Raw genomic sequence first — 144179 nt, 5'->3', positions numbered from 1 at the left:
CTTTGCTTTTTACAATTATTTTATGCCACATCTATTCTACACTGTTGGTCTTTCAGAAATGAGTAAGCAGGTAGTAAAATGGCCAAAGTATTAGGAACTGCTCGGAAAACAGAAGTCAAATCCTTTCTGTGTGAGACGGTCAGTCCTGTGTATGCCTTTGGGTGGGGGCTGCTCTGAGAGATGTTTTTTGGGTTGGGATTATTCGTTTGTTTGAGGGGAGATTTTGCCCTCCCCTGCAACCTCACCTGCGATCTCACAGGGACTCTGGCCAAAGTCACCCGCTGAGTCAGGCCCAGCCCTGATCCACAGGAACCAGGAGACAACTGCTTGTCTTAAACCCATTGGTTTGGGGCTCATTTATTACATGGCAATAAAAACACCAATACAGCAGCCAACACACAGGTGACTGGCCAGGGTGGAAACACAGTGTGGGGTCAGCGGCTACAGACTGCAGCCAGAAGATTGTGGACGCTAGAGGACCTGTGCCTTCTCTTTCCTGACTACTGGTGTCATCTGGTTTGAGCGCTCTGTAGCAAAGTCCCTGTGGTTCTGCCCCAAACCTGTGAATTTAAGTAGCAAATTGAGCTGTGGGGACACATCTAAAGTGTTGGTAGTATTGTGATTAAAAAGAAAAAGAAAAAAAGACAGCTACAGGATCGACTTTGAATTGTTCTTAAACCAACTGGTGTAAAAACCTGGAAAAACATGTTTTTGCAAAGAAAATGAAGCAAAAATAAATATTCTATTTACACTTCAAAAGACATGTGATCCTTTATCTTCACTTTACCAGGTGAGGCCAACGTTGGCCTGTGCCTTCATCTCACTCCACACAGCCTCACCAATCGAAAGCAGTCACCCGTGCCATAAGCAAGAATGCCTCATGCGACAGGGATTATGTTTATTAACTTTCTTTACTAAAGGTGTAACTGGAAAATTCCAGGCTTCAGGAAAGTCTAAGAATCGTCTTTCCCCAATCCCTAGGCCTGAAGTTCAACTAAATGACCATCACTCCTCTCATTCCTAATATGTTACTTCTGCCCCCAAACCTCATCACTGTCTGTGACCCAGGCTCCAGAGGTCAGGCCTGTCTGTCCCCAGAATCCACACGAGGAGACTGGCGCAGCACAGGGGCAGCTGAGGGTGCAGGGCCTGCCGTGAGGGGTATGGGCAGAGCCTGTGTCCTGCACATCGACTACTGTGTGCGTCCTTCCCAGACAGACAGTCTGTGAGTTCCTGCTGGGGGGACTGTGAACCTAGCCGCTTTCCAAATGGGGACTGAGAAAGCTGTCAGTCTTGGCGATGGTGTTGAAGGTGGCCTTGGCAAGGTGGCCCGGCGTGACAGGGCAGTGTCCTGTCTCAGGTGGAGCACTCATGGATGAAGCCACAAGCAGCAGCTTCTCTGGCGTGAAGGACGCCAGCGCCCCGGGGCAGGGGTGGATTCCTACACCAGTACAGCGCTTGTTGCCTTGCAAGGCACAGAGTGGAGCTTTCAGACCTCATTCCCGCAGCAGCCTCACCACACAGGGGGCAGTGGGGAGCTTGGCCACGGGAGGCAGGGGCTACTTCCTCGGGGCACTGCGCACCGAGGCTGACTTGTCCGCTGTTGAAAGCCCCAATGGTGACAAATGCCTTTGGTCCAGATCTAGCTGGGCCTGCTCCTGCAAGGCACGAACTTCAGTCTCTCTCTTGAGGGATGCCCCCAGGAAAAAGAGGGAGAGCCCTCCGGGCCCAGGGCTTCACGCCTTTGCCCAGGTAGCCCAGCATGGTGACCGTGGTCCACTGCCTGTCCTGGGCGTGGCCTCTGCCCTGGCATTCCAGGGTCTCCAGAGCCTCGGGACCCATAGCAGCCCGCAGTGGCCTGGTGTGTTCTCGAAGAAATAGGCCCGCTCTCTTCTTGCTTTCGCTTGCATCGGAGTCAGAAGTCGGCACTGGCACCGGCACCGGCGGCGGCAGCCCAGGCCTGCGGCTCAGTGCGCTGCTGGGGGCAGACACGAGGCCGCTGGGGGCAGACACGAGGCCGACAACCGTCAGAAACCTCCCTCTCGGGCTCTTCCGACTGGCCCACCCGCCACAGGCATCTGACTCTTATTCGTGAGAGACAGGAAGTCGCCCCATCCACTCAGTCCTTCATCAAATAAAGCGCAGATTGGGGGGTTTCTGGCTCTGTTTTTGTTCTCTCTCTGCCCCACCCCAATTGCTTGTCCAACGGATCCTGAAATGGGTTTAATTATGTTCTTATTTAATAACCTGCATGATACTGGTGCTTAAAAACTCACAAGCGGGAAGAAGAAGGTGATTAAAACATGAAGGAGACAAATTTTAAACAGAGGAAACCAGAATTTTGCTTCGTGGCTGGAATTGGCTGCTCCCACGGGGGCGGGAAGCGGGGCGTTGAAAAGGAAGGGGCGGGGCTTGTGGAGGTTTCTCCTAGAAACACCTGGAGGCCCCTGGGCAGGGAGACTTGCTCCGACGCTACATCCAAGGCGGGTTCTGTCTCATTTTTTTTAATTCCTGTGTTTTAACATGTACCTATTTTAAAGCTGAATCTAATAAACTGTTGGCAGTAGAAATAAGAGGCAGTCTCCAATTCAATCCTAATTCCCTGGAGAATTTTTTTTTAACCAGTCAAGATCAGATGAAATTTAGTTCTTTTTTTACAGACACAAGGAACAAATTAGTAGTTTTAGATCAGATTTGAAACACGGAAAACCTTTCCTATTTCCCAGCATTTTGCTTAGTTACTTTCCTGGGCACAATTTCAGGGTTTTGTAGCATATATAACACTCGGCTGACACCCATGTCATTTCTTTGGGTTACTTAACTTTTTAAAAAATGTGCTGCCAGTTCTCACTTGACAGCATCTACGTGTCACTCCTCGCCAGTTCTTCCTCACTTTCAGCTATTCTTGGGATTAGAGCAAGTTTGCCAGATTTATCAGAATGCCCCGTTAAATTAGAATTTCAGATAAATGATAAATAATTTTTAGCCTAAATATGTTCCACGCAATATATGGAACATACTTATACTAAAAACTTCTTTGGGGGACTGGAAACAACAGAAATGTATGCACTCCCCGTTCTGGAGGCCAGAAGTCTGGGTCCAGGTGAGGCAGGCCCAGGCCCTGCCGAGGCTCCAGGTGGGGGGCCTCCCTGGGGTCCGCAGCTCTCGGCGGCTCCTCACACATGGGTCCCCTCTGTGTCTCAGATCTCTCCCCGAATTTCCAAGGTCCACAGATTTAGGGCTCACCAGTTAATACAGGTGAGCTCATCCTGAAATCCTTAATTACATCTGCAAAGACCCTTTTTCAAGTAAGGTCTCAGTCACAGGGTCCAGGTGCCAGGATGTGAACATAACTTGTGTGGGGGCTGGGCGGGGGGCAGGGTGGGAATTCAAGCTGCAACACAGGAGAATGGCTGAACATGAAACACCAGCTGCGGGTGATTAATTGCCAGCCCAGAGGCATGGGTGCCCAGGTGGGGAATCCATGGAGGTGCATCTGTGTAAGGGTCTTTTCCCCTGGTTTTCCCATCACGGCCACCAGATTCTTATCTGTCAGAAGCACATGGAACCCACCCCACTCACCCAGTGGCTCACTCAGGAGTGACTCAGCTCAGTATTACTGAGCCCTGTCTAGTGCCAGAGTCGGAGAATCAGGGCAAACTATGCTTTCAAATGAGAGACCCTTGATGGATCGATGAGTAAGTGAGCACACAGGATCGTTATGTAATTTAACGAGCGCTACAAAGGAAAGGAACAGGCGGCGAAGAACAGCCAGGAACACAGCGTGCTGCTCCGAAAGGACAGGCAGGAACGGGCCTGGAACCGATGACAGCTGCACTGACCGCAAAGGGGCCAGAGAAGCCACCACCAGAGACCCCCGTGAAAATGGTCTGGGACGAGGAAGAGTGGGCTAAAGGCCTGAGGCTGGGAAGGGGTCACTGTGCCCAAGGAAGAGGTGGGGCAAGTAGCCAGGACACAGTGGCCAGGCCAAAGCAAAGAAACAGACCCTTAAAGATGTTTTCCAGGTCAAAGGATAGCACCATGCCTAATTAATATCCGTGAAATACTGCATAATGTTTAACTTTACGACTGGAAAGAGCCCTTGTACCGGAAGGTCTTATCATCACTAGTCTTTTGTAAGGTAAGAGTCTAATGAGATTACATGAATTGCCCAAGTTCAATCATCTAGCAAACAGAGAAGCCTGGGCTCACACCGGGCTCTGCTTCCAGCTTGGGTGCTGTGCACACTCAACACCCTGCTCGGAGTCCAGAGAGACCCCGGCCTCGTGAAGCGCCTCGCCACTCTGGGTAATTTTTGCCACGAAAGGAGAAAATGTTACGCAGTGACTGGCTATATTTTCTATTTATTATGCAGGTTTTTAAAAATATTTATTTATTTATTTTTAGAGAGAGGAGAAAGAGAAACATCAATGTCTGGTTACCTCTCACGCGCCCCCTACTGGGGACCTGGCCCTGCAACCTAGGCATGTGCCCTGATTGGGAATTGAACCAGCAACCCTCTAGTTCAGAGGCCTACCCTCAATCCACTGAGCCACACCAGCCAGAACTTATTGTGCTCTTCTTCTTAAATTATATACTAAGGCATTAAGATATATGTCAATAGTAGAAACAAAAGCATGTATGCTTTGAGTGATCCTAATCTTCCTCTCCCCTCTGCTCTGACCACCCAGAATGCTCTGCCTCCTTAATGCTAGGAATTAGGAAACTAACTCATAGACAAACAGGTCCTTTCCTCCCGTCTCTGTAGCTTACAGCCCCTGCTGAACACCCTCCTTGGTGTGTGTTTGGTCACTGAATCCACCTGCTGTTCCCTCAGACCGATAATCACCACCAGGCTCCTTCACTTGGCGCCCCCACTCCTCCTGCCCCAGGGCTGCCCACCGGTCATTTCCACGGCCCGTGGTTCACTCACAGCCAAGCCAGCTGTTCTTGCCTCCGGGTCCTCAGTAATTCTCACTGTCCATCCCCTCACTCCTCCTCCTCCAGCTTCCAGAGAACCAGCACTGCCGCAAACGGTCAGCACGCCGCTGCCGCAAACAGTCAGCACGCCGCTGCAACAGTTCAGTCACCTGGCGCGGACAGTGCCTTGTCTCCGCTGGGCCCTCCCAGGCCTTTGGTTCAGCTTATTCGACAAACGGGAATTGGTGGAGCACTTCCATTACACCAGCGACCATGCAACGATTCTAGGATGCGAAATGAGGAAGAGCCTCATCTGCTATATCCAACCAAAAAACTCTTCGGAAATTTCTCCAAGCTCAAGTTTACTGCTCACTTCCATTACTTGTCTTTGTCTCCCATTTTACCAAAAATACTGACATCTCAGCATCTTTCACTCCACGTGGAATCTCGGTATGTGTCAGGGCTCTCTGGAGACCTAGAAGCAGTGAACTAACTATCTACACACACACACACATGCGCGCGCGCACACATGTATGTATATATAGATTTACAGAGAGAAAGAGAGAGGAGGAGATTGATTTCACACCACTGCAGGCTGGCACGTGCGTGCTCCGCAGGGCAGGCTGACAGGCTGGGGACCCAGGGAGAGCTCACGTCCAGAGGCAGATTCCCTTCTTTCTCGGGAACCTCAGTGTCGGCAGCCCACCCCCTGTGTGGGGACCATCTGTTTTACTCAGGATCTGCTGACTCAGTGTCCCCCATTCCTAAAGGAGCATCTCCACGGCACCGTCTAGACTGCTGTTGGGCCAAATGACTGGGTTCAGCAGCCTAGCCAGTAGACACCTAAAATTAAACCTCACAGTCTCCGTCTTCATGATTGTTTTTTTACCTCATCTCAGTCATTCACAAGGTGTTCCACTTCCCAGGTATTGTTACCCACCCCCCAGGAGCTCCCGATCTGCCCTTTCTTTCTCCTCCAAGAAGTTTTAACAATTACTCTTTGTTGTTGTTTTTTATCCTCAGTGTTCACTGGCTTCTTCCCTCATGCTCAGATCTGCATTAGCTTTTACATAAGCCTGCCTCCTTCTCATCCACTCTCTAGCTACCACCCTCTAGTAATGTCTTGCCAAATTGGGCAATCTGCACTCGTTGCTTTTCCTCACCACCCCTTCATGCCACCTTGCTTTGCTCTCAGCCTTCCCATGATCTTTGAACCTGCTCCCTCTTCTCAGTGGAAATGCTACGCTGTGGTCTGATTCTACCCCCTCCTCACCCCGGCTCCAAGCCTCCTTCACCACAAGGTCAGTCAAGGGGGGACTTGCCATCAAGGGACTTTCCACATGGATGGGGAAGGGTCGGAAAGAGACATGACTTAGAACTCGAAACTCACTCAGCAAAGCTTAATAACATTGCATTGCACTAAATAGCTCCATGTGCACTAAATAACATTTATTTTCAGGAAGACAGGCAATCTTTCAGTCACTGAGCTCGTCTTTCAAAGAGATTACAGGATATAAATTTTGTAGAATTATTTACAAATTGTAGTTGTGACTGCAAGTTGAGTGCCTTTGCAGCGGAGGCTTTTCCAAAGCCTAATCACAGATGATTAACTACCTGCTGAGCAACTGCGTCCTGCCCTGGGGAGGGCGGCTCCAGACCAAGGAGGATCTGCCCAGAAAATACCTCGCTTAGAAATATTCCCAGTTAATTAGAGTCATCCTGCCTGTAACAAAAATACGTGAACAGAGGCAACTCAGGGAAAGCGCCTGTCACTACTAAAATCGACCTAAGTAGGGAGACAAGAAGAGAGCATCTATCACTTCCCCTGAACCACACAAATAGCATCACAGATGTTCAGGAAAAGGCTGGATTGCAGAGGAAGACTCGAGACTTTGCTGAGATTCCCAAAGATGCCATTCATTTTCCCCACTGTTTTTAAGTCAGTGTGATAAGCAGTACAAGAAACGTTCATTACCAAACGTCCGAGATTGTTTCAGAAAGGGGAACGACTGGATAGCCTGATGGCTGGAAACAAGTGTCCCTTAAGCCAACAGACACCTGAATGAGGTGCAGACATAGGCCAATGAATACTCATGAATGCTTCAGCAGAAGGAAGCCGTTTTACTCAACCCCATTCTGTTTCGGGGGGATGTGGCTTGAAATGGCTAGGTCGCAGCCAATGAATAATTTATGATAGTGCCAGGAGCCACTGAGTAACCTAACTGAAGATGAAGTCATTACTGAACAAAAGGGGAAATGCCCTTTGAGTTCTTCTAATTCCACATGAATCATCCCATAGCTCTGATCTACAGTGATCCAGTACCCACAGTTCCAGGTCCCTGCAGTGTTGGGTCACTGCACCAGGTACCCTCTGCGTGTGCACCAAAGGACTTCACAGAAGTCAGAGCTCCGAGGAGCTTAGTTGGAGCAAACTAATCTGCGTCCAAACCCAGTGTAAGTCCATTTATAAAATGAGTTTTATCATACATTGGTCCTTTTTTTCCTAATACACGTCATAATTCCAAAAGAGAAGCTTTAATAAGCACAGACAAGAATGAAAGTTGATGAACCACATGCCAAACAATGGACTATTGGTTCTCTTTATTCTGTCAGAAAGAACCCCCTCCCTTTCACTGACATTCTTGCTTAGAAGCTATTGGAATTCCATAAATACAACATCATCACTGGTTCCACGTTTTTTCTAATGAGCCTATGTCAGAGCAATGAATAGGACTGAGGTAGACTGAAATAGGCTTTCTACCCTGTATTGGTAAATAAAGAGAGGCACAGAGAATAAGAAGCATAATTGGAAGGGACAAAATAGACAGAGAGGTTAGGAATAATATAGGAAATGGAGAAGCCAAAGAGCTTGCGTACAGCCCATGGACACGAACTAGGGGGGATGCTAGAGGGAAGGCATGCAGGGCAGAGGGGGCTAAAGGGGAGAAAAAAATAATGGGACAACTGTAATAGCATAATCAATAAAATACACTGAAAAAGGAAGTCATGCCCCAAAAAGCAGTAATTGGCTAGTTCAGTGCTTCGACAGCCTGCCCCCTAAATGCACTGAAACATCTCCTTTCCACACCTCACGTGGGTTTAAGCATTTTGGGCATTGATGGTATCTCTACTCCTTGGACATAATTAAACTTATTAGACTTAACTACTATATATAATTAAATTTTCTTACATTTATAATTACCTACCTAGGTTATTTAAATACCTTGAGTCACAGAGTGTTTTCTTCACCTGTGTAACCCAGTACACAGCAAACTATACACTCAAAATGGTCTGTGACTTCAAGAGCTATTCTCAGTTTTCCAGGAGGGAGGAGGAGGGGTGGTGAAGGGAACGAGCACGTGAAGACCCTGAAGAAGGCAAAGGTGCCGTGTACATGCTCACGTGAGGAATAAAATCAACCCTAGACTGTCCATTGGTTGTTTGGTGGTTGCCTGTTGTTTCTGTGCTGCTTCGCATTCACATGGCGTGCTCCTCCCACACTAACACTGTCAGTGACAGGTTTCTTTTCAAAAGTTTTTTCAGCTTTAGATATAACTAACAAATTTAAAATGTATGTATTTAAGGTATGCATACACCTTGATGTTTTGCTATATGTATATATATTGTGAAATGATTGCCACATTAACTAGAACAAAAGCTAATGAACACCCATCGTCTCACATAGTTACCATTTTCACACACACACATGTGTGTGCACATACATACATATATGTGTATGTGCATATATGTACAGATGCATGTATGTATACATATATAGCTGTGTGTGTGCGCATGCATACACGCACATCTGGTGAGAACACTTAAGGTTTACCCACTTAGCGGATTTCAAGCATGCAATGCAGTGGCGTCAGCCATGGTCACCACAGTGCTGGCCTTAGATCCCCAGAACGTCCTCACGTACATAACTGAAACCTGTCCCTTTGATCAACATCTCCTTATTTCCCCCCACCCCCACTCCAGGCAACTACCCGTCTATTTTATGCACCTTTGAGTTGAACGACTCTAGATTCCACACACAGGTAAGAGGGTGCAGACTGGTATGACGGGGTTATTTCACTCAGCATCATGTCTTCTAGGTTCATCTGTATTGTCACAAACAGCAGAATTCCCTCCTATTCGAAGGACGAGTGATATTCCACTGCATACACAATATTCTCTACCCGCTGACCCACCAACAGGCATTGGGTCGTTTCTGCGTCTTGGTGGTTGTAAATACAGCTACAAGGGACAGGGGGGCACAGACAGCTTTTCAGCTTCCGAATTTCATTTCTTTTGGCTATAGACTCAGAAGTGGGATCAAAACACTGTGGAATTGGCCAAGAAACAGACACGGAGGCAGAGGGAGCCAAGTAAGAAAGGGAACCAAGAACAGACAATGAGAAAACAATAGTCTCTCCAATCGGTAACGGTAGGGAAACTGAAATACATGCGCAGAAGAATGAAATGAGCCCTTAGCTCACCCTATACACCAAAATCCACTCAAAATGGGCTAAAGACTCAAAAGTAACACCCCAAACCACAAACCTGCTAGAAGCAAACACAGAAAAAAAAACTTGACATTGGTCTTGGCAATGATTTTTTTATGTGACCCCAAAAGTACAGGCAACAAAAGCAAACACCCACAAATGGGACCACAGCAAACTGAGATGCTTGCGCTCGGCAAGGGACACCGTCAACTGGGTGAAGGATCAACCCATGGCATGGGAGACGATGTCTGCAAACCACATGTCTGGTACAGGGTTAGCACAAAATAGATAAGGAGCAGCAAGAAAAAAAAACCACCTAATTTAAAAATGGGAAAAGGGTCTGAATAGGCAGTTCTCAAAAGAGGACACAGAAGTGACCAGCAGTTACGTGAGGAAGTGTCGATGTAACTAGTCACCTTTAGATAGCACCTCACATCTAGAGACCCATCTGATTCTGGGAAGCGCTCACTTCAGACCCAGTCTTTCCGTGACCACTGCGGGGCAGGGTGGGCGGCCAAGCACGGCCCCAGTCTCACCCCGCCTGACCCAGCCACATCCCTGTGCACAGTCGAGGGTCAGTGCTGACCAACAATGACCAAGTCGTAACTCATCAGAAGTCATTTTAGCAGAGGTTTCCCCCAAAGCTCCCAAACCCCTGCAAACGGTGGCTCCAGCGGCCCTCCATGACTTTCTCCTCTTCCTTATTGTGATGTTTCCGTAACAAAGCAACCTCAGAGAAGAGGAAATGTGTTCTGGAAAAGAAGGAGAACGACGCCTATTATACAGCTAGGCTTCTTGTCCGGGCCTTTGCTACAAACCCCTGTTCAGACCCCTTGCCAACGAGGGACCCCCCACTTCCTCTGGTGGAGGTGAGAACCACCGAGGGGAGGACGTCTGAGACGGGCCTCCCCAGCACTGGTTCTCACCAGTCGGACGCAGAAGCTCTTAGGTGAGAGAACCTGGGAATGAGCACCTTGGCCCATTACAGGCCCGAGAATGGAATCTCACCAACCCACCCGCCTCTCCACGGGCTGGCCTGGCTCGGCCTCTCCCTCCACACCTTCCCAGTGCGGAGTCTCCTTTCACTTTAATGCTCCCCCGGGGCCAAACCCGGATTAAACTAACACGTATGGTCTCTAGGATTTTGAAACTGAGCTCCCTGGGCAAGAAGCTACTTGCGGAGTAAACCAGCCGGCCCTCCCCAGTTTTCCCGGCCTGAAATAGAGAGGGCAGTGCCCCGGCAGGCAATTAACTGACCCAGACTCCCCTCGCATTTTCTGTGCTCACAAAGACAAGACAAAATTCCTCCTCTGGCTGCCGCAGGCTGGGTATCAGCTTACCAGGGGCTCAGCACATTCTGAGTTGATGTACTTAGCTTTTTAAAGTGTAGTAAAACGTTAAGATATTATTTACATCTCCAAGATCACCTTACTTTTTAAAACTTAATGGAAACTTTCACTTTTTTTAAAGAAGGAGTGCTGGCTGGCAGGTAGGTAAGATACATAGAAAGTAGCCTTTTCAAGCTGACACCCTAATGCGGAGTCCTACACATTCACACCCGCCACCGACTGGCTCCCACCATCCCCCACTTCTCCTCCAGCTGCCTGAACCCCAGACGCTCGCCTGCCTGCGCCTTTCCCCCCACCCCCCCATACACTAGAGCGCAGAAACCCATTTGTCCTTTCCTTTCTTCCTCATCTCTGGGTCAATTGGCAGTGCTAGCCACTCTGAAACTCTCCTGTAACCAAGGAAAGAGGAAAGGATGTTTCAGCCATTTTTTAAGCCTAGAAATAGAGTGCTTTCCGGTGTTACTGAGATATAATTTATTCTAATCCTGTACTGGTCCTACGTGTGCAGTGGGATGGCTGGATGGACATGCATCTGTTACAGAATGATCGGCACAGTCAGTCTCGTTGGCACCCGCCACCTCACATGCCTGTATTTTTCGGACTATAAGATACACCTTTCCCCCCAAATTTGGGAGGAAAAGGGGGGTGCCTCTTATAGTCCACATGTAGCTGACCTGGCTCGCTGTCGAGGGTGGGGGGCAGCAGTGGGGCAGGGTCACAGGCTGTTAAATAAGTAACCACACTTTGTGCTGCAAACTTTTTTTCCTATTTTCCTCCTCTAAAACCTAGGTGCATCTTATGGCCCAGTGCATCTTATAGTCCTAAAAATATGGGAGTTACCACCTTTTCCTGTGACGAGAGCTTCTGAGAGCTACTCTCGTAGCAGGTTTCAACTAGGCAATGCAACATTAACTATTCTCCTTAGCCATCTGCGCACATGCGTGAACCCACGTCCCCACGTGTTCATCTACGCACCACTCCTATTTTATTGAGCACGGGCCACCCCGTGCCGGGCACTCTTTGAGGCCCCGGGGACGTACAAGGAATAAAGAAGACACAGCCCTTGTTCTCAGCTCTCATGGGGCCCAGTTTCGATTCTTCTAGGCAGTTGAGGGAGGGGCAGAAGTACCTCCTCAGCCCACAGGGTCTCAACTGCCTTCAGCTCCAAATAATCCACACGCCAAAGCACACCTGGGGGAGGCCTGTCCTGAGCCCCAGGGTGACTCGTGCATCTGCTCAACCAACATTTGCCACCTACTGTGTGCCGGGCACTGCTCTCAGTGACGGGAGCGTAGGAATAGAAGATGAACATTCTCTCTCACAAAAGTTACCAATGGGAGGACACAAACAATAAATAAACAAAAATACGAGGGGGGGACCCCCCAAGATGAAATTTATTTATAAAAAATTGTATATTTATGCTTTCACGTTTAAACTACAGTCGCCTTCAAAGTACTCTCTGTTTCGTGCAACAGACCTATCGAGACATTGTTTCCTCTGCTCAAAAGAGTTTTTGAAGTTACGATTTTGATGCCTTTTAGTGCTTTTGCCATTTTTTTTGTCCCACTTCTTCCCCATCAGCAAAATGTTTCCCTTTGAGGACTTTTTTCACCCAGGGAAACAAAAAAGAAGTCACTCAGGATGAGATTGGGTGAATAAGGAGGGTGGGGTGTGGGTGTCATGCTGTTTGGGGTTCAAAGCTGCTGAACACTCAGGGTGGTGTGGGTAGATGCGCTCGTAAATCACCCATCATGACATGGGCAAACGCATTGAAAGAGTCTTTAAAAAAAGTCCCTGGAGCTGAATGCCGCCTCTCACAACAACACCAGCTGGTGCACTGATCCAGATGGGTTCCCAGAGCACTCACCTAGTGGGGGAAGCCTGGGCTACAAGGGGCCCGCCCTCCAGAAAGTCATTTCAGGTTTTTTGGGTCCCCTCTTGTGTATCAGCGACAAATTCCAGGACAGAAATTAAGTCATGGTGGTAGCACATCAGGATGACATCACGTGCATGCTCCTTTACGGGAACACACCTTCAGTGTGGCAGACACATTTGGGGGATGCAGAAAAGGACTAGCATTCTGGCCACACACAAATCAGCAACCTCGCCAGGTATCTGCACGGGCTCTCTGGTGAAACACAGAGGCTCAAAATCCGGAAAGAAGTGCATTCACCAGTGCAAGATCGAAAAGAGAAAAGCCATTCTACAAACAGCCTGATCTCAGCCTCGCAAGATCAGCAGCACTCTTTTTCAAGCAAAACTTTATGCTCCTCTATTTCTTCAGCTCTTTTCATGCTTCCAGACACAGACACTGAAATCACCAAACAATTTCACCTGCTTTCATAACCTGATTCTGGGTGGCGATACCCAGAGGAAGTCTCTGCTTTCTCTTTGCCTTCAAGTTCACCGATACTGCTTCTTTCTGGCTTACTGTTCTTGCTCCTTCATGGCCCGTGTCCTTCTCTGTGACAAGTGGTATCAAGTCTTCTCTGTCCCCAAGAGAAGGGCAAAGGTCAACGCTGAAAGAGGTGAGCGTGTCAGTGGGAAGGGCCATAAAAGTTGCCGTCACAGTCAAAAACCAAAGAGGAGGAAAACCAATCCCGGGGAAGCTGATACCCATGGGACCCTACTTCCCGTCTGCCTACCACGTCATCTCCCTAGGGCAGGGCGGCCGGCCCGGGGAGCAGAGCAGGGGCACTCTGAAATCACATTTGCACCGTGAGCTTGAAACAGAAGAGTAACATGCTGAAGCATTTAGTGGAGATCCCCATTCAATTTGTGATGATAATGTTATAATAAAAAAAACNCTGATTCTGGGTGGCGATACCCAGAGGAAGTCTCTGCTTTCTCTTTGCCTTCAAGTTCACTGATACTGCTTCTCTCTGGCTTACTGTTCTCACTCCTTCATGGCCCGTGTCCTTCTCTGTGACAAGTGGTATCAAGTCTTCTCTGTCCCCAAGAGAAGGGGAAAGGTCAATGCTGAAAGAGGTGAGCGTGTCAGTGGGAAGGGCCATAAAAGTTGCCGTCACAGTCAAAAACCAAAGAGGAGGAAAACCAATCCCGGGGAAGCTGATACCCATGGGACCCTACTTCCCGTCTGCCTACCACGTCATCTCCCTAGGGCAGGGCGGCCGGCCCGGGGAGCAGAGCAGGGGCACTCTGAAATCACATTTGCACCGTGAGCTTGAAACAGAAGAGTAACATGCTGAAGCATTTAGTGGAGATCCCCATTCAATTTGTGATGATAATGTTGTTATAATAAAAAAAACTCATATAGAAAAGGCTGATAAATGACCACCCTCCTCCCAAGCTCAGTAGTGCAAGCCACCTTTCATCTCAGGGCTGTGCACCCTCTTCGGCCAATTCAAAAACGCACCCCCTCCCACCCTCGCAGTCCTTTCCAGATCCCCTCCCAGTGCGTTGGAGACGGCAGATCACGGGCCCGCTTAAACACAAAGTACAGTTTAGCTCACAGACCAAAGTCACTGAAAATGGTCTTTCCAGTCAGAAATAATGATGAAACAGCTCCTATTCCAATTCCCAGCATTAAATCTTTCCTTATAGAATGATAATAAGACACATCCCCTCTTGGGAAAAGGTTTCCCAAGTCAGAGACATGGATTATGAACATCAGAATCTGGTTATGATCATTGTCATAGAATCTATTCCCATAACTTGATTGGAAATGAAGGCACAACAGTGATAGAGGAACTAAACAAAACTAATGTCCCACTATAAAACTGAGATCACACATCTTTGTAGAGTAGTATTTACACTTAAGGATGCATATTCATATTTCCATTTTAAAGTTTACATTTACTTTAAAAGTCCATTAGATATAGTCTCAAGACATTTTGCAAATTTCCCTGTTTTCTTAATATTCTAAGATATCATCAGAAAGGAAGAAAGGAGAAACTTTCTTTCTCTTAAATGTCTGTCCTTTGCCAGCGCCTCTGTATGCCGCCATTTATCAGCTTTTCTGCCTAAACGACAATGTTTTGTATTTGCTTCTGGGCTAAGGACGTCAGCCTTCAAATACCACAACTTTGCACCAGAAGACATCTCACTAGCCAACTGTGGATGGAGGAACATGCAACAGAAGATGTACCTACCTGAGAGCAAAGTAAAGAGAAGTGACAAGCACTCTGAAGGACCATTCATCTGCTACTTCATACTATGAACACACTTAGAAACCAAGGCGCTCAAGATGAGCCAACACTAAGCGGATCAGAAAATGGTCCTGTTTCTGTGTCTCCTTCCTGGCACTGGAAATCACATTTGAGACGCCAGAGGAAATCCTGCTTTTGCTGGAGTCAAGGTTTACCCATGATGGACCTAGAATCTTTCATTGGAATACACAACAGTCCCTACCCAGCAAGCTCCTAGACAAATGAAATGACCCACCAGACTTGGAGAGTCCCTTCGCTCACTCAACAATTTCAACATGCGACCTGTGGGTGGCAGCTACTGTCTGGCGGAACACAGTGGCCTCTTGGCTGGAAGGACCACTTTCCTAAGGCTCTGGCGCTGCTGCATTGTCCCTTCCCACCCGAGCTTGCCCTATGACCTCAGAGGAATTGAGGGCACTTGGGGATGCTGGCCAAGAGGCCACCGAATAGAATGCCTTTCTCAAGACAGAGAACGAAGCCATGTTCTAAACATGATGGGCAGCTGGTCCCTAGTGGCCAAGCCTGAGTCACGCTGAGCTGCAGACGAAATCGGGCGGTCGAGCTGCCGAGGGTCGGGGAGCCTCAAGGCAGTGGCGGATCTCGCCCCCTCGGCACGACCCGTGGGGCTCTGCAAGTCTTCTCGCCTCCCGGAGTCAAGAACTCCCCTGAAGTTGTGGAAGAGAGGATCTGTGGGTCCCTGGAGCCCACTGAGATCCACACAGGGCCCTGGCCCCTCCCCTGAGTGACTGGGAGAACTGCCCGTGAGTGGAGCACCCACCAGGCCCCACGTTAGGGGTCCCAGGACCCCACCTGCTCCACCCAACTACCGCACAGCCACCTCAATCCCAGTCCAGGTGACCCCTAAACAGCATGGGTTTGAGTTGCAAGGGTCCACTTCCACGTGGATTGTTTTTTTTTTTAAACAAAGCAAATGGACTTTTTCTTCCTTGTCATTTTCCTAATGACCTTTTCTTTCCTCTAGCTTACTTCACTGTAAAAATATAGCATATAGTTTATAGAACATACAAAATATGCTATTGGCCGACTGTTATTTTAAAGCTTCCAGTGAACAGTAGGCTATTAGGAGCTATGTTTTGGGGGAGTCAAAAGTTATACATGGATTGTCGACTTGTGAGGGTGGGCGCCCCAACCCTAGTTGTTGTTCAAGGGTCGACCGTGTCTGCAGAGCACAAGAACTGGGGCAGAGGGCAGAGAGCAGAGGGCAGACGGCAGAGGGCCCACCCATGTTCACTGTCACAGTTGCAGCCAAACCCCCCTCAGCACCTGGAAGTGAGCTTCGCTTCCTGGACCTGGGTCCCTACTCTGCCGCCAAACCTCAGCCTGGGGTCACGGACAGTTACAGATGAAATGCAGGCTGTTATGGAGGAAGAGAAACCTACAAATCAGAACCACAAACATGCATTTTGGGGGAAGGATCGTCTTTGCCTGTCAAAGTGAACAAGGTAAAAATCCTTAAATTTCTGTCACTCTCTATTCTCTCATAACTGCTATTGTAGCATTTCTCATTTTCTACTTTATATCTGCACAAATCCATGTAAGAGAATGTCAAGTGAGATTATCTTATTCTGAAATTGAGGCTAACGCCCAAAGCAGAAAAGGAAAAACACCAACAACCTCACATTCTAAATAGACCCTGGGCCCAGGAGATGCACTGCTCATGTCCCCACAGGCACTGAGAAGCGTCAGGTCAGAACAGCTCCAACCAGGACACACAGGCTGTCACTCCCAACAACGGCCCTGCAGGGCGTTTGGTGCCCGTGGAGAAAGGTTAGCATTGCCTCCCTCCCTACAGGAGAGGGAGAGAGAGGGCTCCCACAGAGCCGCTGGGGAGTGGGCAAGAAAGGAACCCAGCCATCTGCATCCTCAGCTAGAAGCCTGCTGGCAGCGGAGTCCCAGCCCCAGTCCCTTGGGTGTCTCCCCAGAGGGACCAGGGCACTGTGACCAGGGGCTCCAGCCCCAGGCCGGCTGGTTGTGAAATGCCAGGCTCCTGCCTAGCCTGGGGTCCTGTCTTCTCTGCGGAGGGCACTGAGCAAGGCCAGCAAAGGTTCTGACCCCACAGGGCTATTTTGTGGGGATTAACAGGTCCCCTATGAGGGTCCTGGGGAGTAGCGGGGGTAGCTCCCCATCGGTGCGATTGTGGGGAGCTTTTGGTCAATGACACCCCCCACCCCACCATAGGCTGCCATGGTGCCCCTCACAGCTGCCCCCACCTCCGTGTGCGGTTCCCACTGAAGGGACAAGAATATCTTTCCCCGACTCTGAATGCAACAATATTTTCTGGTCTCCACCTGCTTCTTGTTTTTTCTCCAATTACAGTTTACACTCCACATTAGTCTGCATTGGTTTCAGGTGTGGAGTATAGCGGTCACACAGTCACCTGCTCTACAGAGTGTCCCCCGATCGCACCAGTCCCCGCCTGGCACTGCGCATGGTCATCACAACGGCTTGACTGCGTTTCCTGTGCTGGACCTCACATCCCCGGCCTACGTTCCAACTGCCGATCAGTACTTCCAGTCCCTTCTTCCTCTCGCACCCCCTCAAACCCCCCATCTGGCTACCATTGGTCTGTTCGCTGTGTCTACGATCTGTTTTGATTTTGTTTGTTTCTTTATGTTGTGCATTGGGTTCCGCGGACGAGTGAGATCACGTGGTATTCGTCTTTCTCTGACTTAGTTCCCTGAGCGTCATGTCCTCAGGCCGTCCCTGCTATCATGTGACTTCTTACCTGCATCACCCCCCACCGCCCCCCCTCCAACCCCAGCAGCTGGGCTGCTGCCCAACTCCTTTCAGGGCAGATAAGGTGCTTTCACCCATGTCCCCTCCCTCCCTGGAGGAGGACAGCAGTTCCCGAGGACCAGGGCAGGGATGACGTGTGACCGCACCCTGCGACACCCGTGCCCTCCCTCCTGCCTGAGGCTTCGTTCCCTGGCTGACTTTGCCTGATTCCCTCTGAGGAGGAAGTGTCCGCCCAGAGACTGCTGGCCCCACGCCCCAGGCGCACCCAGGTTTACAGCCTACCGGCCGCCCAGCAACCGCCCCACCCCGTGCCCTGCACCCTGCACACCTTTGAACCAGAAAAAACGTTAAAAGGCACTTGGATTATCTGGTGAACTGAACAATGGAAGGCACAGTGTGCCAAGGAGTATAACTGGAAAAACCCAGCTGCTGGGCATGGCCACCTGCCTTTGACTGGGGGTGAATGGACAAGCACACCCCAGAACACCTGCTTTGCCCACTATGGGAGAGCCGGTGGCCCTTCCTCTCTCTGGGCGAGGCTCGCTTTTCTTTTCCCAACATCAGCCACCTTTCTGTACCCTCAATCCACCCCGTGTTGGGGCCCGGCCCCACAGCACGGGCGTGGCTTCTGCACACTGCGTCTCCCCGTGTGGGGTGTGACCGCCTCCAATCTCTACACACCCCAAATGCCACCTGTGCAAGCCGGCATGTGGAGAAGACTGTGAGCAAATGTCTCAAGCCACGTAAGGACTTACTCTGCACGACTGCCTGTAATTCGAAGTCGCACAGGAAGCCCCGCGGCCTCCCCGTGTTCTCCCGCCTCCTTCCTGAGCAGAGCCCATTGTGGCCGCCCTGCCCAGCCTGCCCTGAATCCCTCTCCTTACACAGGGTGCAGCCAGGGGCCCCAGAGAGGGATTTGTAATGGGGTCCAGAACTCAAGGTGTCCAGGAGATATTAAAAATATATATATATATAGGATGTCCTCACCCCAGCAGGTCTGAACTGGGGGATGGGACACATGGAGCAGGGCCATTGGGAGTTGTTTTGCATAGGAAGAGTTCTGCAGCTACCCTCTGGAATGGTCATTTAACATGTCTACAACTTTTAACTGATTTGATGGATATGTTCAATAGCTATGACCATGCTTTGAGCCAGGGAGATGGGAGGAACCCACGCAGGAACTAGGAGGCAACTCCCTCTGATTACAGCGCCTTCATGAGAGAGGAAAAAAAGGAAGGTTGAGGCCTACATGACTTTGGAGTAAGTGGGGACCACACGGCTTTGGGGTGCTCCCTTTTGCCACGTGGCTTAGGAAGCAGGAGAGACCTTGCTGGGAAGAACAGGGGTGAAAGGACTCCTGCTGGTGGGCCACGCGAAGGTGCCACACGGTTTTGGATTACCTGGAGATTGCGGTGGCGACGCAGCTGATGGTGCCAGGACGAAGGGGCTGCCTGAGCCACAGACTTCTCCTTCTTTTCCTGAGACACGGACCCCAGACTGGGCAGAGGGGGAGGAAGGACCGTGTGTGTTTGTGGGTATTCTAAAGGACTTCAGTGTTTTAACAAAGACATGACGCCATTACTAGAAGTCTGTATGACCTTTTAAAATAAATAATTCCTTCCCTTTTCACCAATCTCTGGCACTAAAAGACATCATTCCCTGGTGGTGGGCAAGGTGAACCCAGTATGGGAGGGGAGGCCTCGGGAGCAGAAATGGGGTGTTTTCGGTAATAGTATATTGTTCACCCCGCGCCGTCTGTTCTGTAACATTCCCCCGCTGGGCGACATCGTGCCCACCTCATCATACTCGTGTCCCAGATCACAGCCCTGACACTCCCACCCCTTGGGGAGCCTTGCTGGGTGCTTCCCTCTCACGTGACAGGGGTCTCACTCAGAGCAATTCAAAGGCCAGTTATGGAGATAACATTTTGTTTTTCTGCGACAGCTGGCCACGAAGAAAATGCTGGGGAAATTCTCAGGTTACGTTCTTTGGGAGAGAAAAAAACCTCTGTATTGGCCTCCTCCCCTGGCCTGGCCTGTGCCAAGACCCTCATTCCATGCTGACAATGGAGGGGCCAGCTTTGGGGAGGGGCACCTCGGGGTGTGATGCCACATGTCAGGAAACATGGGAAAACAAGCGCGCTGCACACGGGGACACAGCAAAACCCAGGAATCCATGCTGGCGGAAAGGTTGGGCCACCTCCAAAGCAAGATGAGGCTTTCCCTCCGCGGGTGCCCAGATGGTTGTGTGGGGACCACCACGGTCCAGGGGTTGTGTGGGGCCTGCCCTGTCCAGGCCGCTGCGGGACGCCAGGAGCCGCTGCTGCCATTTGCCAGGACAACGCGGGCATGTCAGTTACATCATCACGGAGCAACGCGCGCCGACTGTGAAAATGGTAAATGCCAGACAGAGAAGCAGAAGTGATTTACGGACGAGTCCAGAGGCGCTCTTGAAATCTGCAATGTGATGAAATGCAATACCGCCAGATGACGTGTTTGGGGGTTATTGCCATGGAGGAAAAAAAGAAAACAAACTTGAGAAAAGAAAGAACTCTCTGAGAGCAATCCGCTCTGTCAAGCACAAAGCACTTCCCACCTCAGCCCGTCTCCCAGCTCGGGGAACACGCAGTCCACCCAGCACTCTGGCTAACTAACAGGGCCGTGGCGCTCCGCTGTGGGTAGGCCAGCTCCCACGCTCACGTCCACAGTCGGTCTGTTCTCCACTGCCTGTGCAGCCTGGCACTGCACCATCTGGCTACATGGGAAGGCCTTGCAAGGGGCAGGGAGTGAGGGGAAAAGGAGCAGAAAATTCAGGACAGGCTGTGAGCTACATCCACGTGGACCGCACACGGGGCAGCCTACTTCAGAGCGGCCCATCTTAAATAAGAAGAAAAGAAGAACCACCACCACCACCACCATAGTTCCATATCTTAAACAATTCCCTGTTTGGAAAAAAACAGAAACAAAATAAAAACACATATATAAATAACTTTTTTAAAAAGGGGGGAAAATTCCAAGTTTGAAATACCACCCCAAAATAAAAGCGACCTTATCTATACACTCAAGGTATACACTAAAACCACTCAAGGTAATCATGACAACGACAGTAAATGGCACACCAGGGACAAGGGCCACGTAGTGTTGACAGTGCCGGTCTCTAGGAGGCGAACCCCGCGCGGGGCCAGCGGCACGCCCTCTGCGCGCTCCTTTCGCTGTCTTCCCAACACAGCGAAAGCAGGGTGGAGCCGACAGAGGCTGAATGATACTCAACGCCAGAAATATTTACTATCTGGCCCCTCGCTGAAAAAACTTGCTGACCTTGCTCTAGAATGTATAGCCAACGCTCTGGCCGAAAAAGAGGACAATCTCTTTAGTGTTCTGTAGGAGACAGAAGAAGTCTTTAGGAACCTTGAAAGCCAATCAAATGGAAGGGCTCTAGAATGTAGGCATAACATCCAAGCTTCCTAGTACTCCAGTTGTAAGGAGAAGACGTCAATAAACCCACCAATCAATAATCACAGTTGATGTTTCTTGGGTTCCCACCATGTTCCAGGCACCCTTCACAGACTTCATTTCTAGTTTTTGCACCCTCCAGGTGACTACCGGGTGTGTCCCCTCCACAGATGAGGGCGCTGAAGCCCAGAGAACGTAGAGCAGGTGGTGCTGATCTACCTAGTTCCAAAGGCGGCGCTCCAGGGGGACCCTCAGCCGCCGAGGAAGCTCCCGAGAACATCCCAGGCGGGCAGGTTCTGGGCTTGCTCTGATACCACAAACACCCCGGCGTGCTTCCGCACTGTTCCCTTGGAAACCACTGCACCCGGAGAACACAGGGTGGGCACAGCAAAGAGAAGACACGGCCCACCCCATAATCAAAGGAGAAGAGGGAGCTAAGGCGGTGAGCCTGGAGTTCTGTCCCGGCAGCAGCGGAGGCAGACAGGAGCTGCTGTCAGATAGCCACTGACTGATCTATCTGTTCATCGGACTTTCTCCAAATCAAGTCCTTGCAGAGATGGGGTTCTTTGTCCCCGTGATCTGATCGACTGAGCAATGAGTCCACACAGCTTGTCTGAACGGTCAGGAAGGGTGGGGGTGGGTAAGAAAGAGAAAGGGACTCAGAGGTGCAGACTCCCAGTCCCAGAAGACGGAAGTCACTGTAGGTCACAGGGGTGGAGCCCACAGCACAGGACACACGGTTGACCTCACGATGACTCAGCGCAGGGCAGAGGCCACTGGACTGAGGGTGACCACACGCACTATAAGGCAGGTAAATGCTAAATCACTATGTCATATACCTGACACTAATCCTGCCTGCCAACTACACTTTAATTTTGTTTAAAAACATAAGAAATAAACTACTTGACCGCAGCTTCTCACAGCTCCCTCCATAAGCAGCCCTCCCAAATTTCTGTCTCCTTGCACCCTGCATCCCTGCCCCTCTCGCAGGGGTCCCGCCGGCAGCTCTGCCTTGTACAAAACAAGTTTCCTTGTACAAAACAAGGACCAGCGGGAAGAAAGAACTGCTATCACCATTTTTATTACTACGCTAAAGTCACCAGGTTGCCATCTGTCCAATATTCAACTCAAGTGAACCACTCTGGTGCAGTGGCTGCTCAGTATTAACGAGCCACTCTCGTTAATACTGAGCAGCACTTCACCGAGATGCGATCTAGAGGCGTAAGAAAACCACTCGGCTTCTCCATGGGCTTTGGACAAGGCACACACTCACGTCACCCTCTCCCGCATATGGAAGGAGTCCAACAGCCTAGAAAGTTCCCTTGTACTTCCTCCTTTCCACACCTTGAGGCAAGCTCTTCTGATTTCTATCACTCTAGATGGGTCCTGCCTGTTCTAGAACTTCATTCCAATGACACCATTCTGGGTGCACTTCCTTGTGTCTCACTTAGCTCAGCCCGTGTGTGAGATTCATCCACAAATGTGCTACAGGTGCCGGCAGCCCGTTCACCGCTATTATGTGGATAACTCCTCCTGACGACTAGGGGCTACCGTTAGTGAGGCTGATGTGAACACTCTCGCGAGTCTCTTCGTGGACACGTGCATTCATTTTCTCCAGCGGATACCGAGTCGGGGATGCCGGGGGAGGGGTTTGTTCAACCTTATTAGACACTGCCAAACAGGTGGCCAAAGTGGTGCTACAATAATTGCAATTCTTTACATAACTGCCCACGCTGGTCTCAGGCCTGCCCCCTCACCCCGTCCTCTCACTTCCAGGAATGCCCGTCAGTGCTGCTGGCCTGAACCCCACCATCCTTATGGGTGCCCCTCCTGGGCCTCATCTTCCACGAAGAGTTTCTACCCCAACTGCTGTCCTAAACAGACACGATTCTTTTTTTTTTCTTTTTCTAATCTCTCCGCATTTTTCATTACGTTTCCTAGGGCGTTTCCCACTCTGTTCTTTCAATGTTATACCCTAGGAAAGCAAGATTATACTGGGCATAAGGTTATACTGCTCTACCCCTCAGGCCCAGCTCACAGACAATGGCAGGCACACAGCAAGCACAGGCTAAAGATTTGCTGGATGTATAAATGTTTATTTTACATAGATACGCATCTCATTCCCAAGATCATAAACTCCCTGGGGGCAGAAACCATGTTCTATTAATTTCTATGATACCCAGAATTTCCGGCACTAAAATATACAAACTGATATCTGATGTGTGCTCATAACAATTCATTAAAGTATGTGGAAATTATAATTAAGTTAGATTTGGTGGGCATGCAAAATAATCAGTCAATTTATATTTTATTACATGATTCTAACAATCTGAGTTAGCCATGTGATTGAAAAGCTAATGTTTTATTATAAGGTGAACATAGAAGCATATGAATGCTCTTCCCCTATTGTTTCTTTCAAATACAGGTTGATTTCATATAGTGTTTTTATAATACACATGTATGCAACTTTATTCATTGGGCATCTTAAATATTAATTAAGATGAAGTACGCATTTGGTTGTTCTGATTCTCATTTGATTGGAAATTTAATTTTCTAAAAAAGCTGTTGAGTTACAACTCAATTATTTCCTAGGATATAGTTGTATTAACATTCTTAATTTTAAATTGCCAGGCACTGTATTAAAAGACAACAATAAGATTAATGTGTAATTGTGTGAAAGCTTCTAGATTTTAAAATGAAATATTTCCTTCAGGATAATCTTACAGAGTACTTAACCACATGGAGAGAGTGCTTATTTTAAAAGAAAGAAGAAAAAATTAAAAATGTCTGACACGTTGCTCCATTATCTAGAATATGCACTCACCTCTGGGGCTCAGGAAAATGGTTCGGGATTCTGTGAGATAAAGCTGGTTGTCGATGTGTTCTGATATTTTATCTGCTACTCCAACACTTAGCTCTTGTGAGAAATGTCACAACACAAAATGCATTTCAGCGTCAGTGGAAATGTAAGACGGACTGTGGACACAGCACTGAATTCCAATAGTCTATTTAACTAGTCAAGGAGATGAATTTTTCAAGCAGAAAAGGCAGAAAAGTTTTTTTAAATACATTTTTTTTAAAAAGTAACACAGCAACTTTTCTAGTAAGAGAAAAATGCAAAACGTGTAATTGTTTTGACAAGAAAAAAGTCTCAAAAAATCAAAAAGACTTGTTCAGGAAAGGCTGCTTGTGGCAGGTTGTGTGCCTGGTCTGAAGCTGTTAGAAGAGTGTTTCTCCCACTTACATCCAGGGTCTCCAAGCTTCCGCTGTAAATCCATTCTGCCCGTGGGCCACCAGGTCTCTGTTGCAGTCGCCCGAGCCAGCTGTCCAGGCTCAGGGGCAGCGTGGACAACCTGGGAGCCCATGGGCAGGCTGCTTCATCAAAACCTCAGTAAAAAAAATTAGTCCAGGCACTAGCCCGGACTTGACCTGCACGTTATAGCTTGCACCCTGATTTGTCCAAGAAAAATAAAAGCCAATCAAACTTAGGTTCTTCAGTTTGCAGCAAAGTCTCTGGACTTCAGCACTGCACTACCTCCTAACGGTAAACAAGGCCTATCTGCACATCAGAGAAAGATGACCATACCTTGCCTTTTTGGGTACCTGTGAGTCAAAACTTCAGTGAGATGCCCCTCCACGCCTTTGGAGCCTGTCGGCCCCAGGCCAACCAGAGTCCACAGACCTTCCACTCTGAGCCGGGCTACAAAGGCCCAACCCCAGCTTTCTGTCCTTTGAGTCACAAAGGCCAATGTCCCTGCATTAGTTTTTACTGGAACCCATCACCTGTCATACCTGGAACAGGAGCCGTGCCCAGAGAGCCCTCAGCCTCCATTTCTTGAAGCCCCATCTGTACGAAGATGGGGGGCCATGGTGACAGCTCGTGAGCCCAAGGAGCAGCGTGGACCCACCCAGGAGTGACTGCCAGGCCCATGCCTGGGGTCAAACAAACGTGTCTGGAAGATATGCCCGGCAAGCTGAGACTCTGTCATGCCGCCACTTGGGTCGCATGGTCCCCACCAGAGAACACCTTGGCTGTGGGAGGGGCAGCGTCACTCACTCCTGGCTGCTACCTTGGCCCCAAAGTGACTGGCAGTTGGGCAAGCCCATTACAAAGACAACTTGCTCACCGCCCTCAGCTTGGGCTGGCACCCCGACATTCTGCCCACCGCTGGATCAGGTCGTTTCCAATGCGAGTACCTTCTGCAGTCCTTCAGGAAGTGCATGAAAAAGCCAGCCACTGCCCTGGGGCCGTGGGTGTCGGGGTTCGGTGGCGACGGCACTCCCTGGTGGCTGGGTGCAGGGTTGGCCTCTCCACCCATGGACAGAGCTGCCAGCCTGGGTCAGCCATAAAAGCACCGTGCAGAGTGTGCAGGCCTGACCCTGCAAATGGAGCCCCTGACCCTCCCGAGCATGTCCTCTCTCTCACCAAACAGCCTTGAACTGCTGGCCTCGGCTGCTGCCCACTGCTGTCCCTGAGATGACTGTGGCTGCCATGCTGCACATTCTGAAACAACGTCCAGGATGACCTGGACAAGAGGGCTGTGACAGGGGACCGCGACATAGCCCTGGGGACACAGCACCAGAGGAGCGTCCATCACAAACCCAGTTTGGGATTTGAGGACCTTAGAGTCTTCTCCCCAGGACCTGGGATACTGTGGGGCCGAGTGAGCCTGCTGGAGCCCACGAGACAACTGGCCACTGACCACCTGACTAACAACTGACCAGACCACAGACCACCTGCCCACTGGCCGTCCTGCCATTTGTAGACTGGCAAGGAGAGTGGCTGCAAGGAAACACTGAAGATGCTTTGTGCAAATGCTGTCTGGGTGGTTTTGGTTGAATGTCATTGGTGAAAGTGCTGGGGTTTTTTAAAAAGCAGCAGTAACTGTGTTTTGTTTGTGGGTCCTTTTTGTTTTGTTTTTGGTTTTGCTCTTTCGTTCCATTCTTGACCAAAGCTTCTCTTTTAGCAGTTTATTATGGGGAGGTATGGACATTGCTAAAAAAATTAAAATGCTGAATGTAAGCCCTGGCTGGTGTAGCTCAGTGGATTGAGTACAGGCCTGTGAACCAAAAGATCGCAGCTCGATTCCCAGTCAAGGTACGTGCCTGGGTTGCAGGCCAGTTCCCAGCAGGGGACTCACGAGAGGCAACCATACATTGATATTTCTCTCCCTCTCTCCTTCCCTTCCCCTCTAAAGATAAATAAATAAAATCTTTTAAAAAAGTACTGAATGTGAAAATACAAACCACAATGAGACAGCACCTCTCACCTGCCAGAATGGCCACCGTCAAAAAGACAAGAGACAAGCCCTGGCTGGTGTAGCTCAGTGGATTGAGCGCGGGCCTGCGAACCAGAGGATCGCGGTTCGATTCCCAGTCAGGGCACATGCCTGGGTTGCAGGCGGGTCCCCTTCAGGCCAACTCCCAGCAGGGGACGCACAAAAGGCAACCGTACATTGATGTTTCTCTCCCTCTCTCTTTCCCCTCTAAAGATAAATAAATAAATAAAATCTTTAAAAAAAAAAAAAAAAAGACAAGAGACAGCAAGTGCCTGTGAGGACACGGAGGAAAGGGAGTCTTGTGCGCTGCCGGTTGGGGCACAGACTGGTGCAGCCAGCCACTGCCCAAACTGTGGGCAGCAGCACGGAGGTCCCTCCAAACATCAGATGTTGAATAACCGTAAGACCCAGCATGACCCAAGATGTTCTCACTCTGGGCATCCATCTGAAGAAAACGAAACACTGACTCAAAAACGCATCCGCTCTCCCATGTCCACGACAGCCTTGGTCTGAGCCAGCGCATGGAAACAGTCTAAGTGTTCCCCAGTGTGTGACTGGTTAAGGAATTTGGGGATATTTAAATATAAATATATTCTATATATGATGCATTTACATATATATGTTGTAGTATATATATAAATATAACATACATGTTATTCAGTCATAAAAATGAACCCCTATCATTCGCTACAACATGAATAACCCTTGAGGGCACTATGCTGAGAAAAACAGGGGGAACTGGAGGAAGACGGTCAAAATGCACCAACCCCCCAGTTTTACAATCGAGAAGCACTGGGGATGGAAGGTACAAGGTCAGTTTTATGACCGAGAAGCACTGGGGATGGAAGGTACAAAGTCAGTTTTATGACCGGGAAGCACTGGGGATGGAAGGCACAAAGTCAGTTTTATGACCGGGAAGCACTGGGGATGGAAGGTACAAGGTCAGTTTTATGACCGGGAAGCACTGGGGATGGAAGGTACAACGAGGCGGCCACACGAAAAGATGGGCATTAGGCCAAGACCACTGCAGCAGCCATTTCCCAACACATGTCAATCAAACCATCGTGCTGTACACCTTGAAGTTACACAGTGATGTCAATCACTGCTCAAGAAAACTAGAAAAAAGGTAAACGTTGGTGTGTGGTAACAGAAGTATGCACTTGAGACATTTGTTTCAGCAAGTATCTAATCTTTTGATATCTATTCTACCAAAGAGGTGAAGACCTCCCTCATTTTTAAGTCAATTCCCCTTTTTTAAAAGATTCTATTTATTTATATTTAGAGGGGAAGGGAAGGAGAGAGGGAGAGAAATATCAATGTATGGTTGCCTCTCATGCATCCCTTGCTGGGAACCAGCCTGCAACCCAGGCATGTGCCCTGACTGGGAATCGAACCGCAATCCTTCAGTTCACAGGCCTGTGCGTAATCCACTGAGCTACACCAGCCAGGCCTCAAATCCCTTCTTCAGAAGAGAAGAAGAAGACTATTTTTCTTTGAAATGTTTTCAGCACTTTACCTGAGTGCTGACAAAATGAGTGATCCACGAAGACTGCATATTGGCTGCTTCATAAAGTTTTAATTCTTGATAATGTTTCTCCCCCAAAGAACTAAGGGTATAATATGAAAATAATCTAAATTAGAAACAGGAAATGGACAGATTGCACAAGTTGCTGGTGCATGTCCATAATAGTTCTTTGCAAAGCATGTGTCGGATGCATTCAGGAATTCAGGTTTCTTTTCTTCAATGTTAGAAAAGTAATATGGTACCTACATTATTTATTATGTAACACCCAGAGCAGGGCCTATAAAACTCATTAAGGTTTTTGCAGCAAAACATATCAATATTCACAGAACTGTGATAAACAGAAAACTCACATAACTGCGTATTAGTTCGGGTCGGGTTTTACACCCAGATCCAGGCTGGCACCTAACGCAATGGAACAGCTGCACTCCGAGGAGGATTTCCAATGTCAGAGCTGCAGAACAGGGACCAAGTCTTTCTTGCCTGTGCCTTTTCCTCACTACCCTGAACCCTCTCAAAATGGAAGGAATCCAGGGAGAACCTGGTACAGACATGGGGTTTAGGCTAAATGTTATGTCTAATAACTTGTAATATGACAGAGTGAGAACACCTTTTTACCTAAAAAAAATTTCATTTTCATTGCTTAACACTAGGGAGCATCGCATGCTTTGGGAGATGTGTAGGGTGTGGATGCATGCAGGGTTTTGGGGGGCGGGGGTGGTTTTGGATTAGACTTTCTTCAAGTGAAACACTTTGTTTCAGTCTCTGCTGTCGTCGTCCTCACGCTCATGTCCTCAGGCTTGTGGCTCCTGTGCTCAGCAAGCACGCGGTGCACCCAGCTTCCCTCCAAGCTCTCTCCTGGGCGGCCGTTCGGACCAGCATCTGAAAGGCCGTAGCTCTGAGGATCCATCTGGCACCTGGTAAGGAGTTCGGTGACCACAGGTTGTGGGTGACCCACCGGCCCTCCCAAACACGTGCCTTTGGGCAGTCTGGGGAGCAGTGTGCTTTCTCAGCCCCTCCGATGCTACTTGAAGTTTATTTTGAGTGGACTTTTTCTCCCCCCCCAATAAAAGACCTCCGTCCTAATCAAGCTTAATCCACACACTTATCACTGTCAGAGAAGATGCATGGCAAAATTATCACACAAAGGGATGTTAAAACTCAACATTTTAGTACTTTAAGATTCATGTTCTGTTATTCGTCATGGATGCCTTGGTTCAAGTTCTGGTTTTCTACTTAATAGATGACCTTGGGCAAACGATACTGTGTCTTAGTGTCTTATATATACCATCAGCTGGGTGTGAGGATTACGTTAGTTACTGTTTAAAAAGTGCTCAGAACATAGAAAGCATTCAATAAATGCTTAAAAGTGCTCTGAACATGGTAAGCATTCAATAAATACGAATATTATTGAAATGCACCTGGAACTGCCTAGAAAGCTCCATTCTGTATATACAGCATAAAAAATAATATACATTAGTGAGAAACACACCTCAGAACATGTGACCCCTGAGCAGCGACTCTGACTCCATTTTCCTAAGGTGTTATAAATTCATGTGTGATTCCAGTTCTAATGGAGGTCATAAATTACTTCTTCGCATATACCTAGCGCTTAGCCATTTCTCTTCTCCTGAACCTAAAACAGAATGACTCAAAAGGTAATTCTCCCTAAAATGGCCTTGCCTTGTGTAGTTTCCAGGGTAATTTTTACTTATCCTTTTAGACTAAAGCTGACACTTCTTCCAAGTAGCCTTCATGGATTCTCCATCCCATCTGTAATACCCTGTATCAACTCTATGGCTGTTGTACATTGTTTAATAATTCTATTTCTGTCTCTCCCACCAGCTTCTCAGCGACAAAGAGAGCCTCATTCATCTTTGCTGTCCCATTGTACAATGCAAGGCGCGGCACAACTGGATGGGTGGAGGGAGACGGGAGAAATCAAGGAACTGAAAGAATGAAGGGAGGAAGGAATTAGAGAGGCCGACCAAGCAGAAAATCAGTAATTTCTTACCATACTGGTCTTGTTTTACATCCACAACATAATTCATTTGAAAATATTCTAAAGTAACTGAAAGGGGATTTAGGACTCAAGTCGTTGTGCCTCATCAGCAGTGAAATTCATCCAAACTACCTCACTTCAACTATCTTTAACTTCCTTTTCACATATAACACTTCCCAAACCAGAACAAATTAGAAGAACATCATCTCCTCAAAACGTCAACAAATACAGTTAAGTCTTACTGGCAAACACAACAGCTCCTTACAAGGCTGGCTACCTCGCCTCCCAATTGCTGCTTACCTGAGAGTTCACCTTCTCCGAGGCGTCTCAGACCACCATCTCACCTAGGAAATCCTGCCTCTGCCTCATCCCAACACAGCCCAGTCAGTCACTCTGCTTTGCTTCATTTTTTTTTCCTTATCACCACTCCCATCTGACGCTTTCATTCATTCACTTATCCTGTGTGAATGGATGAGGGCACGGCCCCGTGCTTTGTTCACCCCGGGTTCCCAGCCACTAAGGCAGTCCTTGTCCTTGACACAAAGTGCAAGTAAACAGCTGAATGAAATGTCCGCCTACTTCACTTTCCCTCTCCTACTGCCTAGAACCAGTCTTCCTAGGACAACCTGGGAGGACTGCTTTTCCTCCCAGTCCTCCGGATCTCCACCCCTGAGGCTCTCCCTGGGCAAGCCAGCTCCCCGCAACCCCGCATTCGCTGAAGATCAAGGGCACAACCAAGTGAAAACACTGGCGTTTCCGTTAGAACTCCTCCTCGCTCCTCCAGTTCCTCTGTCCTCGTGCTTTGAACGCCATTAGTGCTCCTCGATTTATTTCATCTTCGGTAACCTTCCCCTCTTTTGTACTTGACAGTGCATTGCAGAAAATACATAACTAAGTGTAAACACTGTAAACCTTTCAAAGGATTCCATTTTAAAGAAAAACAAGTTTATGTTATGTGAAGATTTTAAGAAAAGACACAGATGCTGTTGCCCTATTTACATTTTTAACACTGTAAGTTCCAGGAAGGCGGTCCTGTGAAACACATTACCATATTTTACCCAGTCGATGTTATAAAAACCCCATGTTCTCCCACCTGGAATTTTCTGGCGAATAAAGTACAAGAATTGAAACATGATCAACAAAAATTGCAGGTGTTCTGTTTCCTACATCCTCACCCATCATCTAACGGGAATCTACACTGGATGAGGGTGAACTGTTCATTAACTTTAAACACTTCTGTGCCCAATGGTCTACACATAATTATGAGACAGACTCAACAACACAGGCTTCTCCAGGGCTACTTTTTATCATTTGTCTCGGTGTCACTTAAGGAAATCGAGAGGAAAAGTCTTCCAACCCACTGTAAATTCGGATCCTTAACATGACCAAATACTAAAGCCAAGTGTTGTAGAAAATGGGAGAGGCTTCTCTGGCCGGGTGATGTCACTCATCCTAGCACCTCTGGGCCTTAGAAAAGCAGCATTTATATCTCGGACCAGACCTCCTGCAGCTGTGCAGGCTCCCCTGACCCAGCAGTAAAGCAACCATGCTTGCCGGCACTTGCCACCTGAACAGGACTGGGGTCCCAGCATGGCCGTGAGACTCATCACCAAGAACACTGGGCTGCAGGATCCCTAGCACCACTCCCAGCCCAACGCTGCTACCCATTCACTGACACGGAGGCACGGTTTGTTCTCGGGATGTAAAATGTGAACGTCAGGAAGGAGCCCAAGTGCCCATCCATAGATGAACAGACAGCTGGTCATTTACACGATGGAAGATTACTCGGCCACGAAAAAGGAGGCAATCTTACTGTTTGCGACAGCATGGACGGTGCGGGAGAGCATTGTGCTCGGTGAGATCAGCCAGTCAGAGAAAGAAAAATGCCATATGGCCTTCCTTCTATGGAACCTAAGGAAAATGAACAAAACAGAGACAGACTCACAGAGAAGGGACTGGCGGGGGTCAGGGGCGGGAGCGTGGGGCTGGGTGGTGAGGCGAGGGGAGGAGAAGTCCGGCTGAGCAGCCACAAAGCAGCCGCGGGGCCGCGAGGCCCAGCACAGGGAACCCAGTAACGTTGTGCGGTGCACGAGCTGGGTGGGTGCCGGACATATGGGGCAGGGGTGGGGGGCCTTTGTCAAGTACCTGAGTGTCTAACTGCTACGCTGTGCACCTGAAACTAATACAAAATAACACTGAATGTAAACTGCAATTGAAAACGAAAATTTGAATTACAAATGTCCCGACGAGGGCGCTCACCTGTAAGGGCCACTTCACCCATGGGCCACGGGAGAGACGCAGCCCCGCCACCGGTACAAAGGTCCGAGTCTCCACTGTATTTAACTCGCGAAGAAAGAAGGGGGCTCAATGCGCGGAACTGGCTGGTTTTCAGCGTGAAAACTCAGGCGAACCTGGCGGTGACCTCGACCATGGCGCAGCCACCCGAGCCTCCCAGCTCCACGCATGCGCAGAGGCCGCCCGCAGGCCCCCGCGCCGGGAACCGCCTTTCCACCGTGTGCGTTGAACGTGTGGACGTGACCAACCGACCGGCGTGGGCCCCCACCCTGCGTGGTACCCCCAATACCACGTTGCTCAGGGTCACCCACATTTCCTCAACAGGGAACGCTAGACAGCCTTCAGGCCCCCTGCCACAGGAGACGCCCACGTGTCCCCCTGACCATAGCCCCGGCCTCCCAGGCAGCACACGCCGGCTTCCTCCTCCGGGGGCCTGGGTCACCTGGGTCACCTGGGTCACCGGGACTCCTGAAGCTCTCAACTACACAGCGTCTTATTTGCAACTGAACCTTAAGTGTCCAAGTCCGCTGAAATAAACTGCACATCAGGTCATGCAGTCCAAATTTAACCTCCGTTCAAGAACCACTTGAGAAAGAGTACAAACAGGTGACCAGACAGTGCCTCACAGTGCCCGCCCCACGCCTGTGACCCACAACCTTCACACTTGAAAGTGAAGCAGCTTTTAGTAAATTTAAAGTGGATAAAATGGAATTCAGTGCCAAAAAAATTCTCAGATCACTGACAACCACCCCCTCTTCCTAAATGTTGGTAGCAAAATTAGTTTATTTCATAGGCTTTAATTTAAATGGCATGCGTTTATAATTCCCAAGATACTATTCACTACCTGAAATAATATATGCCCAGTTCTAGATCTTGAAATTATGATTAGTTATTATGCACCTAATAAATATAATTTTTTAAAGATTTTATTTATTTATTTATCTTTAGAGGGTAAGGAGAGAGGGAGAGAAACGCCAATGTATGATTGCCTTTTGTGCATCCCCTGCTGGGAGTTGGCCTGCAGAGAACCGGCCTGCAACCCAGGCATGTGCCCTGACTGGGAATCGAACCTCGATCCTCTGGTTCGCAGACTTGTGCTCAATCCACTGAGCTACACCAGCCAGGTAAATGTAATTTTTTATAAATCTATTGCACATTTTCAATTTTTATTATCCCACCATATTTATGTAAATACCATGCTGGGGGTCAATGCATATCCAAATGTGAGGGTGAGCAGGCCAGGCCACATGAGACAAGGCATTTCCGAACTTCTAATCCCAGTCTTCACTTCAGTCACCTCTTCCATTTTTTATTTCTAAAGTGCATGTGCTACCATTCAAGTAACTAGGTGAATGTCAAATCCAAGTAACTAATAAAAATTCAGTCAAATGACATTAAGGCTAATGTAATTGAATTTATTTTTCATGTTTTCTTTCATTTTGAGCAGCATTTGTAATTGTTGTATTTGTATTATAAAATATATCATTGGTCACAGAGAAGTTTATAAACTAGCTTAACAAGTAAGACTCAGATAATAAGTTACCTGACAAAGTGGCATCTCATTTCTGGCCACATACATGTATCCTATCATCACTGTTTCTATTGTCATCACTGACAGTAAGAAATATGGCGACTAAAGACCCCCTACCCACCCTCCAAAAAAGAACAATGTCATCACTTTAATTTTGTTAGGAGTCACAAAAATTTTTATTTAGGAAAAATATTTCCTTCAATGTTTATTAGATCATTAATTTTATTTAAATGAATAATTTATTTTTACTTTTCTGTGTAGACCAATTAAAAAGTATGCCTCTTTCTTTTCATAAGCAAACTCTCATTCTGCATGGCAGATAAGAAATTAATACTTTATTTCCTTCTACCTTAAAAATTATGAAGTTTTCCTCCACGGATTAGTTATTTTGGTATGAATTGTTGTCATGCTGCTGTTATTTAAAAAAAAAAAGTCAGTAGAGATATGGACACATGGGAAACAAATCATAAACTACAATACTAGTTTATAATGAAATATATTAAACATTGTTTAAATATTAAACAGCAAAATACTCCTATATTAAATAAATAAAACCAATTTGTCATGTGGAACCATAGGCCAATACCACCAATAATGGGGATGGTCTAGTGCAAAGGGTGGCCACGAAAAAGAAAAAAGTTAAGGAGAAGAAAACACATTTAATACCAGTAATTCTCAGTCCTTTCTGAACCTGAAGAATTTGTCCAAAACACTGCTGACCAGGTCTCACCCCAGACAACTTAGACCAGAACCAGAACTCAGGAGACGGTCTTTTGCCAAGGCCCCCACATGGCTGCAGCCTGCAACGAGGGCGGACAGCTGCTGGTGGAAACCTGGTACTTCTCACTGCTCCCTGGTGCAGAGTGTCCGTGGAATAATGCAGTGGAGCTTTCCATATCCGCTGGGGTGAGACAAGGGGCCTGGTAACATAACTTACGGGTGAGTCAAATCTATTAATGGGTACTTCATTTCCATTTAAGTGTCTTTGAATGCCTCTTTGTTCCCTGTAATTCTGTATTTTCAAACTCCCAGACCAAGTACAAAGTACTTTATGTTATGCTGAAAATACATCATTGATTTATGTGTACAAATATTTCCTGAATGCCTACTATGTGCAAGGCACTGTGATGGCTGCTGCTGTAGGACCTGGAGTCATGAACAGTGACTGGCTGTGAGTTAAGTTTTCTGTTTAAGAACTAATGCCTATAAATTAATTACACAGACCTAAATAAGGGATTGAACTGCCGAAAACAGAGAGAGACAAAGAAAATAGGTACATGCTAAGGTCGGATTTTAAAATACATGGCGTAGCATATTTGTACTTTTCCTAATGTTCCTTACAGTATTTCCAGAAGCCTCTGAATACATATAAGGCAAATTCAAGATAGAAAAATAAATCCTGTTTAAAGTAGATGTTCCCAATTTTAACCACACTCTGTTATCAAGTAAATTTCATACATGACATAAGTATAAATACTAAAAATCTTTATAGAAAGGTAGTTCATGTCCACTCGTAGTAGTCTCAACAAGTAATCTTACATTAAAATATTACAGATCCTAGTCCATGACTATTTCATCACTGAGAAAGTTTATACAATACATAATTTATTTTGAAAACAAATTTATATGCTGAGATATTCTAATGTGAAAATTTTTTCTCTTATTTTCAAGAAGAGGATGCAGAGAAGGAGGGGGCTGAATCTGTTCAAACCTTATAAATACTCTAAAATCTTATCATTTTAAATGCTGATTGCTTCTCTTCTGAAAAACCTAGTGAATTCCACATGAGTAAGTCTTGTTTTCTAACCCCTATTGGTATGGACTTTCATGGTCAGTGAAAGAGTGAGTTAAGTGCTTCTCATTTTTATGATAGCATTAAATTTACAAATGAGGCTAGACAATGTCAGCTGGACATAAGAGTTAGATGTTTACCAAAAAAATAAGTCAACCTAAGAGAAATCACTTGGGGGGGAGAAAATGGAGGGGAGATATAAATGATCAGCAACAATTCTGACGGTAAAAACTGGAAGTCAAGTTTCAAAGTTGCTTTTAAGTGATAAAATGTGAAATTAAGACTCAAGGAAAAGGCTCATTCGTTATACTATGGATGCAACACTGTCTAAAGTAGAGAAGTAGTAAAATATCTTACTAAGTTAAAATATAGGTTTATATTTCATACGATATTGAATACGCACATAAAAATACCAGTGTTTTTATCTTGTTTCTGTTCAGACACTTACTTAAGCAAACGTGTTCTTTGGTGCCTGGGAGAGTTTATCGGTATTCAGGGACAATGGAAGGTAAGGACTGAGGTCAACATGCCTAGAAACAGAAGACTCAAATCCCATGCCCTGTAAGTTAAGAATCAAAGGTGGATTTATGGGAAAAGATAAGGAAGTTAAAATCACATTGTAGTAGGACTCATACATTTCCTTCCCCCAAATCATACTCTGGCTCCCAAAATAAAAAGTACTATATATAGCCTACAAGGTTTTCAATCTGTGTTTTGAGATGTTTCAAGTGGAAAGATATCACAGATAGAAATATATCATTCTAAGTTGTAAAATCCCCAAAGTCAGTGAGAAGCATGTACATTCATTAAATGTATTCAATGTTAAGTAAAGAAGTCTTGAAAAGGCTGAACAGTTCAACCAAAGCTTAAGAACTGTTCTTGATTTTTCATTATTCCTTTTTAAATAAAGAGTAAGTATATAGTATACATACAGGTTGACATTTTGATTCATTCAAAATAGTCACATCCCTTTGCTTGGTTTTGCAAGTTCCAGAAACTAAAATTTAATACCATTCATAACACAGTATTTTCAATAAAAGGAATTATAGAGCAATGAAAAATCAGAAGCAAGATGGCTTAGAGAGCCATATAACCTCTAAATATACACACATTTATAACCTGTATTTATTTTCTAAAGAAACACATTTTAAGTAATGCTAGTTTAACCAATGGAGAAAAAACTTCTATCAAAATATACAATTTCCGTTACAGACTAGAAGGCTAATATTAAAAAAATAGTTGTAGGCCAAAAAGTTTGCTTATATGAATGACGGGCACCATCCCTTTGAAGCATAAAGCATCAAATGAGGTCTTTTGATCGATGTGACCTTCTTAATTGTAAGTTTTTGATAAATTCATAAAGCTTGACTCTCAGGCAGTCTTTAGATCAAGGTATATCCAATGCTTCTTAATCCAGATTTGCACAAGGGGAGATGATGTAATTCAGAATCTCAAGTGGGATTTATGCTTTACCATGTACCTGAAAAATAGTATTATAATAAGTTATAATGATTATTGAGAATTTTAGGATTTTTAAAATATTACATGTAAAAATAAGTTGACTTTTTAAAAACAGTGAAACAGGGTATTTTGTTCTCTTAAATTAAAAAAAAAAAAACCTGGAAACCTGCTACTGTAACTTTTGGTAATATAAAGACTTCCGAAGTAAACTAGAAGAAACATTCCTCTTATTAAAGTCTGTAATCTAAGAGCTTCTGGATAGAATTATACATGTTCCTTTTTACTACATTTTCAATTCTCATCACTGGGTAACCTCAATCACCTCTGACTTTGAGGGAACCCACAGTATTCAGTGGGAAACTTAGACCAAGAAAGTTAGGTTTTAATGGGTGCCTCAGAGAGAATAACAGACTCAGCGGTATTAACTGTGATTATTTTCCAATTACAAAACTGGTATTCTTGTAAAGGACTTTAATAACTCTATACTAGAAATTAAAACAAATTCAGAAACTAAATTTCATGAGTTACCCTAACTCAAATCCAGAGTTAGAGACCTCGTGTTGGAAAAACCACAGGGATCACTTAACCCAAGCTCTTGGTTGGAGAGAACACAAGGTACAATGGGGCACACAGTCAGACCACAGAAACCCAGACTAAAGTGCAGGTCTTCTGACTCAGACTTTAGTTGCTTTCTACAAGCGAGAAGCCCTTTCTCCACCTGTTTCTGAAGTCACTGTAACAGACATTTATGACTTATCTACTGTAGTTCAGCATCAAATTAGACAGTACTCAAAAAAATGGTGTGGGGAGAAATGGTTCACAACTTTAAGGAATGTAAAATCTGACTGGAGAGATGGGAAGTCAACACGACAGAGCAGAAGTAAGTGCATTTCAGAAGCAGCATTACCTATCCAATGTTTCCCAGAACCGTAAGAAAACTGGTCTGTCCAAATGACGTTTGTGATAGCTGAGTTCTAACACTGTTACGTCCCATTTCTGAACATTTGGATCTAGACGAACTTCATCATATTTGAGATGGAAGGCTTTAACTATATGGGAGGAAATATTTTTTTAATTCAAAGTGCAATCAAAATTATTAAAGTACTTCATGAAAACTAAAAACACACGATGCAGACATTAGCGCCCCCAAATAACTTAAACTAAAACATAAAACTATTTTTCTTCCACCAACCAAAGCTACTATTATAACCAAAATGAATTTTGACATTGATGCTAGAAACTGTGGCATCCTCAGAAACATTCAATTCAACAAACATTTACTGAGGGTTGTATATACAGGCCAGCCACTGGGACTGAAATGAGAAGTGAGATAAAGTGCATATGGCCCAGTGAAAAATAAGAAAGATAATTCAAATGCAACATGATAAAGAAAGGTAGGATATTGCAGAAACACATGTGGGCCCCTTACCCAGACCATGGAATTTAGAAAAGGCTCCCATGGGCAGTGATGTTTAATCTAAGCACCCTACTGGTGAAGCAAGAATGAGGCTAACATAGAACGAGTGGCCCAGCCAGCAGGGACAGCATGCTCAAGAAGGCAGTTCACTTTGGAAACAGAAGTGATTCAGTGGAACCATGTGTACACGGTGATTAATGCAGAGATCTGGAGTGGCGCCCGCTCACAGGCCACACCAAGGAGCCCGCACTGTGAGCTGGCAGACACAAGGAGGCAACACGAGGTCTTCAGCAGAGAGCAAGGCCGTAACACCGAAATCCAGAGAAAGAGGCAGATGCCATCAACTAGGAAAAAATGTGCGTGTGGCAAGACAAATAGTCAAGAGATATGCAGGGGGTGAGAGCTAATGGGACCTGGCAAGAAATGATGAAAAGGAAAAAAGAATAAGACAAAAACCCAGAAGGCCTCTGGAGAAAGCTACCCAGATATAGATAATTCGATGATTTAACCTCAGTGGAGCTGTTGTTTGACACATGCACACAACATGGACGACATTTAGCCTTTCTTTCCATTTTCTACTTTTGTTCTAATGTAAAATATGACTCTTCCTCTCACCACTGTCATCTAGTATTAGGGTTTTTTTTAAAGAAAATGATTAACTTTGTTCATTTTTTGATAGCTACTTTACAGATTGTTTGTCCCATGATGCATGCTGGCTTACTGGCTGGCTGGCTTTTGGTGTTAAAAACCAATCAAGGTCCAATTCTTCATGGAAATCCCAAATGAACAATCATTTGTGCCCACAAAAAACCCCCACAAACATTATTTCTAAATTATTTGCTTTTATAAATAAAAGTCTCTCATTGGACAAATTACTCATTTTGAATTGAATTCAATTTAATGAATTTAAACCAGTTCATTATAGGGGTTTTCTGTCATGATATCAGAAAACCCACCTTTAAAATGGTTTTTATGGGTAGAAAAAAATTTTGATTGTCTTTAAATTTTAAAAAATATCTCACATCTCAGTATTTCCTATTCTGCTTAACACTTAACACTTTTTTTGGTTCACTTTTCTAATTTTCTCAATATGATTACTTTAAATCACTCTTAAAAATATGTATTAATTGTATTTTTAAAAATGATTTACCCAAAGCAACAAAAGTATACAGTCCTCCTTAATAATTTCAACAGATTTAGTTTATACAACATTTGTTCTTCCAACAGAGGAAACAAATTTTTAAATTAAAGTGGAAATATCAGGGCCCAAAAGTGTAAGCCACAATAAAAAAAACACAAGGTTTCTCTCATACAAAATATTTCATTAGCACGAAGTAATTGTGGCAGGCAAGCAAGCTTACACCAAGACATTACCACAAAATATCTTTCTTTTTAAAAAAATATATCTTTCTTATTAAAAAAAAGACTTAAAGGCTTTAAGCATCAGCAAAAAGTAAAGGAGAAACAAGCTTTTCAGAAGCCAGTCATCTGGTAACACAGTGACTACCAAAGCAAACTACTTCACACAGTCCAAAACTGCTCATTTTCTGCAACCTGCATGAATCTTGTCAACATTTTTTTATGGGAACAAAAAAGCAAACAGAATTAAGATAGTGCTCTTGAATAATAGTTAGAAGATAGAATGATGTCAAATGACAGACACATAATACAAAAATTATTAAATGAAAATTCTTTTTAAATGATAACTAGCAAAAATTTGAAGAAATCATCACCTAAAAGTCTTGATCACAAATGTATGTTGCCACCTCAAACACAATAAAACATACTCTAGGAAAGCTGTATCTAGTTACAAGCTCAAATTTCTCATAATTCTGAAAAGAATTTATTTGGCAATTTTATGTAAGTCCATATATTTAGGATCTCTAAAACTTTGTCACTTATAAAGAAAATGCAATTTTTTGCCACGGCCCACACAGATGTTCCCTCCCATGCACCCTGCTGTCTCCCCCACGCATATAGGCACTGCTGTGTTCAATGCTGTGCGGAGTGGGGGTGGGGGACCAGAAGAGCAAGCGAAATCAGAAAAGAGATCAATAAAAAGTAAGAGATAATATATTCCTAAGTTTCTGACTTGGGCAAATCACTCAAAAACTAACTGTGGAAAAGGCAGTTTGGGGCCCAGGGAGAGTGCAGGACTCTCAACTGCCCAGGGAACAGGCTGAGCCCGATGTGCGATGGACCTCCCATGAGTCGCCTGCTCATCCATCCTGAGCTATGGGGCCCACAACACCAAGCCAGAGACTCAGAGGACAAAGACGGTGAAGGAAAGCCATCAGAACTCCTCAAGAGAGAGAATTTGTTAAAAAAACAAACAAAACAAGAGCATAAATACGTGGCTGGAAGCCAGAGGAAAAGTAGCTAAGGAATCTGAGAAAGCAACAAGTCACAGGAAGGTAACATTTTAAAAAGGAGAAAATGTGGTGAAGAGAGTCAAATTCTGAGGACGTAAAAAATATCTATTCAATATTTGGGTCACTGTTGAGTTTGGTGGGAACAGTTTAGCAGAAGACAAGAAAATGAGACCACAGTGAATTAGGAACTGGAGAGAAGAAAGTGAATAATTGGTAGAGACCATTCTTTCAAAAGCTTAGCTGTAAAAGAAAGAAAAGGAGCCTGAAGGAAAGGTGAGGGGAAGGGTCTGCTTCATTCTGTTGCTCTTAAGATAGACGGGGCAAGAGCACTTTCCTTTTAATTGCTGGTAGAAAGGAGTAGTAAAGAAGACTAAAGAGGGAGACTAATTCACAGAAAAAAATCATTACTAATAACTGTTTTTAAAATGTCTCTAAGCTCTTACACCTAAATTTCAGAAATTAACAATCTGAAAATGACAATTAAAACATCATTATACTCTTTAATGAAATTTAGAGAATATTTATATCTTGAAGACATTCTAATCATAATTTTTACAACACTATTCAACAAGACGGTAGGTAAAACACAGTATTCACGTTGACTGACATTTTACTTTTTAATAACATTCTCCATGTCTCCTGATCTTTTAACTTTCATTTATTAACTATATGCATCACTCAAGTTCCAGAAATAGCATAAAAAGCAATCCTCATGTTAGAAATACCAGAGACCCTTACACAATTCAGTCTTCTGCGTGTGGGCAGTTTCTGGCCGGAGGAACGGTGGGCCCACTAACAAACCAGAGGCCGCTGCGAGCAGGCTGCCCGCAGAGCAGCGCAGTCCACACTCACACCAGAGCTGGCGTTTTTAATGAACATTTGTTTCATGAGAGTGTTTGCCATAAAGGAGTTCTATGCTACTAACTTCACTGGGTACTCAAATTCAAATAATAACTGAAATCTCCCTACTACCAAAAAACAAACAAAAAACCCAGGCTAAATTTATCTACTTTTTATTCACTGAAGGTACAAGCCACACGAAATCCACTCTTTAACAGATACCTGCTGAATGCTTCCTCTACACCACACTCTTCGGTGCTGACGAAACAAGAGTGCACAAGGCAGATTAGGCTCCTCCCATCGGGGAACTTACAGTAACGACATAGGCTGGCCATCAATCTTAATTACAATGTATGGACATGCAACAGTATTAATGACTTTCGAGCAGCCTAAAAATTACTAATGTTGGAGGACAAGTAATAATTCATGTATACAGAAGACATTAATATTTTAAAAAGGCTTTGAAATATTTTGCAGGTGAAAATTAACATTATATGTTACTGGGAATCGTTTAACACACATATCTACATGCAGAGACACAGGAGACTCTTAGCCTTAAATAAAACAAGAGCACGCCTATACTGAATCAGCAGTAATAAACAGAATCTTACTTTTAGCAAATATGTCAACTGGTGAACCATCAGGCAAAAGCCACGGCCAGCCTTTGAACTGCCACGCAGGCCCCTGCACGAACACGGCCACAACCCGGTCCCTGCAAACAGAAAGGGGGTGAGAAGAGTGGAGAGTGGACAGGCAAACGCACGCTGTGATCCTTCAGGTGAGAGCCTTGTCACCCTCCACGAGGCACAGTGTCCTGCCCACACCTGGGAGGCACATGGGCAAAGGACCACAACTGCCTGCTGCTCTGTCGTCGTCAGACTCCACAAAGAACTGCTGTGCATCCCAAGTATTTTTCCCTCTAAATCTTTTAAATGTAATTCATCACATTCACGGCCTATGTGATCTTTTACCCTTTTTTAAAAAAAGGTTTTATTTATTTATTTTTAGAGAGAGGGGAAAGGAGGGAGAAAGAGAGGGAGAGAAACATCAGTGTGTGGTTGCCTCTCAAGTGCCCCCTACTGGGGAACTGGCCCCCAACCCAGGCACGTGCCCCAACTGGGAATTGAACCAGCGACCCTTCGGATTGCAGGCCAGCACTCAATCCACTGAGCCACACCAACCAGGGCTCTCTTCAGCCTTTTGTTTCTCCCCTTCTGTTGCAGTAACTACAGTGAGGGCCCACTTCTCCAAAGCAACAGGCAACAGTAGCTGATATATTTATTGAAAAAGTTGGTTTTAAGAGACAATCATTTAGCCCTGGCTAATGTGGCTCAGTTGGCAGGAGCATTGTCTTGTAGACCAAAGATCATGGGTTTGGTTCCTGATCAAGGCACAGGTTGCAAGTTCAATCCACAGCCAGGGTATGTATGAGAAGGCAACCAATTGATAGTATGAGAAGGCAACCAATTGATATTATTGTCACCAATTTTATGAAGCTATAAGGCTTTATTTTTGACTTCTGATTATTTTAAAAGTAATCTGAGTACAGAAACCACAGACTTTAAGTTTTTCAATTGTTTTACAACTGCTTTGCTCACCATACATTCTTTAAGTTTTTCTGAAAGCAACTTGTTTTTCCAACCATTTAATTTTGTTCTCATAAAAAAAGCCTCACAAATCCATTTCTGGGGCCTCATATTTCATTAGTTTACAAAATACTTAATTAACTTAAGAAGTCATAAGCATACTGCCATAAACAGCTTAAGCCTAGAACCAAAGAGGTGGGGACAAAACCCAACTTGACTGTTAGTGACCGTCCCCAGGGCACCTCCTCTGTGCCAGCATTGGTCTTAGTAGCTCACATGTGACTTATGTGGACACAGCGAACCCTCAAAAAAGTTCTGGAGACGAGCCCAGCACCACCCCTCTCACAGAGGAGAAAAGGAACTGCTGGGCACACCAGAAAAGGAGAAACAGGAGGGGGTGAGGAGGGAGGAGGGAGGTGGAGACAGTGAACCTCGCACACTGGCTGTGCCACTGTCCCTGTGTGAGGATCAATAGATCACGAGAACAGCCACTCGGAATTAAGATGGAAACAGTTTTGACCTCAACACTCCTCCAAAAGGCCCTGAAGATGCCCAGTGGTCCAAGGTAGCTACTGCCCTGGTTGAAGACCACACCCATCCAATGCAACATCGAACCAGGTCTATCCTCTAAACAAGTAAAAAACGCACAGCAAAAATCAGTCACAGCAGCCCTAGCCTGTGTGGCCCAGGACACTAAGCACTGGTCTACAAACCAGAAGGTCCCCAGTTCAATTTCCAGTCAGTAAATTAAAATCCTAAAAATCAGTTACTATGGAAACTCACAGCTGGGTTAAAATAAGAATTAAAATTCTTAATCTGTTCAAAATCTGAGACTAAAATTGTACCTTAAATAAAAAAATTCCCTGCTTTCAAGGGTACCTACCCACTATGGCCAAAACCATCTTTGATAATGGAGCACACCATTAAATAGCCTCTTACTTTTATAACATAACTTGCACCACACAGCTGAAAGCTCAAGGTGCCTGCCAACTAAAGGGAGTCTGCTGGACAGAGGTCTCCTGAATCCTACTAGGTCTCCCTGAGCCAGCAAGGCAGCAGGGTGATGCAAACACTCCTCCCAGTGAATTCCCGAAAAGACAACCAGCAAAGCAGAAAAGTACTGCTATTCCTACTACGACACCAGCGGCTGGGAACCTGGTGAATATGCACACACACTATTATTCTGTGACACAGATATGGCACCTGTACATGCTGCTGCTTTCATTTTCTGCAAATAATAGGATGCAAATATGTACCATGCCCATATCCTAAGAGTTTTAAACTTAATAGTGGAGATTCTTCTCTTACTTCATGTAATATTCAACGTGTCCTGCTTAGGTACTGGGGGAGAACTATGAAACAGGAGCCCTCTATTCTTCAGTACAGTTTACTGCCAGTGGTTTGACTTGAGTGGGTCTGAGGACCAACCAGGGCTACAGAGGAAAATTCCACCTAAGGTGCTGCGCTCTCTGAGCCACAGAGACACGCTCTCGCACTTGTGGTTTCACTCCAGCCTCAATCAGTGACACAGTTTTAAGGTAACTTATGTATCTGAGCTTATTAAGGCTCTTTATATTATATGTAGCTCAGTATTTTATTATAAAACATTTTAATATAATAAAAGGGCTAAACCAGGGTAATCGCATTATTTTTATTAAATCATTCCCTTTTAATAAATGCAAAAATGACTTGACTTATTGCATCTTACCAGAAAACCTGGATTTTCCAAATCTAAAATGGAGACCTCAGAGCATTAGTCTGCTTGCAAGTGGTGCTCTAAAAGCTGATCCAAAACAAACAGACAAGTGGAAGGAATTTCTACCAAGTTTTCCAGAAGTCAGTGCTTCTTCCTACAGGTAAAATGAAGTTTCACTATCCAAAGTAGAGATTTCAGTAGGTGTCACTGGACTGTATTACTGATGGCCAAGTTAGGCATCACCCCTGGTTTCAAAACAGGCTCTATTTATAACACCAATAAATGTGTTCCTTGTTCACCCCCCAGAAACGCCTGAGTACGCAAAGAGGTCACCGTACCAGTCCTGAGGCATGAGCTTCAGGGGCTGGTCCACCACGCGGTAGGGGACAGTGACGCTGAGGGCGGTGCCCCCGGGCTGCATCTGGTCTTTTCTCCTCTGTATCAGAGTCTCATTCTCCCGCTGGCAGCCCTGTTTCTTCTTTTCATCTGATGGGACAAATCTTTGAAAAAAGAGAGAAAAGGTCAAATAATGCAGTGTGATAAAAATGGAAAATTAAATCATACTTTTTGATTATTTTTTAAGTATTAAGGTTTAAACCCAAAACATTTCTTTTTAAATTAAACCTGCTCTGCGTGTTTAATAGACCACAATGCTCAAGGAGTGCGGGTCTTCTGTCTGCACATCCAACAGGGGGCATGGGCATGCTCACCACTGCCGTGCCAGGGTGAGTACCTCGCACCGACACACAATTCATACTCACCGGCACTTGGACCTCTTCAAGGCGACACAGAAAACCCTACCGACCCTTGATTTCTCAAGGACTATTAGAGGGAAACTTTATGATAAATTAAAGGAGGGCTTGAAAGGAAGGTGAAGTGGCTGGCTAGGCTCCTTCCCAGACAGGAAACTCAGCCAGCCTATGAACTTCACCAAATGTCCCCTTTCATGGTTAATGCTTCAGCAAAATTAGAAAATGCCATAAATTTCAGGGATGCTTTGCAAATTTTTAAGTAAGGAAATTAGATCAGTGTATGCCAACTGTCTGTTATAGTAAATGTTGCTAGTAATTTAGTAAATGAGCAAATCTATGTAGTTCAATTATCTACTGTACCATCAACCTTATTCTCAAAAATAATTCAGCAAACTGCAGAGCTGTTGCCAGCTCTAGCTTTGTTAGTATTCACAAAGCATTTTAAAATAGTGTTTAAAGAAATAGAAATATATACACACACACACCCCCTCCTACACAGTCTATTGGCTAATACAGTCTACACTATCTGAGCTACAGTCCGCCCCTCCAGTTAAACAGGGCGATGCCCCGATGCAGTGCAATCACTGCACTGAGGGTCACCCTGCTCTCAAGTCCCAGAGAGACAAAGGAGGACAGGGATGCAGGAAAACTTGCACTGGGTAGAATCCCTTGAAAATTTCCAATCCCACACACTGGATCCACCGTGAAGTAATACTGTAACCCTGAGAGCTGTTAGTGCAAGGTGACTGTGGTCACAGTGAACTTCACTTCCAAGCAGAGTGTTTTCACATCCATGGCACATCTAATGAGAAAGCTGAGACTGCTATGTCATTTAAGGATTTCTCCCAGATATCACTTTACTGCCTAGGGAGGGATTCATTCATGAAAACTCATCTACAAGAAAATATGAGAATGAGGCTACTCCTCCAACAGGAATAAATATGTGCTTCCTGCACACCACATTCACTTCCTTTCTGTGGATTTCTGCATACACCGTAGTATGTCATGGAGCGCATATAAAACATACAGTGACATTCACAGACAGGTAAGTGTTCACAAACATGCACTCGGTCTAAGCGCCACTCCAACTGGGATCAAAAAACACCTGCACTGGGCTGGACCCTTCCTCGTGCACTTTGCAGGAAGCCTGCCATTCATGGCCCAGGATCCATTTTCCCTGCTCTAGGAATGCACACCAGGATTGCACTGGATGTGCTCTTGGGGGTCTGGCTTCTGTCCCTCAGTCTGAGGTTTTCAAGATTCCCCCAGGCTCGGGTAGCGCACCCTTTTGAATGCTGGAGAGAAGGCTATGGTAGTTTGTTTATGCATTCCCCTGTGAGGGACGTTTGGGCAGTTCCACCGTTGGGGTTGTAACAAATCCAACTGCAATAAACACCCTGTGTGTGTCTTTTTGTGAACATATGCTCTCATGTCTTACATAAATACCTATGCATGGAACTGCTGGTCATAGCATAGATTTAACCTTACAAAACACTGTCAAGAAGTTTTCCAAAATAGGACAAAGCAGAAAGAACATTTTAAAAGCACCTCTGAGGTAACCAGCAAGAAGAGGACGCTTGTGCCCCAGACAGGAAAGCCAGGGACCCAGAACACTGCAGAATTCTGTGCATGGAAGGCACTGGCAAACTAATTAGACTTAAACTTTGCTGTCTACTCTATTTCACAGATTCCTGGGACAGGAAACAGCCCAAATTCTGCTCAAGGTAGTGTATCTCACAGAAACTCCTTCTTTCATGAAGCCAGAACTCTTGGGATATGTTTAGTATAATGGTAAACTGGAAACAAACCCACTACCCACCCTTTTTCCTGACTCTCACCATCAATTGTAGCCAACGTCACAGCAACTGCCAGGAAAATCAAAAGTCAAAATTGTAAACTGGACCTCAGTTAGATTTAAGGCAAGATTTAGCCTTGGCCACAGTGATTGGTTTAGAACAAACAAACCAGGCCAATGAGAATTAATCCTGCTGTTTTTGCTGGAATTCCTGGGAAACAGGTCCTACCTTGGTCAGTGATTGCTAACCTGGCATTTCTGATAACTGCCTTTGTCCCCAAAGGGGAGAACCTTCCTGAGAGACAGAGGGACCAACTCCTGATTGCATCAGTTCAGGGCTGAGCCCTGCTGTGCGCCCAAAGCCTCACTCTTTGAGTTCTGTTGAACCAATAAATTATTTTTAATAAAACTACTCTGGGTGAGTTTTCATCATTTACAACTAAAAGCATTCCAACAAACACAACCAGAATTACAAAACCAAGATGTAGATGGATATATATGATTTGAAGAAATATTTTGATGTCCATTGATTCATCCATTTGGTGTTACCAAGTATTGACAATCAATTTGTCAAAGAACAAAATGCCAATGGGATAAAGCTAGGTAAGTTCTAGCCTTTATGTTACTATAAGAACAAAACGAGCCCTGGCCAGTGTGGCTCAGATGGTTGGAGCATCATCCATCCCACAGACAGCAAAGTCGTGGGTCCAATTCCTGGTTGGGGCGCATGACAGAAGGCAACTAATTAATATTTCTCACATGGATGTCTGTTTCCCCTCACACCAAAGCAATGTGAACAATGTCCTTGGGTGAAGAAAATAAATACATATATACATACATACATACATACATGACAAGTTTATGGATATTTCCCAGGTTTTCATTTTTCCTAAATAAAAAAATTGAATTTTAAAACATACAAGAAAATACTATCTGGAAGTTAACTTCAAAGTGCGAATTTAAAGTGGTGTTAAATGGTTATGCTCCCAGATGTTCAGTACACACAAATGCAAATCTTTTCTGCAGTACCCCCACCGACATTCTGTAAATCAAGAAATTTCTAGAAAAACAATTCCAAGGAAATGAGTAAATGAAAACAATGAAAAACATTAAATGAATTGTAAAAAAACACAAGGAAATGAGGTGTCATGAATGAAACAACAGTCAAAAAGATAACTAAAAACTTCACTGATGCAATTGTTAAAGATCAACATCTATAACACAGCTTATAACTATGTAAAGGGAAAAATTATTTTAAAAGATCAAAGGTTTGAAAATGAACCAAAGAAGAACCACTGCAATCAAAAATTAGATTATCTGGATGTAAAAATGCAATAGATAGACTTAAAATCAGACTAGGGCATGGCCAAAGAAACAGACAACTTTCTAATTGTTAAACTTAAAGTATCAAAAATGCACGTGACAGAGAAAGAGATAGAAGACAGAACCATGTAAGAGATAGTGAAAGATGAAATGAGAGGTCTAAAGTGTATCTTATTTAAGTCCGAGAAAGAAAAGATAAAAAACTGGGGAAGGGGAAAGAACAAAGAAGTAGTATCTAAAGCAGAGATTTTGAACTGGTGTGCTACTAGAATGTGTAAAACATGCAACACCTCACTGTTTGGTCTGGGGCCAAACTGACTTCTTTTCTCTCAGATTGTCAAATGAAAAAGTGACAACAGCCACCACAACAGCCACCACCATCAGCCATCTGGTGTGAATGCCCTGTGTTAAACAATACACATATAGGTCATAGAATAGAGCTACATCATATGGGTCACATAATAAGGTTGCATCTGACTGGTTAATTCTTGGCACCAGAAATCCTTATATACAAGTCACAGGCACCTGACTTTTTTTTAAAAAGTCACTTTGGTGGAGGTCATGGGCATGGACAATGGTGTGGTGATTGCAGGACAGAGAAGGGTATAAGGGGGTAACTGTTAATGCCAAGAAATACAATAAAATAGTAAAATAAAGTAAAAGTCACCCTGGAGTAAAAAGAATAGGTAATTACTATTATTTCCTTTTTGTAAATCAATCAAAATCATACCTATTTTTGTCAAATCAACAAAAATATATTCTTTTGGTGTGCCGCAGAATTTCAGTAATTAGTCTGTGTGCGCCATGAGGCAGAAAAGTTTGAAAAATCACTGATCTAAAGAGATAAGAAACAGAACTGATGAAAAAGGTCAACCCATAAATTTAATTCTAATGAACCCCAAAGTGGCAGATGCATGAAATCTACATCTTGGTACAGAGATAAAGTCAAGATACTATATTTTGCCATGTACAGTGCGTACTTTTTGGCCCAAAGTTTTGAGGGAAAACTAAGGATGCGCATTCTGCATGGGCAGCGCTCAAGTGCAAGTGCACATTACGCATGTCAAACTACGGTACTCTTTCAAAAAAACCAGGTCAAGACCACCTCCACAGGACGGGCTGTCATACCAACAGCCAACCACTGTCACCAACAGAGGAAGACAATGGAGTATCTTCAAAGTAATGAGCAAAAATAAGAGACCCCTGCATCTTTTCCTAAGTGGCTGAGTCATTCTGCACTCTCCTGGTCCAGGGTCAACTCCAGCAACTGCTCGGCATGCTACCTGCCCAGGCCTTCAGCACTTCCTAGGGGTCCCCCCAGGCCATCTCCCCTTGCTGGAACTTGGCCAGAATCACAAGCAGCCTCAGACCAGCTTATTTTGAATACTTAGTCTCACTAAAATTCTCTCAAGGTCATGTTTATAAATGGGGAAGGTGCTTTATAATGCTTCCATCACGTATCCTTACTTCATTATTTAGGGTGGTAAAGTTTTGGGTGGACTTTATTTTGTTTTGTTTCTCTTACTTACTGTAGAGCTAGAAAACTGAAGAATCCTCAGTTTTCCATGAAACCTAACAGCATCTATGCCAACCCGAGCCATGGGTTACAGCCAGTACTGTAATTGTGTGGAGGAGGTTTCAATTATGCATTAATTACACAGCAAAGCCTCCAGCTGACTCACACTGCAGGGGACATGTCAGCTGCAATGAGGTGTTAAACAATGAAGGGAGTGTTTTAAACTTGGAAGAAAATTAGGCATGGTCTGTCCTAAGAATGTGGTCTGCTGAACTGCGTGGCTTCTTGGTAGCAAGGTGAAGGGGAAAGACACTAAAATTTACTTTGAGATTTTCTTTGCACTATTTGTTTTCTTCTATTATGAAATATTTAAGTATTAGATGTGTAATATGTTATAGGAACAATGGAAAGATTTAGAGAATAGAAAATCAAAGACAGAATTTTTTTAACATTTCAAAAACTTATTGTGACATTTCTGCCACTACTCAGACATATTTTAAAAAAGCATAGTTGTATGTTACTAAAAATTATGATAACTGTAAGGACCAAGTTCACAAATCGTGTAAGTATCCCAGAGCTAGGAAAGACAGTAAAGATCCAAATACAGTAAGTGCAAAAAACCCAATACCAAATATAATGACACTTCATAGGAACTAAAATCAAGTCACAAGTGCAGATGAGACTGCCATATATCAAAAAAAAGGAGTTTAAGACCAGAGGGAAATGCACTAAATAAAGTCACAGCTAACACGCACACACTCTGAATTTCAGGGAGGAAGAGTACAGTATTCTCTAATTTTCTCAATGTGCCCTGCCTCCTTTCTTCCCTTCTGGAACATTTACTCCACGCCCATTATCAGGCAGAAGCTGTTTCACACAATGGAGACAGAGATCACAACAGAATAACGGGTCCTCTCTCTGAAGATGTCCCCTGCAGCTGGAGGGCCGGGTTCCCAGCTGCAGGACGCAGGACACAGAGCCAGCACCGGACCAGAGCCGGGCAGAGCGGCATCTCCCACCCCACAGATGGAAAGGACAGAAAGCCTACTTAGTCTATTGGTTAGAAGGTGAAAAGGAGATACAGGAATACTCAAATAAAAGCAACACTTTTTAAAGTACTTAATAAAAACCATTTGTACATGGGTCTGACAGTTTCTTATTATCAAGTGTACTTCAAGAGGTAGTCAACAATGACTATTTTTCATCTACCCTACTGCAATTATTTGAGGAACTGTAGATCACCAGAGGAGTTACATGAGTAATCCACACTGTCAGAACACTAAACTTCACTATAAAAAGCCTAATAGCCCTGGCAGGTGTGGCTCAGTGGATTGAGTGCCAATTGGATTCCCAGTCAGGGCCATGCCTGGGTTACGGGCCAGGCTGCCAATTGGGGACACGCAAGAGGCAACCAATAGACGTGTCTCTCACACAACCATGTTTCTCTCCCTCTTTCTCCCTCCCTTCTCCTCTCTCTAAAAAATGAAAAGAAATAGTCTTTTTTAAGCCTAATAAAATATAATATTATAATACATAAAATCCAGCCCTGGCTGGTACAGCTCAGTAGATTGAGCACCAGCCTGCAAGCCAAATGGTTGCCGGTTTGATTCCCAGCCAGGGCACATGCCTGGGCCGGGTTCCCACTGGGGGACGCACAGGAGGAAGCCACACATTGATGTTTCTCTCCCCTTCTCCCTCCTTCCCTCTAAAAATAAAATAAAATACTTAAAAAATTACAAATGAAATGCCTCTGTACCCTTGAAACCTATAATTTTACTAACCAACGTCGCCCCAATAAATTTAATTTTAAAAATTCCTTATTTCCATACTGTTAATGGGAAGAAGACTGTTGAAAATTTCATTCAAAAGTACTAAAGAAAAATCACTTACTACATGGATAAACTTGTACGTACCAGGTTAAAGAGACTTTTACTATTTAAAAGTCACAGACACGTAAAATTCAATTTGATGTAATCCAAAATGAGCAAGTCTCACAAGCAACTTTGCTTCTCAGTTTCAATCAGCCAGAAGTGATTCGGAAGCAGCTCGATTTGCTTTTTGGAGGTGAGGTGCTTTCTTTCCCTTCCTCAAGAACTGTCATCATTATTTTTATGCAGAAAGGTAGAGTGTTCGCTCACGGTTTTTTTCAGGTATTAATTATGTCACTGAATGAACATATTTCCCTAGTTACCACTAAAAATACTTAACAAGAATTTAAAATGTCAGGCCATTTGAAGTATAAAATACTATCACTATTCTAACAGTGAATGTAAAAGAACCTACTCTATTCTGGAAGTTATATTTCAGAGTATCTGTAAAGCAGAAACTGAAATTTTTTTTCCACAGAAGAAATATGGAAAGACACCGACGAACCCCCCGCAGTGGCTCCCGCTGCGGGGGCCGAGACTCGGCGTGGCACTCACTTCAGGTCCTGGAGGAGGTCCTTGGCGTTGAGCATGGTGATCAAGGAGGTGGTGGCTGCAGGGATGATGATGATGGGCGTGCGAGACCCTGTCCAGACAGAATTTGGAAGGCAGCATGTATGTCATCAGTACTTTGGAAAGAAATTAGTTACCTTCCCAGTCAAAAGCTCATAAATTTATCATTTTCAATCTTTTGAGGTAAAAAACATCTTAAGTCAGCAGTGAAATTCAAAATACTCAATATTCAATATGACCTTCGCCCTGCTGGTCAGCACAGACACTCAGCACAAACATACAACGTAAGTGCACCGCAGTACTGGCCTGGCTCTGGAACCCAGATTACTCCCAGTGACTTTTAAAATACACTTAGAATCGCGTGCACAACCTCACCTTTCTTCTGATTTGGGGGAGGTCTTGCTTGAGAAACTGCAAGAGAAAAAAAAAAAGCAAACTTTTGAATGTTATAACTACCACATTCTTTGAAGCTTAAAAATTATTTATATTCACATATAACTAGTTATAACATTTTTAAATGTACTGCAATCTTCTCAAATAATATTATCTCTCTGCTTCATAAAAACATTAAAGTGGATCCTGAGCCACGTGGCTAAGTGGGTTGGGCACTGGCTCACAAAGGGAGAAGTGGCCGGTTGAATTCCAGGTCGGGGCACATGCGTGGGCTGCAGGCCAGGTCTCCTGTTGGAGCTCACGCAAGAGGCAACCAATTGATGTTTCCCTCCCTCTCTTTCTCCCGTAAATAAAATCTTTAAAGAAACAACAACATTAAAATGGTTTAGCCGTTATTCAGCAATCTGTAGTCGTAGGAGTGAGTAGGCCTGGTGATTGACAACTGACTGTAACACTGTACTGAAGCGCACAGACCACCCCAGAGTATACAAGATGGGGGAGGACTCGGGGAGGGCAACGTGCCTCACCACATTACAGAAAAAGGGAGTTACGGGGAGCTAAGACCTAAATTATTACCTTCATTTCTCTCTTTTTCAAAACGTCTTTTGTTTTTTCATTAAAAGAGAACATTACAGGCAATGAATCATATAAAGGTCTATATTATCTGGAGTTGCCCAAATCGTTAAGAATTGTGAACATATGTCACTACAGCACAAGTATTCAGGCCTTTTATTTGTACACAACAGACTTTATGATGCACGGATTTGTTGGCACACAAATGGTCATACCAGCCTAACTCAAGATGAATGTATTTTAGGGCTAAAATACATTAAAAGGGCTATCTATACACACAAACATACACGTTCAATTTTCAGTGTTTATTCAGAAAAATCAAAATATACTAACTGCCTTCCATGTGCTGTGTACTGTGCTTGCATATCTTTTTTTTAGTCATAAAAATTTAGAAGATTTAAAATTCTAACTAAACATCAGTTCTTAGAAAGATACCCTTTTAAAGGGAAGCACATCATTTTTAGAACACTACTTTGTACTCCTGTATGAACCCACTGTGATTGGACATTATTGAATTCAGTAGTATGATTCTCCCAGACACATAAAAACAGAGGAAGATATACACAAATACAACTTTACACACATAGATATTTATGGTAGCACTCTCATCTTTCTTATTGCTGAGAAAAAGTACTAAAACTCTCCAGTCATTTTTCGGATCGGGACTCATGGATACATCTGATTAGCTAGACAGTGTCACCTGGCAGAAAGTCCAGTCTCAATGAATGCGTGGTATCTGTTGGAGGGAGAAAGGCATGGCAGGCTGGACAGATACGGGGATGAACAGGAGACAGTAGCTGCTATGAGAATGACTAAGAGAAAAACAAAAGGACATCTTGGACTAAAATGCCACCAATGAGGTAAGGGAGCCACAGTGGTTCAGGGGGTTAGGGAAAACGTCACTAAAATCAAGGCTAAGAAGATCCACAGTAAGAACAAGACAAAATATAAAAGCTCTCAAAGTACAAGTAAAGTTTAGAGGCTCAGTAAAAAAATAACTACAAAAGAATATACACAGGCTCCTGGTAAGGACCAAGGCAGGGGCACAGCGAGGGGTATGCTGATGGGGGCCCGAAGGAGGGGGATGAGAGGAAGCCCTACAGCATGCGTCTCTACACACAAATGATCTCAATTCAGACCCCCATTTTGCCAATTTCTAGGCAAATTACCTCGGCCAGTTTGACTGCTCAACCTCAGGTGCCCTCAACTGTAACACAAAAGATAACAGTTTCTACACCTGGCCACGGTGGCAAGGATCTCCTGAACCAGGTATGGGCCCCAGCTGTTACAGCCCTGGTCCCCCTCCCTCAGTAGATGCAGGGACTGACAGTGTGCAGGCTCAGAAGCAGCATTTACTGTTGCTATGTTTGATTTCAAATATAATTACATTCTTCACTTAAATATGTCTTCAGAGCCCATGTACAAGTCACTCTGCTACATCCTTATTATTACAACGATAAACAAATGAGAAATAATCCCTGCGCTTAGAGACCCTCCAGTGTAGAGGTGGAGCGAAACCATACACAGGCCATGACACACAGACACAGAGATAGGTCTGAACAGGTACCGCTAAGGGACAGAGGAGTAACACTGACAGCAAGTGCCCTTGAGAAAAGGCTTAGAATTAGAAACCCCTCTCAAAGGAAGAAAAGGTGCCAACTTTGGAAAACAAGGGGTCCAACGGAGGGCAGAGGTGAGACACATGCAGATGCCAGCGTCCAGGCAGCTCCCTGGGCAAGCTAAGTGTGTACGGAAGCGCCACTGGAAGACGCGACTTTCAAGCCAGAAAGTGACACGACTTCACATTCACCTCGCCTCTCCTGTGAGGGAAAGACAGAGGGTTCGGGCAGGGACTCAAAGGAAACGACAGGAAAGTGGAGGCTCAGTCAGGGCTGTTCCTGTGGGGTGAGCACTGGCTCTGTACTGAAGGGAGTGCAGCGCCCAGACTGCCGCCAGCACCCGGGCTGGACCAGACCGCACCCTCCCTGTCTAGGCGCATCTTGCGGAGGACGTGGAATGATGCTTTGACATACACTGATATAGCCTTGACCAGTGCGGCTCAGGGGTTGGGCACTGTCCTGCAAACCGGAAGGTCACAGGTTTGACTGGAGTCAGAGCACATGCCTGGGCTGTGGGCCAGGTCCCCGGTCAGGGGCACGTGAGAAACACCCAATCCATGTGTCTCTCCCTCTCTTTTGCCCTTCCCCTTTCTCTAAAAGTAAATAAAATTTTTAAAAAGGAGACACATGGATCTAGAGTAATGATGATGGCTTACACATGAGTTGTGGTGGTGGCGACAAAGAGAAAACACATGGATCTGGAATACAGAAGGTAAACCTGACAGAACTCATGACATTAGATGAGAGGAACAGCAAATCTGAAGAATGAAAAATAACTCCTAAATTTCTGGCTTCAGAAACAGAGTTAAGGCTGGTGCCTTTTATTCATGAAACAGGGAGTGTGAAGTTAAGACATCTCGGGGAAAATACCAGGAAACAAAGGCTCTAGATCCGTTTTTAAAAGCCTACAGCACATCCAAATGCTAGGCAGTTAATGTAAGACACCAGCGGAAGAGATGCCTGAACTGGGGATATGAGCATGAAAGTCACCAGCACATCAGTTTACAACTACGGAAGGAAGCGTTCCGACCGGGTCTGCCCGACACAGTGGACAACTCACAGCACAAGCAATCTGAGATACGCAGAGGGCTAACTCTCCATCGCACTAACAGAAAGCAGACAAACTGAACTACGAGCCACCTGCCCATGCCAGAAGCTCTACAAAGTGCAGGTAAGAACTGGGACTGGAGGAGTAAGGCGTGCCTGTGTGTGTCAGAAAGGGGGGCAGGTGGGGTCACCTGCAAGGCAGTCCTTCCGGCTCCCAAAGGAAACAGCAGCCAGCCCAGGGCCACACCCACCAAGGCTTGTGCTTCTCCACCCACTGGGAAATGTGCAGCTCAGCAGTCACACTTCCCACCTTTGCTCAGTACGGTTTCTAAAACAGTGATTCCATAACCCTATATGATAAATGGTGCACACATCTGAAACTCTAAGCAACAAAGCAGCATTATGAGTTTATTAATATTATGAAAGCTTTATGCTTTCACCAGGAAAACACATGCCATCATGGGACTCAAACAGGAATCAGTGAGGGGATGGTATATGTAAACTTTTTAAAAATGTTTTTCTAAAATCTTAAAATCATTTTCTTAAAAATTTTCTTTACCTTTTCAAATATACCTACCATCTGTACATGTTCTTATGCTATTAATTTAGAAGTGTTTTAACTATAATTTTAATTCCGTCAAAGCATTATTAACAACAAAATTGTTTCACTCTTGTGATCACTTAGAAAAAAAAACCTGTCTATTTTCACCTGGTCTCGGTACTGGCTGTGCTGCAGGAGTCTGAGTCTTCCGGGCCGACGCACCCTCCTTTAAAAGAATAAAGAATGGCATATGACGTCAAAGTTGCTTTACATAATAAACACTTTCATTCAATTACTGGGAGTAAATTCCATACCTAGTTGTTTCTCAATCAGTCACCCCACTGAACATGCTATGGTCCTAAGAGTGTAAAATGAAATAAATAACTTTTCCTTATTTTTTATGCTATTGGTCATGAAGTGAAAATAGAAACTTAACTGGAAAATAAATTCAAAATTGTTACTATACAGTAGTTATTATAAGCATACTATTTCTCAAATATTCAATGATTTGTTTAATTGCTGACAATTTTAACATCTCAACTATGTCATTACCTGTTTTTAATCAGGTCAATCTTTTTTTCCCTTCAAACAGTTTTGAAATGAGTAATTAATATATAGCCTCACATTAGAAAGATGTAAACAAAGCCACAAACACTTCATATTAAATGCCTTTGAAATATTCAGGAACAATAATCCCATTTACAAAGATGAGATTTGGTATATTTAAGAGTAGATGAAAATATCTTAAAACTGACTGATGCCAATTACACTACAACTGGCCTCCAGGGGACCATCAAATGGCACCCTTCAGAGTACTGGGGGGAACTCCATCGGACCCAAAACACCAAGATCCGTGTTTCCTGTACTGGAAAAGAATGGGTGGTTCCTCGGGGGAATACTACCTGAAATACTGGCTTGGCCAAAAAGGCCATATGGTTTTTCCCATAAAAGACTTGTTTTTTTCTCATTTTTACCAGTAACTTTATTGATTTGGATATTTTGAGGATGTTAGCTATCTCCCGTGTGATATAACCTTGGTTGTTCTCAATTAATGTCTCAATTTGATTGCTGTCAACTTCAAATGGTCTACTGGACAGTGGACCATCATCCAGCAAGAAATTCCCAGCATGAATCTTCACAAACCACTTCTGACACGTTTGGTCCATCACAGCACCTTCTCCATACTCTGCACAATTTTTTTTGTGTGTTTCAGTTGCATTTTACCTTTACTGAAATAATAAAGCATAATATGCCAAAAATGCTGTGTATTTTCTTCCATCTTCAGTATTAAAATAGCTATATAAAAATTTACCAAGTTTGTTGCTTTTTTAAATGCACACTGCTATGACCGCTGTCACAATATAATCTAACAAAACGGTTTCAGATGAAGTTAAAGACAACTAAGCACTACTAGAGTGATCTTACAGAAAAAACAACACAAACTTTTTTGGCTAACCCAATAAATGCATCTAGGGGCAAACTACTTAGACTAAAGCACAAACAGGAATGGAGACCGACGCAGGGGAAACCAGACTCTCGCCTCCCTTCTCACTTGACTGCAGGTCATGTGCACATGCTCGGTGAATGGAAATCACTCACACAGGTGAGGTGCTCTCCCCGAACCCCCTTCTCCTTCATTCTTTCCACCAACAAGGACATTTAGTTGAATTTATCTAGATAGATAAGAGATAATATAAGTCCATGAAATGGCTTATCTTCACTCTTAGATAATAAGCAAACCTATACCTGATGCATTGTGTAATGATCACTTGAAAATTATTAACTACCAGAGTAAAACAACTACTTTTTGTACCCAGGAGAAACTAAGAGCTAGGAGGTGTGGAAAGGAATAAAGAAAACTCCACCTAGAGCTGAAGTGCGGAGCCCTGAGGAGGGTGCTCACACAGCACCGCCCACAGCTGTTTGCTGCCACACCCGAAAGCCCACTCTCCTCCCAGGGACTTGCACTCAGAGCCCCTCCTGGCTCTAACTTTTCCTCTATAAACTAAGGCTCCTCTCCTGTGTTCTCTGGACCTGCCTACGTTTTGTCACAGCTTTCACGTCCCAAATTGCAATTCCTCGGCCATTCCTAAATAAACTCAGGTTTGCTGATAAAATAATTATTTTACTCTTAATGCTAACAGAGGCCTTGCAAGCCCTGTCATTAAACTCTGCCTCCTTGAGGGCTGCTCCAGACAGGCCCAGGAAAACGCTCCTGCCAACCTGGACAGTGCTGGCTACTGCACACTTAATGACGACGACGCCCTGTTCCCCATGAGTGACACATTATAAACTAAAAAGAAGATTTACGCAAGTAAAAATTACAATACAGTTATAACTATACAGCTAAACAAAACAGGTGCCAGTCTGCTGAGTCTGACAAAGAAACTCATCACATTTACTGTGAAAGTTCAACCATACATTTCAGATGTTAAAGAAGTTAGATTAAAGGGAGAACCTCTACAAGCCTGTCTGTGCTAAGATTTTTACAGACTCTCTTGGCTGGAAACATGCAGGTTGCTAGAAAAAGTTCCTTCTGCGAAAGGAACCTTTATTTCATGCCTGCTCTATTTTTCTGTACTTTATGTGAAGTTCTTAGCCAGCTTAACTTGAACTCGAGAAATAGAATGCAGGAGTGCCTAAAGTTTAAAGTAAATTCTGATTAAGTACACAGGCCCCCTTTTCATTCATTTTCAGGAGTCCCTCTGCTGCACGAACACTTGCCCTGTAGCAAGCAGAATTAATCAATAATCTGCTTGGAAGTCAGGGGCTCCAGATAATACTAAACGTTCCCCACCAGGCAAGTTACCTATGGAGATCTTTTAATAACCAAGATCCAAAATAAATCCAGTGGAAAATCAAAGAAGAGTCCAATCAAAAGAACTGGCAAAAACTGGCCTGGCTGGTGTAGCTCAGTGGATTGAGCACGGGCCTGCGGACCAAACAGTCCCCATTCGATTCCCAGTCAGAGCACATGCCTGGGTTGCAGGCCAGTTCCCAGCAGGGGGCTCATGAGAGGCAACCATACATTGATATTTCTCTCCTTCTCTTCCCTCTAAAGATAAATAAATAAAATATTTAAACAAACAAACAAACAAAAAACCCCACCTTAAAAAAAAAAAAGAACTGGCAAAAACTAATTACTTTATCCTTCCTGGAGAAAGGGCAGGAAATATGGCTAGAACACCTTTGGATCCTGCTCACTCCAATGAGCTGTGCCTAACACAGATGCGGGCACACGGTAGCTGACAAACGTGAACTTGTGGAGCAGATGAGTCAAGTGAAAATGTCAACCTCCACCGACACTTCCACGAACGAAGTCTGGGTGTGCGGTCCCAGTAGGAGGAGATCCCACCACTCCCGGCAGTGCCATGGAACGTAATGGTTAGGAACAGAGTGTGAGGACTTAGATGATCTTGTTTTAATTCCCAGCTGACTCCTCCTCACCACTAATTAGCTCCTACTTGGGATAATTATTTCGCAACTCTAAGCATGGCTCCCCACCTTCAAATGGGCATCACAATCATAAAAGTGTGATGAGCACGAAGGCCATGTCCATCGCACCTCAGGAAGGCCAGCGTCTGTCTGGACTCGGGCAGTGCTCAGTAACAGTCACTCTGCTGGCCACACAGTGCAGGCCTGCACCAGGAACTGCTGATAAACACTGATCTGCTAAAACCAATGTCCGCTTGTTTAAACAAGTTGTAAGTAGGCACTTAAGCGTTACTCTGCTACCTAAATCAAACACATGAACACAGAGAGCGGTAAGCATGCAGCAGGGTGGACAGAGGACTAAATGCAGGGACAACCTGGGTTTCAGTTTTCCCCTTCACTCAGGAGAGAACTGCAAACTTCAAGGCTCAAGGTCTTTGGTTTCTCACATTTACAAAATGCCCAGTGTTCCTTCTAACATTTCCAGGAAAGCCACATACATTCCTAAAAACAGTCACAGAATTCCTAAACTACATTTCATCAGCTACACTAAAAGTGTAATGGGCAAAAACTAAAAATATTAGCTGGCCTGGCGCTAAATTTCAAAAGTTAACATGGCAGCCTACTGGCTCTGGAAACAAAACCACTCTCGTCCAGTTGTCCACCTCCCTGGGCTGAAGCCGCAGCTGTTGTGCCCAGACTCTGGGAAGAGACCGGGCTGTGTGGCTTCTGGAATATTGAGAAGATGCTTCAAAGAAGATGAAAGTGAGCTTATAGTTCAGGGGAAGGAGCCCTTTCTTGTTTAATGTGTGTCTACTGGAGCTGTCTGAAATAAATTTTCAAGGAAAACACCATTCTTGGTTTTTCAATCCACCTGTTCAGTGGGGTCTTCTCTGCTCGGCCACATCCCTGTACCCTTGCCCATGCACCTCCACTACCTTACAGAGGCTGGTCATGCTGGGCAGTTTCAGCCTCTAGACCAAGGTATGGTGGATGACTTTTCTGAACTGCATCTTGTTGCTGAAACTTCCAGTAGCTGAGAATTTACTTCAACACATGACAGAGGAAAAGAAATGGACAAAAAGAAGTAGTACAAGCACAGCAAAGAAAAGACATGAGGCTAGAAAAAAGGCTCATCAGACTACAGCAGCCTTAGAAACCAGTCATAGAAAGACCAGTGCCCAGGCAGGGCCAATTGCACTGCTCTGCAGCCGCCAGGCTCCCAGGGACATGGAAGAGGACTAAGTTCGCTGTGCCCGTAGTCTGACACTTGATTACAACCCTAGAGAATTAAGTATTGCCTTAGCTAAATACTGAAAGCTTCCAGACCCTTCGGCTTCACTGCCAAATCTTCCATCAAAGAAAGTTATCAGATGAGCCCAGAGAAGCAAAAGAAGATTACACTAAGTTCAATACTAAAGACTTGAAGGCTGAAAAGAAAAATAGCAAAATGACTACAGCTCAGAAGGCTCTGGCTCAAGTTGACAAGACTGGAATGAAAAGTATTGATTCCTTTTTTCGGTGCAAAAAGTTTTTAAAACTTGGAAAGATTTAATCTTTGGATATGAAATCTAGAAAACATATGTGTCTTTTACATGTGCCATTTCTGTCTTTCCTCCATGTTACTGCACTTCCTGTCAATCACCACCCTTTGACATTAAAAAAAAATGCAGTTTTCAGATTCACTCAAACATTTCTTTGTATTTGAATTTTATGTTTCTGCACAAAATATGGAAAAGTAATTGTGTAAAGTAAATGGCTTATAGACTTTGGAGTCTTCTTTGATACTGAAAAGTAATCTAATAACTAGAATTAATCTCTAACATCTCAATTTCCTCAATAAATATGTAGCAATAAAAAATTAGATGAAACATAAATCTGTATGTGAAATAATAGACATTATTGGAGAAGACAGGCAGGATCAAGGGTATATTATGACCACAAACATATAGCTTCAGTTCCAAAACTATAAATTTCTAGGAGTTAATGTCCCTAATGTCTGAGGAAAAACTGGTAATTCGAGATATTAAAGAAAAAAAGCACAATGCCCCAATACTCTACAGAAAAAATAAGGTGCCCAGTAGACTAAACATACAAAGAAATATTTGAGTATATAGTTCTTACTAAAAAATATGCTCCAGAGCAAGTTACTAGCCCATCCTGAAATATTAAGATAAGCAAGTACAATTAGTAAAACCTAATTACCCGTCAAGAAAATCTTGTACAAGTGCACCGTTATCTAGTATATCATTTTGTTGAATTCTATCCTATATGTAATGTTAAAGTAAGAAAAAAATTAAATAAATAATACACGCTCACATGAAAATTGCTTAAAAATAAAGTTTTGCTGCCTTCAAGAACATCAGAAACTACTTAAGAGGGGAAAAGAGGCACACTGTATCACATCGTATGTCAGTAATGCAACCTAGGGCAGCTGACTTATATAAACCCCAGAAAATGGGGAACAGGGGGATGGAGTGGGGGGGCGGGTATGTCTAAGTTACAGGTGAAAGAAAACAGTCTCTGAGTCTTAATTAGGTATTAGTAAAAGTGAGGCAACTTGAGGAAAAAAAAACTTCAAGGGAGGGAATGCACTGAAGGGGTTAAATCAGATCTAGTTACATATAAAAGCTCATGTTGCTTGTGCTCTATAAAACCATGTGAAAAACATGAAAATCAATATCTAACACTAAAAATATTTAGAAAGACTGCACTTAAGCATTAAGAAGGAAATAAGATGAAAAAATAAAATTACAACCATTCATTTCATCATCCCATTTTCCAATATTCACTTGTTACTACACTTGCACTGAGTATGTTTCACAGAGAAGCAAAATCTCTAAGCTGCTCCCTACCTTGGGTTTTTAGTCCAAATTAATGCAAACAATCACGTGGGACTCAGCCAAGCAGTGACGTTAAATTCTGCTCTGTCAGAGAGAACATCTGTCAAGCCCAGATATAAACTGCTGCCTGCCTGTGCAGCAGCTGAGGAAGCGTGGATTTCATGTTACAGACTAAAACCCAGGAAGACTGCTCCAAATCCTCCCTGCAGCTGTCAGGCAGCCACAAAGGAGAGTTCAGCCCGTCCTTTCCCAGCCCACTCGAGCACTCCATTCTAGCTCCGGCGGCTCCCACTGCAGGTCCGTGTCGTTCCTAGAAATATGGACACTGAGGAGAGAACGCAGCTCTGCATTGTCCGGCCGGGAAATCGGCAGATGTAAGGAGCTTCAATGCATCGCTGGCTGCCGGGAAGAACCAACACTGCTCCCAACAGAACGGACGACTATAGCTCTTTTGTTTAAAGCCAGAGAAAATGAAAGAAAGGGAAAGCCTCGGAAGACCAGCACCCGTATGAAGGAGGAGGGTGCCAGGAAGACAGGCAGACAGATGGACACTTTGGACCCCGTGAAAAGCAGGCGCAGGAGGCAGACCACTGGGACTGTGCGCATGTTGGAGGGCATCTTTCTGCTGAAGGGATGGCGAGCCAAAAGTACGGTCAGTGGGCATAACCCTGCCCACACGGATGGCCTGACCAGGAAAGGTACGTGGCTGTCTTGTGTGCGATGTGCATTTGAATGTCTGCTCCCTACCCGGTGTGGCCCTGGAGGTACTCGTGTCTGATAAACAAGTTCCCTCAGCTCACTGCCCTTGAACCTGCGAGAGGCTTTCGGAAGGTATTATCTAAAATGTGTCATTGTTTAGAGCACAAGCTGTCACTGCTTTATTCCAGTGACCACGGAGCTTGGAGTAATTACCGATTATAGCCATACAGTGGAGAAAAGGCAAATAGTAACAAGATGTGCTTAAAGGTTTCTCTGAGAAATTAAAACTTAAAAAAATCTGCAGCCCTCTAAAGAAAACATAGCAATCCTCTACCAAATTAGGTCAAACAGAACCCTTACCCAGTAAATTACAGTGCTCCCTTGAAAATGGCTATCAAGAGAGACAATGCAGTGAAATTACATTAAATAGTATCAAAGAGGATGTTAACAGCAAGAGCTTTTTCAGTGCTTTTAAAACAAAATCTTTATAGCAGCTTTTAGTAACAAAGTCTTCCCTCCAAAATCCATCTCCCCAAATAGAGATAATGAATACAACCCAGGCGAGTAGCCCCAAATTCTAAGTACTACTGGGTGATAACAGACGACAGGGAAAGCACTTGCATGGGTTCACAGAAGGCATGAGTTTATGCACAGCACATCACAATGGATGCATGCTACACTGTTCATGAAGACAACTTTAAACAAAGAAATAGCAATAGTTGCTGAAAATGCCCCCATTTAAAATAGCAAGCTTTAATTTTAAGCAACAGACTGCTTCTGAAAGATCACACATTAAGGCTGTTGTTCTTGATGGTCACTTTTGAAATTCAAAAACATAATACGAGAACACTTTGATATCAAACTATCCATAAATAGCACTACAAGGTCAAAAATTAAACATAATGCAGCCACTGTGCTTTCAGGCTATGTTCTACGTAGTAACAGACCTCTGCCATGGTGTGTACATGCAGGAGAGAGATAGATCTAATAAACTATTTCAGCGGCAATCACAGTTATAACAGCAGCTCATGATTCAGGAACTCAAGGATGTCTCTAAAATATTTTATAAATCTATGAAAGATCTTAATAATTACTTAATTTCACAGCAATTAATCATAAAAGGCAAACATGTTAAAGTCACGTGTAAGCGTGCCATTCTAAAATTAAGACTAAACAAGTTTTACCAGGCCCTATTATTCTATCTCAGCATCAACTCTCATTCATACCGTGAGTTTTTATTCCATTTAAGAATGAAATCGGGGGTACTGAAAACATGTGGTTGTACAAATCTCCAGTCTTGCTCAGTGCCTTTATGTCTCCATGTTCAAGTGACCAATTAAACATTTTTATAAGCTAGATATCTCAACACAAAAGTGTAGAATTTTTCATCCAAGCACCACTGAAATCTAAGACTATTTCAACAAACTAAAGACAGCAGCACTTTTATAAAAGCCAAATGATAAAAAAGCATGTGTGTGTACTAACTGAACATTTTACTGTAATATCCTCTCCATGAACTTTAATCTATAAGATATGAACACACATTAGTAAGTTGAAAACATTATCATAAAAATACAGGGGAGATAAATCACAAGCTGTTCCTATGCTGAAAATTTAAACTGCAGAGCTATTTAGTATGCCCAACCATTTTAACTTTCTTGCCTTGTTCCCACTTTTTAAGGGGGGAAAAAACCCCACAGAGTAAGTTGAGAATAATTTTACCATGTAATAAAAGATTGTGATTTTACTTTATTTTTAACAAGGAAATTGTAATACCTGAGAAAATTCTTTATCAATAAAGAATTTTTTAAGGCTAGACACATGCACTTTTATCAATGGGAGAGGAACAAATGGATACAAATGATTTCAAGCCCGAGCAGCTTCATATTTTGCAGGCACGCAAACAGCATGAATGTAAATTAAGATGCCCCTCCATTGCTACAAAACCACAGAGAACTCTAAACTATGCAGTTTTGCTGGGCCACACTGTACGCCACTCTGCTGTTCCCTGTAACACGGAAACACTTCAGGTATGGTGTGTTCACAAACACTCCACGATCTGTTACTGTCTTCACTCTCACTCACCTCCTCAGTCCTCCGGGCACATGTTCACCCAAACGTTTATTGCTTCCTGAACTATCCAATTTAAACTTTTAAAAGATTTCAACATTGGGACTTCAATCAGTTTCCAAGCATTATTACATCAACAGAAAACTAATACATTTTAATCTGGCTTTGGGATGTTTAAAATAGATTATCAAATAAATTTTAAAGGTGATTTTTCCTTTAAATTTATACTCATAGACCTTATATCTACTGGTTTCTTTATGGGGTGGAAAAAGAATCATTACTATTTATTAGATATTTCATTTGAAAAATGAAAGCTTAGGAGGAGTTTCTCAGTCTAAACAGACTGCTATTTACAGAACAAGAAGGGAAAAGTGAGTTTCTAAATCAGAACATTTAGCTCTAATATTTCCAGCTTAGCTCACTGCAGAACTATGTTTTACTGGTAGAAGGACTAGCCTTGGTCTTCACTGTAGTCATGTAAGATTAAAACTCACGTAAATAGATTTGAATAAATAACAAGATAGATTGTCTTAAAAACCCCAAAACTAAAAAAAGAATCACTGTTTATATCTCACAAAATGATTTAATGATTTTCTACATTTTAGAAATCCCATTACTTCTAAAAGTACTACATAATTTCAGACACTAAAAATTATCAAAAGCTGATGCCTGCACTATATTAACACTTCAGAAATTTGTTCAAATTCTCAGCTACTTGCTCCCCCTAGTGGCTGTTACTAGCAGTACTTTCATTCACATATATATCTTAACACTTTCAGTATTTTCAAAGTATTTCACATTATATATATTAATTTTATTCTATAATTATTCAGTTATATAAAAATCTTAATTATTTCCTCCAAATAGTTAAATTTCATGTCAGAGTTAAGTAAATTTGGCATTAACTATGAATCTCAACATCATAGGCTAAAATGAATACACATATATGTATATTACAACATATTAATACACATACATAAAGTTATACATGCAAATAAACAAATGGTCCTACACTAAATTAACTAGTTTTATTTTGCTTAAAGTAGCAAGCTTCACAATAAAATGTTGAAAAAGTTAGAATTACATATTTATTAATATCCTCAGAGAATGGTAGTTCAGCTTCTCACACCTCCACCCCTCCCCTCGATGCAGAAAAACTAAGAACAAGCTGAGAACCATGCACAAATCTGCACTGCACACTGAAAACCCTGTTTGAGGACGACGCAGCCACGTCTTCATATGGGCACCGTGGACCTTCCACCATGACACCTCCTAATCTTTCAAAAAACCTCAGGCTCTAAATGTCACGCCAGCAAAAGTCCTAAAAACTTAACAAATTCTCTCCATGCAAATTTAGACCACGGCATAACTTGAGAATCTTTAAAAACACATTTTGTGAAATTTAAAATTTTCAACAGTTGGATATGACAGTAACTAGCACCTGCATTTTGTACATCTGAAAAGACTGCTGGAAGTACTTTTCTCTGACTCTAACACGGACACGAACTGGGACACGTGCTGGTGTCTGCCAAGGCCACAGATAGTTGAATAAGTAGTTGTTATGTATTTTTTTAAAATCAACCTTGAGTCTAAGTAAGGATAATGATTTCCTGAATACTTCCTATTTGAAGTACAAGGTTAAAAATCAGAAAAGAGTGTTTGATGATGCTCATCATTTATTACTGTCTCAAAACCCTGGACTGAAGTTACTGGACCCTGAAAATTAATTTCGACAGGTGCAACTTCTCATTGACTTTCTCAGCACAGCAGGGGCCCACGGAAACACTCCAGGCAGCACAGTGTTGACTATCAGAACTCAGCCGTCGTCACCTCACCCTGTCTGTCCTACAGCTGACGCATGACCATTTTACAGAAAAGGCTGCTGAGTGTGCACACCCCACCAACAGTGTGTCAAATCAATTTTAATTAATGCCAGTGAGTCTTCCACCTGCTCTCAGGCCTTGTTACATGGCCCCTGTCAGAACTCGAGTAACATTCTCGCTTCTATAAGCAAGCAACTCTTAAATCTTTAACTCAGGTCCCAAGTATAAATGACCAGAGCTACTAAGAAAATTAAGTGGAAGAACCAGCAAGGTACCCACAGTGCTACCAAGGAATATTTCTAGAGAAGCTGACCCTGAACTCAGCAAGGTCACGGTGCCAAGGGGAAACAAGTTATACACTTCATTCCAGGCTTATCACATTTCTACAGCTTCGAAATGCCCATCTGCCCTAATTTCATTATCATCCAAAGTCTCTTTCAGGCATCTCTGTAATACTTAGCACTTTGTAAACTTGTATGCTTTATCTTTATAGAATGACCCCAAGGGAGACCACGTGACTGAACAGAACATGACTACTGAAGAGCAGTAGTGAACCCGCAGAGGAAAGCACCTGTTCGGCCCGCAGTCCCCCCTCCTGACCCCGGCCGTCTGCAACATGCTGCAGTGGAGGCGGCGTCACTGCTGCTGGGCCAAGCGGTCTCTGTTCCGGACCCATCTCATCGGCGCCCTCTCCCTGGTGTTTCTCTTCGCCATGTTCTTGTTCTTCAATCATCACGACTGGCTACCAGGCCGAGCCGGATTCAAAGAAAACCCTCTGACCTACACTTTCCGAGGATTTCGTTCTACAAAAAGTGAGACAAACCACAGCTCTCTTCGGAATATTTGGAAAGAAACAGTTCCTCAAACTCTGAGGCCTCAAACTGCAACCAACTCCAACAACACAGACCTGTCGCCACAAGGAGTCACAGGGCTGGAGAACACACTCAGTGCCAACGGGAGCATCTACCACGAAAAGGGTACCGGACATCCAAATTCTTACCACTTCAAATATATTATCAACGAACCTGACAAATGCCAGGAGAAAAGCCCCTTTTTAATCCTACTAATAGCAGCAGAACCTGGACAAATCGAAGCTAGAAGAGCTATTCGGCAAACCTGGGGCAACGAAAGTCTAGCCCCTGGTATCCAAATCACGCGGATTTTTTTGTTGGGCCTAAGTGTCAAGTTAAATGGCTACCTTCAGCGTGCGATACTGGAGGAGAGCAGGCAGTACCATGATATAGTCCAACAGGAATACTTAGATACATACTACAACTTGACCATTAAAACACTGATGGGTATGAACTGGGTCGCAACATACTGCCCACATATTCCTTACGTTATGAAAACCGACAGCGACATGTTTGTCAACACTGAGTATTTAATACATAAGTTACTGAAGCCAGACCTGCCTCCCAGACATAACTATTTTACTGGTTACCTAATGAGAGGATATGCACCCAACCGAAACAAAGACAGCAAATGGTACATGCCACCAGACCTCTACCCAAGCGAGCGCTACCCGGTCTTCTGCTCTGGGACTGGCTATGTTTTCTCCGGAGATCTGGCAGAGAAGATATTTAAAGTTTCTTTAAGTATCCGTCGTTTGCACTTGGAGGATGTGTATGTAGGGATCTGCCTCGCCAAGTTGAGGATTGACCCTGTTCCCCCTCCCAATGAATTTGTGTTCAATCACTGGCGGGTTTCTTATTCGAGCTGTAAATACAGCCATCTGATTACCTCTCATCAGTTCCAGCCCAGTGAACTGATAAAGTATTGGAACCATTTACAACAAAATAAGCACAATGCTTGTGCCAATGCAGCAAAAGAAAAGGCAGGCAGGTATCGCCACCGTAAACTGCACTAGAAAAAGGCAACTTTTTTCCCAAATGGGCAATCTGTAAAATATTGCTAAAAGCATGTATAATTAAGATTGATTATAACCATAGAACAAGTTTTAGTTAAAACTCATCACATAAAAAATTTTCAAAAGTATTTTTTTAATTTCTTAAAAGATAATTCTTAAAAGTACATTATAGGACAAAAAGGCACCCTGAGAGGATTTAGGAGAAAACTGTATACGGCGATTCTGTGTATTAACATGCAATAACAAGCATGCATTCACCATGGCTCTAGTCTTACATTAGGGGCCGATAAGATGTCTTTGCATATATTTTCCACATAAATTTTTATTTAAGAAATGGAGACAGTCAAAAGAGCCTTCATTTTAGACTCAGTTCTACATCTCGATATATAATTATATGTAAATAAAACATCACTGTCAATTTTAAGGAAACTTTGTAATTGTGTGAAGGACAGATTTTCTGGAATTCTAAAAACTGTATTCCGTGCAATAAGATTTAGTTGAGTTACTCCAGAAAAACACATTTATAAAGTTCAGATGTTTCATCAATCTGTTCTCATCTAAGTACTTATTTTTCAAAAAACAATTGAGATACTCATTTTCTTTTATGAAGACTCATATATATTGAGGAAGTTATTTTGAAATGATGTGATAAAATGTGAAAAATCAATGTGTCTCAGGCTCAAATTTTTATGAAAACAAAAATTTAAACGTTTCAAAACAGACAAATTTGTTTTCTCGTTGGTGCCAGGGCCACACTAGTATCTGAAGGAGTTATTCCACGAGCGTGGTGACTGCAGTCTGAAGGAGAACTTCCACCTCACTTCAAGCATATCTGTAGAAATACATCATGTTCCTCACTGCGGCAGAAGTGATAACTCACAGGCACAAAGAGAACGCACTGCTAGAAACAGATAAAGGGGAAAGAGGGCAGCAGCAGCAGCTTCATTCAATCCATTTTTAAGACGCGTGTCTGCCAAGCGGCAACATACGGGAGGCCGGTTTCCTGGCAGCAGCAGTACACACGCCAACACTTAATCATTTCTCGGCACCTACTTCTTCCCAAGTGCCAGTTTACAAAAACCTGCAGTTTTTAATTTGGTAGATGACGAACAGTCTGCATCCCCAGTTAAAAATCTTTTGGGGGGAGTGGGAGAAAACTACAAATGTTGGATGAACACTTGATTCTAGGATGAACGATGTATTCAATGCACTTTTATCGGTTTTTTTAATAAAAAAGGTAAACAAAAAAGCTTTACTGAGTGTTATGGTACAAATATTTTCTCAGTAATTCTGTTTGATTCCATTACAAAATTAAAAATCAGGAAATACTAAAACTACTAACTCTAAAATGGTGTTTTTATTTCATACAACTATGTAAATTTATTGCTTAGTAAGAATGTTACCTATCCTAATTCTAATAATGATCATTTGTATCTTTGATTCTGGAGATCTTGTCAAATCAGAATTGTAACATTTGATAAAGTTTAGAATCACAGACATGGTACTGATTATCTAATATGCTGAATTCTATTTATACTCAATTTATCTCCCATTTTCAAGTCACTAGTCTCAGTGTTCTATTCTATATACAGTAATTCTCAAAGCTGAGCGAACACCCTCAGTTCTTGGTTTTTCACTTAATTTAAATTCCATATATTACAAAAATACTAAAGTTAAACCTCCAAATTACTAAATAAAAGTCACACATAAGATGACAATAATACCAAAGCAGCTAAGTCTGATGAAAGGCAGAATGAATCCGTCCCTCAGTGTGGAGCAATTCTCTCATTTATGCCCCTAGCACAGAAGGAAAAAGACAAGTGGATGCATGTGCGTGTGTGTGCAGAACCAGAGCCCGGGCCATCTGTCCAGCATGTGCATGGTCACGGTGCAGGATCTTTAAAAAATACTATCTCCCCTCCAACTTTTAAAACTTGAAGTTTAAAAAGCTGACTTGTGAAAAACAACTCTTAATAGACAACTAAATTCCTCCTATCTCAGGCATCAGTTTAAAATCATTTTTAAACCCCTGATATTTTCTTAAAAACTGACGGTAACTGACAATACTGAGTTCTCAAAGAGCACTAGACCAAAAAACAGTTTCTTACTACTGCTGAGAATCCTTGTTTGAAAAGAAATATTCTATGATTAATTTATATTTGACCTTCCACTGTCAACAATATGCAAGCTGATTTCTTCAGCAAAAAATTTCTGTATATTTAAAATATGTAAATATTTCACCAAGTACTGACTGTGCCTTACTCTTGCCCAGAACTATGAAATTTTTATTATACATGAAAACATAATTTTAAATGACAATGTTACATTTGGTCAAGGAAAAAAATTACAAAATAATCTGTATGCTCAGTGTTAATAGATATTTTAGAAGAAAAAATAGCAAAACTTTTAATACTTATGTGTTTATTTTGCTCAAGATTTTAAGTGATGAAATTCTACTTCAAGTGTAAAACTTACACTTGTCACCTCTCACCATGCAGCACAATCGCAGTCAAGTTCAACCGCCCCAGCATGACTATCTGCTCCCCGAACGCCCTATGGGAATAGTAACCATTGGGCAGCAGGCAACCTACCCTGCCCGGCACCGTGTCAGAGCACTGCACACACACCGCACTGCTGCCTGGAGGCAGCGCCACGCCTGAAGCAGGAGGGCCTCGGCGGCTCGCTGAGCGGCAGGGCGCCTTTCAAAGACCACTCTCTACCTAATGCCTGCACTGCTTCGCCGCACATTTCCTGTGGCACCACCGTGGGGGCTACAGCACTGGACACGGGCTGTCCACTAGTCTCCTGTTCTGTGCTGCTCTTGGTCCGCTGCAGGGGAGCCTGCTGCTAGGTGCAAGTAAAGAGAAGGAGAGGGCGTTTGTCCTTCAGTTACCATACTTCTCCTTTCCAGTGCTGATGTCGGGTGGCCAGAACCTTGAGAAAGCATAAAGCTTTATGCTTACCTCTTGCTCCTTTGAGCACTGAGACACATCTGTGACAACAGGCATGGCACTTACCAATCTCAAAAGGTGCTTCTATTGAAACACAACCAATTGTTCTCAACGAAGTAGTGCTGCATGTACCCGCCCCACTGGTTTACTCAGTATGTGTCGTGATGAGGCAGTAAGACACTCCGACCCAGCCGATCTGGGCTTGCCCACCCCCAGTGTTTGCTGCCCAACTACGAGATCTGACTATTACATTAACAGAGATTTAGAAAGCAAAAGTAATATTCACACTATACATTTTTTAATATACCCTGCAGATTATCAGGGTATCAGAAGGCAGGCTACACACGTCAAATACTAAAAAAGGGCATCCTGACTTCAGGAAGAAACCTATTACCGTGCACTCCATCCACACAAACACACACCCTCACCCAAGCATAACACGGCAACAAACCTCACTGCTTTCAAGATACAGTCTGCCAGCGGAGGAAAAGAGCATCCTTGGCTCTACAGGACTGTCCCCTGCGCTCTCCCCCAGCAAACGACTGAGCTACAGAACAGTTAGAGTTAAAGCAGCTGCCTTGGTCTGTTTACTGATTTAATTACTTCAACCTGCAATTGAATTCTGACTGATTCTAAATGTGTACCCCTCTTTACACAGTATCATAAACACTGAAAAAAATAAAAGTATATCAACAGCACATTAAAATATATATTATATTAACTCAAGTTCAATAATTGTTGAACTGAAATATAACTACAAATGAAAATAACATTTGTATTTATTTATAACACCTAACAGATCAACTGACTCAAAGAATAAAAAGAACTCAGAAAATTAGTCAAAGGCAAGATTAAAATACTAAAGCAAGAGCCTTCTCTTAAAATTTTTTAAGTTTGTAGAGTATGTGAATGGAAATCATTAAATGACTAAAGGTATAGAATATGGAAAAAAGTATCAGTAGCTAAGAAAATTTAAATGATGATAAAAACTTACTATAAAGCAATAACAATTTTGGTTTGCATAGGCACAAGGATTAGGCAGTTGTATCTAAAAAAATAAAATAAAATAAATAAGGCCCTGGCTGGTGTAGCTCAGTGGATTGAGCACAGGCCTGCGAACCAGAGGATCGCAGTTCGATTCCCAGTCAGGGCACATGCCTGGGTTGCAGGCCAGTTCCCGGTAGGGGACACATGATACACTGTGTGTCCTCAACAGAGGCAACCATACACTGATATTTCTCTCCCTCTCTCCTTCCCTTCCCCTCTAAAGATAAATAAATAAAATATTTTTAAAAATTTAAAAAATAAAATAAAAAATATCTCTGAAAGAGACCCTACCATGTACACCAACCTGGCATCATGAACAAATTAGAATCATTATACCATTATTCAATAGAAAAACCGGCTGATGTCCAAGGTTTACTGCTTAGGATTCAGGTTATACTGTTACTTAACTAACACTATTAGAGAATAAATGAATTCCAAGTTGAGGAAAGCAAGTATAATACTGTACTAATAATTACCAAATCTATTATGAGCCAGGTACAACTAAGCATTTTAATGAGGGGGTAGGAGACTATTTTACTGATCACAGAGTAAAAACCAGAGAGAAAGAAATGAAGCAGAAAAAGATAAACAAAATACCAACATCTACACAAACAAATGCCATAAACAAAATTAAAAGACAAAAGACAGAACAGAAACTGAGAAAAAAATGTATAATTAACAGTAAGAGTCTTGATATAAAAAGAATTCCTAGAAATCACAAACAACAATGAAATAACCCAATGAATAAAATATATTCAGTCTCACTAATCACATAAATGTACTTAAAAATTAGTACAGTCCCTTCTTCATCAAACTGGAAGATTTTTTTTTAAGTAACTGCCTATGGCACTTACGAGAATAGAACGTACCGATGGTAGTGTAAAGTGGCAAAGTCTTTTTGAAAGACAACTTAAAACTATTTAACAAGAATCATCAGCCCACAGTTAAAAATCTATTGTAAGGTACCCTGGCTGGTCAGTGGATAGAGAGCAGACTGTGAACCAAAAGGTCGCTGGTTCGATTTCCAGTTAGGGCACATGCCTAGACTGCAGGCCAGGTCCCCAATGGGGGCCACATGAGAGGCAACTACTCATTGATATTTCTCTAACTCTCTTTCTCCTTCCATTCCCTTCTTTCTAAAAATAAATAAAATCTTTTTTAAAAACTCTATTGTAAGGCAATATTCTAGGAAGTAAAACACACGAAAAATTTTCACATTCAAAACAGAGATTAAATAAACTATGGTGGTTAAAAATAAAATACTACCGTCATTTAAAACTTAGATTTAGAGATTATTTAATAACGTAGAAAACCACTCTCATACTGTACTAAGTCCCTCCCCCCAAAATCAGTATACTACATAGTATGGTCTTATTCCACAACCATGCATATTAAAAAAAATAAAAACCCATCCAAAATATACAAAGAATTCACACGACTTCACTCTAGAAGACAAGTAACCCAATTAAAAAATGGGGAAAGGACTTGAACAGACACTTCTCCAAGGAGGACATACAGAGGATCCAGAGACACATGAAAAGATGCTCAGTATTGCTAGCTATCAGAGAGATGCAAATTAAAACCACAATGAGATACCACTTTACACCAGTCAGAATAGCCATCATAAACAAAGCAACAAACAACAAATGTTGGAGAGGTTGTGGGAAAAAGGGGACCCTAGTTCACTGTTGGTGGGATTGCAGACTGGCACAACCACTATGGAAAACAGTATGGAATTTTCTAAGAAAACTAAAATTGGACCTGCCTTTTGACCCAGCAATTCCACTGCTGGGATTATATCCTAAGAACCCTAAAACACCAATCCAAAAGAACCTATGCACCCCAATGTTCATAGCAACACAATTTACAATGGCCAAGAGCTGGAAGCAACCTAGGTGCCCGTCAGTAAATGAATGGATCAAAAAATTATGGTAGATATACACAATGAAATTCTATGCAGCAGAAAGAAAGAAGGAGCTCCTACCCTTTGTGACAGCATAGATGGAACTGGAAAGCATTATGCTAAGTGAAATAAGCCAGGTGGTGAAAGACAAATACCATATGATCTCACCTTTAACAGGAAGCTAAACAACAAAACAAACAAGCAAGCAAAATAAAAACAAAGACAATAGAGAACAGGGGGACAGCGACCAGAGGGGAGAGGAAGGGAATTTCAGGGGAAAAAGGGGAGGGATTTAGAGGAACTAGTATAAAAGACACATGGACAACAACTAAGGGGGTGGAAATGGGAGGGAGGGGGGGAGCACGGGGTGGGGGGCTGGGATGGGAATAAAAGACAGAAAACTGTACTTGAAAAATAATTAAATTTAAAAAAAACAGAAAAATGAATGCTCAAAGCAGGAATGGTAATGATTTCTGGAAAATGGAATGTCTATTTTCTTCTTACATTTTTATGTATTTTTTCAATTTTCCCAGGTTTAAAAATCAGTGAACAATGAAGTCATTAACAAGCTAATGTGCATTATATACAAAGTGTATCTTACATACTGTAATCACTAAGTCTACTCTAATTTAATAAATTTCAAATATTTTTAAAGAACTTTCTAGAGTTACAGAAGATAACCAAATCTTCCATAAAGTGACCGAACTAGATCTTTAAGAGAGAATTTTTCAATCGTTCAAACATTTTTTAAGAGACCACAATTTGCCAGATGCTGACACCAATAACAGTAACTAGAGAAGACATGGTCTGAATCAGATATTTGCTCTGATACATGGTCTGAATTCAAATGATGAATGACCATAAGAAAAATAATTACATCTGTTCCTCAACCAGGTATCAGAATAATCTTCAAAAAGAGCAAATATCTTAATGTTAATAACGAAACAAACCAGTTCTAGAGGGGAAAATGTGAATTCTTTTATAACCTGGGAGAAGAAGAAATTTTCCTAAATATGACGAAACTGAGAAACACCCAAAGATTTATAATTGTGATTACATAAAATTTTGAAAAAATTTCTTGTATGGCAATAAAAACAAAATCAAAAGACAAATGACAAACTGGGAAAAGATGTTTGCAACCTAGAAATGTTTTACCGTATTCCAGAACTCTCACCTTAGGCTAATAGAAACCCGTCAGCCCAATACTCCTCAAGATTAAAGAAACACCTGAGAGTGTGTATTTCCTGAGAGCCTAGGCACTGAGACATGAACTGTGAGGAGACGTATGAACAAAAACAACCATTATGTTGTTGAGACAACACTCCTTACACAGACAGAGCCATATATCAAATCTTCAAGTATGCAGAAAGGTATCTGGGGTATCTGTCATAATGCATGGAACAGGGGATTGGACCTCCTCTGTGCTGCCAAGGGTCAGAAAAGCCTTCTCAGAGACAACGTTCAAGCTAACATCTAAGTGGTGACTAGATGCTAATCTGGTGACATGGGCACGATTCCGGGAAGAGGAACAATCGGTACAATGACCCCAAGGTGGGAAAAAAACATGCCACAAAAATACAGAGGAGGACTGCCATGCACTGATGCCAGAAAGGAAGAAAAAGACTGGGACAGGTAAAACCACAAGACTTGTGGCACCTATTAAGAACGACGGTTTTTATCCCCAGAAGTGATGGAAGCCAGTGAAGACATAACAATATTGGGAAAGCAGAAAAAAGCAGAGGCTGGTTCATGCCTAGTGGCTTCTGTGTTCTTTGGTGCTTGAAGCAACATGCAGAACAGACTGCAGAGACACAGGAGCGATGTGAGAAGACCGACTCTGAGGCTGCTGCACAGTCCAGGGTAGACACAAAACAGTCTGCACCAGAAAGGACGCCAGGGATACAAGACAGAGAGGCTGGGAAGGTCAGCAGGCATCAAGCTGTCCAGACACTGCAGACAAGGGAGAGCAAACACAGGCCCGAGACCGCGCCAAGGGTCCCAGCCCACACACTGAGTGCAGGACAGTGCCATGGACTGAGACAGAAACACCGTGTGAGACCCGACTCACAGGTACAATGTAACAGACAGCCACCAGAAACATATGAAGGGGTGCCCAGTGGCACCGAGGACCTACATGTTATAGCATCAACAACATTAAGGGTTTTAACTACTACTCTACACGCAAGTGAAAGTATGGAAAGTAACTAGAAATAGAATGTGTAATATGAGCTTAAGAATCATTCTTTTGACAAACATTTTTCAAGTAACATCCATGTGCCAAGCACTGCTCTCCATACGAGGCACAGTGCAGGGCACGATGTGGTTCCTGCCTTCAGATTCTCGTGTTCCAAGAATCATCCAAGCATATAAACAGACAAGAATATTACTAGGATACACTGGGAAGTCTTCCTAAGAAAGTAACCTCTGAACTGAGATACGTGAATGATGAGGCGCCAGTCTTATTAAGAGCAAGGAGGAGGAGGATCCAGGCAAACCACTCCAAAGACAAAGGCCTGGCGGCTGAGAAGAGCCTGACAAGTTGGCAGGAAAAAGCCAGTGAAACAGAACTGTAGCAAGAACCTTTCCCAAACCTTTACATTGCAGCAGGGCGTTGGTGCAGAGAAGTCAGAGGGCCCCTAATCTGAATGTGAAAAACAATTTTATTTTCACCAACTTCTAACAGAAATCAGCATTTCCATGTTCTGTGAATGTAGGCAACAAACCACAGGACTATGAACAATGGCTGTGACTTTGTCATCAACAGATGACATGAAATGTCATCTGATATGAAATCAGTTATTTTCATACCACCACTGCTACATGTATTTGAAATAACGTCTATGCTCATATGTTAAATTTCTGGCATGTATTAGATTTTTCACTGGGTCTTGCTACATACTACATTCATAAAGAAGTACAAACTACCATGTCATAACTTGCATTTTTAAAATACCTTGATAACTTTACTTCATTAGAACAGGTTTTGTCATCTTTTGTATTTTATATTACACATTAAAAACATTCGGAGAAAGGGACTCATAGGGTTCACCAGTACACCAAGAGGGTCCATGACATAAAAAAAGACTATGAACCTCTAATCTAGAGGGAAAAAAAGTTAAAATTCCTAGCAACTAAATGCAACTTTTGATGCTTGTTTGGACTCTATTTCCAACAAATGAACTCCAAAGAGACATTTTTCAGAAAAATCAAAGAAACTGGAAAATGAACTGAAAGGATACCAAAAAAATTTTTATGTTATGTGAGATTACGCCTCTGTGGTTAGGTTTAAAAAAAAACACCCCATGATTTTTAGAAGTGTAAAGTATGTAGGCACAAAACATCAGTGTCTGGATTTTGCTTTATGATACTTGAGGAAAATTAGAGATGTGGAATAGATGAAGTAAGAGGGGTTTTAAAATGATAATTATAAAATCTGTGTGATGGGCTGATAGAAAATCATACTAATTACAATTCTCTACATTTATGTCTTAAGTTTTTCAAAATTAAGGAAAAAAGGGGGGAAGATAAAAGGCATTTAGTAGTTGCTTTGCAAAAAGAAGCCCCATAAAAAGAAGTCATTACAAAGAGGCACCCTGGGCTGCAGAACGAATGAATGAAAGATGCCCCTTTCTCCAGGCTGACTGGGGTCCCAGAGCAGGGGGCAGGGCTCCCTGAGGCTAACGAGGACGTCCCTTCTTCTCTGTTCGGCTCAGGAAGAAGGTGGCGTCATTAATACCTGCTGTAGAATTGCTCGTATGTTGTCGAGTGTGCACTCCCTGTCCGACAGCAATGGCCACCAACATAAAAGAAATTCTCTCTCCTTACTCAGCCATCTTTGATCAAGTTAGCCTATCTTGGCACCAGAAACAGCAATAGTTTTGAAGAAATAGTAAGTTACAGTCCTAAGCTAGTAGGTACTGATTAAGTTCCAGCCTCACACTGAGAACACCTGACAATTTGGAAGAACAGTGTGGAAGGAAGAGGAGGGAGGCTGGGTCGGTGCAGAGATACAGGAACGATGTGGGGCCGGGCCCCTTAGTCTTCGGAACTGGTAAGAAGGGGAAAACTGGATGCGGGCAGCAGCAACGCCTTATTTAGGCAACTGGACTGTACAAGATGGTTCCCCGGTTGTCACAAAACAGCTAATTAAAAAGCAACCCTTTGCATCTGCGTGGTGGAGGGGGCCGCCCACCTCTCCCGCTTAGCGAGCTTAAGCAGAAACACTGACACGGTCTGCACTTGCAGGAAGGTGGCTTCCCTGCCCATCACGTCATCCTGCTCACCTCACCTGACACGGAACCCAACAGGCTCCTCTGTCTGCACAGTGCTTCCTCAGCCTGACTGACAGGGAAAAAAAGAGCCTTGTAACTTTGTTCTCCAAACACCATGCGCTGTTGGAATCGCCACCTTCTGCTCAGACTCCCTACGGCAGGGACTCACTCTTTGAGCTGCTCCACAACCACGAAGCGGGTGGCAGCCCTTCGGGCCCCCGGCAACAGGCTGCGTGACTGTGGAGTGGGCTCAGTGGTCTGTCTACAAGCAGACCCAACACCAAGTGCACACGTGACACCACAGGGATGCCACACCGAAGTGTTTTTGTAGCATCTGCCACACTATGACCTTTATGCTGGTGCCTGAAGCTTCAAAAAATTACATAAGCTTTTCAAAAATACTAATAATAACTCAAAGTTTAGAAATAAATCAAGTGTGTATCAATGCTATCTATTACAATTAATCCAGATTTTTCAAAAGTTCAACTCAAATAACTAAAGTTTTAAATGTTTTTTTCCATTAAAGTAACTGAAGGGGGGAATCTAACAATATATACCAAGGTTTTTAATAAATTATAATGTACCCACAAATTTACTATCAGAATGGTTATGATAGCTCTATGTTAAAACTCAACAGTTCCTCCTGGCTGGTGTAGCTCAGTGGATTGAGCGGGCCTGCGGGCCTGCGAACCAGACGATCGCGGTTCGATTCCCAGTCAGGGCACATGCTTGGGTTGCAGGCCGGTTTCCGGCAGGGGCCAGTTCCCTGCAGGGGATGCATGAGAAGCAACCATACATTGATGTTTCCTTCCTCTCTCCTTTCCTTCCCCTCTAAAGATAAATAAATAAAATATTTAAAAAAAAAACTCAACAGTTCCTAAAGACATTATTAAGTGTTTATACACCTTCTCAAGATAAATTATTAAATTCTATCATATTAAAAGCTGAATTTGGGGGTTTCCTAATAAAGAAAACTAAAAGCCTTCTACATAATAGCAGTTAAATTTTTTTTGAAAAGCTGAGGACCTGCTTAATTTTAGTTCTCAAGTTTGATATATTAAAACACACAAAAATTCAATTCCAGGATGTTTATGGCAACAAATATAAGACAAAGACGACAAAAAGGCACTTTGTCATCTCCGTAAGAAAGGCACTTTGTAAAAACTGAATTATTTCTGACTCACTGTAATTTGTCAAAGTGTCAGAATGACTTGATATCAAAATAATTATGCTTGATCTTACTACACACTACCACAAGAATCTGAATGTAAAGATTTTTCATGACAACAAAAACTATGACAACCTCAACAGGAGACACTTATCTGGGTCTATGGTGTGGCTTTTGTCTCCAATTAAAACAAAAATCTTTAAGAACTTTAATTCCTCAGTATCACAAATGAATGTATCTTCAATTTATTCACAGTAAAACACTATTCTAAAAGTTCAAATAAAACTTTAGTTTCATCCAGACCAGAAGCAGTTAAGAGTTTAAAACAGGTATTTATTTTTATTTTTTTAAAAGATTTTACTTATTTACCTTTAGAGGAAAAGGGAAAGAGAGAAGGAGAGAAATGTCGATATATGGTTGCCTCTCATGTGTCCCCTGCTGGGAACTGGCCTGCAACCCAGACATGTGCCCTGACTGAGAACTGAACCGCGATCGTGTGGTTCGCAGGCCCGTGCTCAATCCACTGAGCTACACCAGCCAGGGCCTAAAACAGGTATTTACAATAGAAGTAGCAACAGTCGCTCAGAGAGGAACATGAGAAGCAGGAAAGACAAGAGGAACAACACTAAAAGAAACATCCATCAAGAAAAAGATCTGGAAAAAAATCAAAACTTAGAATTAAAGATTACATGAGGTTTGGCACGGTGGGGGTAGGGATGAACTAACTAGACAATCCAATGAAAAATGACAGAAATACTAAGTGACAGAAAATCTGAATATTGAATTTACATAGAAGATTGGAAATTCATTGAAGATTTAAACCAACCTATGAAGACCTTGAAATTGAGACAGCAAACTAAAACTCTGCCAACAACAGCCAGCAGAAAAGTATCCATCAAAGAAATAGCTAAACACCAATTAGAGCATGTTATCATGTTATCAAACATAGTAGGTTGTTTTTCATATGAATGAATTCTGATCATCTATCACAAAATGAAAGGAAATAATCTTTTTCCTCAAAGCAATGAAAAATATATATACACAAAATCACATCTGTGTTTAAAAAACTGGTGGTTAGTCTACAAAGACACTGAGAAGGAGTCAGAATTTAAAAGTGAAACACATTCAATACTGGTAAATAATTTTGTTAAAATTAGAGAAATTCAAATTGTATTGATGAAGGTACATAGAAATTAGAAGCTACATTGTACTACGTGCAGGAGACTTAAATTTCAAGGAAGTTAGTCTGCTTTTGCGCATGAGTCATACGTAACTACAGCATTACACATGGACGTACAATTAAAAGAGTATATACAATCAAACTGAAATTTCAAGGCACAAATTTTCATCATGTAATTAACAAAATACCATTATATTTCCTAACCGGTTAGTTTTCTCCTATTCTTTTTTTTTTCAGTTTATTAATTTTAGACAGAGGGGGAGGAGGAGGGAAGAAAGGAGAGGGAAGGAGGGAGGGGGAGCGAAAGCTCAACGAGTTGTCAGACTTGTTTATGCGTTCGATGGTTGACTCCTGCATGCGCCCTGACCAGGGATAGAGCCCACCACCTCAGGGCATGGGGATGAGGCTCTAAACCAAACAAGCAACCTGGCCAGGGCTTTTCTATTCTTAGAATATGTCATCATGTGCCATATTCTAAGAATAGAATTAAACCACGTCGAGACAAGATGACATTAACACTGTCATTAAAAATTACACAATGGTTTTTGGGTTATTTCTGATCTAAGTACCTGAATAATTCTTTCAATGCTTCTTTCAAAAATAAGTCTCAGGAGTTTCGAAACCACAGCATTAACTGAGTGATCACTGGTAGACTAAATTTAAAAGATACGTTATAGATAGTATCAAAATCACTAAAATATTTACTTTTACATTGTTTTTTAGAGAATTTTTTGAGTTTATTTGCGCTAAACTGATGACATATGCCTGGAAGCAAGCTCTCAAATGCTCCTAAGGTCTACATATATTTTAAAATTGTAGATAAACTCTTTAATGAAGTACAAACCTAAACTAATGGAGTTTAATTATAGCTTTACACCAAATATATCATACACTGTGCACTGGATTTTCATTATATTTACTTATTTTTAAATTTTTATTGAATTTATTAGGGCAATGGATTTTCAGTAAATCTAGTAAGATACATAAACTTTTACTTAATATGCATTAAAATTTCCTAATACCTATTAATAGGAGTTCTGTTGCCATAATTCATTTTTCTTCAAGTGTTGTTAGCATCAAAAGGCTGATCACGGCCCTGGCTGGGTGGGTCAGTTGGTTGAAGCATTGTCCCTCACACCAAACCGCAGGTTACGTCCCCTGTCAGGCGCATTTGGGAGGCAACTGACTGGGGTCTCCCTCAATCGACGTTTCTTTTTCTCTTTCTCTCTCTTCCCCCCTCCCTTCCTCTCTCTCTAAAATCAATAAACGTATCCTCAGATGAGAGTTCTTTAAATTCCTGATTATGCTGACAAAATATTAGGATAAAATGAGATTTTATTGTCTCTTACCACAAAGAAAGTACCAGAATAAGGAGATTAATACCCACCTATCCAAGTAAGTATTCACACCAAATACTACCAACTTAACGAAATGGTGTTTTCTGTTAAGTATAAAAAGTTTACAAAACATTATGTTTAATGTAACAGTATTTCTGCAGTAGCTGTTACAATGAATTCAGTGCAACAATTAAACAGTCCTGAAAGGAACAACACCGAACAAGGTATACCTGTATGCATTTAAACCTCGAAAGGAGTCCCAGAGGAGGTTATTACAATACCCTTCTCCAGATGAGAAAGCCATCTTTACTATAAAATAAGGACAGAGGCAGTGTTTTCTGGGATGGGAGCCACATGGCTTCCCAGCCTCTGTGCTATGACAGAAGCACAGACCATTCGACGAGAGCTTCCTGAACTCTAAAAGAACCTGTGCACCCCAATGTTCATAGCAACGCAATTTACAATAGCCCAGAGTGGGAAGCAACCTAGATGCCCACCAGTAAATGAATGGATCAGAAAACTATGGTACATTTACACAATGGAATTCTATGCAGCAGAAAGAATGAAGGAGCTCCTACGGTTTGCAACAGCATGGTTGGAACTGGAAAGCATTATGCTGAGTGAAATAAGCCAGGCGGTAAAAGACAAATACCATATGATCTCACCTTTAACAGGAACCTAAACAACAAAACAAACAAACAAGCAAAATATAACCAAAGACACTGAAATTCAGAACAGGCTGACAGGGACCAGAGGGGAGAGAATTTCAGGGGAAAAGGGGAAGGATTCATAGAAACTAGTATAAAGGACACGTGGAGAACAACTAAGGGGGGTAGAAATGGGAGGGAGGTGGGGAACACGGGGGGGTGGGCTGGGATGGAAGTGGGGGATGGAAAACTGTACTTGAACAATAATTAAATTTTTTTAAAAAGAGCTTCCTGAACTCTCACACTATGGTCCGCGACTGAGAGCGCCCTGCAGGTGAAGAGGCCTCTGCTGGATCCCTGATCCAAGGGTTATAAACTCTCCCTTGAGCCACTGCCCTATTCTCAGCTGGAACTTGACGCAGAAGGAAATTGTTGAGATGGATCAACATACCCTGGAACACGTGTGCTTGGGAATGGTAGTCATCCACTCTGTGACTCACAGTATCAAGACCATGTCTACTACATAGACGGCCCTGGAAGAATTATGAACTTCCCAGTGGTGCTGGACACTACCTTAGGACAGCCCACGAGAGGTACCTGGACTGCCTACAGATTCAATGGCGTATGACAGTCACCTCTGTGTAGCCATCCACTTTACATCTTCTGCCTGGGTCCTGACAGGTGGAACTAGAAGAGTGTATCTCATGGAACAGGTGTGGACACAGTGTGTCTGAAAACTAGGAGACCATGTTTAATGAAGAACAGGGACCCTTTCATCACAATGCACAGGATCTCACTGCTGAAAGCTAGAACATTCAATAGCTACCCTACTTCTTTGAAGAGAGAAAGAAGCAACAGACACGAAAGGTAATGGTTTGTTTCCTTGAGGTGCGTCACTATCAGTAAGAAAAACAAAGATAATAAAAACTATGAAATTATTAAGTGTGATATTCTCCATGGAAAATCAGGACCACATCATGCCACTAATGAGCCCAATGGGGTTAGGGTCTAATGAGCCCTAATGAGCCCAATCATTAGGGTCTAATGATTGTCTCAAGTCCTTCACACTCGTTCCAGCTGGTCAAGATACTGAAGAAAATAAGGACAAACAAAATGATTTCCAAAAATCAAAAAGCCGCTGTGTTACTGGCAATACACTAGAGACGGTGTGACAGTCACAACTTGGCTTCCAGAAGTGAGTACTAAGAGGACATTGAAGCAGAGTTTTTACCTGATCCCATCAACACTGTGCTGAAAGGTCAGAGGTTTGGGGAAGGAAATCTCTGCTCATCTACTGACACTGAAAGCAGTATAAGGATGATAATAACAACAGTATTAAAATTCCGAAATTTCCTTGATTAAGAAGGATGAAGGACTGACCTGGCCTGAGCTAGAAGCTGGCAATAAGCAACGGGAATTTATAAGACGTTCAGACCAAGGCGCTGCAATAGCCGAACGTTTGAAGTCTCTCACCTCTGAAGAACTGAATCCAAATCCAGATGAAGAAAAGCCTCCCGTAATGCTCAAGAATTAGAATATGCTATTTTCTTTGAAGGGAGTTCCACATTATGCAGATTTGATGGCAATGCATTAAAAGCTACTCATGCGGTGAAAGCTGGGAGCAAACAGCACCTGTCTGTCACAGTGAGTCCTAGGGAAACACCTGACCCGCAGGAACCAGGGTGCAGATGCCTCACTCTGCACCCAGACCATAGCAAACAGGCCGGGGTGTGGCAGCACGTGGTAACTTCCCATGCTTCAGGCTACACCCAAGCATCCAGACAGAGAGAAACTTTTTGGTCTGTGCTGTACACACACACCTCTCCTGAGTAGCCCACATGCATGCCTCTGTTGTGTGCCCACCCACCGTCAGCCCCCTCCCGGGTCCACCGCACTTCACAACAGGAGGGAAGGCAGGCAAGTGCAGCAGGTTGCTAAGCAGCAAGCCTACAAACCAATGACCCCATTGTGGGCTTTCAAGCAACAAACGAGAGATTCCTTGTTCTGACTACCAGAAACCTCTTTTTATAAAGGTTAAAAACAGAGTCAGATACTCCAACACGTTGGCCTCTCTGTGCTGGGGAAAGTGTCAGTAGTAGCTGCAAGGCTGGGCAGTTGTTCCGTGACCTGTGAAGTTTTAATGTGTTAAATAAAATTGCCTTGTATGACAAAATCAATCAATCAGTAAATAAAATAACACGTCCGCTGACAGAAAAGTGAAGTGACTTCTTAATTTCCTGAGCTGCAGAGGGAATGGAAGAGCTGGGATTCAAAGCCAGGGCTGACAATCCAGTGTTTCCCACTGCTTCATTTCTCTTAAACAAGCAGGAACCACCTTTACTTAGACCAGGACTTCAAATGAGAGGACCAGTGGCCCTAGAAGGTGGTGCACAGGAGGGAAGCAGGATGGCTAAAAGGCATCAGGCCATGAGATCTGGGGCGACAGGAGAAAATACCCCTCCTGGTAGAGGTAGCGCCCACTTGCTCAAGGCTGCATCCACTGTGGTGGGAGACCTGGGGAGACAGGCTCGCAAAAGCAGCTGGCCGTCCTGGCTGCCCGTGTGATGTGCTCAGGCTGACCAGGCAGGCAGCATCAGACAGATGTTGGGGAAGAATCACTCCTATGCACACTGGTAAAATCTACACAATAAGCAGTCTTCCGCATCCTCCTACCTGCCCTGCTCTCCCCACCAGGATGGTAAATGGACTGGAGGCCCTACTCCTAGATGTGCTTTCCTGATGCCTTCCAGTCACCCCAGCTCAAACTTCAGGCCTCATTCCCACTACTGGCCCCTCAATGGACCAGCCCAACTTCTAGAAAACCCCCCAGTTTCTGGTTCCCATGGCACACACTCAGCATGGCCACAATTTTCTTTGAGGGACTATGGCATCTCTTTTCCAAGGGACCCTGGATGAAGTCCATGAGAACGTGCCAGTCTTTCATCTCTGCTGTCCAGGACCTGGTACAGTGTCTGCTGCCCCCACAGCCCCCTCCCCCTCTGGGCAGACACAAACAAGTCAATCAGTACTTGAGCAAGAATGAAAAGACTCTGCAACACAGGGCGCAGGGAGGTTACTAAGGTATGCCTTTCTTCTTAAGAATAGAAGTTCGAGAAGAGACTGAGATTCTGGATCCTTCTAGAAAGTAAAGGTTGATGGTCATATTACACCCCTAGCACAGACTGAAAATCCACGCAAGTTTACTTAGTACTAGAAAAATGGTTCCCCAAAGACTTGTCAGAACTATTGCCCGTAAGAGTCAACTCGAATATCGATCTGAAAGGAAAGCTTTAGAGCTGCCCAATTTCAGAGTGCAAAACACCTCAAAACTGCACAGACAGCAAGGTGATCCACGGACAGTTGGGGGCGGGGCAGGGGGGGGGGCACCAGGCCCCCCGCTGAGCTAGCTGGAGCAGGAGGCTGAAATGAAGGCGCGCTGGATTCAACAACCAGATCCTTACAGATCGGCGATTTACCACACCTCTCTCAACTCATGGACCATGAAATTTAATTACTAAAATTCTGTGGCACACCAAAAAATACACTTTTTGCTGATCTGACACAAAACAGGTGTAATTTTGATTATCCACACCAGATGGCTGTTGTTGGATTGGCTGTTGTCCTTTTGTTATTTGACAATGTAAGGGGAAAGAGGCCAGTTCCCCTGACTAAACAGTCAGGTGGTGCATATTTTAAACATTCTCGCAGCACACCAATGGAAACTCGCTGGTACAGACAACAGAGGAGGTACTCGGATCATATTTTCATAGTCCCTCTTGAGCTGAACCACAGCTAAGTTCCTTGCTACTACCTAACAAAGAAAGGTCTTCATCAACCCCTCTCATTTACGGAATTTAATTTTCATTAAACCACAAGCAGGTGGCATTTTCTGAGGTAATATGGTCCCTTTCATAAAAGGAATCCATGAAAATATATTCTGCTGTCCCTGTACTAAATGGTTTCTACTTTCGACCTCTAACTTCTAAGACAGCTTCCCTGAAAGTGACCTGGAGCAACGCTGGGTCTCCCCAGTGTTCCCAACAGGACAGAGGAAAAAGGCAAAACTAAGGACAAACAGGCTTGGGAATCAGAATGCACACTTCTGATTCATCTATTAAAAACGATCACATCACTGTACCACAAAATCTGGTTTAATCTAGTATTCCTAAACATTCTAGAACCCAAGTAATACACTTTGAAACAGGCACACAAGTTGAGAAAAGCCCTCTAACAACCCTTCCACATTCATGCCTTGGCCGCTGGAACTTTTACTACGAAACGCATTTCTTGACCTCAGCCAAAATTAACCAGTGACCCAACTACATAACCTTGTAACTAACTATAAAAACACCTGGGTTTCTGTTCCTATAATAAACTTGAGTAACTTATTACTTTTGTGAAGTACTAACCAAATATTACCAAACCCTGGCTGGGCATTAATTTCTATAAATCCCAATAATTTATGATTCTAATGAAGTTATTTTATTATCAAAACACATACCTTTTCTCTACAACACATCAGAAACATTAATTTGTGTAAAAATTTTCTAGCCATCTGCAGGAATCAATTCATTAATTTAGTCTTACATCTCCAACAGAACTCTGATGTCTGGAACTTAGTCATATAGATCAACCCTAATGCAGACCGATTCTCATTTTAGTAACTTTGTATGTCAGCTCGGTGCATCGAAACCCTGAAGAACAATGGCAACAAAATGAACTGTGTCACATCTGTGTAACACATTAAGCCTTTCACAGACACTTAACTACTCCGAATGTCTGGGTGGATATCATAAAAGAAACTTAGTTGTAGAATAAGGTACAAAATTGGTGAAACTCATAAGCTCACAAATACACAGTAATTCCAGAAGAAAAAGGAAGGGGGGAAAGCAGCATGGGCTTGAGGTTTAACTTTTTAAAAGAAACAATTATCAGAGTAACTTCAAAGCTTTCCAGTTCATACTTCTGTAAGCATTCTGTGAGAACTGCTAAAGTAAATCAGGTCATAAGCAGCAGAGATCCAAAATGGGTATTAAAATACTAAGACACTAGACATTTGACCACTTTTTGTCTTTCTGTTGCAGTCCGATACAATGTCTTCCTGTGATTATTTCCTTATTACCGCACACCACAAATGTGCTTCAACTTGCCTCCTCATTAGCATATTTAAGAACAAAGTCTCTGATGAGGAAGAAGCCGTATCATTCTCTCACTGCTTCACCAAGAGGCAGCCCTTGGATTTGAGAAAAATTGTCCTGTAAAAAGAATCACTATCAAAACCATCACTGATTTTACAATTTGCATGGAAACTCAGTAATGAAACCAACTTAATGGCATTTCATATGAAACAAAAGTAAAAACGACAATAACCACAGACTTACTCTGATGGCTACCAAAGGAAAACAATTTTGCTTCCACACTAATTCACTTGGGGAATTCAATAGGTGAGTTCTGTACTCAAAAATGTCAATAAAGGAATCTTTACAAACTTAGGTTTACTCTAACAGAGTTACACTGTGAAGTCAGGAAGGAGGTGGCCGATGTTAGAAGACGGGTGTGTCTGACCCCTTATCACTCACCCCGCACTCACTGGCCTCTGAGACACTGGCCTTCCTGCTGTGGTTCTGCTGGGCCTGGGTCGTGGTGACCTCTGCACTGTCTTTCACGGGACGCTCTCCTGCCAGGCCTCTGCTCACCCATCGCCTCCTCACAGACGCCTCCCTCTTTCTCCTCCTTGAAAAGCCCTATCTGTCTCGGTCACAGCTGCAGTCCCAGAAACCAGGACAAGGTCTCACACAGTGCCGAATGAACGAACGAGTCCATGTACAAGTTCAAAATTATGAAAATAAATCCAATGACAATTTAAAAACAGCTGTACTATCAGCACAATATCTAATCCTCAAGTCCAAGGGAAAAAGAAAAAAGTCAACTTTTAATATTAGCGTCTCCACATTTAAATGCTGTTTCTGGAAATGAGTAGAGCATGGCAAGATCTACCTCACCTGTGAGCCATCAAAGCGAATAAAGGACCACTCTATGTCCCTGCGTCCTCAAAGGTCTGATGACTCCCAAAACAAAGCTTGGAAGCCATGTTTTAAATGTACAGTACTCTAATTAATGCATATACTAAGTATTTTAAAGTCTAAAAGGTGTAATTATCTGTAACATAAATATGCAAAATGAGGTTAATAGAATTCCTGCTCTATGTCGCCATGTCCTATCACTAAAAATTGAGTGTTAAAAAACACATACAGCTTAGAGATTTCAGATTGTGGGTTAACAAAATAAAACAGAAAGATTGCTAAAAGTGAGCCAAAGGCTTATAATCACGGACATCTGAGCATTTGGTTCTGTCAAGTATGTACTTTGTAGCATTGCATCAACACTGTACTCTGTCTTTTCAAGACCGTAAGATATTAGGGCAAGAAGCTCTCCAAGCTGGACCCTGGCCCTCTCACTGGCTTTAAATCCTCTAACCGGGTAGCACCCTACCTACTTGCAGTTAATCACAACAGATTTAAACACACCCAACTCAGTTTAAAAAAAAAAGAAGAAAGAAAGAAAAATAAGGACACCCATGAATCAAATAACCACACACAGCTCTAACGACACAACTGGTCACTAATGATTGTTTCAAACGGAAAATACCAAAGAGTAAAGATTTCTTCCACTTCCGCCGCCACACAAAACGAGTGGGGCAGAAGGAGCGCTGTGGTCGGAGGGCCTTACCGTCACAGACTTGAGGGTCATGCCGTGGTAGGTGCCCATCGTGTCGATTTTGAAGCCTTCCGTTTCTGTAAGGAAGGAGGTTTCCCATTAGATTTTAGGTATTTCTTTATCAGTCACAAATCTAAAGTAGTAATCTTCAATATATCGTAATAATTCGACAGTACAACAAAGCCTTGAATCTACTGTACACTTAGGTTAAATCACATACTTGTGAAGATAAAAACTGTTTAAGGGTACTAGTCTCAAAAATGTATTCAGACACACCAAACAGCCCAGTACAGAGAAGCTGGTTAAGACCGCCTCTACAACTATATCCACAACACGCACAGGTTGTTGGGAGGATCAAAAATTAGACTAAGATACTTGATGATATAACCCCAAAATTATTTACACCTAATACTCAACGACAGCACCACTAAAAGTAACTGTCGTGAAAAGTCTTTAACATATATAAAAAGTCATGCTCCAAAATGGCATTGATAGGCATATTATTACACTGTAGAAAACTAGTGTTGTACTTAGGACAAGCGTTCCAAGCCAGAGCCCCAACATGCCTTGCTGTGAAGCGTCAGCTATCAAACATTTCACGCACCGCAAGCCATGCAGTCTCTGTCCCAACTACTGAGTTTTGCAGTTGTGGTGCAGAAGGCAGAGAAACAGATCAGCATGGTGAGGTCAGATACGATCTGTGGGCACTGATTTGCCAGTTTATATCAGTTTATATAACTAAATCCCTAGTTTATATAAATCATTTCATGAGAACACTGCAGGGAATAAGAGAACGGACCACTGTCTACAACGTGGATTCAGCACACGCCTCTGTCCAGCAAATGAAGTCAACACACAAATTCACTGTATCAGACAATATTCTTTAACACAACTTAGAGATTTCAGCTATTGGGGGGGAAATGACAAATGTCAAGCGTCCATTTGCTACCACCTCACTTTTTCATGAGCCAAGACAAGACAGATGAAAAGTCACACCAGCATTAGTCCACTTGACTGACCCCTCCTGCGTCAGCTACTATCCCACGTGGACTTCCACGAAAGGATCCTTGGACAGTGACTCTAATCCGCGCTTCCCAAGTTCTCAGTGCACACAGTTATAATCTGGGAAACGAGCTGACATATACAGCATCTCCCCTCCAAAATGACTTTTGGAGAAATAGCACTAACACTCATAACAGCATATATATCTGATAGCTTATTATACACCAGTCACTAATTCCAGGGACCTGATTAAACAGAGTAACCCCACAATAACTCTGAGAGACAGGTTCTATGCCACTACTGCTATCAGTGTTGTAATGTTACAAAGGAGGAAACTGAGGCAGAATGCAGTCAAAGTGTGACACAGGCCGCCGAATAAGGGATGCATGCATTTAAGCAGGGACAGGCAAATTCGCTCTGCAGGAGACCAGACAGGGGCCGAAGCTTTGCAGACAGCACAGTCTCTGTCACAATCAACACTGCTGTTGCGGCACCAACGGAGCCACAAACATACATTAATGAAAGAGTGTGACCACGCTCCAGATGTCGCCTGCCAACCCTGCCCTTAAACGTCAGGCTTCTCAAGTTGAGTACAACAGCAGTAAAGAATGATAAAAATTAAGTAACTTGCCTTCTTTTCCTTTGAATCGCTCCTGGTCGTATCTGTTGTAGGCAGCTGGGATAGGCTGTTTGGTACGCAATGTGGGATCCTGCAGAAAAATAAATCATGGCTCACATTTAATATTCTAAATGGTTACTAAATATTCATAATGAACCCCACAATAAGGGTGTTTTGTCCTAAGCTTCTTTCATACTATAGCCAACAAGACAAAAGGAGGGTCATCTGATGCTTATTTTCAAGAGAGTGCTTACTACTACGAAACGGCCACGCCCTCAGGAAAAAGGGCAGAGTGCCCCAAGTAAACTCGCACGAAGGCAGAAAGCAAAACCTTTTGACTCTGCAGAAATAAGACAGGTGTGCATAGCATTTTCATTCCAGTGACTAAAATTTCTTTATGAAATAATAAGCTCCCTCTAATTATAAATTTTTAAACAAAAAAACCCTTTTAATTCAAAGTTTATTAAGCTGACATTTTAGAGCCTTTTAACTGAATTATTCTCCAAGTTGTTCATCTTTAAATTAAAAGAATGACAACTGTGACAACAAACCCATTACAAATGGCCAAGGCCAGACTGAAGTTAACAGAGGTGTTTTTCCCCAAATACTTAAAAAAGTTGCCAACCAAATGATGGGTAATTTAATTCACAAATACTTTATCTAAAACTCGGTCTGTAATAACCTGAAAAACATAATTAAAGAATATTCAAAAAATTGGTTGGGAAATTCATGATACTCAGGAAAACTAAAACACTCTTCATGTTGTTGCTCCAAATAACAGACTCTTTAATTATTTAAGACTGTCATTAAGAGTGTATGCACATACACACACTTCCACAGTCAAATACAAACACTAAAATTTTCAAGTATTTTAACGATTATGGGAACACAGAGAATACTCAGTCACAAAGATAATGGTTAAACTGTTAAGATCTGACACAAGTCTCCTACCAACTGCTATTTGAACTGTCTTGCAAATCGTAACATAAGCGCCCAGTGTTTCACCATCATCACCTCTTAATCATCTCCCCATCCCGGAGACTTGTAAACTCAGAGAGGGCAGGGACTGGGAACCCTCTCATTCTTGTATCTCGTCTGCACACAGCCTGACAAATAGCAGGCACTTTCAGTACTGCTGCCACGTCCACGGAAAGTGTTTATCTACATACCCGCAAACATTCGCTACTTATACATGATTAAGTACCAATGATTCCAGCAACGAACCAAACTACTAGATCTTGGAAAACATATGTTTATATCCTACCAAATGCTGATATACTTTTTAAAATTTTACATAAAATAAAAACAATTATTTGTATATTTATTTCCTTTGCTGATGCATATAAAACTAGTTGGAGAATTTGAACGAAATTGAAAGGTATGTCCGAATTTAAATACAGGCTATATACATCATACATAAAATTTATTTCAGGAGGATCCCAGGTGGCACTTCAAAGAGTGACACAGGCAACCTTCCAAATAGCTAAAACTAAGGCAGAATGGCCCTGGCTGGTGTGGCTCAGTGGGCTGAGTGCCAGCCTGCAAACTGAAAGGTCACCGGTTCAATTCCCAGTCAGGGCACTGGGCTGTAGGCCAGGTCTCCAGTTGGGGGTGTGCGAGAGGCAACTCAGCACTGTATCTCTCATACATCAGTGTTTCTCTCCCTGTCTTTCTCCCTCCTTTCCCCTCTCTATAAAATAAATAAATAAAATCTTTAAAAAATAAAAAATAAATAAAAAGATTTGTTCCTGAAGTAACTTTGAATGGTGAGAAGGGTTTTCACACTCTTTGTGTGTGTTGCACCAGCAAAAGGTTTAAAGCCTACTAACTGAAAAGCTTTAAGATGAGATGTCTTCCAAATCACAATACTGAAAACCAAGTGTTGTTGTCAGTAAAATGACCACATAAGCAGCAAACATTCTTACCACAGGTGCTGCATTTGGGGCCGGTCGCTGTTCAGGTGCACGCCCTTCTTCTCTGGCTTTTACAGATTGAAGAATTGCAAAAATATTCTTGGAAAAATTCTAAAATATAAATAGATTTTAATTAAGCCCACTTTAATTTTAAACATTCAAAGAGAGTAGGTTTACTTAGTAATTCTAGACTAAGTTTTCTATTGATTCTTCCCTTCTACACCATTATGAGATATTACTGCTACACACATAAGTCAAATCAACTACCACAAGGAAACTGACCTAAAGACTGATTATCAGAAGCCCAGTGCTTTTCATTTTACTTAAACCGCATAACTGGCTTACATTTATTTGTATCCTGCATCTATTCTAACAAGTTAACACTTAAATGAGACAGATTTGTTGTCAAAACAGGCTTAATTCTAAATCAACTACTACAAGGGGCCCCCTTATCCATGGGGAATGTGGTCCAGGACCCCAGTGGATGCCTGAAACAGCAAATGGTATAAAAGCCCTCATCATTTCTTCAACCCCACCAGAAATACACAGCAGCTTCTTTACCAGCAGACACACCTTCTCCAATAATTTTTACATTTTTCAGTCCAAACCTATTCTTGAATCTAGCTGACTATCCCTTACTTGGAGTAAATGACTAGGGGTCACTCATTTCAGGGGGTCCCTGCTTGAAGTCTTCATAGAGGTTCAATGCTTTCTGGACCAACCTCAGGTTTTGAAAACTATTTCCCAAAATGCAACAAAAGTAATGACAAGAAAGAGTGGCACTGTTTTTAATTTTTGCAAATCTCAATGTCTGGCTTAATAGAAGATAGCTGTATTTCATATCTATTTGTACAGTTAATATTTGTTGTGATATCTTTTTTTGTTTGTTTTGGTGTAAATACATGTAAGAAAAACCTAGCCTCTCACACGCACACACACACACACACACACAAAAAGAGTATAACAGCTTTCAATTAACTGTGGATACTCTTTGATATCACGCCAAAACACAGTAAGTAGTAGTTTCGTAAAGGTTACTGCAATGTGAAAACCACATCCATAAACTTTTGTATTGTTACTTTTAAATCCATGCCCTGGCTGGTGTGGCTCAATGGATTGAGCACCCGCCTGCAAACGGAGGAGTTGCCAGTTCAATTCCCAGTCAAGGCACCTGCTAAGTTGCAGGCCAGGTCCCCTGTTTGGGGGCGTGTGGGAGACAACTGATCGATGTATCCCCTTGCACATTACTGTTTTTCTCTGTCTCTTTTTCCCTCCCTTACCCTCTTCTCTAAAAGTAAATAAATAAACTCTTTTAAAAAATACATACATAAATAAAACCCATTGGTATCTTTGGTACACTAAATAGATTTTTTTCTTTTACCCACACATAATTCTGTTAACAGCATGCAACAGTTGTCTGGAAAATATTCATCACTGAATTATGGAAACTTTCCCCATGTTACCATACTGTAACATCAACAAATTGCAATTTCACCACAGATCTCATCAGAAGAGTCTGCGTATTAAGAACCTGTTACAGTCACAGTAGCAAAAAGAAAATTCCCCAAATCTGAATTTTCTCATAAAAGCCCACATTTTATTACTGGCAACAAATATCATCAAACTCTTTCCTTGAAGAAACAAACTCCCTCATTTTTGAAAAATCTCTGCCAAATATGTAAGTCTGCATAGCATGGTTTTCAAATAGAAAATGGTTTTCTGTGAAACGTTAGCTGGTTTGGCCTGCAACCTAAACGATGGTACAGTGCTACTCATGGGCACAAACAGCCTACTCTGTATGCAGACGTGCTTTGTATATTCTAATTTCATCACACAAAACACTAGAAAGATGTTGTTCAAGATTATGAAACCAGTCCCATTCGGCACTTCCTGAAGGATGCGACAGTGGGAGAAGAGCGGAGCCTGGTGCTGACGCCCGCTCACACTGAGGCCCGCGGGCAGCTGTGCACGGGGCAGCACAGTGACCAGCCCAGCAGTGCGAAGCGATGGATAGCAAGTCTCAGTACTGTAAACACAGTGTAGGACTGGGTGAGAGACACAGAGCCTAGAAAAATCAATCTTCTGTGTGGCAGAAGTACAGGTAATTAGCTTCCTTTTAATAATCTCTCTTTATCGACTTTTCAGCAATGAACACATGCCAATTTACATATGCTCAAAAATGTGGTTTTTATGCCATTATAAAAATTAGGTTGCTTTATGTAGAATGCCTGCAATAGTAATGTAACTTGTATTTCTCAACTTCGACCTGTCTTTTAGTCCCAAAACTCAGAAAATAGGAAGGTGTGTCTAAATCCTGAGGCCTCTGAGGGCTGAGTACCTATAAGGTTTTTGACAATTCAGCAAGAAAGAAAAAAAACAGTATACAGAGAAAATATCAGTCAAAATGATTTTTATTTTTAAAAATGATTATATTCATAGAAGCAAAGCTAGCTGCCAAACAATCCTTAAATTAGCCTATTTTTAAAAATGTATCAGTGGTGCCAACAACACTCAAGTAAATCAGAATATGGAGTTTTCAAATGATACAATCCTGCCACCTAGGGATCAATAAAAATTGTTCACCCCAGTTATTTGAAAACGTAATGTTTGGTCTAAAAGTAAGGTGGATTATATCACCTATGTTTTATTCCATTACTATAAAATTCAGATTTTTTCAACAATTACAATAAACATCGGCAGAACAACATAAGTCACAATAGTCAATTATGAGCCCCATTAGACAGTAAAAAATGAGTATTTAACAGATCATTTACTATAAATGCTAAAGTAGAGGCTTACTCATATTCTAGATCTCTAATTCTAAACTCTGGAGAAAACTGCTTAATCCTAAATTCAAGTACTTTGTAAAACAAGTCAAAGAACAGAAGAATTCTCTCCTCAGGACTCCTCTAGCAGCTTTACTCCCACCACAGTAAGTGGCACAGTCAACTGGGGGCAGGACCCCGAATCTGCAAATGAAACCCATGCAAAAGTTCGCTTTTATCAGAGCCCTCACCCATGTGTACCAACTTCCTTATCAAACCATCCTTGCTAACAAGCGTGCATCAGTGGGGACATTCCCATTTAGGAGAAAACTGAGGTGGGAGAAGAAGACAGATAAAATACATGGGTGAAACAATCCCTGCAACCTTTCCAGAGATCCAATCAATACTGGACATCCCATATCTTCCCAATTTTTATCTTTCAAAATTTAAAGTACACGTCTCCTTCAACCAGCAATTTGCGTCTCAAGATTAATTCTTTTGCCAAATACATGTAAGTGCACAAAGGCTTGTGTACAAGGATGTTTTTAATGCATTATCTGTAATTGTAACTAGGTAGGTAGAGAGTAGGGGAGTAGGGAGAATAGGAGGAGAAAGAGGGAAGGAAATCCCAAAATCCTATAGCAAAAAAAGACTATATTAATAGGGAACAAGTAATTGTTAGTACATCCACACATCAGAATATTTAAAATACATGCAACAAATGTCTGCTGACTGATTTTCCCAAGTTCTCTACTTTGTGGAGAAAAAAATGAGTGACCAGAAAGCTTGACATCAGCGTTCCCTGTTCCCTGGGTTTGAGCAACAAGCTGATCCACGGGAAAACTGAGCCCCTCCTCGCACTGACAAATGAGGATATAAATCAGGGGCTGCACATGGAGTCAGACTTTCTCAGCAGCTTCCTCAGTGACCAACAACCAAGGTACCGCAGACTACACTGGCAAACACCGTGTGCAGGTATTGACACTACTCTGACCTTCCAGAGGCCAAACTGCAACCGACCGCAGCACACTCCCACCGCTGCTGCAAGGGTCCCAACTGGGACGCTGACAGACGTGCCCAGACCCCATTACCTTTCCCGTGCTCTGTAAGATCGTTGTCCGCGTCCTCCACACCCGCTCTCTGCTGACAATATCTCGAGTCACATCCACCTCGGCGTCCACAAAACTCCTCTGTTTAAGAGCAGTTATGTCGTCATCTAAGTCAGTCTTGATGGTAGATCTTTTCTTAGCCATAATTTTGGCTTTGATGGCAGCAATTTTTTCCACTGACATAGCTTCAGACAAAGACCTAAAAGCAATTCATTTTTTAAATTTTCACAGCAAGGATTTTTTGAGCACATCAAAATATACTGTATCACAACTGAAAGTTCATGATAAAAACATTTTAGAAGTGGCAATAATTTAAGGTTTTCTTATCTATAAAAATGACATACTTCATATTTTATGCTCATGTAAGATTTTTTATAAAGAGCCCAGGTAGAAATATTACTCTATGAACAGATTATTCATTTCTTAGAAGGGTCAATTCCACAAAAATCATCACATTTTTTTTGTGTCTTTCCCCTCAAAAGAGTAGAACTCATTAACATGCTGCTTTTTTTAAATATTTTTCTGAGACTTTATTTGCTTATGCTCCTCTATGCATGCAAATCATACACACACACACCCCCATGTAAATCACACACATACAACCCCTTGGAAAGGGAGGGTGAAAAATTCATTCTATAAAAAACTCAAAACTCAGGTTTTCCCTGAAATTTACTTCAAGGTTTCAAATCTCTATGTCCCAATGTACAACACATCAATTTTATAGGCGACAGGAGGCTTTTATATGCCACATAAACATATACTTCTTTTACTGTCTGGAAGATGAAACCATATTCTGAAGTTTCCTGTTCTTTCTTTTAATTTTAAAATAATAGGCAAAACAGTAAACAGAAGCTTTCAGAACTATAAAAAATAACATTGAGAGGACAGATTTGATTAGGATAATAATCTTAACCTCAGTGTCATTTTCCACAATGTAAAATGAGAAAAAGTTGAAAAGTGTTTGGGTACCTTAACAGATGATAAAATTATTACTCTAATCACAAGATGGCAATCTTGAAATACGTTTAAACAACATCTGGAAAAAGGACGGGAATTCCTGCAGGTTTAAATATGGGAATATTATATAGTATACCAGCTTATTTATATAAGGTATGAAGGTGCTTTACAGCAGAAGCTGAGTATCCATTTAGTATTGGACTCATTTTGTATAATACTGCACAACTTCCCCTCAAAATCTGAGGCACACCAGCACACCTTGGGCCAAATCAAATACTTTTCTCAATTACCATGAAATGCGCACTAGACTTTCTGTCGGCCAAGATGAATTAACAGAGACTGCAGCAGCCCTCCTTTTTGAAACAAGCAGTCAGCACAAGTGGAACGACAGTGTATGAGACAGCAACGGAAGGCAGCAATCTCTGACGAGCTGAGCCTTGCAAGCCTCCATCATGGCACAGGCAGGAAGCCTTAGGAAAACTCAGTGGACTCAGGATTTGAGAGAAGGAGCTGAGCCCAGTAAAACGAAGATGGCTGGAGTTCACAGGCCAGAGGGCCTGGAAAGAGAGAGCTGCAAAAAAAAGGTCCCCTCGAGGATTCCAGCAGAGTTCCCATTAGCACAGGTCGAGGAGGAAACCAAAGCTGGGCGCACAACCCTCCAAGGGGACTCAGAGACCACACCCAGTGTCCACACAGGGTGAAGACTGGCACCTGTTCCCACTTCACACTCACCGGGCATTGAGGAGAGTCCTCAGAGTAGATGTGCCTCACCAATTGGCGGGGAACAATTAATTACCCAAAAGGGACAAACTAGTCCCACGTGTTTTAACTACATCCCAAAATAAAGCGTAAATTTAAAGAAATACAAAAATATCTAGCACTCGAAAAGGTAAAATGAAAATGTCTAGTACCTGAATGTTACAAGGCATGTTAAAGGAGCAGGAAAATACGAGCCAGAGTGAGGAGAAATCTAAATCAAACCAGCTGTAAACTGACACAGACACAGGATTAGCAAACAAAGACATTAAAATAATTATTACAACTCTATTTCATGGGCTCAAAAGTTAAACAGAAACACAGATTACATATTTACCCTACTTGTAGAAATAAAAATGCAATGATGGAGACAAGTATATTGAAAATATAATTACAGATGAAAATATTAGTGAACTACATTACAGAAACTATCCAAAATGAAGTGAGTCCAAGAAAATGGAAATACAAAAGAATACAAAAAAAGAATGTTAAGTGAGCTGCTGAACAACTTCAAGCACAGCTGAAGTAACTATAGACCAGAAAAAGGAAAATAGGAAAAAAAGTTGAAAAACCAGTGCCAAAAATTTTCCAAATTCAATGAAAATTATGAGCCCCAAAATTCCCTCAAAAAACTCAATGGGCCCTGGCCAGTGTGGCTCAGTGGCTTGGGCATTGTTCCCACAAACCACAAGGTCACAGGGTTTGATCCCCAGTCAGGGCACATGCCTGTGTTGTAGGCCAGGTCCCCAGTAAGAGGCACATGAGAGGCAACAGACTGATGTTTCTCTCCTTTGTCTCCCTCCCTTCCCCCTCTCTAAACTGAAATAAATAAAACCTTTAAAAAAATTTTGGTAGGCAACTTCTAACATGACTGTTTTTTAAAATTCTTACCAGATGATATGTTTATTAATTTTAGAGAGGAAAGAAAAGGAAACATTGATCAATTACATCCTGGAGGCACCTGGACAGATCGAACCCGCAACCTATGTGCCCAGACCGGAAATCGAACCCACAATGATGCTCTAACCAAGCCACCCATCCAGGGCCTGCATGACTCTTCATGACATCTCCCTCCTGGCATCCACAAACATATTTAATCCCCTCTCTGCAGTGTGTGTGTGGGTTCAACCTTGCTTCTAAGGAACACAATGCTGTGCAAGTAACGGGGTGCCACTTTGAAGATCTGACTACAAAAAGCTGACTTTTATCTTGCTTGACCTCTCTCTAGTCCTCTTATTTGTTTGCTCTGATGAAACAAGCTGCAGCATTGTGAAATATTCTATGGACCAACCAAATGTGGCCAAGAACCAAGAGAGTAAGTAGTCTAAACAACCTGGTATCTAGCAACCTGCAAGGACCAAAATTCTGTCGACAACCACATGGGCCTAGCAACAGATCCTTCCCAAACCGTGCCTACGTGTGAGACCACAGTCCTGGGCAACACCATGATGCAGTCTGAGACTCTGAAGGAGAGAAGCCATGTAAGTCCTGCCAAGACTCCTGACCCACAAAAATTGAGATGATGCAGGTGTTGTTTCAGCCACTAGGTTTTGGGTTAACTTGTTAGGCAACAACAGGTAACAAGTAGAGTTCATCCATGGGATGTAAGCATTCAAAAAATTCACTGTATTAATAAAAAAGAAAAACTGTATGATCATTTCAAAAGATTCAGAAAAAGTATTTGACAAAATCAAGCATTCCTTTCTGATAAAATCTCAAACTGAATTTTAAAAGGACATTCCCTCCACTTGTTAAAGATTACCTAAAAAATAAAAATAAAAATAAAAAAAGAGAAAGCAACCTAAGTTAATATACCTGTATGATGAAAGAATGCTTTCTCCTAAAATGAGGAACAAGAAAAGAATGTCTAATCTCACTGCTTCTAGTCAACACTGGATTAGCAAGTCTAGCCAGTGCACTTAGGGAAAGAAAGGAATCCATCTTGGAGAGAAGGAAGTAAAGATATATTTTGTGTACACAACATGACTATCTACGCAGAAAAGCCAACAAAGTCTACAAAAAGGGTTACGAGGACTAACCCATGAGTCTAGCATGACTGCAGGATGCAGGGTCCACACCCAAAACCAATAGTATTTCTACACCAGCAATAATCAAAATTGTTAATTTCTTTAACTACCACTTATACTAGCAACAAACAATGAATGAAAATATGACAAAGGCATATAACCTGTACACTGAAAATGTATATAATGGTAAAGAGAAACTAAGAAGAACTAAGCATCTTTCCATTAATAGAGAAATACACCTTGCTCAACATGTCAGAAGAATGTTTTCTTAAGATGTCAATTCTACCCCTAATTAGTCGACAAATTCCAAGCAATCAAAATCAAAATCCCACCAAGCTTTTTTGTAGGAACAGACATTAATTCTAAAACTCATACGTAAATGCAAATGACCTAAAACACCAAAACATCCCCAAAACAGAGGAAAAGAGTTGGAAGACTAACACAACCTGATTTCTAAACTCATTATCAAGAAGGAGTAATTAAAATACTATGGTACTGGCAAAAAAGACAAAGAACCACCATCCAGAACAGGTCCAGAAACAGGGTCCTACACGTGAAAGAACAAATGATTTTCCCCCAACTGCAAAGACAATTCACTACACTAATGGTACTGAAAACACTAGCTACCCATACACAATAAACTTAACTTCAACATAAAAAAATAAGTGAATTTTATCCATAACACATACCAAAGACAAAAAAATTAACTGAAAGTGGATCACAGGCTTAAAACGTAAAACCCAAAATGACAAAACTTCTACCAGAAAATATAAACTAGCTTTGTCTACCTTTTCAAAGATTTCTTGCATACAACACCAAAGCACAATTCACCAAAAAACACATTCATAAATTAGACTTCATAGAAATTAAAATATTCCAATAGGAAACTGAAAGACGTCAGACCAGGAGAAACGTTTGAAAAGTATGTCTGAAAAAGTAGGTGTATCCAGAACATACAATAAACTGTCAAAACTCAGTCATAAAAAACATTTCAGTTAAAATTGACATAACACTGCATGTAAACTGTAACTGAAAGTAAGTTTTATAGAAATGAACAAAAACTTGAAGACACTTGACTAAAGATGATATAGGATATAAAATAGAATAAGTACATGGAAAGATGCTCACGACATCTTTTAATTTAGAGGGCTGAAGTTAAAAGGTCGGACCAAGGATGTGAAGAAAACAGAACTCTTACACACTGCCGGCAGAAACGTAAAATAGTACAACCACTGCCAAAACCAGTCTGGCATTTTCTTTTTTTTTTTTTTCCAATTAAATTGACGGGGGTAACATTGGTTAGTAAGATTATATATGCTTAAGTGTACAATTCTGTGATACATTATCTGTATACTGCACTGTGCGCCTACCACCCAAAGTCAAATCATCTTCCATCACCACGTATTTGACCCCCTTTACCCTCTGCTGTCCCCCAACCCCCTTCCTTCTGGTGACCACCACACTGTTGACTGCTGTCTATGAGATCTGTTTGTCTTGTTTGTTCATTTGTTGCTTTCAGTTTTATATCTCACATGAGTAAAACCATATGATTCTTAACTTTTTCTGTTTGACTTACTTCGCTTAGTGTGATATGCTAAAGGTCCATCCATGCTGTCGGAAAGGGCAGTAGTTCGCCCTTTTCTTATGGCCGAGTAGTACTCCACTGGACATAAATATCACACCTTCTTTGGTAATTTCTCAAAAAGTTAAATGTCCGATACAACATGATCCAATCATGACTACCAGGAATTCACTCAAGATAAATAAAAATGTATGTCCATAAACAAAAGCAGGTACAGAGAAACAGCAACAAGCGAATATTCGCCAGGCGATAACTGGGGAACAAACTGTCACATCCATACGATGGAGTGTTGCTCAGCAACAATAAGGAATGAACTACTGATGCATCCAACATCACAGATGAGTCTCAAAGTAATCATGCTAAGTGAAGGACCCCAAAAAGTACACGCCATGTAGTTCCATTTATATTTAACTCTAGGGAAAACCCCTCATCTCCACAGCAGCAGACCCCTGGTTGCCTGGGGAGGGCAGGACACGGGGATGGGTGGACCGTGGCAGTGTAAGGGTGTGCAGGACGCGGATGGCGCTGATGCTGCATTTATCACCTTGACGGTGATGCCGCAGAGGTAGACTCACACAGAATTTATCAACTTACACACTTTGAATAGTTCATTGTATGTGAGTTAGCCTCAATAAAGCTTTTAAAATCCGCATTACAATTTTAAGTTTGGATAAAACTTCCAAAAACATATTGTGCCAAAGAAAAATTATAAAGTGATTCTAATTACAGTAAAAATCAAGAGTCAAAGCAGTAAGATGACAGGCCAAACCCAGCCAAGCCCATTCGTGTATGAATGGAAGCAGTCCAGAGCTGTTTCCTATCACAAAAGGGTTGAATAGTTGCAAACAATCCCCGTGACCCATGAAGTCAAAATACTGAAATCTGGCACTGTACAGGAAGTTTGCAGACCTCTATATCAACGAGAGATTGCGTGACAAATGAGTGGCTTGGATATAATTTAAAGGGGAAAGATCAGTATGGTCACTGAATCCAGAGGAAGGCTTTCCAGAAAGCCTAAGTCACACAATGGCTTCTAACCTCCACCCCATCATAAAACATGCCAACACATCAACGTTCGAACTCGGGGCGCCGTGGCAAATAATGAACGCAAGAGGGAAATGCAAATGAAGACAGTAGGTCAAGAGCCCCTTTTCCCTACACACTTACATAAACCTGAACTGTCTACTTGCTACTGAAGAAAATCTTACCTAATCTGTTCAGTCTGTACAATCCCTTCTTTGTGACCCTCCAAGCGAGCAGCCAATCTCTCTTTATCAAGTCGCACACACTCTTCATCCTGAAAACAATTGCTGCTTAGTGAATATTTTAAAGCTTTACTTAATTTTTAGAACAAAACAACACTGCATGTAATACACCCTTATATATATTCCTGCCTATAAAATTCCAAGGCATCAACGGCCCTGTGACGACTTTAAGCTTACTTCCAATTACATAAAGACAACAGTAATAAACATATGTTGGACCATGTAAGAGTAGAACTGACTAAAAGCTCACCAAAACTCTTCAGTAACTTTTCTATGATTAAGTGGTCTTTCCAAAGATATCATAGCTACCTTTATTCAGAAAGATATCATCCAATAAATAAATTCCTACTCTTCAGGAAAGTTTATAAGTAAGTTTATAAAAAGCCTTCACCACAGTCAAACTCTCACTTTGGGTCAAGATTGTTTTCATCTGTTGCCCCAGGGCCTGAATCCATCAATAAAGATCAAAACATCAGAAGTGAACCTTTAATGGTTTTCAGAACCCGTTCCTCCAAACATTAGGAACTGACTACAAAGTGCCCCTTGGGCCACTTCTTATCTGAAGTCAACCTTGGTTGCAGCTTTTTACCTAATTTATATATTAGAATTTCAGGTAAAATTTAGTCTGAGAAGTGTCTGGTTACTTAAAAACAAAACTTAGTAATTCTGATATAGTTTAATCTCCACATTCAACAAACGAGGAAACTGAGGACCAGATTCAATAAAATCTTTTTAAAAATTACATTATTTTAGTATCAAATGCTGTCCATGATTCTGTTTTTACTTATCAACCAATAAATATACCTAATATACATAAAGTACAGAGCACATCACCTTGCAGAGTAATAACAATGAGCTAATTATCATTATTATCACTACCTAAAAAACACCTAGCCCATGACTCAGGTATGCAAATTAAAATTATGCTCTGGCTGGTGTAGCTCAGTGGACTGAGTGCCAACCTGCAAACCAAAGGGTCGCCAGTTCGATTCCCAGTCAGGGCCCAGGCCTGGGTTGTGGGCCAGGTCACCAGGAGGGGGTGTACAAGAGGAAACCAGACACTGATGTTTCTCTCCCTCTCTTTCCCTCTCCCTTCCCCCGCCCTAAAAATAAATAAATAAAATCTTTTAAAAACTCTTTAAATAGACATACTGCTAACATGAATGCAATAATAGTATTTTATGAAATTCAATACATTTTGACATTTGTAACAAAGATGTAAGCATATTACTCAAGTTCCTTAGGAGGCTACTTGTGGATTTTAAAAATAATTGCAGGCTAGTTTTTAATCAGATCAGAATCCCTAACCTCAAGGTTTCTGTCTCCTAGAAAACTGCCTTGAAGGATCTCAACATATATTTGCTGAGCTGAAAACTGTTTATGTAATATAGCTGTTTAAGGAGTTCATTTAAGTCTATAAATGCTCTGCAAACAAACTTATTATGCTATATCCTGCTGATTTTTCAAATTACTAGAATCCTAGAAAATTAGCATTTCCGGTATGTTCATTTTTTTTCAATAATTATACTATGGATCTAAGATTTTTCCAAAAAAATGGTATCCTTTAATGTATTCATTTTGTATATTGGGTCACAGCCTCCTTTCAGAGAAAAAGAGCTGGGGAAAATTTCAGTTTTATTGCCATAAAATTTGTACCCAAGAGAGTGAAGTGGCCAGCCTGGCTAGGCTGCCTGGGCTCTAGTCCTGGTTCTGTGAACCTCGCAAGTCACTTACTCTCTCTGACCTGGTGTGCTCATAGATGGCGTGCCCAGTACTGCCAATTTCAGGAGCTTGTGGTGAGGATTACAGGAGTTAATAAAGTACAGAGAGCATCACCCAGCACAGGGTAATAACAGTGAGCTAATTATCGCTATTATCACTACCTAAAAAATATCTGGCCCATGTCTCAGTCATGTGAAAATTATGCCCTGGCTGGTGTGGCTCAGTGGATTGAGTGCCAGCCTGCAAACCAAAGGGGGATGCTATGTAACTGATCTGGGGCCTGTTATACATTTAAATAAACAGTATCGTAAAATTCCTCAAGTCTTCCCCAGTACACTAGCTCATCAACAAATACTCTTTCCAGAGGTAACTGCACTTCTTAAGTGACTTCTGTTGCAGATAAACTACTTTATTTACCAATATTATTTTTCACCTGCTGGCTATAACATGTTATAAAAATATGTAACCTGATGTGTCAATATTTTAAAAGGAACTGTAATAAGCACTCTTATGTTCACAGCTCTTAAGAGTGAAGCAAATCTCCATACCAGCTTACTCTAGGGTTAGGCAAACTATAGCTGGAAGGCCAAACCCGGCCCCTACCTGCTCTGTGAAGTTGACTGGAGCGCAGCCTGGCCTGTTCACCTACGTGCAGTCCATGCCAGCTTCCACCCCACAAGGGCAGAGTGCAGTAGTTGGATGGGGGTTCACTGCCCCCAAAAGCCTGAAATATCTACTCTCTGGCTCTTTATAGAAAAATTTCTGACCCCTGATATAGTCCAACACTTTCACCAATGAGGAAAATAAAGTGATTTATCCATGACATAGTTTATACGTCAGAGATCTTGAATTACAGCTCAAGCTACTACTTATTCTACAGCAATTTTTCCACAAAACCAGCTCCTAGGATACCATGAGCAAAGAACTCTTATTACTACACAATCCCCGTTTCTCTAACAGTATAAATCGCCTCTAAAATAAAATTCCATTACCTCAATTCGTGGTTTCTTTGCTTCTGCTAAAACTTCATCTGCAGCTCGTTTGACTGCAAGGAAAAAAGTAAATAAATGCATAGTTTTGGGATAAGTTCTTCAAAGTTCTACATAAACATCTGACAAGACATACCTTGAGTAGATCGCTGAAGACCTATTTCTAGAGGGGCACTTCTGTCTATACTTGCCGACGTTGCTGAAGATTTAAGGAGATTTAAAAAGATGTATGTGAGATCAATATTTGAACACAAACAATAGATGTTACTATAAAAGAAAAGTTCAAGATTTGGTCTATTACTTTATATAGGTCATTTCCCTAGGTAAAACATAAGTTTTAAAGCAGCTTTGTAAATACACTTTATTATAAAAGACTAAAGTGTATTAGAAAACCTATTAGATAAAACTATTTTTAACATTTTAACTTACAAATTATTGAGATAATCTGACTGAAATCAACTAGTCACTTCGAAGAACATCCTCCAATATCCCAACATGTGCACATAAAAGTATAGTTAATCATAAATACATAAACATATACATATGAGGGAAAGGTTATTTTATAAGTTAGCATTCAGTTTGTAACAAAATTTTTAATTATTCATAATTGACAGAAAATTATTTTTAAATTAAACCCTTTGAAAAAGATAACCAAGGGTATATCATTCCAATCCACCTAATTCTCAACATGTCATTTGACTACTATTTAGTCTCTTGTTTATCTTTTCTGGAGTTCCTTTCTGTATATACAATACAAACTATACTTTTACTTTTCCCTTTTACACAAAAGGCAGTATCCTATACACACTGTTCTGAACCTTCCTTTTTAACTTAATAATATATCGCCTCCAACATCCTTCCCTATCAGTCTGTGAAGCATTTTTTAACCTTTTTTAAAATTGCTACATAGTATTCTAATATATGGAATACCTGTAATTAATTAACAGGTTCCCCATCAATGGGCAGTTCAATTCTGTCTTTTGCTACTACAAACAAGGGCAGAATGAAGAACTTCTACACAAAGTTATATATACATCCTGCTTTTGCACATTTCCAAACATGCCCCTAGGATGAAGACCCAGACGCAGCATCTCTCTGTCGATCTATAATGATCGATTACTGCCGAATTTCCTCAGTGGGGTTGTGCTGACTCACACTACAACCAACAGTTCACTAAAATATCTATTTCCCCACAGCCTTAGAGTGTATCATTAAACTTCTAGATTTTTGTCAGTTTAAAAAAATGCTTCTCCCCAAGTTTAAGTCTGCAATTCTATTTCTATGAATGAAATGAAGCATTTTTCACATGATTCTAATGGGAAGTTCAAGGAACTGTGTGACTGTAATACACTGGGTTGCTGGTCATTTACAGTATATATATATTTCTAAAACCATTTCAGATTATCAGTGAGATTGGCCCTTTTACTTTAATGAGTTGAAATACCCTTTCCCAGTTTACCATGTTTTCACAATGACACAACTTTTATTTTTTACCAACCCATTAACTGAATTCTACCACTGATTAGAAATGTCTCTTTAATCTCATTAAACTCACACATCTGGCAAATAAGAAAGTTCTATCTGCACTCGCACACTGATGTTTCTCTCTCTTTCTCCCTCCCTTCCACTCTCTACAAAGTAAATTTAAAAGATCTAAAAAAAAAGTTTTTATCAATTTATTCATTCAGATATTTTAAGTTATTTGGGCTTTACTTTAAGTTCTAAACTCTACAGTGGCTGGTATTTTCTCATTGCTCTTTTCCAAATTTTTGTGACGTTAACTTTACTAGGTGAATTTTAGAATCATCTTTTCTGATGATTCTAAATGGGACAGTTCTACCCATTCCCTTCAGATTTTTACTGGGATCATGTTAAATGTACAAATTATGTCTAGAACTCTTATCTTTAAGGTGTTATGTCTTCCTGTATCAGTACATGAAATGTCAAGATTTGATCTTTTTCATTAAACCATTAAATTAGCATTTTTTAAAAAATTAGCAAAGCAATGTACTTGATGACTAAAATTATTCATCCTATAGAAAGTATAGGAAAGGATGAGGATGGGTAAAGTACACCTCTGTTCTGGAAAGAAAAACCATTTGCTCCAAAGCACTATCCACCAACTATCCTACTTATCAGGCTCACCTGAGATAACTTATTAAAAACAGAGAACCCTAAGACTCCACACCAGATCTTCTGAAGCAAAACAAAAATCTGTTTTTACCAACTATACCGCCATATGGCTCAAAGGAGGGGGAAAAAGCTTCTGCCTATCTTCCCCAACTCCACCCTCTTCACCACAAACTGAAGATCCCTCTCCCCAGGGCTACCCCTGCTTCTCACCCTTTATCACATGTACCTTGCACCTCTGTAACATGTTTTAGGACAGGGACTTTGCGTTTTGCATGGCACGCAGCATAATGCCTTTAAGAATAAGCACTCAGGGAGTGCCTGCTGACCACTCAGGGCGGATAGTACAGGGAGCCAACACCCTTGGTGATGGTCTTTCCATTACATCCGAAGCTGTGCAAACCAATCTTCATGTTCAAGCCTGGGAGCACATGGGATAAGACAGAGAGGACTTCAAGGTAATGAACTCCACCCCAGCAAAGGCAAGACCAAACAGTTCTACACCATAAATTTATTCATACTCCGTAAGACGCAAGTTAACTACTACTCACTTACTCAGCTAAGCACCGACTATTAACTGTTCTAAGTGCTGGGTTATTTAACAATGTGTCTGCCCCTTAGAGTTTACCCTCTGGTGGGGAAGAGAGATAATACATAAGTACATAAATAAACACATAATCCCGAATCAACATAAGGGATTTTATGAAAAATAAAACAGGAGGTACCATACATAGACGGCCAATGAGGGAAGCAGTGTTATTTTACACTTTAGAGTGGCCAGATAAGCTCCCCCTGACAGAGCACCATTTGAGCACAGAACTGAATAAAGTGACAGAAAGGGAGTCATATGACAATGTAGAGAAACAGGGCTGAACGCAGAGAGAACAGAGACTGCAAAAGCTCTGAGAGTTAGAACAGTTAAAAGAACCAGCAAGTCTGGACTGCCGTTTCCAAGGAAGACTGGTAGGACATGAGGTCAGAGATCTAGGCAGAAGCAAGACTGTGTAAGTCAGGATAAGTGCGATGGGAAGCCCCAGGATGGCCTTGAGCAGGTGAGTGACACATCAAGTTACATGCTTTTCAAAAGCAGGTCACTCTAACAGCAGGTGGAGGGGACACTGTAGAAAACAGTGTGTGGAAGCCCAAGGGAGGGCCATGCAGGAGTTGGGAGAGGAAACAAGAGCAGGGTCGGGGGAGACCAGTAAGAAGCTGTCAGACTTTCCCGGATAGTGTGCACATGAGAAGTGAGAGCCAGGGCCTTGGCCTGAGCAACTCCACGGATGGGAAACCATTTACTGAGATGGGAACACTGGGAATAAACCTGCTGTTTTAGTTTTGTTTCCAGGAGACAGGGAGGAGATAATCAGCATTGAATCTGAATATGTTAAGTTCCAGGTGCCTAGTAAATCTCCAGGGGAAGATGTTGAGAGTGACTTCCTAAGTCTGGAGCTCAGGAACAGGTCAGCACTGGAGGGAAGGAAGTACACAAAATAAAATGAGAGGTTTTCCACAGGAAACGAAAGAGAGCAGATGGAGAGAGGTGCAGACAGGTCAGTTTTTAGTGGAAACACAAATTCTCTTCCACTGCTTATTTCACAGGGGACAAAATGAAACAAGGTCTACATAAGAGAGACAGCAATATACTAGGGGGAGAGGAATATAAGGAGACTAAATGGTAATGGAAAAAAATACAATGAAGATGAAGTTAAAATAGAGAAAGAAAAAAAAGAGGAACAGCAATACAAAAATTACTCACATGCTTCACCATTGAGATATCCAAGCAAATCTTTTCGGTCAGGTCTTCTAACCACAGGAATATTTTCAGTCTGAAATAGGAATTTTAATTAGATATCAAATTAATAACCATGAGAAACTTGGTAAAAGTAAATATTACATAATATCTTAATTTTATTTCAACATAACTTGATAACAGTTATTTAGGATATTTTTAGAAAATGACTAGGCTAAAAGAACCTAACGAAAATCTTTAAAAACTTTAAACATATTAATTTTTGATAAGCCTACTCTTGAAACTTAATTATGATATAAAAATTACAGTCATTAGAAATAAAACAACACCACAATAAAATATCGATCTGAGTCTTTCTGGTTCCCTTGGCTTACTCTAATGTATTTTTAATTTTGCGCGTGATGGTCTACGAGCTTTTTGCAGCAGATCTCGCTAGTCCCAAGTGCTTGCGCGCATCAGGCAATGCTTCCAAAGCACTTTCCTTCTTCACACCCAAACGAGTCTCCAGTCTACTTGAACTCTCAAAAAAACTAACAGGCACTAAAACTAAGTTTTCATGATCAACAATAGGTATGTATTATTTAGGCACTGGGGGGGGGCAGAATTTAGACAATTATGTAAGAAAATGTTTATGGTGGTTGTTTGGTTTCTACCTTACATACTCCTTTTTATCCTTCAGTAAGCCAAAATTCTGTATGCCAGAAAAAAGGTGTAAATCTTGAAAATTTACCTATTTTGGAAAAATGAGTGATTTTCCTTATCCTCCCACACTAGCAATTTGCAGAGGTGAGCAAAACAAATAAGCCTGTATGCTTCAGGCAGAAGTCATTTATGGGCCAGGAACTCAGTAAATCCTATGATTACTACCATTTCCACATCATTTTTATAATGTAAACAAACAACAGAGTACAGGAAAAACTGGTGGCTGCTGGATTATGAAGTTAAAATCCTTTTGTCACTTTATATAAGCAGCACTGAAGTAACAAGAGCCCTTAGTGTCTCTGGCTAACTAACTATCTCACCCTGGGCACTGATTTAATCTCACTGCACCGGGCACTCTGCACACTGTCCTGGATGATAAGGGAAGAATTACGGGTTAGGGGAACGTTTCAGAAATAGTCCACTCAGGAGGAGGAGCAAATAACACAGGGGAGTTAGGGGACTAAAACCGCAGAACCCTACAATTTTAGAATCCTGCCCTTTCGATGTGTCAAATAGTTAAGAAAAACAAGAATTAAATCTTATGTGACCAAGGGTGTTAAGGGCATCAGAAACAATCACAGCTACCCAGTCATTATATGCTATAACCATCCCCCCAAAGCAAAATTTCTAAATCTAAACCAAGAATCTGGAGCAACTTTACTACCTCAAAATGAATGGATATACCCAACAAAACATTCTAGTTACTGCCTAACTCACTGCAAATTGAAGGTCTAATGTGAGTTAACACTGCTCTATAGAGAGATGCTGCTACTTCAACCCACTCTTCCCCCAAATCTCAAGTCATTTCACCCTCAGTATTATTTTTCTCAATACAAATTTAACATTAAATATGTACATCTCAGCCCTGACTGGTGTAGCTCAGTGGATTGAGCACGGGCCTGCGAACCACACGATCGCGGTTCGATTCCCAGTCAGGGCACATGCCTGGGTTGCAGGCCAGTTCCCGGTTCCTGGTGGGGGAGACACAAGAGGCAACCATACACTGATATTTCTCTCTCTCCTTCCCTTCCTAAGATAAATAAATAAAATCTTAAAAAAAAATAAAAAAAATCTTTAAAAAATCTCATTCATAACAGCAGTGTTCAGACACTGAAACGTAGAAATCAGGCAAAACTGAGAATAAATTTATCAATAAAGTTTGAAAAGTTTACTGATTAAAAATTAATTTTAAAAGTTGCCTGTTATTCTTAATTCTGTTTGATGTCAAAAAAAGTTTTCTGGAGATTAAACTGGAGTCCTGAACATTGGGGTCCTTCCACAGACACATAAATTATTAAAAATACCCCTACAAATGGCCTTAAAACTTTTGTTGTTATAAACACCACCCACATTTTACATGTAAAAAATGTCCACAAATCACAGTAATATAATCACAACCCACTAGGAGATTTTACAACGGTTTAATACACCGTTTCAATCCTTTCAATTTGCAATCCACTAGGGAAGTTATCCATGCCAAATGGTACCTGCACTCAATTAAATAAAAAAACTTTTAAAGTAAGCTCTACTTACGGCTGCACGTCGGACATAAACAGGATGAGAAAGGTGCACATTATTAAGTAGAAATAAGATAGAATCCAATGTGTAATACTCTCTAGGTTGGCCTTCCTTTCCAGTCCTGAAATAAGTAGGACAAGAGTTTTACTCACAATTCTAATTCAATTCTTTGAGCTTAACTACACACATTAATTCACCTATCCCCACTTTCCTCCCCAACAATGCATTTAACCTGGCAAATGAAAACATACAGAGTGCCCTGACCAGTGTGGCTCCATTGGGTGGGGATCCTCCCTCAAGGCAAAGGTCCTGGTTGGGCCCCGGGTCAGGGTGTTCAGGGTACACAAGGAGATATATGTTTCTCTCCCTCTCTTTTGCCTTCCCTTCCCCGCTCTCCAAAAACAAATAAATAGAATCTTTTTTTGAAAAAAGAAAATACACACAAAGTAATAAATGGAACTGTCCGTAGTGTCATAGGAACACAAAGGTAGACAAAGACAAAAAGCACCTGGTAAGGAAAGCACACAATATTTATACCCTAGGCTATTACACACGTGTTAGAGTTTGGCCTGAGTTAGGTTCTGGGCTGGGTCAATAGAAAAACCTAATCAGTAACACATTGGAGAGGAGCAATAGAAGAATCAAACTGATTAGGAGAAGCTTCTTAATCAAACTGATTAAGAAGATTATTGTGGGAGGCTAATCTTACAAGACATTGATCCTATTACGTCTTCCAAGTGACACTTTCACAGAAAACACAACAATGAATTTCAGAGGTATAATTCTTATGACATCCCTCAAATTACACCAACGATGTAAAGCACAATGAATTCTACCTCTGACACAACAATGTCATGGGGGGGGGGGGTACAAGCTCTTCAATGCTCAGCAGTATCAGTGGCCAGTCCACCCCTTCCATCACACTCTGCCCCCTATAAACGCCAGAGTATTTTAATGCATCTGAGTACACCTGTATAATCAGCCCCCAACCTAATTTTCTAGTCTTTATTTCCACTTTTCCTCTCAGTGGATAATATTTCAAATCACACATCACTGTCACTTATTGTAGTATGAAATCTAATATATGGGTAACAACGGGAGCTTCTTTATGATAAAGAAAAACAGTAACAGAATGCAACACATGCAATAATGTATCATTAATGCTACAAGTATGTACATATTTACACGTGCACACAAATGAACAGTAAATGGAAATATATTTACTGGTGTGATTCACTGCTTGTAAAAGTGTGAAACCTACTACCCTAAGCACTCCTCCGCTCTGGCTTCACTAAGTTGCTGCCAAAACGTTTCCTCTCTGGCTACCAGGCCTTTTAAGCATGGGTTCCCTGGTCCTCAAAGACCTAACCCATCATTCGAACCCCAGAATTCCCATTCATTCTTTAAAGCTTATCTATTTACTCATTCATGTATTCAAGAGAAATCTGTATCATGTCCACAAACCCAACACACACCTATGAAACCCAACACCCCCAGACCACAGCGACTGATTAAGTCAACTTCCTTTCAGGCAGAGACCAGCGTCCTAAGAATTTTCCTATTTGTCAGGCTGAACGGCTCTACCGCCCGAATAAACTCCTTAACCATTTTTTTAAAGAAAAACTAAAAATCGGTTAACACTCCAAGCAAATGTAATTCTGCTTGCACAACTATGAAAATAAAAAAAAGCAAACACACACACACACACACACACACACGAAAATCAGAATAGTGTCGCTTCACCAACATGTCATAAAGCTAATTAAATCGGAAGCCCTGGAGGCCAAAAAGCAAATACAGAACCCAACCAACAGACTCCATCTCCCCTGGATCTCACCGACTCTTCACAAAGCCCACGACTCCCGTCCACCGGAACCAGGCGGGCAGGGACGTTCTGGCCCCGGGTTCTAATTAATGCCAACGAGACACCAACGAGGCGGACATCCCTGGAAAGGCGCAGACAATTCCCCCGAGCTCTTTCTAGATACTTTCTTCAGGACCTCAAGTCAGGACACGCCACGTGGATAGACATCCCAAAACATTTCTCTCTAAAGCACGTTTCCCGAAATCACACCATCCCTTTCTCTCCAGGAGCTCCCCAGTCTCTGCTCCTTTGGGAGACTCCTTCCTTCACCTGCAACACAACCTGCAGGACTCTCCCAAAGTGGCCAAGTCCCGATCCTGAAAAGCTCGTCCCCTCCTCTCTTAAGGGAACCGCGGAAGCACCGGAGAGCAACCAGGCGCTTCGAGGACAGCGGAGACACTCGCTTTCGAGGGCAGCGCGAAGCGAGGAAAGGAACGTCAAGAACAAAAAGGGGCGTCCCGGGGGCGACCGGTGCGCCCCGCGCAGGTAGCTCGAAGAACCCGGGAAGTAACACGCTGCCCAGACACTGAAAGGGATGCGCTGCTCCAGACGCGGCTGCCGCTCCCGACGCGGCTCCTCCACATCCCCACCTAAAAGTGCAACTTCTGCTCCAGAGAAAAACTTTTCGCCCAGAGCCCCCGTTTTTCAAAACCCCCGAGCGGCACGGGGGGAGGGGCCGGGACCGAGGGGGACCGAGGTCGCCCGGGGCGCCCGACTCTGCCCAGCCACCCGCGCCCACCGCAGCACGGCCCGACGTACCCCCAAACCACATAGTTGGTCTTCACGTTCTTGGGCCAGGAGAACTCGCCAAAGATGACTTCGTCCCCCTTCACTACAATCTCCTTCTTCTGGATGTTGTACTGTCGCAGGACGCTGAGCACGTCCGCCATCTTCCGCCCCCTCGCCGCCGCGGGCCCGGAGCGCCGCCGCCGCCGCCGCGCCTGCCTCCGGCCGCGCCTGTCGCCTCGCTCGCCCGCGGCTGCTCCGCCGTCGCCAACGCCGCCGCCGCGAGCCAACTGCAGTCGCGCTCGCAGCCGTGCTCGCTACGCCAGCAACAGGGGCAGGAGCCGCCCAGGCCGCCGAGGACCCCGCGCTAGGAGGCAAGGCCCCGCCGCCGGCTGCCCGCGGAGAACGCCTGACTGCGTGCTCCTAACGCGACGCGGCCGCCGCCAGGGGGCGTGCCCACGGCCCCGGAACACGCCCCTCTCGGACCTCCGCTCCACACGGGGCTGACTCCCTACCGGAACCTCGCGGGGCAGTGATGCGACGCCCACGTACGACGCACGAACGGGAATCCTCACCGGGCGCAAGCGCACGGAGAACTTATTGCAAAACCCCTCTCACCGCTCCCTCCCACCCCGCCGCGCGCGCGGCGACCGACTTATGCGCGCGCATGTGGGCGGGGAGTCCAAGCTTCCATCCCTGCCCCGGGCTGAGTGTGGCGAAAGGCTCTGGGCTCCCTGCTTTGGCGAGCACGCAGCTTGGCCAAAGATTTGCAAAGCACTAGGACGGTGTCGCGATCGCAGGCCCAGCAAACCGCCCCTGGCGCTCAGGGATTAATCCCCTTTGGAAGGATGAGGTTCGGGGTTTTGGGTGAATTCTCGTACTGGAAAAGACCGAAGCCAGCAGAGATGAGTCCTGGGCACCACTTTGTTCGTTGTTCTTTGACCTCGGTCATTTTAGCACCTTGTAACAGCAACAGTTGGGCAATAGCGAAAATGGAGTTAATATGAGAATTAGGTGAAAGCGTATAGCAAATCACAACGCCACCCATGTAGGGTCTTGTCCCTCCATTCTGTACATGATGAGTTTTTCCATCCTGGCCCCTATTCCTCCCCACCAACCCCAAAGGGCTGAATTTGAAAGGGTATGTTCTAAGATGCCACTGGAAAAGTTAAGAAGTGCTACTGCCCGAATTAGAGCACTTTGGGATTACTTGATTTTTTGAAGTGCCATTCAGACGGTTCAAGGGTGGCTTTGCTGTGCTGGAAACGAAATCAATTCAATAAACCGCAGGTCCTGGAATACCCATTGCTCCTTGATGAAAAAACATCATCCTGCCTGGCCAGTCCCTGTGTGGATTTTTCAGTGTCCGCATGTGTGTGTTGGTTCCCCCCCCCCCGGGGGGGCTCTGGAGTCTCTGATTTCCTCCCACAACCCAAAGACAGACGTACAGGTGAGGATCACTGGCTTGTCTACATTGTCTCAGTCTGAGTGGGCGTGGTGGGTGTGAGTGGCTTTGGGTTGGAAGGGAGTGCTGTCCCAGGTGAATCCACACTATAGGGACAGGCTTCAGTGACCGCAGCCCTGACCTGGAGTAAACGGGGGTGGGGCGGGGAAAGGGGGGGATGCTCTTGGTGGTTTTTATTCACCTTTCCAAATTGCATATTTTGGAAATATACTTTATTTTTGGAAATAGCTATGACTTCACTCAGACTGGCACCATATAGACACATCACTGAACCCGAGGATGCACATCTTTGGGGCGTGGGAGGAAACCACAGCATACAAGGCAAGGATGTTCACACTGCACCCAGACCGTGACCTCAGCTGGAATACAATTTTTTCCCATCAACTTGGACAAAATGATGTTATTCAAGGACCTGCTGAATTAAGGGCAGTTCCTAAAGGAGGTAATCAGTGGTAGGAATAACTTTTTTTATAAAGGGAGGTAATCAGTGGTAGGAATAACTTTTTTTATAAAGGAAGGCAGGTGACTGGATTTAGTGTTGTAGTAACAGACAGTGGCGAGCAAGGAAAACAGTACTTTATAGGTTAATCAACCAGCTTTAAAAAAGTCTGCTTGGCTTGGGGAATAATTAGGTTTAGCAGGGGCCCTGAAACAACTAAAGTTCTTAGACAATACAAGTGCCCTTTCGCTACTGGATCTAATGAAAGACTAAAGTAAGTAATAAACTTCTAAAGAGTGAGTACCCCTCGGGCTTATTCAGACCTTCCTTGGACAAAAACAAAAAAGAATTTTTGAAATGAGATTCCTGGAAACAAAAAAAAAATTTTAGAGATTCTATTTAGTTACTTTTAGACAGAGGGTAAGGGGGGAAGAAGGAAAGGGAGAGAAACATCAGTGTGTGGTTGCCTCTTGCATGCCCCCACCAGGGATCTGGCCCACAACCCAGGCATATGCCCTGATTGGAAATCAAACCTGCGACCCTTTGGTTCATAGGCTGGCTCTCAACCCACTGAACCACACCAGCCAGAGCTGGAAACAAAGATTTTGATAGGTTTCTTTTCTATAATCAGTGAAAGATACTTTTAAGATTTATTTATTTATTTATCCTTAGAGGGGAAGGGAAGGAGAGAGGGAGAGAAATAACAATGTATCCTTGCCTCTCAAGGGTCCCCCACTGGGAACTGGCCCGCAACACAGGCATGTGCCCTGACTGGGAACCAAACCATGATCCTCTAGTTCCCAGGCCTGCGCTCAATCCACTGAGCCACACCAGCCAGGGCAAAAGATACTTTTATTAACACATTTTGTTTATAGAAAATTAACCTAAGACAGCCTATTTTTGTATAGTTTTTTCCCTAATATTTGAAAACAATTTTTCAATAATTTTTTAAAATGTGAAGAATTCCCCTGGCTGGTGTGGCTCAGTGGATTAAGTGCCAACCTACAAACCAATGGTTGCTGGTTCAATTCCCAGTCAGAGCACATGCCTGGGATGCAAGCCAGGACCCCAGTAGTGGGCATACAAGAGGCAACCACATACTGATATTTCTCTCTCTCCCTCCCTTTCTCCCTACCTTCCCCTCTCTCTAAAAATGAATAAATAAAGTCTTTTTTAAAAATGAAGAATTACAGAAATATCTAATTATATTTCTTGACTTTTAATGTTTAGAGTAAAGGAGTAATTCTTTTTTCCTCCAATGGCCATTTTGGGAGACCTGATCAGAATTTAGACATTATTCTGAATCTAGAGCCTAAATTGAGAAAAAACAAAATTAACAACAGTTGTTAGAGCAGACAAGAACTAAGTTATAGGTACCTAAAAGGAGCCCTTGCTGGTGTGTGGCTCAGTTGATTGGTTATCATCCTGCAAACGAAAAGGTTATGAATTCAGTTCCCAGTTATGACACCTGCCTGGGTTGTGAGTTCTGTCCCCAGTCTGGGAGCATACAGTTCTCTCTCACACTGATGTTTCTCTCCCTGTATTTTCCCCTCTCTCTGGAATCAAAAAAATTTTAAAGGAATTTCAAAAAATAAGCATCTAAAGAAATATTTAGAGGCAATATTGGTAAAATAGCAATAGACAACCATTGTATTAGGAATTAAATTTTTGCAAGGAAGAGTCTTTTCAAAATTCACAATTGAATATGTTAGAAAGCACTAAAAATTAACATATTTTGGTGTACGAAAAGGAACCTCTACTAACTTGGGCACAGAATGAGTGAATTACAGAAAAAAGGCCCATATTCTAATTTTACTCTTTTGTACATTATTCATGTAACTATTGGGTATATAGTATTTATAGCTATTCATTTATATTATGTATATTTAAGCATAAATGAATATATGCAAATAATATATAAAGTTTTTAACTATAGCCTTCAAATATGTGTTGGAACTAAAATAATGTATCAATTAAATTTAAAATCTTGCTAAATAATAATTCTCTTAATAAACAAAATCATATAGATTGTTTGCCATACATTCTTTTATTTCTTTGTAATTATTGTAACCTCATATAGTCAACCAGTCACATTAAGGATCACATTTCTTTAAAGTAACCATCTTTTTCTCCAAACAAAAGAGAATATCTTCAGACAGAAAACCAGTAATTGCTTAGCTACTTTCTCCATGAATGTGCATTTTGTATTATTTCAACAATTTTGTTTATTTGTTTGTTTGATCCATCAGTTAATCTTTAAGGGAGGGAAAAACAGAACAAAGAGAGAAGCTGCCAGCTTTCAGACAAATATGAACTTTCTACTGTAAAAGCCTATTTATATTTTCTATGCAAAGAGAAAATTTAGATGTAGAAATACCCATTTTAATATGTACACACACAAAAGAGTGTTACTATGGCTGATCTAAAGAGTAAGTTGAGCCTTGACAATTTCATCTGGTCATACAATAAAAGGCTAGCTTTAGCAGCCTTCCAAGTATGGACATATATGAGGGGGAGTCTCCTACCTTAAATTAAAAATTCTCTTTCTTGTACACAAACAAGACAATTTCCTCATGAAGGTTTCTTTTATTTTTATTCTAAAACACCTTTTAAGTAAACAATGTTCTTGTCAGAAATAACCAAAGTGGCCAGGGGAGCTCAAACTGTCCCTGGTGCAATTGTGCCAGTTAGGTGACCCTACAAGTTAGCAGTGTGCAAACGTGAGGGAAGCCGTGTGCGGGGTGGAGGTGGCAGTGCTCCGATGAGAAGCCCCGGTGAGAACAGCTTTATTCCTGAAAGGCGGTGCTGCTGCTGAAACCTCACCGCTCTGGAAGTTGACAAAAGGCTAATCATCTTCGAACATGGGTGGGGCAGACCTCCTGCTTTTAGGCAGATGAAATTAAACAGAGCAGGGCCACAAAGGCAAGACTAAGGAAAATATCTTTATCTACTTTTGCCTCGAGAGGAGACTCCAGGCAAAGGTGATTCAAAGGAGACCTCAGGGGCCAACTCAAGCACAGACTTACAGGATCCTTGCCTGGAATCTTCTCACAGACTTTTCCCCCAACAGACAATCTGACAAGCAGACAACAGGAGAAAAATGTTAGAAGGCTAGGAAACAATTTCACAAATGAACACCACAAATCTGGTCAGATAACAGAAGGGTCCCAGGAAACTTCTTCCTAGGAGAGAAAATAAAATAACCAATGTGAAGGATTTCAAGGAAAAGTCGGAGCTTAGTTAAGCATCCATGGCCTTAGCCAGAAATAGACACAAGAGATTTCAGATGTCCAACTGGAGTCAAGGGTTTCAGTCTGAGGTGGTGAGTGTATCCGCTAAATCTTGATCGAATCACCATTTTTGTCAGTGACCTTGGGACAGAGACTCCCAGGAACACACTGTGGAGAGAGGCACGCCCATCATTACGTCTAAAAGAGTCAGAGACTCAGTAGAATACAACTACCCAGTAGCCTGTTTTTGAAATGCCACTGACATTTCTCAGTCTTCAATCTGAACCAGATAATGTCACTCAATTATGCATATGAATTTACTTATAGTCACTATATGTCTCTATTAAATTTTACCAGACACATGCTTTTAGTCTTTCGCATAAACAGTTGAAAGTTTCCCAACTATTAAGTGAATATCTGATTCACCAGTGAAGTTGAAAATATTCATTCTCTTTAAATTCATAAGAGAGTAAGAATAAAAATACAAGCTTAGCCTCTTCTTGACAAGAGAAAATGGACAAGACAAACACTGAACTCGTTAGGTAGACAGAAAAAGAAACCTCCAGAATGCAAAGGTCAGTAAACACTGATCACTAGATGTTGTTTGTTCAACACCACATGGCACTTGGAGTCATTAACTTGTCTAGTCCAAGGCATAGAAACCACCGGAGATCACTTAAAAAATAATTTGCTCACACTTCAAAAGAAAACATATATTCTGCTTTTGTCATCCAGTCTGTTGACCCAGAGACTTAAGGACACACATTTTATGGATATAGACATGATGTATACAGAAGGAAGAAAGTGCTTGGAAGAAAATAAAAGCAAACCCTTTGGTCAGAATATACCAGATGCTAATTCTTGAGTGAATTGAAGGGTTAAAATTACCACATTCTTTAACAGGATTGCTCCTAATGAATGATATATCTTTAATTTCCTCATAAATACATCCAGGGCATACTTGGTTCAGTACTATCACTCCCAATTCTTCTGTGATGTATAAAATACTATCTCCTCCTGTTCTCTGATCTCAAAGTATTGAAATGTCTTTCACTGTGACACTTAAATTTCTGAAGAAATTGTTAATTCTTTCCATTTTTACCATGCAGCTGGATATTATAACCTATCTAACAATGGTATTTCTTTATTCATTTCATTCTTAAATTAGGAACCCAAACCATGTGCTTTCTGAGTATAAGAACTTCAAATAACATCTGACACCTTCTTTGGCTTACATTTTAACCCCTGGGTTTCTATACAAAGGCTGCTAAGTCCTTGTGGTATAATTTTATATGTATGTAAAACTGATAGTATTTGTATATATATGTATTTGCTTTTTGTACCTGGTTTGATTCCTGGCACAGAGCTCCTAAAGCCCTTGGAATTTCCTGAGTGGCTGAAGTCTGTTGTTATTCATAACAACTCCCTTTCCCATGTACCTGAGTTGATATTAGTGAGGTGATGCCTAGAGAATCCTTATTTAGTTTCAAGGGAGTGGCTACTCGGGCTTAATGGCTGGACTTTCAACACCCCACCTCCCACCCCCAAACACCTGTCAGGAGGAGATGGAGCTGGAGACTGAGTTCTTATCATTACTTTCATCAATCATGCCTATGAAATGAAACTTTGATGAAAACTCTTGAATGGAAAGGTCTGGGGGCAGCAGCTGGTTGGTGAAAACCATGGAGGGGTGTTCCTGGAGAGAGTATAGAGAAGTTCTGCACCCAACCTCCCCCAACCTTGCCCCAAGCATCTCTTCCATTTGGCTTTTCCTGGGTTATATCCTTTGAATTAAAACTATATTTGTAAGGATAGCACTTTCCTGAATTTTGTGAGTTTTTCCAGCAAATTATTGAACCTGAGGGAGGTCACAGTAACACCCAAATTTGTAGTTGGCCAGACAGAACTGCAAGTAGCCAGGACACCCCCATTTGTGGTTGGTGTCCAAAGTGGAGGTAGACTTGTGGGACTGAGTCTTGAACCTGTCGGGCATGTGCTCGTTCCAGGTGGTGTCAACACTGAACTGAAGTGTAGAGCACCCAGTTGATGTCAGAGCATTGACTGGAAAACTTGTTGTTTGGAAAAGCAACATTGCTTCTCAAGCATTTCTGTGAAAGAAGAATCTCTGTACTTGCAGAACGAGAAACTTTATAATGCCAAAAACTTACAATGTATTTCAGCAATGATTTTCAACTAAGTGATTTTAATTACAGCTGCAGTATATTTGGGGAGGAAAAAACACAAGAGGGAGACATTGTTCAGTTGAAACAAAGCCTGGGCACACATAAATTTGTTTTTACCTTTTCAAACAGGGTGTTTTGTTTTTTAGAGAGAGAGGAGAAGGGAGAGAAAAAGAGGGAGAGAAGCATCAATGTGCAAAAGGAACATCAGTTGGCGGCCTCTCGAATGTGCCTAACCAGGGATCTGGCCTTCAACCCAGGCATGTGCTCTGATTGGGAATCGAACCAGCAACCTTTCGGTTCACAGGCTGGCACTCAACCCACTGAGCCACACAAGCCAGGGCTCAAAATGGTATTTAACAGTGATTCCAGAGTAAAAATACGACTCAGCTCTAAGGACCATGAATTTCACACCACGCTCACAAAATTGGAGAAAAGATAGCGTTATCTTTCATGGGCAGGAACCTCATTTGCAAACTGTGCCTACAGCAGAGACTGACATGGGAGAGGATGAAGCTATATAGTAAAACAAAAGCTGGATCACAGTGCAATGGGAGTGTAATACAAAATTCAAAGGATTTTAACAAAATGTACAAACTTCAAAGAAACATCAGGCTTTCTCCAGGCAGTTTTAGATTACATGGGCTGAAAAATGTGGTAGGCTGAAAAAAATGGTCCTTTCCTCCCCGCTAACGTATCTCGGTCAAATCCCTGGACCCCGTGAATGTTACTTTACTTGGAAAATTGAGTCTTGGCAAATAGATGCCAACTAGTTTGGGATCTTGAGAAGATCATCCTGGATTATCCAGGTGGGTCCTTACTCTAATCAACAAGTGTCCTCATCAGGGACAAGCAGGAGAAGGCAATGTGAAGTGAAAGCAGAGACTGAAGAGACACGCCATAAGTCAAGAAAGCCAGGAACACCTGGAGCCACCAGAAGGTGGGAAAGGAAACAAACTGTTCTGAAGAGTAACCTCCGGAAGGAGCACCTCTCAGCCAGGTTTGTATTCACAGCATCTCAAACTGTGAGAGAATCAATTTCTGTTAAGTTTGTGGTAATAGGTCAGAGCAGCCTTAGGAAATGAACACAATAACTGACCCTTGAGGGCTTATAGTCAGTCTCTTTTTTGAAAAGTTTCTTTGGAGGAAAGATTTGTGATGCTTGCCAGGGGCCTAAGGTCCACAGGTTGGCTCCACTGTATAAGACCTTCCTTAAAGGCCCTTTTAAGTAAAAGATCTCATAATTTACTGACCTTAGTGGCTTCCAGCCCTAGGCAGGGCAAAAACCTGTTCAAAGAACACACACCAGCTTTAATTGACAATTTAAAGATCAAAATACAAGTTTGAAAAAAAAAGGTAAAGATATGTCAATTCTTTTACCATGTTTAGGAATGAAAAAATTATAGAATTCATGAGGCTGTATCAACACCTTCTTGACCTACCAATACTGGCCGTCCCCTATTATGTTCACACCATACATTCAAATGAGCAGCTAGCATAGTTCTTAATGTGCTGTTGCAGACATCACACATATGACAAAAAATCATCACTTCTGTAACTATCTAATCAAACACGAAGAATCTGAAAATTATAATATGCTTAATCTGCATAAATTTTTGTCTGAAGTACTTTCATTGTGGGATCCCCTTTTTAAAAAAATTGTCATCCTGGCTGGTGTAGCTCAGTGGATCGAGCACGGGACTGTGAAGCAAAAGGTTGCCGGTTCGATTCCCAGTCAGGGTATATGTGTGGGTTGCGGGCCAGGTCCCCACTAGGGGACACATGAGAGGCAACCACACATTGATGTTTCTCTCCCACTCTTTTTTCTTCCCTTCCTCTCTCTCTAAAAATAAATAAGTAAAATATTTATTAAAAAATTTGTCCAGTAAATTCTGTAATTAAAAATAAGCCATCTCTACTATATTTAAATAATGACATGATTGTTTTACCTCATAGTAGTCTTTATATTGTAAAACAACTTGAGGCAAATAAAGTAAAAGTCTACTTCAAAACTAAAAGAACATGATAAATCTCCTAAATAGCTTTCTTTTGATTAAAATAAAAACACCAAACCTTCACAACACTATAACATAGCTTAATTTTTTAAATTCATTTTGGATTCATGAATGATGATTTCACACCTTTTGGGGTATTTGTTTTTGTAGCTAACTTTCACCTTTTTATGAAATCATGAAGCAGAGCTTATTTGAAAAAATAGAAAGAACTGTCAGAAACAGAAGTTCTAATTTGGTACCTTGGTAACATGAATCTTTAACTTAGCTAGTTGAGCATGAAGGATGGGGAAAAAAGGTCTGGATTACTTTAATAATTGTTCAAAATTTTAGGTACACCATTTGATCTTTGACCATGAACTAGGGTTCAAAGTCCTCAGTAAATAAAAAATTAAGGCCTACCTACTTCATCTTAGGTAGCCACCCACAGAGGGCGATTATTACTATGACTGTGTGCCCCGTCTTGTCATTAGAAGCATTGGCCTATTTTTCAGAGCCACTGCAACACACTTCTGGACTCTTTTAAGTTTTATTTTCCAATTTCACTTTTATTTTGAATTCTTTGGAATGAACATTTTACATCGAATTACTTTTTTCTTTTAAATTGTGAATGTAAAATCCAACATTCCGAAGACTGATACGGACTCTCGATCAATGGCCTTATTTTAAGATGGACATATTTAAACATCTAGACCTGTCCAACAGGAAGTTGTGACGACGCTATCATCCTTAGGTAAACATCCCAGGCACTCGGCCTCTCTGGGACAGTCATTGTTTTTCTTCTCTGCTCCGCCAGAATGTTGGCCACAATCTCACGCACTGCCCACACGTGCCTTTGAGTCTTTATGAGCGTCCTCAAGCCTGAAAGAAACAGGTGTGGGGCTAGGACAAGACCTGGCGAATAACAGGTGAGACCCTGGCAGACCATCAGGCGGCTGCACGCACGTGGAAGGGACTCGGCCGGAGTCCACGCTCCCGGGCCGCCGCACGCCGACCACCGAGAGAGGAGAGCTTAGCAACCAAGCCTCCTCCTACACCGGCCCGGGCGCTCGCAGCCTGGAGCCGCAGGACCCGGGGTGCAGAGGCGGAGCCTGAAGGCGGAGGCGTGGCCATGGACTTAGTGGGTGGGGCCTTGCGACGAGGAGTTTTTCCAGCACGCAAAGAACGTTTGCGTGGCGTGCGGGAGCGGGGCCTGTCCTCAGTGGCCGATCGATTCACCTGGGTCCTGGTGTGCTGTATCTCCTCTGTTCGTAGTGGCCCCGGCCCTGGCCCCGCGCTCGGACTATGATCTGGAGCAGCGCCTCACTGGTGCGGACGCGGCTCGCCCGTAGCGGGAGCGGTTTGGCGGGCTGGCTGGGCGAGGCGGCCTCGAGGTACCGGACGCGGCGGGCAGGCCGGCTGGGCGGGCTCAGCGGGGCGCGGAGGTCTTGCACCTTTTTCTCCCTGCGCCACGTGTACTTGGCGTCCAATCCAGCCCGGCTCCGAAAGGGTGGGGAGAGGTTGGTGCCCTTAGCGACTGAACGAGCCTCAAAATACTTGAGTCGTGTCCGCTTGGACACCACCCTACGACCCCGGCCACAGTTGTTGCCAGATAAAATACGAGATGCTCTAGTAATTTGGGATTTCGGATACCCAGCGAATAATTTAGTCTAAGTATATCCCAAATATTGTATGGGACATCCTCATACTAAACAGTTATTTGCTGTGTATCTGAAATTGTAATTGCGCATTGTGCATTTTTATTTGCTAACGGTGCAGTCAGTGAAGGGGGCGCTTGCTGCTAAGCCGCCACATCTTTGAGCATAGGCACTGTGACTGATATTGAGGTGCTTCTGGCTGCACCGTGAATAGTACTTTCCCTGCAGTGCGGTGCTCTGCAAACCCGCTGGCTGCCTGGCCAGCGTGAGAGACCTGCCCCACGGTCCCGGCTGCCCCACCAGCTCGCCCATCTGTGCGGCCACTGCATCTCTCCCTCTGCGTGGGATCTCTTCCTACCCACTTGCTCTGGTAGCTTTTACCAGTTTTGCCAGACTCTGGGAACTCTTGAACTTTCTATGCCAAGCTAGAAAGATGCTGATCACCCGACATGACTATGTGACTGGTTGATCTTTGAGGCCCCTAAAGGTGTGTTTTTCCAATTGTATGTATCCCTAGGGCCTTTAGCAGTTTGCCTACTTAGCAATAGTAGGCGATCCCCGAATGTGTGGAAGTGAAACGTTTATTGTGCACTTCTTATGCCCCTTTCCATACTAGGGTGATAACTTTTGCCTGTTCATCTAGAATTAAGGAGCAAAATCTCTTCCAGAAACACTCTTTCACCTGACACGGAAGGGCATGATATTTCAGAATGCACCTCCCACAGGCTTTCACTGCCCGAGAAAACCTCTGAGGAAAGAACTGCTTCAATCATGAATATTGTAGCAGATGGTTTTAGGTATACCAAATAAATGAGATGGTAGACTTGAGATGAAAAGAACTTGCTTACTTAGTTGATAAACCATAGGTCCAGGCCAGCACTGATTAACCTCCTTACTTTTCAGGTTTGCGCTCCAGGAATTTGCCTGCTTTTTTCTTAAAGCACCTCTGCTAAGTTGGCTGTAGTCTCCCTAACAACTCCCTTTTTGTCTTAAAGGTCTCCTTGCTAAAAACTATTGGGAAGCAAGAAACGATAGATTGTAAACATTGGGGAGTTTTAATGTTACAATGTTCCCTTGGAGTGTTTTCTGTTTTTAACTCTTAATTATTACTTTATTATTACTTTATTATTATTTCTTATAGCTTCCTTATTCAATGTTTATAGGCATGGCTACATAGATGCTCGTTATCCAAGCATAATAAAAAGCCATTTAAAGTGGATTCTTGAAGCAGTACTAAAGTTTCATGCTATGCAGTTAAAAAAAAGATGGGTACCTTTTAAAAGACAAAACTAAACATTATAAAAAGTAGCTTACTTTTACATTTAACAACACTTAAATTTTCAGTGCACTCACAGTGAATGAATGAAGTATTTGGAGGGAGAAATTTTTCTATCAGAATTTGAGTTTTGCAACATAATGATAATTTCTGAACTAATTGAAGCTTTAATTAATTATTTTACTCTCTTAATCCCTACATATTCGAGTGATTCTTTTTTGAAGCTTATATCCTTTCTCAAGATTTGTAATTTCACTGTACAATTAGTTTGCCTCGTGATGTTTGGTATTTTTCCAACCACGCTGTAGGGCTTGGCTGATCAAGGAGTAAGTGGCCCTGGGCAAGTAGCTTTGTTGGTTAGAGCATCATCTCCATATGCTAAGGTTGTGGGTTCAATCCCCAAGAATCAACCAATGAATGCATAAATAAGTGGAAGAACAAATCAGTTTTGTTTTTCCCCTGCCCCCACACCCCCAAAAGTAATTAATACAATTTAAAGAGAAAGAAAAGAAAGGAAGTGGATAGGGAAAGGTTCTGAGGATAGGCCAAGAGATTTGATGTTATTAAACAATTTTGTAGTGAACATTTTCTTGTTAGAATGAACAGCTTGCATTAAGATTTCCCAACAGCTAGCTTTGAGATGATAAATACTGAGATAACGAGAATCCCTATAATTCCTATAATATCAAACATTACTGAACATTTACTGTGTTCAAGGCACTGTTCTGCTTTTTAAAATATATTTTATTCATTATGCTATTACAGCTGTCCCATTTCCCCCCCTTTATTCCCCTCTGCCCTGTACACCCCCATTCCACCCCCATTCCCTCCCTTTTGTTCATGTCCATGGGTCGTACATCTAAGTTCTTTGTCTTCTATATTTCTTATACTATTCTTAACCTCCCCGTTTTCTACCATTTATGCTACTTATTCTCTGTACCTTTCCCCCCTTTCTCTCCACCCACTCCCCCCCCCCCCGCCATAACCTTGCATGTGATCTCCATTTCTGTGATTCTGTTCCTGTTTTAGTTGTTTGCTAGTTTGTTTTTAGGTTCGGATGTTAATAGCTGTGAGTTTGTTGTCATTATACTGTTCATATTTTTTATCTTCTTTTTCTTAGATAAGTCCCTTTAATATTTCATATAATAAGGGGTTGGTGATGATGAATTCTTTTAACTTGACCTTATCTGGGAAGCACTTTGTTCTTCTAAATGATAGCTTTGCTGGATAGAGTAATCTTGGGTGTAGGTCCTTGCCTTTCATGACTTGGAATACTTCTTTCCATCCCTTTCTTGCCTGCAAGGTTTCTTTTAAGAAATCAGCTGATAGTCTAATGGGTACTCCTTTGTAGGTAACTGTCTCCTTTTCTCTTACTGCTTTTAAGATTTTCTCCTTATATTTCATTTTGGGTAATGTAATTATGATGTGCCTTGGTGTGTTCCTCCTTAGGTCCAAGTTCTTTGGGACTCTCTGAGCTTCCCGGACTTCCTGAAAGTCTATTTCTTTTGCCAGACTGGGGATGTTCTCCTTCATTATTTTTTTCAAATAAGTTTTCCATTTTTTGTTCTTCTTCTTCTTCTGGCACCCCTATGATTCAGATGTTGGAAAGTTTAAAGATGTCCTGGAGGTTCCTAAATCTCTCCTTATATTTTTTTAATTCTTGTTTCTTCATTCTGTTCTGGTTGAGTGTTTCTTTCTTCCTTATGGTCCAAACCGTTGATTCGAGTACTGGTTTCCTTCCCATCACTATTGGTTCCCTGTATATTTTCCTTTATTTTGCTTTTCATAGCCTTCAATTTTTCCTCTAATTTGCAACCATATTTAACCAATTCCGTGAGTATCCTGATTACCAGTGTTTTGAACTGTGTATCTGATAGATTGGCTATCTCTTCGTCATTTAGTTGTATTTTTTATGGAGCTTTGATCTGTCATTTGGGCCTTTTTTTTTGTCTCCGCATGCCTGTTACGTAGTAAGGGGTGGAGGCTTAGGTGTTCACCAGGGTGGGATAACCCACATCGCTGTGTTGTGAGGCTGTACATAGGGGAGAGGTCCAAGAGGGAACAGTCCTGCTTGCCTGACTCTCCTTTGCTTTCACTCACTTCCCCCACTACCCACAATCAAACTGGGTCCTTCAGGTACTGACTCCTGGGTGAGTGGGTTTCTGTACATTCTAGAACTCTGTGGGTGTCTCCAACAAACTCTCCTGTGAGGCTGAGAGTTTCTCTTATTGCTACAACCCCCACAGGTGTTTTTAGTCAGAGGCCTTTGTTTATTTCCCCACACTGGAACCCTGGGTTGCAAGGTCTGGCTCTCAGTTGTTCCTTTGCTCTGCCAGCTGCCCGTCTCCACCACTCCTACCAGTTTGGATGAATGTGTATTCTTTGTTGGACTTCCATACAGTTCCACTTTGTTAGTTCTTACTGTTTTTTTGTTTTTAATTTTGTTGTTGTCCTTTTGGTTGTCTGAGGAGGTACAGTTTGTTTACCTATGCCTCCATCTTGGCCAGAAGTCCTATTCTGTATAACAATTCATTTAATTTTCACAAAACCCTTTGAGGTAGGAATGAACAGTTTCCAGTTTCCAGTTGGGAACTTGGGGCTGTGGATTACTGTAGTTGAGGTACCTTAATTTCCTTATTTTTTTCACTTTTAAAAGCACTGTATTGTTTTTCTTTTTTACTTTTTTAAATTAAATTTATTGTGGTAACATTAATACCATATTTCACACACAAAACATTTATTTCAATATCTATAAAATTTTTGAATCTTTATAGGTTCTCTGTTTCACAGTGTTCATGGAGCTTTGGCATGTTTTAATAAACACATTTTAACATTTTAATTATTTTTAGAGGAAGGGGAAGAGAGGGAGAAACAGATAACAAGAGAAACATCAGTTGGTTGCTTCTCATAAACACCACAACTGGGTACCTGGCCCAAAACCCAGGCATGTGCCCTAACAGGAATTGAACCAGTGAACCCTTTGCTTTGAGTGATGATGAACTAAGCCACACTGGTAGGGGGAAACGATGTATTTTTAACCAGTAGTCAGGTCATGGTCCAATCATTCAGGAAGTCTTGTTCAAATCTGGTGATAGGCTTTAACATAGTAAATGTGGTTTTATTAGATAATTAAGAGCATGAAGAGGCTAGTTAGAGAAGCACATAGGCCTTTTTGGTTTTAGTAAACAAATAAACTGATATTATGTACTGATAATAAGGAAAATCAATTTTTTATTATTTTCATAAGTTTGGATATATACTTGCATACTAGGTTTTCTTCAAATGCATGTCATCTGATATGTTATCTTTACTGTTTAATAAACTGTGCTACCTTCAACAATTTCTTTCAGGATGGGGAGCAGCATGTCATCATCCTTGGGAAATCCAGCAGCTACTCCCGTGAGTCAGATCCAAGTGAGTGATATGAAGATGGGAAGCACTGTCCTGTGTGGAAAAAGGATTGTCTTATACATTGAATGTGCTTATTCAGTACCCAGACTTGACATAGTGCAGTGACTGAATTACTAAATACATATATTAAAATCGGTCAAAATAACTCATGTAACAAGAAAGTTCTACATCACTTGGGAGTCAAAACTGATGAGACTTACTCTTAGTGGAGACTTCACTCCATGTTGGGTCTGAGGTTGGTGGCTCCTTTGTCATACCCACCTCTGGTCAAGCTGCCCTTCACCAGGGATACTGTGTGATTTTGGCTTGGGAAGCTGTAATTACCATTAACAGACTTCTCAGGTATATGATACACTGATGTGTTCAGCTATTTTCTTCTTCTTTTTCTTCCTGTCTTTTATTTTTTAACTGCAAAGTCCAATTAATCCTGCCTTAGAAAATTTCTCTGGTCTGCATGTTTTCCTTTGCTTGTAGCCTACAAGACAGTCATGTTTTTCTGTTTCTCTACCACCAACCACTACCACACACATATTTCTGTCTTTGATTTATTTGGCTAAAATAGTTTTCACTCATAGCTGTTGATATAACAGCAAAGCCAGGACCCTCTCATGAGGGAAGTCCCTCTTTTAAAAGAATACAAAATCTTGAAGCAAGGAGGGCGATGGGGAGAGGTGAGAGTTCCAGAAGTTTTGGCTCAGTCCTCGTGTTTCAGGTCTTTCTGGGGTCTCTCCTTCTGTGTTAGTACTACACGCCAGCACCCAAGATGCCCATACCCCTCTCAGGGATGGTCTCTGGGTGCCTGTATCCTGAGGCTTTGGCATTGGGACAAGTTGGATCAAATCCCAATATTGTGAATTTCTCAACCTTGGTTTCCTTATTTATAAAATGATTCATTAATGCACCTCTCGTCTGGCTGGCTCTCCCTGAGAAAGAGTTCTATACTAAATACTATGAGTGAGCAGAGAGGAAAACATAAAAGTAGACCAACTTGCAGACAGCTGGACAAGGACTCTGAACTTGTCTGACACCCGAGAGTGGGTGTAACTTCTGAGTCCCTTTGCCTGGACATATTAGTTAGGCCTTGATCTTGAAGGTGCTGCTATGACCCACGTAAAAATAACCTAGATAGGTGCCTGGGTCTTTGCCTATCCATCCAGAATCTCTTCAAGAACCTGGACCTTCATATATTTATAAACAAGAAACAAAACATTTCATAGACCATACACGTGCATCTCAAAGTCTTATGGTTTATGTGAGAAAAGCCTGGAGCATATTTTCCAAACCAGGCTGATATCTGGGAAGGTTTTTTAAAAACACAGTATCTGATATCTGCTTCTGACCCAATGAATTAGCATTTCTGGAAGTAGCTTTTCCAGGAACAGTATAAGAATACCTTATCACTCCAGTTATGATATTTTTCTTTACTATGAAGACCCAGGAAAGAGTGGAAGTTGAGAGGGGTTAGCTGTTATTTCTGCCTGATTGGGGAAAACTGTATGTTTAAAGAGAAAACCATCAGCCCTCACCACAGAAGGTTAAGGAAGGTGAGAAGTTCACTCCTAAACACATACTGAGTATTTGAAAAGCAGAACAGAGGTTAAGTGCTTGGGCTGTGGAACCAGACTTGCCCTGGTTCAAATCCCAGCTCTGCTGCTGAGTAGCTGAGGACGGTAAGTTATTTACCTTCTGTGCCTCACTTATTTCTCCATACCAACACTCTCCACCTGTTAACACCCCTTTTTCCTAATAGTTTTGCTGTGAAATGAATACCTTTACCTTCAAGCTACAGAGAAAATAGATGATGGAGACTTAGTATGAACCCTAAATGAATTGTGAGACCCCAGAATTTCATACCCTTTCCACTGTATCATTATTTCTTTCCAAAAGGTAGTATCTGGCATTAAAGTGATTTTTTTGTTTCTTTTACTTCAGGAAACAATTTCTGACAATTGTGTGGTGATTTTCTCAAAAACATCTTGTTCTTACTGTACAATGGCAAAAAAGCTTTTCCAAGACATGAATGTTAACTACAAAGTGGTGGAACTGGACATGCTTGAATATGGAAGCCAGTTTCAAGACGCACTTTACAAAATGACTGGAGAAAGAACTGTGAGTCTATTTTTTGAGGGGTTTTCCCACCAAGCAGGTAGGGACCTGGGCAGGGGTCACCCGGATATTATGAAACAAGGTTTAGACATTCTCTGAGAATCTTACATTGATAAAGAAATGGCAGATCCAGGAACCAGGTTCATAAGACTAAAATCAGCAGTTATTTTTATTATTGCTGTGTATGGGTGTGTCTGTTTGACTGGACCAGCGAGGTGTGGGGAGTCATGGGTGCTTGTCTGTGAATCTTGAAGGTCCTCCTGGAGCTTCCTCCCTCCCTTTGGTGGCACAGACCAGGGTTCCATCTTCAGTGGCTATTCCAGTAGTTGTGCTTTCATGCTCCATGTACTTAGATTCTTGAAATGTGTGGATTTTTCCATAATATACATTATCAAGAAAGTACAGTGTTGCTATCTCATGTGCATGGAAGAAATGTATAGTGTACTCTTTCCCTTTAGTAAACAACTATAAGAAACTTAAACATTTTTAGTAATTAGGGACTGCGTTATTTTACCTTTTATAGGGCACAGTGGTCAGGAAGGGCTTGGAGAGTCAGACTGTCCTAGATTTAAACTTCAGCTCTGTCATTTACCATGATAGTGATCTTGGACAAATACCTGCATCTCATATCCCTCCAAAGTAAGGCTCAAAATTGTCCCTAACCAAGGGGTGGAAAGACTGACGTCAGCGATTTGGGAAAGAGCTTACTCAATGGGATGCCTGGCCCATAACAGAACCTAGACTGTGAGCACCTGTAATCCTTGTGTGGAATGGTCCTCTGCTGCTGACACAAGGTGACACCTGATCTCGTTTATCCAACAGGTACCAAGAATATTTGTCAATGGAACTTTTATTGGAGGTGCCACTGACACCCATAGGCTTCACCAAGAAGGGAAGTTGCTTCCACTGGTTCATCAGTGCTATTTAAAAAAAAAGTAAAAAAGTTTCAGTGGTAGTATTTGAGGATGTTTACATATATGAATTATCATCATGAAAAAGTTGTAAAAATAATGAATAAATCACTGTGGAAACTTCATCTTCCTCCTTGCCAATTTTTGAGCTAAAGAGTCGATATTTAAAACTGAAGGAATAGAGTACCAAAAGACAAGGAAAGATGTCTTTTATTAGGAATTTATATGTGAATTTCACGAATTTGGGAATCTTTATTATGTATACTGTTCAAAAGGATTTAACTCCTTACCTTTTAGAGCTTTTGGTGGTGAGGACTGATGTGAGATTTCTCTTCCAAGTCGAAGGTTCTCATACAATTCAGTTGTGAACCTAGCAGGGACGCATTGTTCTCCTACATTAGGACATGGCTTCACTGCACTTCTGGAATCAGAGAAGATACCAAATTGGTAGGATGGAACGAAACTTACTTCTGAGAAACCAAATTACTCATTTAATAATTTAGTCATTCCAAAAAACAGAGCATTTCTATGGGCTGTGTGAAAAAAGGGACAACAGGCTCCAAATGAAGTCATATGTGGTAAGCCGGCATCACCAAACCGAGACCTGACCCCTAACTTAACCGCAGCTCTGCCTACCCCCCTTGCCAGGAATGACAGGATAACCAGTCAATCTGGAATCTCCTGGTCAGCATGGGTGAAGGAGCCCAGTCAACAGACCCCTGCTTCCCCCACTCTGCCCCGCACTTTGTTCTCCCGTCCCCTCTACCTAGAAAAAATGCATTTCATTTACTACAGCTCTTCAACAAAAGTTAAGGAGGAGGATATGGCAACCTTGTGTGAGGATGAACTTTTGAAACAGTTTAAAAATGTACCTGCATTAAAATTAAGTGCCTAAGGAGCATTTTCCTAGATGATTCCAGAGGTGTAGGGGCAAGTTACTAGATTCTGGGAAGAGAATATCTCCTCAGGAAAATGGCGTTTAAGAGAAGTGGTGTGCCTTTTTGCTTTGTGGTCTGTGTGGACCAAGGAATCCTGGGGTAGTCCTGCAGAAGACAGATGGTGGCTTTTTGGGCCTCCTGCATAGATTTATTAAACTGACACTCCAAGGCCTTGATAAAGCAAGAATTTGGACTATTTCACTCTCATGTGGTAAGTTATATATAACACTGGAATGGAACTAAAGGGAACCAAAGTTTGCTACCTGAAGCTGCTTTTGGGATACTGATTTTAAGCTGTTTATTAAGGAAATAAAAAAGACTCAGAACTTTTGACTTTCCCCTTTCCTGCCCGAGTGGTTCAGAGAAACCTGCTTTGGGAAGATCTTAGGATGTTGCCTTAGCCTGGGACAGTATGGTGAGAGGGCTTCAGGCTCCTGCCTGTTAGCTGGATACCCTGCCACTGCATACCACTGTTTGAGTCCCCAAGCAAGGAGTCTCCTCTGTGCTCTGCTCTTCCTCAACTCCCTGTTAGTCTCATGTTCTCACTTGCGAAATCCAAGCCCCTGCCACCACAGCTCTGTCCAAAATGACCTGCCCCAGTGCTGCCTCGCTGTCTGGAATTTTCCTGCCGAATGAGTGATTTCCCCACAGGTATATGTTAAACTTTGATTTTTTTCTGTTACTGTATCTATTAATTTGATAATTAGCCCAGCCAGAAGAACTTAGAAGGTGGCAGGAAAAATGTATTCTTTTTTAGCCCCCACAGAACCGAGAATGGAGCGTTCGGTATTTTGCGTGATGTCGTGAGAAATGGTGCAAGCTTGTCGTGCTGTTGTCTCTCTGTTACTGAGCAGAGGATGCCTGTGACCTTGTGTGATACTGTGGTTTATCATAAGAAATACCAGTCTGGGGAGCGCGCGGGCGCTCGGGGCCCTTTCCACAGGCGCTGCCCTGTGCATCCCTCCCATCTGGCTGCTCCGGGATGTACCTTTATAATGAACTGGAGATCTAGTTTCTGGGTTCTGTGAGCGGCTCAACCAAATTAAAGGCCAAATTAATGAAATCTGAGGAGGCGGTCACTGGAGTCGCTGGTGGATAGGCATCCAGGTGTCTGAGGTGGGGGGAGGGGCGGCAGCCTCCTGGGGCCGAGGGACAGCCCCGCTGGCAGGCCCAGCCCGGGGACCCAGACGGGAGTTCTGCTGGAACCGGTGGTGCGGGCCAGTTACGGAGCCTGCAGCGGAGCCCCGAGGCCTCAGTGAGCGCGGTCACAACCGCCAGTGAGCGCAGTGGCCCAAACACAGGATCAAGACCGCGGTGTCCACCACGTGCACCTCGCGGGTCCAGCAGGTGGGTGGCAACCTCGGAGCCACAGCGGAAGCTCGGTTCCCGAACCCCATTCGTTCTGGAAGGCCCTTCGAGGAGACACTTGTCTGACAGCCGCACCGTGCGGGCAGCACAGGTGGTCGGGGCTGGAGCCGAAGTTTTGTGGACAAGCGAGACGTGGTTTCTCTGAACAGCGTGGTCGACAGCCGACGGTTCGAGATGGGAGGCGTCCGAGAACCGAGGTGTGACCAGGTTCATTTTTTTTTTTTTTCAGTAAAAGGCGGGCAAGGCCATTTTAGTTCCTGAGAAAGGGAGGCAGGTCACGCGGCGGGTGGACTCCGCGACCACGAGGGCCCAGACACACACAGTGTCCGCCCCTGGTTCGGCCCGCCTGCCACGGCCGAGACTCCCGGGCACACCCAACCCCCACTCCGCCTTCCCCGCACGCACGCACGTCCCATGACGGCGTTGGCGTCACAAACAAGGCACAGCAAGGGGCCAGCAACACTAAGGCGACAGTTATAACAACGTAGTAAAAGTTACGCGAGTGAGGTCCCCCACTCACCATTTCACACAAAGGCACCTTCCGGCTCCCCTAGTGCACCCTGACGGGCCGCCAGCGTCCATGCTCTTGTTCTGTGGGGCCATTACCGGCTGAAACGGGTGACTGGGCTGACACACAGGGAGCACCCTGCCACCGCGGCGACAACGGCACCACCAAAAGGCGGGAAACGTGCCCACTGCACGCACGGAGGCCGGAGGCCCCACCCAGATAACGCGAGACTTCATGGTGGCGGGGTATCGTGCCCAGCGCACGCGCGGAGGCCGGAGGGCCCAGCCAGACAACGCGAGACTTCACGCGCTACTAAAAGTAGCGCACGGTGCACGCGGAGGCCCTCGCAGGGCGGCGGGTCTCGGGTACCTGCCAGTGCGGCCTTCGGAGCTGCCGCGCGGTCGTGCGGTGCATGCTTGGGCCTGTCCGGGTCCCCATCTCACACGCTTCGGCGCAGTTTCCCGGACGGGGTGGTGTCCATCACAATACATGGATTTCTCACAGTTCTGGAGGTTCAAGTCTAAGACCAAGGGGCCGACTGGCCGGGTTCTCAGCGAGGGCCCTCTTCCCCCTCTACGGATGGCTGCGGCTTCCAGGGCAGAGCGCGGGCTCGCTCGTCCCTTACAAAGGCGCGGGTGCCTCGCTGCCGCCTAGGTCCCACCACCTGCGGTCTTCAAAGGCCTGCATGCTGTGGATTAGGGTCACCACAGACAGACTGGGGAGGCCCCCCGCCCCAGCCCGCCACACCTTCCCGCCCGCCGGGCTCCATGAGGGCGCAGCATCTAAGGAAAACACTAGGTGTGCGGGTTTGCAGGAGCTCTGCCTTCTTTTCCAGAACCCTAAGCTACAAAGAAGAGAATGGCGACCAGTTGAAGTGTTACCTGTTTTCCAGTCCTCTTTAATTTTTAACGTTAAGATCTGAAAGATAAACTTTACTGGAGCCCATTATTTTTTTAATGGGCCATTGGTTTCATCACTAATTAATTTACACTTACATTGCCAAACCTCTAATTGAGAAGCTGCGAATTTGAGGGGGGAAAGTGTCTTTACACATATATCTGGGTTTTATTGTGTTCTAATTACTATATATTATTTAAAATATACCATAAACAATACTTTTAAAGTCATGGTTTAGTATTGTTAAAAAAACTTAAGTCATTTTCTTCATCTATGAAGAAATGTATAGTTTGTGGTCTTCCTTTTCTCCACACAGCTATTGACTCATTTATTTATTTTCAAAAGATTTTATTTATTTATCTTTAGAGGAGAAGGGAAGGAGAGAGAGAGAGAAACATCAATGTATGGTTGCCTCTCATGAGCCCCCTGCTGGGAACTGGCCTGCAACCCAGGCATGTGCCCTGACTGGGAATCGAATGGGGACTGTTTGGTCCGCAGGCCTGCGCTCAACCCACTGAGCTACACCAGCCAGGTATTGACTGTCATATTTAAATAAAGAACTCGAAAGTCAACCAAATGTTCTAAGTTTTGGTAAGTATATTCTGATGTCACTTGATCTTACCCTTGTGCCTAACTTCCATCTTCAGTCTTTAGAACTTTTTAGAAACATTTATGGGAACACAGGTAGACAAGAAATTTCTGTAGATTGGTACTGAAACAAAATTTTATTTTCACAGTTGACTTTTGTTAATTAACTTTTCCCAAAGGAAACTCTGGGTAGATTTCTTCACAAACACACAATCACACAATCTACATGGAACTGGTCCAGGTGGCCATGGCAGATGTAGCTCAACCCCGGTCAGGACAACTGACAGGCGAGGGGCAGCACACAGGAGCCAGGCCCACAGGTCTGCTTTCCCATGGGGGACCAGCCCTGCATTGTATCTAGGCTGCTTTGAGGCTTGCTTTTGCTAAGACTCTCTCACCCGGAGTTAAGGCAAAAATGTTTACTGCGTATCTTTGAGGAAACTCCCCAAAGTCTTTGCTAACCCTCCCTAGGACAGAGTGTAATCAGTTCAGCCACTTTTTCCCTGGTATTTGCAACATTATTTTCCTTATTATCTGGAAAAAGTAATCACCTAAAGGAAACCTGAGCAAACTAAATGAGGACCATCTGGATGTAATATACCTAGAAAAGCAATAAAAGCCTGTCCAGAAGAGGGTTGGGGTGCTCTCTCACTCAGAGAGGCCATGCCGTCCCTTTTCTTCACAGGACTGCTGCAGTCCATGTCAATTTGTTCGTGGCATGCACAACACCAGGGACACTGCTGGTGGGAGTCCACATCTAAAATCCTTTTTAAAAAGTCTTAAGTATGTACATTTTGATTAAACCCAGTAGTTTTGATTCTGTAATCAAAATCCACTGGAAAAGAATCCCCAATCATATCTATTTTAAAGTATACAATAGTATATAGAGACACTGTAAGGCCAATGTTATCAAAAACCTTATTTTCGTTTTACTGAAGGTTAACAGATTACTGACAACCTTAGACTTTATAAGCTGTATTATGACCTTAAAATTCTTATTTCTTTAAAGAAATAGAAGACAATTATTTGAAGTGCATAGAGTTTATTTGGTACTTCTATCCATTTCTACATAATACAACTGACCAGCGACAGTTCACACAGCACCCGCCTGCACTCCGTATCTATGACCGTCTTTTCAGGGTGGTATTTTGCAAAGATAGAAAGGAAAGTCAAGATTTCAGAGTATGGGTTAAAACTGTTATATCATAAAATAAGTTGAATACATTAGTATTTCTTCCATTTTCTATCAGAAAACAGCAAAATTACATTGTTAGGTATTTTATTTACACTGAAAACTTGGAAGACTCAACAAAGCATCAGGAGTTCATCAACAAACGGACCTAGGACTTCCCCCACTTCAGGGTCCTTTCCTTTAAAATTACACTTGTTATAAATCTTAATTCTAAGCACCAGCTCGACAATTTAAAGTTTTCTTTCAGTTTTATAAAAGATTACTGCTTTGAAAGGCAAAGTGAATGTAATGAAACAAATCACTGGCCTGGATACTTTTTATTGCAACAGTGCAATGTTTTACAACTACATTCACTCTTTTGAATGAAATTTGCTTGTAGGCTCAAAACAAAATATTTTTGTCTTGAAAAATACCCCTAAAAATTAACCCTTTTTGGAACTGTGTAACTGTACTTTTCATTCAATGTGTAAATATACAACTTGGTCCTTGAAGATGTTACATAAAGTCCAGCTTCTTGGATAATTTGTTATACAAAACAATAAAAAAACCCTCAAACTACCATAGTATATTACTGATGTTAACAGTCATGTATGCATTACACATCAGTGTCCCAGATTACCCTGTTAATGTACAACCAGGTTTTAAAACTTAATAGTTCAAGTCCCATTGATTACATAAAATTGAAGCTCTAATAGACCCTATGCGTTCTGTACTTCAGAAACACTAACACTATTAAGGCATTACTTAACAAACAGACCCCATTGGAAAGGAACTGGGATGCCTGTGCTGGAGAGCTAGTCGTATTTTAAGGCAGTCAAAAAGATCATGTGTTTCACTTTAAGGCTCTTGCATACTTAAATTTTATTCTATGCAGGCATTAGTCTGTGTAATTTAAATATTCCTCAAGTGGTCAGTTATGGAAAATCAAAGCCTTTATACAAAGCAAATGCACATTTAGAACTAGGTAACACCTCTCCCCCAACCAATTAAAAAACAGGTACGTGTGTGTGTCCCTTTGGAGATATATATTCATCCCTTTGGAAAATGTCATCATTATCAGGAGCTGGCAATAAAAGGAAGAAATTATAACTCAAACGAATTATTAAAACTTATATCTAGTCACACCATACCAATTAGTCCCTATTTAGAATAGTGCAATAAAAACTCTTTTCTTGGCTACTATTCATCAAATGTGTATTTAAAATTTAACTTGGCTAGTATGGATTCTAAACAGTTCACACTGCAAATAAAGCCTAACAAGTAATTTAAACAAAAGTTTCAATTACTATAAAATAGTAAACCTTTAACCTCAGTCACCACCATTATAATCCAAGGGTTCACTAAGCAAAACCAGCTAACTTACTATTTCTTTTGTGCAAGCACAAATTCTAATAACTTCTTAAAGTACTGAAATTTAAATATATTTTAAAGTTAAATATCATGTGTTCATAAGGTTAATATGACACATGGTGGTGAACAGAAACAAGGAGAAAAATCTCTTTAGGTTCACAAATAGCTTTTGTGTATTTTCATTTTTATTGTATTTACAAAATTGATTCTCACTGAAAATTATCACCCTAACTTCAGTAATACAATTTTTTAACATAACTCCTCTAGTTTGTTTCTACCAATTTCTACATAATTTGGTCTTTTCAGGGTTTATGGAAGTATGTCACTTATTAGAATTTTTTTCAAATAGTATGCTTCATTCCATTATTAGTTTTTTACATGAAAAACATTACCACAGTATTATTTTAAAAATTAACTTAATAATTTTTCAAACGCAAATAAAAACCTCACCAATTTTAAAAAATGTTGAAGGTGAGCTTTCTGCAGCTGTGAAGCTGGGGAGATTCCAGATAGGCCAAGCACATCGATCTCATCCTCCTAGCCCTTCAACCCTCAATAAAATGGTTTGACCCACCCCCAAAATTGTTGAAGATGAACATGTTATTTACAAGACCTTTTATGCCACAAGTTGTCATGTGTGTCTAAGTTCAGTGAAGTACTTAGTAGACCAAAGATTCTGACAGTGGCCTTTTAATTTTGCAAACGTGACGGTCAAGAGTGCTTTGGGTCCGTCTGTCTGTAATTGCAAACAAAGACCGAATACCTGATCTTACTCAAAGGCCACAAAATTTATGCAAATATCTAACAAAAGGTATACAACATAACTGGATTTGGGGAAAGACTATACCAATATATTGTCCCAAGAGGCCCGCCCATTATCAATTTGAAAAAAAATATGACCATAAATCTGTATGGAACAAAATGCAATGTGTAAAATTCACCCCAGATCTTAATATGGGTGACTTTCCTATCATTCATTTTATTACCCAGGTAGAACAAGACTAGAAAAAAGGAAAACAGAAGACAAAGATATCAGGACTTTTAAAAGAAAAATAGAAGTATAACGGTAGTCTTCCAACAAGTAAGAGATTAGCTAATATTAGGGAAATAGTAAATCCATACAGTTAAATGCAACTAATCTCATAGCTTACCTTATCCTTTTTCCTACTTTTTCTTTGTGCATGTTTACACTGAGGCTATAAGACACTTTTCTAAGAGGATATTGCCTTATCAGTCCAAACCTGAGGTATATAAGAGTAGAATTTTTCACTTGATTATTTACTATAAACGTATCACCAAGAAATTTGTACTTGTAAGACCTTATTTTTAATTTGACCCAATAAGTGATCAGAGTAATTTCCCTTTGTGGTTTACATGTAGCTTCACTGTGCTTTTAAAGATGTTTCTCACTTGTCAGATTCTCAAATTTATTCAGGAATTTTGTCTTATATTTCCAAAGTAATTCTTACTGTTTTTGCAAAATCTCAAAATGAGAGGGGGAAAAAAAGCTCCTGATAAAATAGTATTCAGTCGTTTGTAATTTCCCTGTTAATTTAAAAGATTAAGCAAATGTTTGTTGATAGTATCTCCTTTTTTTAGACAAGAGTATTGAGTTTGTTTTTCTAGATCCGAAGGGGTGTAGCAAGGGGGGGGCGTGTTGGGCTTGGAACATACCCTTCTTTCTCTTGATCTGGGAATAGTGACTTCTTAGTCAATACCTTTACTATGAAATTTTTTCTTCCATTTTTCCCTCTCAGAAGTGTTTAAAGAAATGATTGAGTCTATTTTTCTAAAACATTTTGTCTTTCAAAATACATTATTAAGTTCTAATCTGTATTGTAAGCCCTGTTCCCAAGTTAGACTTCTATACAGATATTAAAAATGATTTTCCTATGATCTAATCATCAGATGTTACTTTGTAAAAATAACAAAACTGAATCACAGCAGTGAAATTGGCTCTACAGTCACACAGTAGGTTAGAAAAACCAAAAATTTCCAGAGTGTTAACACTGAATTCCATTTGCTAACATCTTCCTCAACATACCTCTAAAATACTTACTACACTAAATAATGAGTGTTAATTAATGGAATTTTCAAGGAATTTTAACTAACAAGACTAGAAATGTTAAGATTAATTTTTGTTTTACTAATTACAGCTATATCCTGAAAATATTTACATATTTTCTAGGAAATAAGTTTACTAATTTTTCTGAAGATTTTTTAAAGCAACATTTCCCTAAATCTAATGTAATAATAATCCTAAAAGTAATTCAGAAAATAAAACTTCTTTATCACTTGAGTATATTTTATTCATAAAGAGAAGTTCTTTTATTTTTCTATAGGACTGTATTATATAGCAACATAGATTAAGATATTGTGCTTGAGGATTACAATGA

At 42.4% G+C, this 144179-nt stretch overlaps 3 protein-coding genes and 1 long non-coding RNA gene across 6 annotated transcripts; 3 read left to right on the top strand and 1 right to left on the bottom strand.

Moving 5' to 3' along the window:
• Positions 1-34189: 34189 nt before the first annotated feature.
• CDC73 (cell division cycle 73) lies at positions 34190-116808 on the bottom strand. The gene is made up of 17 exons (XM_037069519.1): positions 116309-116808; positions 113701-113806; positions 111472-111541; positions 107722-107784; positions 107589-107641; positions 104818-104906; positions 98270-98486; positions 94426-94524; positions 92513-92591; positions 90892-90956; positions 57093-57150; positions 53127-53162; positions 52737-52824; positions 45266-45427; positions 42257-42357; positions 37924-38065; positions 34190-37035 (listed from the first exon to the last, which is right to left on the bottom strand). Exons 1-17 carry the CDS (start codon positions 116437-116439, stop codon positions 36999-37001), a joined length of 1596 nt encoding a protein of 531 aa, XP_036925414.1. The 5' UTR covers positions 116440-116808; the 3' UTR covers positions 34190-36998.
• On the top strand, positions 63274-69850 carry B3GALT2 (beta-1,3-galactosyltransferase 2). The gene is made up of 2 exons (XM_037069520.1): positions 63274-63897; positions 68285-69850. The coding sequence occupies exon 2, from the start codon at positions 68408-68410 to the stop codon at positions 69656-69658; it is 1251 nt and encodes a 416-aa protein (XP_036925415.1). The 5' UTR covers positions 63274-63897; positions 68285-68407; the 3' UTR covers positions 69659-69850.
• Positions 116809-126397: 9589 nt separating the features above from the next.
• On the top strand, positions 126398-135067 carry GLRX2 (glutaredoxin 2). 3 transcript variants are annotated; one of them, XM_037069474.1, is made up of 4 exons: positions 126398-126509; positions 131865-131928; positions 133858-134034; positions 134854-135067. In XM_037069474.1, exons 2-4 carry the CDS (start codon positions 131866-131868, stop codon positions 134968-134970), a joined length of 357 nt encoding a protein of 118 aa, XP_036925369.1. In that variant the 5' UTR covers positions 126398-126509; position 131865; the 3' UTR covers positions 134971-135067. The 3 variants fall into 3 exon arrangements, with proteins under 3 accessions (XP_036925369.1, XP_036925368.1, XP_036925367.1); XM_037069473.1 differs by lacking the exon at positions 126398-126509 and adding an exon at positions 126765-126909; XM_037069472.1 differs by lacking the exon at positions 126398-126509 and adding an exon at positions 126765-126974.
• Positions 135068-139721: 4654 nt separating this feature from the next.
• On the top strand, positions 139722-142238 carry LOC119003249 (uncharacterized). Its single transcript, XR_005069912.1, has 2 exons — positions 139722-141627; positions 141695-142238. It is a non-coding gene; the product is annotated as an uncharacterized LOC119003249 (long non-coding RNA).
• The last annotated feature ends 1941 nt before the right edge of the window (positions 142239-144179 follow it).

The sequence above is a fragment of the Sturnira hondurensis genome, unplaced genomic scaffold, assembly GCF_014824575.4.
Source record: "Sturnira hondurensis isolate 20B ecotype Veracruz unplaced genomic scaffold, ASM1482457v3 Scaffold0018525, whole genome shotgun sequence".
Taxonomy (NCBI): domain Eukaryota; kingdom Metazoa; phylum Chordata; class Mammalia; order Chiroptera; family Phyllostomidae; genus Sturnira; species Sturnira hondurensis.
This window is presented reverse-complemented; position numbering and strand designations above follow the sequence as displayed.

Bases quoted from the DNA above. Each gene is read 5' to 3' on its own strand.
- B3GALT2 (XM_037069520.1), top strand. From the start codon at position 68,408: ATGCTGCAGTGGAGGCGGCGTCACTGCTGCTGGGCCAAGCGGTCTCTG.
- CDC73 (XM_037069519.1), bottom strand. From the start codon at position 116,439: ATGGCGGACGTGCTCAGCGTCCTGCGACAGTACAACATCCAGAAGAAG. The intron at 111,542-113,700 runs GTAAGTAGAGCT...TTCCTATTTCAG, and splicing joins TTTATGTCCGACGTGCAGCC to ACTGAAAATATTCCTGTGGT. The intron at 38,066-42,256 runs GTAAGATTCTGT...CCTCCCATATAG, and splicing joins AGTTGACATATTTGCTAAAA to TTAAAGCCTTCCATCTCAAA.
- GLRX2 (XM_037069472.1), top strand. From the start codon at position 126,886: ATGATCTGGAGCAGCGCCTCACTGGTGCGGACGCGGCTCGCCCGTAGC. The intron at 126,975-131,864 runs GTACCGGACGCG...AATTTCTTTCAG, and splicing joins CTGGGCGAGGCGGCCTCGAG to GATGGGGAGCAGCATGTCAT. The intron at 131,929-133,857 runs GTGAGTGATATG...CTTTTACTTCAG, and splicing joins CTCCCGTGAGTCAGATCCAA to GAAACAATTTCTGACAATTG.